Here is a 105,926-nt window from a genome sequence, read left to right on the forward strand (position 1 = left end):
CCTGAGCCAGCAGGGCTCTTCTTATGTTTTTATAAAGAACGGGTGTTGAGGGGAAACTGAGGCAGAGGTCAGAACAATAAAAAAAGGAATTGACACAGGTAAGTAGTGGCCAAAAATGGGCCTGATAATGTAAGAAAGGAAGGAATAAACGGGAGCCAAGTCTGGTCAAACTGAGCCTGATAATATAAGAAAGGAATAAATATGGGCCAGGTCTGGCCAAACCGAGCCAACCATGGAGAAGAAATGGTGGAATAAGCTCATTGGGAAGGAGAAAAAGGAATTGATACAGGTAAGTAGTGGCCAAATGTGAGCCGGATAATGTAAGAAAGGAAGGAATAAATAGGAGCCAGGTATGGCCAAACGGATCCTATCATAGAGGAGAAACAGTAGAATAAGACTTAGTGGGTAGGAGAAAAAAGGAATTGACATAAGTAAGTAGTGGCCAAACATGAGCCGGATAATGTAATAAAGGAAGAATGGAATAAATGGGAGCCATGTCCGGCCAAACTGAACCTATCGTCGAGGAGAAAGAGTGGAATAAAGGAGAGCTCAGTGGGAAGTAGAAACAAGGAACAGGAGACAGGTAAGTAGTGGCCAAACATGAGCCTGATAATGTAAGAAAGGAAGGAAGGAATAAATGGGGAGAAGTCTGGCCAAACTGAGCCTGATAATGTACGGAAGGAATAAATAGGGGCCAGTTCTGGCCAAACCAAGCCAACCATGGAGAAGAAACGGTGGAATACGCTCATTGGGAAGAAGAAAAAAGGAATTGACACAGGTAAGTAGTGGCCAAATGTGAGCCTGATAACTTAAGGAAGAATGGAATAAATGGGAGCCCATTCTGGCCAAACTAAGCCTATGGTAGAGGAGAAATGGTGGAAAAAAGGAGAGCTCAGTGGGTTGGAGAAAAAAGGAATTGACACAGGTAAGTAGTGGCCAAACGTGAGCCTGACGATGTAAGAAAGGAAGGAATAAAGGGGGCCAAGTCTGGCCAAATCATAGAGGAGAAAAAGTAGAATAAGGCTCAGTGGGTAGGAGAAAAAATGAATTGACATACATAAGTAGTGGCCAAAAATGAGCCTAAAAATGTAAGAAAGGAAGAATGGGATAAATGGGAGCCATGTCTGGCCAAACTGAACCTATCATAGAGGGGAAACAGTGGAATAAGGGAGAGCTCAGTGGGTAGGAGAAAAAAGGAATTGACACAGGTAAGTAGTGGCCAAACTTGAGCCTGATAATGTAAGGAAGGAATAAATAGGGGCCAGGTCTGGCCGAATTGAGTCGACCATGAAGAAAAAATGGTGGAATAAAATCATTGGGAAGGGGAAAAAAGGAACTGAAACAGGTAAGTAGTGGTCAAAGATGAGCCTGATAATGTAAGGAAGGAAGGAAGGAATAAATGGGGAGAAGTCTGGCCAAACTGAGCTTATCATAGAGGAGACACAGTAGAATAAGGCTCAGTGGGTAGGAGAAAAAAGGAATTGACACAGGTAAGCAGTGGCCAAACGTGAGCCTGACAATGTAAGAAAGGATGGAATAAATGGGAGACTAGTCTTGACAATCTGAGCCTATAAAACAGGAGAAATAGTAGAATAAGGCTCAGTGGGTAGGAGATAATGTAAAGAAAAATTGAATAAATGGGAGACATGTCTGGCCAAAATGAACCTATCATAGAGGGGAAACAGTGGAATAAGGAAGAGCTCAGTGGGTAGGAGAAAAAAGGAATTGACACAGGTACGTAGTGGCCATACATGAGCCTGATAATGTGAGGAAGGAAGGAATAAATGGGAGCCAAGTCTGGCCAAACCGAGCCTTATAATGTAAGGAAGGAATAAATAGGGGCCAGTTCTGGCCAAACCAAGTCAACCATGAAGAAGAAATGATGGAAAAGCTCATTGGGAAGGAGAAAAAAGGAATTGACACAGGTAGTTCGTGGCCAAATGTGAGCCTGATAATGTAAGAAAGGTATGAATAGGGGCCAGTTTTCGCCGAACCAAGCCAAACATGGAGAAGAAATGGTGGAATAAGCTCATTGGGAAAGAGAAAAAAAGAATTGACACAGTTAAGTAATGGCCAAACGTGAGCCTGATAATGTAAGGAAGGAATAAATAGGGGCCAGGTCTGGCCAAACCAAGTCATCCGTGAAGAAGAAATGATGGAATAAGGCTCAGTGGGTAGGAGAAAAAAGGAATTGACATAGGTATGTAGTGGCCAAATATGAGCCTGATAATGTAAGAAAGGAAAGAATAAATGGGAGCCAAGTCTCGCCAAACGGAGGCTATCATAGAGGAGAAACAGTAGAATAAGGCTCAGTGGGTAGGAGAAAAGAGGAATTGAGATAAGTAAGTAGTGGCCAAACCTGAGCCTGATAACGTAAGGAAGAATGGAATAAACGGAAAACATATCTGGCCAAACTGAACCTATCATAGAGGGGAAACAGTGGAAAAAGGGAGAGCTCAGTGGGTAGGAGAAAAAAGGAATTGACACAGGTAAGTAGTGGCCAAACATGAGCCTGATAATGTAAGAAAGGAAGGAATAAATGGGAGCCATGTCTGGCCAACTGAGCCTGATAATGTAAGGAAGGAATAGGGGCCAGGTCTGGCCGAACTGAGCCAACCATGGAGAAGAAATGATGGAATAAGCTGATTGGGAAGGAGAAAAAAGGAATTGATACAGGTAAGTAGTGGCCAAATGTGAGCCTGATAATGTAAGAAAGGAAGGAATAAATAGGAGCCACGTCTAGCCAAACTGAGCCTATCATAAAGGAGAAACAGTAGAATAAGGTTCAGTGGGTAGGGAAAAAACGGAATTGACATAGGTAAGTAGTGGCGAAACATGAGCCTGATAATGTAAGAAAGGAAGAATGGAATAAATGGGAGCCATGTCTGGCCAAAATGAAACTATCATAGAGGAGAAACAGTAAAATAAGTAGAAAATAACAGTAGAAAAAGGCTGAGTGGGTAGGAGAAATTAGGAATTGAAATAGTGGCCAGTTATTCCTGAGCCAACCATGGAGCCTGATAATGTAAGAAAGGAAGGAATAAATGGGAGCCATGTCTGGCCAACTGAGCCTGATAATGTAAGGAAGGAATAGGGGCCAGGTCTGGCCGAACTGAGCCAACCATGGAGAAGAAATGATGCAATAAGCTCATTGGGAAGGAGAAAAAAGGAATTGATACAGGTAAGTAGTGGCCAAATGTGAGCCTGATAATGTAAGAAAGGAAGGAATAAATAGGAGCCACGTCTAGCCAAACTGAGCCTATCATAAAGGAGAAACAGTAGAATAAGGTTCAGTGGGTAGGGAAAAAACGGAATTGAAATAGGTAAGTAGTGGCCAAACATGAGCCTGATAATGTAAGAAAGGAAGGAATAAATGGGGCCAAGTCTGTCCAAACTGAGCCTGATAAAGTAAGGAAGGAATAGGGGCAGGTCTGCCCAAACAGAGCCAACCATGGAGAAGAAATGGTGGAATAAGCTCATTGGGAAAGAGAAAAAAGGAATTGAAACAGGTAAGTAGTGGCCAAATGTGAGCCGGATAATGTAAGAAAGGAAGGAATAAATAGGACCCAAGTATGGACAAACTGAGCCTGATAATGTAAGAAAGGTATAAATAGGGTCCAGGTCTGGCCGAACTGAGCCAACCATGGAGAAGAAATGGTGGAATAAGCTCATTGGGAATGAGAAAAAAGGAATTGACACAGGTAAGTAGTGGCCAAACGAGAGCATGATAATGTAAGAAAGGAAGGAATAAATGGGAGCCATGTCTCGCCAAACAGAGCCTGATATTGTAAGGAAGGAATAGGGGCCAGGTCTCGTCGAACTGAGCCAACCATGGAGATGAAATGGTAAAATAAGCTCATTGGGAAGGAGAAAAAAGGAATTGATACAGGTAAGTAGTGGCCAATCATATGCCTGATAATGTAAGGAAGAATGGAATAAATGGGAGCCATATCTGGCCAAACTGTACCTATCATACAGGGGAAACAGTAGAATAAGGAAGAGCTCAGTCGGTAGGAGAAAAAAGGAATTGACACAGGTAAGTAGTGGCCAAACATCAGCCTGATAATGTAAGAAAGGAAGGAATAAACGGCAGCCATGTGTGACCAAACCGAGCCTGATAATGTAAGGAAGGAATATGGGCCAGGTCTGGCCGAACCGAGCCAACCATGGAGAAGAAATGGTGGAATAAGCTGATTGGGAAGGAGAAAAAGGAATTGATACAGGTAAGTATTGGCCAAATGTGAGCCGGATAATGTAAGAAAGGAATAAATAGGGACCACGTCTGGCCGAACTGAGCCAACCATGGAGAAGAAATGATGGAATAGGCTCATTGGGAATGAGAAAAAAGGAATTGACACAGTTCAGTAGTGGCCAAACGAGAGCCTGATAATGTAAGAAAGGAAGGAATAAATAGGAGCCTGATAATATAAGGAAGGAATAGGGGCCAGGTCTGGCCGAACTGAGCCAACCATGGAGAAGAAATGGTGGAATAAGCTCATTGGGAAGTAGAAAAAAGGAATGGATACAGGTAAGTAGTGGCCAAACGTGAGCCAGATAATGTAAGAAAGGAAGGAATAAATAGGAGCCAAGTCTGGCCAAACTGAGCATATCATAGAGGAGAAACAGTAGAATAAGGCTCAGTGGGTAGGAGAAAAAAGGAATTGACATAGGTATGTAGTGGCCAAATATGAGCCTGATAATGTAAGAAAGGAAGGAATAAATGGGAGCCAAGTCTGGCCAAACTGAGCCTGATATTGTAAGGAAGGAATAGGGGTCAGATCTGGCCGAACTAAGCCAACCATGGAGAAGAAATGGTGGAATAAGCTCATTGGGAAGAAGAAACAAGGGATTGACACAGGTAAGTATTGGCAAAATGTGAGCCTGATAACTTAAGGAAGAATGGAATAAATGGGTGCCAAGTCTGGCCAAACTGAGCCTGATATTGTAAGGAAGGAATAGGGGTCAGATCTGGCCGAACTAAGCCAACCATGGAGAAGAAATGGTGGAATAAGCTCATTGGGGAGAAGAAACAAGGGATTGACACAGGTAAGTATTGGCAAAATGTGAGCCTGATAACTTAAGGAAGAATGGAATAAATGGGTGCCAAGTCTGGCCAAACTCAGCCTATGGTAGTGGAGAAATCGTGGAAAATGGGAGAGCTCAGTGGGTAGGAGAAAAAAGGAATTGACACAGGTAAGTAGTGGCCAAACATCAGCCTGATAATGGAAGAAAGGAAGGAATAAATGGGAGCCATGTCTGTCCAAATTGAGCCTGATAATGTAAGGAAGGAATAGGGGCCAGGTCTGGCCGAACCGAGCCAACCATGGAGAAGAAATGGTGGAATAAGCTCATTGGGATGGAGAAAAAAGGAATTGATACAGGTAAGTAGGGGCCAAACATGAGCCTGATAATGTAAGAAAGGAATAAATAGGGGCCAGGTCTGGCCGAACCAAGCCAACCAAGGAGAAGAAATGGTTGAATAAGCCCATTGGGAAGGAGAAAAAACGAATTGACACAGGTAAGTAGTGGCCAAACGTGAGCCTGAACGTAAGGGATAATGGATTAAATGGGAGCCAATTCTGGCCAAACTCAGTCTATGGTAGAGGAGAAATGGTGGAAAATGGAGAGCTCAGTGGGTTGGAGAAAAAAGGAATTGACACAGGTAAGTAGTGGCCAAACGTGAGCCTGATAATGTAAGAAAGGAAGGAATAAATGGGAGCCTGATAATGTAAGGAAGGAATAAATAGGTTCCAAGTCTGGCCGAACTGAGCCAACCATGGAGAAGAAATGTTGGAATAAGCTCATTGAGAATGAGAAAAAAGGAATTGACACAGGTAAGTAATGGCCAAACAAGAGCCTGATAATGTAAGAAAGGAAGGAATAAATGGGAGCCTGATAATAAATGAGCCTAATAATGTAAGAAAGGAAGAGGGGCCAGGTCTGGCCGAACTGAGCCAACCATGGAGAAGAAATGGTGGAAGAAGCTCATTGGGAAGTAGTAAAAAGGAATTGATACAGGTAAGTAGTGGCCAAACGTGAGCCGGATAATGTAAGAAAGGAAGGAATAAATAGCAGCCAAGTCTGGCCAAACTGAGCCTATCATAGAGGAGAAACAGTAGAATAAGGCTCAGTGGGTAGGAGAAAAAAGGAATTGACATAGGTATGTAGTGGCCAAATATGAGCCTGATAATGTAAGAAAGGAAAGAGTAAATGGGAGCCAAGTCTCGCCAAACGGAGGCTATCATAGAGGAGAAACAGTAGAATAAGGCTCAGTGGGTAAGAGAAAAGAGGAATTGACATAAGTAAGTAGTGGCCAAACCTGAGCCTGATAACGTAAGGAAGAATGGAATAAACGGAAACCATATCTGGCCAAACTGAACCTATCATAGAGGGGAAACAGTGGAAAACGGGAGAGCTCAGTGGGTAGGAGAAAAAAGGAATTGACACAGGTAAGTAGTGGCCAAACATGAGCCTGATAATGTAAGAAAGGAAGGAATAAATGGGAGCCATGTCTGGCCAACTGAGCCTGATAATGTAAGGAAGGAATAGGGGCCAGGTCTGGCCGAACTGATCCAACCATGGAGAAGAAATGATGGAATAAGCTCATTGGGAAGGAGAAAAAAGGAATTGATACAGGTAAGTAGTGGCCAAATGTGAGCCTGATAATGTAAGAAAGGAAGGAATAAATATGAGCCACGTCTAGCCAAACCAAGCCTATCATAAAGGAGAAACAGTAGAATAAGTGTCAGTGGGTAGGGAAAAAAAGGAATTGACATAGGTAAGTAGTGGTCAAACATGAGCCTGATAATGTAAGAAAGGAAGAATGGAATAAATGGGAGCCATGTCTGGCCAAACTGAACCTATCATAGAGGAGAAAGAGTAGAATAAAGGAGAGCTCAGTGGGAAGGAGAAACAAGGAACAGGACACAATTAAGTAGTGGGCAAACATGACCCTGATAATGTAAGAAAGGAATAAATAGGGGCCAGGTCTGGCCAAAATGAGCCTGATAATGTAAGAAAGGAATAAATAGGGGCCACGTCTGGCCGAACGGAGCTAACCATGGAGAAGAAATGGTGGAATAAACTCATTGGGAATGAGAAAAAAGGAATTGATACAGGTAAGTAGTGGCCAAACGTGAGCCTGATAATGTAAGAAAGGAAGGAATCAATGGGAGCCATGTCTGGCCAAACTGAACCTATCGTAGAGGAGAAACAGTAGAATAAGACTCAGTGGGTGGGAGAAAAAAGGAATTGACACAGGTAAGTAGTGGCCAAACATGAGCCTGATAATGTAAGAAAGGAAGGAATAAATGTGAGGAGGAGGTAGAAGCTGAAGGAAGGATGCAGGGGAGGGCACCAGGACACAAGTTGTGTCTTTTTGTCTTGTGTGCTCCCTGATGTATTTGGTGGGCCATTGTGAGATGCAGGAAGTTGGACTAGATGGGTCATTGGCCTGAGCCAGCAGGGCTCTTCTTATGTTTTTATAAAGAACGGGTGTTGAGGGGAAACTGAGGCAGAGGTCAGAACAATAAAAAAAGGAATTGACACAGGTAAGTAGTGGCCAAAAATGGGCCTGATAATGTAAGAAAGGAAGGAATAAACGGGAGCCAAGTCTGGTCAAACTGAGCCTGATAATATAAGAAAGGAATAAATATGGGCCAGGTCTGGCCAAACCGAGCCAACCATGGAGAAGAAATGGTGGAATAAGCTCATTGGGAAGGAGAAAAAGGAATTGATACAGGTAAGTAGTGGCCAAATGTGAGCCGGATAATGTAAGAAAGGAAGGAATAAATAGGAGACAGGTATGGCCAAAATGAGCCAACCATGGAGAAGAAATGATGGAATAAGCTCATTGGGAACGAGAAAAAAGGAATTGATACAGGTAAGTAGTGGCCAAACGTGAGCCTGAACATAAGGGAGAATGAATAAATGGGAGCCAATTCTGGTCAAACTCAGCCTATGGTAGAGGAGAAATGGTGGAAAATCAAGAGTTCAGTGGGTAGGAGGAAAAAAGGAATTGACACAGGTAAGTAGTGGCCAAACGTGAGCCTGACAATGTAAGAGAGGAAGGAATAAATGGGAGCCATGTCTGGCCAAACTGAACTTATCATAGAGGGGAAACAGTGGAATAAGGGAGAGCTCAGTAGGTAGGAGAAAAAAGGAATTGACACAGGTAAGTAGTGGCCAAACATGAGCCTGATAATGTAAGGAAGGAATAAATAGGGGCCAGGTCTGGCCGAACCAAGCCAACCATGGAGAAGAAATGGTTGAATAAGCCCACTGGGAAGGAGAAAAAAAGAATTGACACAGGTAAGTAGTGGCCAAACGTGAGCCTGAATGTAAGGGATAATGGATTAAATGGGAGCCAATTCTGGCCAAACTCAGCCTATGGTAGAGGAGAAATTGTGGAAAATGGAGAGCTCAGTGGGTTGGAGAAAAAAAGAATTGACACAAGTAAGTAGTGGCCAAACGTGAGCCTGATAATGTAAGAAAGGAAGGAATAAATGGGAGCCTGATAATATAAGGAAGGAATAGGGGCCAGGTCTGGCCGAATTGAGCCAACCATGGAGAAGAAATGGTGGAATAAGCTCATTGGGAAGTAGAAAAAAGGAATTGATACAGGTAAGTAGTGGCCAAACGTGAGCCAGATAATGTAAGAAAGGAAGGAATAAATAGGAGCCAAGTCTGGCCAAACTGAGCATATCATAGAGGAGAAACAGTAGAATAAGGCTCAGTGGGTAGGAGAAAAAAGGAATTGACATAGGTATGTAGTGGCCAAATATGAACCTGATAATGTAAGAAAGAAAGGAATAAATGGGAGCCAAGTCTGGCCAAACTGAGCTTATCATAGAGGAGAAACAGTAGATTAAGGCTCAGTGGGTAGGAGAAAAGAGGAATTGACATAAATAAGTAGTGGCCAAACCTGAGCCTGATAATGTAAGTAAGAATGGAATAAATGGGAACCATATCTGGCCAAACTGAACCTATCATAGAGGGGAAATAGTGGAAAAAGGGAGAGCTCAGTGGGTAGGAGAAAAAAAAATGACACAGGTAAGTAGTGGCCAAACATGAGCCTGATAATGTAAGAAAGGAAGGATTAAATGGGAGCCATGTCTGGCCAACTGAGCCTGATAATGTAAGGAAGGAATAGGGGCCAGGTCTGGCCGAACCGAGCCAACCATGGAGAAGAAATGGTGGAATAAGCTCATTGGGAAGGAGAAAAATGGAATTGATACAGGTAAGCACTGGCCAAACGTGAGCCTGACAATGTAAGGAAGGAAGGAATAAATGAGAGCCACGTCTAGCCAAACTGAGCCTATCATAGCGGAGAAACAGTAGAATAAGGCTCAGAGGGTAGGAGAAAAAAGGAAATTACATAGGTAAGTAGTGGCCAAACATGAGCCTGATAATGTAAGAAAGGAAGAATGGAATAAATGGGAGCCATGTCTGGCCAAACTGAAACTATCATAGAGGAGAAAGAGTGGAATAATGGAGAGCTCAGTGGGAAGGAAAAACAAGGAACAGGACACAATTAAGTAGTGGGCAAACATGACCCTGATAATGTAAGAAAGGAATAAATAGGGGCCAGGTCTGGCCGAACCAAGCCAACCATGGATAAGAAATGGTTGAATAAGCTCATTGGGAATGAGAAAAAAGGAATTGACACAGGTAATTAGTGGCCAAACATGAGCCTGATAATGTAAGAAAAGAAGGAATAAATGTGAGGAGGAGGTAGAAGCTGAAGGAAGGATGCAGGGGAGGGCACCAGGACACAAGTTGTGTCTTTTTGTCTTGTGTGCTCCCTGAAGTATTTGGTGGGCGATTGTGAGATGCAGGAAGTTGGACTAGATGGGCCTTTGGCCTGAGCCAGCAGGGCTCTTCTTATGTTCTTATAAAGAAAGGGTGTTGAGGGGAAACTGAGGCAGAGGTCAGAACAATAAAAAATCTGTTTGCAATCAGTCTGAGATAGGAGAGTGAAACGGGGAGGAAAAGAAAGCGAGAACATTTTCAGATGCAGAGAAACTTTAACACATCTTCAAATCAACATTTTCAACTCTTTTCAAATAGAAAAGGCGGAAAGGAGACATTTGTATAAGCAAATACAGTGCAAGAACTTACAGCACTGTGAAAGCTACAATCATTAGTCCCATTTTCAAAATTTCCTCCATCTTCCTGTAGTAATATTGTGGAATCAGAGGGGTGCTGCTGTTTTCATGGAGTCCTTGCTGCAGTCGTGGGGAGGTGTTTGGGTCCATTTGGACTTTTCTTGGACAGAGGCAAGCACTGTCAAGTCTGCACGCCCTCCTAATTCTTGCCTCACGTGTCCCAACTCTCCCTTGCCTGCAATACAACATTCTGATAGGGTAGCCACCATTGCTCTAGCTGGACGACATCAAGGATGGCAGTCGGAGCGGTCCCCGGCTTCCACCCAAACCCCTTTCTTGGAGACAAGCAAGAGAAAATGTAGAGCACGTCTACATGACCCAGGTCCATATGGTTGCAATGACTCATCTGGTCTAACTGAAGAAAGACATGAAGGGATTATAGAAGATAATTCATTCCCATGTGAACAGAATCGGTTTGACACGTATTTGAGCAAAGACTCTCAACATCATATTCCTCCGGAATCTTTATTCCTGCAAGGAGAACAGTTGTGATGTCACCCAATCTTGTTCCTTCTCATGTTGGCTTTTCACCGTTATCAAGTTTTGCTGGATAAAATGGACAATTGTACTCCTGATAAAAATTGAAATTCTTTTATTGAATTTTAATTAAGTAGTGATTTTTTTCATTGTTGTTCTTAGATGGTTCCTACCTTTGCATCCCAGAACACAAAACAACTTCTCTAGTACAATATGTTAATAGATCACTCAAAAGAGAAGAGGTTCTCACCCAGTATATTATGGTCCATTGAAAATCTCACCACCCAGGCACATGACAAGTTGTCATGAGAATTAGCTTACACTAGTGACAGGGAGCTGTGTGGACTTGCTCTGCTTGGAAGATGTAATTGACTCTTTCTACCTTTTCCCCTGGGGCTATTAATCCCAAAAAGCTTTCTGCCTGGAAAGTTGATTATTTAAGATTATTAAAGAAAGTATTCTCGAAGCATGGAGTACACACCACTCCATGTCTCCCCACAATGCTTCAGAATTGTCACCCTCCTCTCCTTGCTCTCCACTCCGACCTCAAGAAAAATTGGCATTCAGCAATTGCTGACTCCGCTACTTAAAGCCCCTTTTGCATTGGATAGGGGACATGGGAAGGCAAGGCAGCTTGTCCCTTACCAAAACTGTTGCCAGGAGAGCTCAGCATTCCTGCCTATTCTCATTAAGAGCAAACAAGTAGAACTTGAGAATCAAATAGCTATCAGAGACAGTGTGATGTATGGGAGGATAGCTGCCCAAACCTTCGCCTCCCCTCACACTGAAAGAACAAGGGGGCCCTGGAAAGACTTGCAAACTGATAGCAGAGAATCTCCATGTCAAATGAGGCTCAAATATGACCTTCCAGCACCTGGGGTAGCAGACCAAACGCCACCCCCAGCTTGTACAGTATATTGTGGTACCCCATTTCCCCCCTTCTGTTATTCAGTGGCATACCAACAGATGCCACCACCTCCTCTTCCCTGCACTTGCTTGCTTCAGTTGGAATGGAGTAGAAGTGGAGAAAGAAGAGTGGCGGACTAGGGTGGCATTTCTCAAACTTGTTGGTCTCCAGAGCCCTTGTTGGCTGATTTTTTGGCAGAGGGTGGGGCAAAACTAACCTCCCTTTTGCGTTCACCATGGCATTGTACTCCATCCAGTGGCTGCTTTTTATTATAGCGAAGGGGGTGGGGAGATAGGATTATCAAATCTAATTGAAACACTTAGAGCAGATATGGGTAGCATTTAACACCCACTTCATCCCTGCAATTCCCTGGGAGGTCTAGCCCGAAGCAGGGCCCAGGTCACTTATTCAGCACTTCTCCAGGTACAAAGCTGTAATCATTTTGCCTGGTTCCAAGTTAGTGGCTCCTTTTTGTTGTCCTAGTTTTACTTAAAAAAGCCATCAAAATATTCTTTTCATTCTGAACAAATCCTGAAACACCTCGCAACATACCTTACTCCCAAGTAAGTTTACGCAGTATCCAGAACTTGAAATCTGGATTTGCACCCCCAAAATTCCTACCAACAAGGAGCTAGTCCTTCTTGAACACAAGACATGACTGCCATGTTATGAGCACAAGATGCGTGTTTGGCTCTCAGAGCTTTGGTACCTTCAGGGTAGCTGCAAGGCTTTGGCAGCCAAGAGAAGTGCAAGGACAACCCAGGGAATGGGGTGGGGTGGGGCTTAAAGTGGTGTGCTCACAGAGCCCTTGAAGGAAGTGGTTCCCAAACTTTTTTGCCTGGTGGCTTCCTTGACCTACTGGGCTATTGGCTGCAGTGCCCCATTACAGCCACAAGCCTATACACTGTATAAGGCAGCAGGTTTTTCGAGAAGATTCTGCGGCTCCCCTGGATGGTTTCCATGGCTTTTTGGGGAACTGCGGCCATGTAGGGATTTTGCAGAGCCACAGGGCTCTGTGGAGCAGTTTGAGAAACACTGGGCTAGAGGATCCCCTCTTTAAATTGAAAATGAAGAGGGCAATGGAGCAGGGCAGTAGTGAGCTAAAGCATCCCTGACGCTCTAATCTCACTCACCACTCTTCTCTACCCCTCCCGTACTTCCCTGTTTTCAAACCCTGAGAGAAGTATTTCATCAGCATTGTGAATGGGCTGCCCCTTGTGTGAGGATGCCTGGAAGTTCCAGTCACAGCTCAAATAGTGATCCAATAGTGGTGTGCTACAGGACCATGGAAGGAGGAGCACTGGAATCGCACCTGGTCAGAGGGGCTACTAAACGTAGCTGTTTTCAAAGACAGCCCCATTTTCCCTGCTGCAGCAACTACAACCACTGTCTTCTCAGAACAGAAGAGTATTCACTCACTCAGCCTTTGAGTATTCACCCACTCAGCATGGCACTTCAGAGGGGAGTGTTTTGCTACTTAGTGGTGTCATAAGCTAGGCCACTGTTTGGAAAGGTATGAAAATGGCACCTGGCCTGCCATCCAGTGGCCAGAGAGGAAAAGTGTCTGGTGTGGGCCACTGAAGGATAGTTAAGAAAAAATGGTACTTTGATGTTTCAGTGGATGTTTGCTTTTCCTGGCCAAAAGAAATGCAGATACAACATAGGGACACTACAGTTCAAAACAGTATGCAATCTTTTTTTCTTTAGACCTGGGATTAAAATTTACAACAGTAACTATAACTGCTCATGATGGCAAGGATGGATAAAAAACAATGCTTTTAAAAATAAAAATCATTTTTTCACTTAAATCAGTTTAATTTTCATTGTTAAAATGCTGTTTAAAATAGCCATGTGGTGTTTTTAACTTAAATATCTTATGGAATAAGGATTACAAATTCTAATTTTATATTATAAGATTATATTCATAATTTTTAAAAATGTTTTATAAATAGGTTCCAACAGTTCTTGGATTGAGACCTCAATTTTATGGGGTTCCATAAGCTTCTGTATCAGAAAATTCTGCAGTCCTCAAACTGCATTTGCACGTTTATTAATAGCAACATCCAGAGATGAAAAAATTACACACCTGATCAGCCCTGACTGAAGTTATTTCTGGAGCTCTCACCACCACCGCCGCCGCCGCCACATTGCAATGCTGGAAATTCTTAGAAACCCTATTAAAAACTTCCAAGATTTGTTTTCAATAGTCTCCTTGCATGATGCTGGTTCCTTTAGAGAAGAACCCTATCCATTGTTCCTTTGCAATTTTGCATAGATAAAGTCAAGCCACCCCACACTTTGCCAAAAGTATGTATCAAGGTCAATGAACCTTGATCACTAAAGGTGGAGTCAATCTGGTCAAGCAGAAACAGCCTGGAGATATTACTGCATGAGAGGAAGGACAGGCAACAGCAATAAGAGTGAAAGGATATAAGCAGAGTATCTTACCAGCCTTGTGATCTTTTGAGAGTAGTCTCCACTGTTTGCAGGGTTGCCATACCATTCCCCCCACTAGCAAAAAGTAAATAATTAAAAAAACGTGTAGTCATAAACTCACAATGTCTGTGGGTTTTTGTTTTTTGTCAAAGACAATCAATGCAAGGTCATAATACAACTGGCGTTTTGCAACCAGGGGAGGCTAAGCAATGCCCCAGAATCACAGAAAGCCTCTCCTTGGTTCCAAACATTTCCCTTGTAACTTCTTTTTTTGAAAGCACACTTGGAGTCATTGTGGTAGCCATAAAACATTTATTGTACAACTCTACAATGCTGGCAGCATACTGCTTAGATGATCCCAACCTGAAAAAGAAAGCAGAGGAATTGTTAACCATTTGATCTGCCATCCTAAAAGATTCAAATCCACAAACTACAGAATTATCTCTATGGAAAGGGCTTTCCATATTCCAGCAGAAAAGCCAGTATACACCTATAGGGTTGTCTAAATCAGTGGTTCTCACACATTTTGCACCAGGACCCACTTTTTAGATGAGAATCTGACAGGACTCACCGGAAGTGATGTCATCACCAGAACTGACATCATCAAACCGGAAAATTGTTAACAATCCTAGGCTGCAATCCTAACCACACTTATCCAGGAGTAAACTCAATGGACTATCATTGTTAAAAGAATATACATAATAGCCTGTTTGAAGTACAGATCTGTAACATTTCCCCAAATGCAATCACATACCATGATAGCATCAAGTCTAATATATTCAAAATAAAATATTGAAATTTCCCACCTGAAATTGGCTCGCAACCCGCCCAGTGCGTCCAGACCCACAGTTTGAGAAACACTGGTCTAAATGCAAAGGTCATCCAAATATTAAGTACCCTTATGGAAAGCCATACTTGCCTGGCACCACAAAAATACTTTGAAATGTGCCTGGGTCTTCCATGGTTTATTTACTTAATATATTTCAATACTTCCTTTCTGCCCAACAACGGCATCCACAGCAGCTGACAGTAAGATACTATTTTCTTTTCAAAAAATTATGGTAACTGATAAAACTCTGAGAACAGAGGGTGGAAAATGTCCCCAGGTCTCTTCTGCTGTTAGTGCTCTGCCTCCATATTTATGTTGTTTGATCATGTTTTAGTGTCTGCTGTTCATTTTGCTTGCATGGATTTGTTCGGAAGAGCCACAAGACACATTTTAGCCCTTACAGAGCAGGAAAGCTCCAGCTAAGGGAAAATAACACAAAAGTCACTCTTCTTACCTTGTTGGCTACATCTAGTGCTTCATAGTCTGGAGCAAGGCGAACGTAGGCCTTTTTCTCACCATCAGGTCTAGAATGGTACAGGAGAAATTAGCTCCTAGGAACACCACAACCACACCATTCCCACCTCCAGGCCTGAGAGCCAAGGGAATAGCCTCACAAAATTTTGAAACTGACAAATTAGGGGGAGAAAGTTTTACTTTCACCATACTGCTGATGATTTCTAATTGAAATTAATGCCTTTTCTTTCAAAAGCTGTCCTCCCACCATCCTGACATCTTAGAAATTTCAGATCCTTGCCTGCCTCTGGAGGAATCTCTGTGCATCAGTGGTTCCTTTGAAAGCATCAGTTATTTCAGTTCAAAAATGTTTCCATCATTTGCACATATAAACCTCACCCACGGCATCCTTGACCATCACCCTTCCAATCCTGCTTCGCCCTCCCTTGCCACAACCATACATACCGAATCAGAGTGTTGACTTTTGCCACGTCAATGTCATACAGCTTCTTGACGGCCTGCTTGATCTGGTGTTTGTTGGCTTTCACATCCACAATGAAGACCAGAGTGTTGTTGTCCTCAATCTTCTTCATAGCAGATTCTGTGGTCAGTGGGAACTTAATGATGGCATAATGATCCAGCCTGGGGAGCACAGCAGAAAAAAGAGCTTTGGCCACCCACAACTGTAAGGGCACCGGGGTCTCCTCTTATACACACTTCAGCTTATAGATCCAGGTGCATCAGTCATTTTTAGGTTGTAATCAGAAACAATCAGACTTTGGTCGCTTGAGTATCATCACCTGCACCTTTGTTCCTGACAAGAGTAGATGTCCAACTATTGTCTATTTAGAACGGAAATGAAAGCAGTGGGAGTGAAGTGATGTTTTCTAAATATTTAATTCCCACCTGCATTAACCCTCTTTTAATAGGGGTGTAATATCCCCCCCCCCCTCCAATCCCAAAACAAACTCAAGGCAGTTTACAAAATTAAAAGACAAAAACATGATCAAAACAAGCAACGTAAGCAATGAAACTACCATAAAAACCACAACACAGCAGAAACATAAACGGACATTTTAAAAACTATTGCATACAACACACAATACCCCATTAGAACTATCCACACATGGAACGCACTGCAACAAAATGATGCACCATCACAATCACAAATCTATCAGCAGCTGAAAGGCAAGAAGTACCTCTCAGCAGGCATAATTAGCCTCATAAGTTTCAGGGTTCCTGATAATGAGGGTGGTCACTAGGAAAAAAAATCTTTAAAGCACCTTCCCATGAAATCTGTCTATTAGCCAGAACAGCAGGAATTAGTCCTCCATATTGAAAAGCAGCACATCTGTGACTACTAGATACTGGGACAAAAAAGCAAGTCATGTCTATCACTTTCTTTCCCTACATGCGTGGTTCCCAAGTGCTGCTTTCTGGTGACTTCAGGGATCTAGAACGACAACTTAGATGGACTACATTCACCCTGGCTCAACACGGCAGCTCTTACGCAAACATACTTATTCCTCCTTGGCGCACTCTTCCGGGGATACTTGGGCTGCCTTTGTAGCCGCAGGGTTTTAGGTCTCCGGAAGGTGGGGGATGTCCGGACTTTCTTCTTCTTGTGACTGTGGACACCTTTCAAGACTGCCTTTTTAGCCTTAAGTGCTTTAGATTTTGCCTCAGTCTTAGCTGGGACAGCTGCAAAGAGAAGCCAGAATTGAGAAAGCATTCAAGGCAAGCATGTTTTGTGTGTGGATGGTCCCAGGTTCAGTCCCCAGAATTTGCAGGCAGGGCTGGGACAAAACCTCATCTGAAACCCCAATGAACTGCTACCATCACTGCCAATCAGACAGACCAATGGTCTAATTCGGCATTCCTCAATATTTGTCCCCCACTGTACCACTCTGCACAGTCCAACTATTGGAAGCACCATCAGAAGTAACTGGCAATGATGTCATTTCCAGATTGGGAGGTCAGACCTAACATGACAAACACCAGTAAGAGGGCAGAGGGGAGGATGATCTTTTTGAGCATGAGAAAAGCTGGAAGTCTGCCCACCAAGACTCCTACTGCTGCTTGTCGCATTGCATTGTTGGTCTCGCTGCCAGGCAGTGGGGGTCTGGGGGTCTTGTGAGTACCACCAGACACCACCTCAAGCAACCCTGATCTGATTTATTATAAGGCAGCTTCATATGTTCATGCAGCCTGAATGGGACGTCAGCACATGGCCTCAAAGCCTGTGCCCCCAATCCTGCACCTGTGTTCCTTACTCTCCTTGGCCCCATGTGTTAAAGCAAGAACAACCTAGACTTTTAGACCAGGGCTATGATCCATGCATTACAAAAAAAGATTTGTAGTTTTTGCATCAATAGCATCTAGGCCAGTTTCTCAACCAATGGTACTGGAGGCAGTGTGGGATCCCCAGAGTCCATCACCCGGCAGCCTTGAGCCATTCGTTGCAACAATAGAGCCCCCCTTGAAGTCAAAGCCACCCAATTACTGAGGCATCGCCTTCTTACCTAACAGGATGCTGGCAAATTTTTGGTACCTGGTGTCTTTCCCAATCAATACCTCAACCCAGACCCCCAGCAATAACATTTTTTATCTGTAGAGGCCACATCTAGCTGGGGAGGTGGGGGGGGGCTGTTGGGTAATTTTGCAGCAACACAACCCTCTCAAACCCCTGTCCTGCTTCTTTACAAAATCCCACTACAATAGTGGTTCCCAACTATCTCCATTTGCATACCCCTTAGCAGCCTATTTCCATAAACTGTACCCCTCATATTAGCAAATTGTAATGAACATAGTTGCTGTTACTTCACAATTATATGTTTCCAACTACTGATTCATATCCGATCATACAGGAACTGATGACCAAAAACTAGCAGTTGGTGGGGCTTTTGAAACCAGCGAGCTGCCTTCTTCCTGCCTTGTCAGCCCCACAAGGGCTTGTGACGCCCTTGTGGGGCTGACAAGGCACTTGTGACGCCACTGATGACACCACTGTTCCAATGCCCATTGAGGGTGATGAGAGGGGGAGAAGCCACATGACCATTGATGGAGTGAGCCTGGCTGCCTTTCTCTCTCTCAGATGCAGCCAGGTAAGAATGGCTGCTTATGAAGGCAGCTTTGGAGGTGTGGTTCCAGCCACACCTCACAGTGCCACTTCTTCCTCAAGAGGAGTCAAATTGTCATCACTTTTGAATGACAGGAGGACTAAGGCTCCCAAAGCTTATGAGTGAACTTACCCAACATGGGGTAAGAGGAGGGGTCTTCATTAGGAAGCAGGAGGTAGGAAAAAAGGGACAGTTCTCTCAATGGAGAGAAGGAAGTGGTGGGGGTCCCCAGTGATCTATATGGTGACCGGTGGCATCACTATGGGGATGAAGAACTGCACTGGGTGACACATGGCACCAAAGGAGGGGAGCTGGAAATTTCCTGCTTGGGTCAGCTAGGAGGCCAGCTCTACCAGGCAGGTAAACCTGGGCTCCATCTTGGGAAATCTGGTAGACTGGGACTCCACAGCCTCCTTTGCTGCAGCTGACAGTGGGGGGAGAGCCTTGGCCCTGGGCATGGCTGCCATGGCTGTGGGTGGGGGTGAGCCCCTGCCTAGACAGGTAGACCTAGCCCAGCAGACAAAAAGGCAGACAAGGTCTATATTTAGGACCTCTAGAAAAGTTCAGGTCTATATTTACTTTAAGCACCTGTTCTCACATCAAAGATCAATCTTTACAAAAAACAACACATTTTTTTTTCCATTTGCCTTTGTACAATTTGAGACAGGGAAAGAAGAGTGAATAAAAACACAAGCAAATGGTGCTGCAGTCTGCAAGAAAGGACACCAGCAGATCATTTGCAGGAAGCATAGAGCATCTGATGTTAAGTTGGGAGACTGCAAGCTAGTTGAGAGGCCAGAACATTGGGCCAGAATGACTTGGGATATTTGGCGGTGTGGACACTTGGCCTGTGTGTCTCAACTGTGTGTCACTTGGAAGACTGGGCACTGCCAGCAGAGATGGGTTAAGGCACTGGTTCTCAAACTGGGGCGTCACAATGCCCCTGCTTGACAACCCTGGCCTCTGCCTCTTTAAGGGGCAGGGGAAGGGGGAAGGCAGCGACGCAATCCCCAGGATCGTGCCGCTGTGGGGGCAGGGGGGCTATTTCAAAAACACACCTTCTGCCAGAGTCCAGAGGGTACAGGGAGCCCTGCGGAGCACTCTGCAGGGCTCCCCGCAGCTTGTAAACAGTGAAAGTAGCAGTCGTGACCTTGCCCCTGCAAAGACTTATCTTATTCCTGCGAACCCCTGGGTTAAAGCTTCCTCTCAAGGTTTTCCACTGGTCTTTGAGTAGGCCTTTGACCCACACGTCTCTCAGCAGTGAAAGTGTTGCTTGGTGCCAGTGAAAGTGGTGCCAATGGACTTGGCTGTTCTCTGCTCATGGTCACACTCCAAGATCTTGTAGCATTTGACCAAAACAGTCTGTTGGTGAATAAGGAGACAAATAGCTCTTGGCTCTTGCCTTTTACCAGAAAGCCAGGATGTTTTCAAAATATTAAAAAAAGGTGTATTATAAGATTGAAAGAACAGGCAAAGGACGACACTGGCAAAATCAGTACCTGAGTTTACAGGCAAAGTAAAAGAAAAGAAAGCCAATTTCAACTCAGTGGTCCCTGCACTGAGATCCACTTAGGAGAAACCAGTTCATCTCCTGCACTGGTGAGGCTGTTTGGCTCACGTAGTTGAATCTCCTCTTTCCAGCCTGCTCACACAAAGTCCCTGTCAAACTTCCCTTATTATGAGGGACTTGGGGACTGGGTTTCACGGTCCCTTTTCCTGTTGGGCAATGGGAAGGTGCTAGCAGGGCTTCCTAACTGGAACATGAGGGTGGCAGGGAAATCAAGAGGTCAGAAGGCAGTTGAACAAATGAGCTGAGATCTTATCCAAGGCCTCCCCCACTGGTTGGCCAGGGCCTGGGACCAGAACTTAGCACATGTCTCTCTGGGTAGCTGTGAGTATATTTATTTCTCTGCCAAAATATATTTCTTAGGGCTGCTGGGAGGATATCATGGAACTGAAATGGAACTTGTCACGTCTTCGGTCATCGGTGAGGAGCTGCATCTGATGGACAAGAGCATTCTGAGGCAGTTGGGAGTCAGTTGGAGAAGTGGAGGCAGCTGCAACCAGGTGAGAGAGGACAGCAGTCTCTAGAAATAGGGACTTCTCATTTGCTTATATGATCTTGCGATTTCCTGTGAGTGAAGGTTCTGTTGGTTGGAATTCAGAGAGGTTATTGTGAGCAACACTTAGGATTATTCAGGATGGTGAAATGGTTAAGAGCTGACTAAATCGATCCGTTCTATACAAAACAAAGTTGAGTTTGTGATGATTTTAATACAACAAGGAAACTGCAGGGATTGTTACACAGCGTGTACTACAGAACAGGTAACCAAAAGCTAACAAGGCGGTTAATTAGATATAGGAAGAGAAGCAATCAAAAAGTTCTAACCAACTGACAAGGTTACAGAAGCTGTTCCCAAACTCTTGTGGGAGGTTGGGAACTGCTGGAAGTCTTTGTGGGGAGGGGGGAAAGCAATGACAGGATCCCAAGGGTCGCGAAGGAGGGGCTTTTTTTTCTTTTACTTACCTACACCACTGCTGGCCTCTGGGGATCTTGTCAGTTAAAGGGGCTTAAAGGGGCAGAGACAGGGGTTCCCTTGCTGGTGGGTTGTGACCTACCAGTTTGGGAACCATTGGGTTACAGGCAACAAATTGTACCCTTTGTTACTATACCCTGGTGTATCTCTACTCACATACTGACACTTCTCCCACAGAAATCTCAAGCTGACTGCAAACAGCTCTGGTGAACCTCTCCAACTGGCGAATGGTCAACGAAATGGCAGTGTGAGTAAATACAGTGACTCACACTGGGGCAAGAAATTTAAACTCTACATGTGCAGTAATGGGATCCAAACTGGTGATGACTATGGAAGAAAAATAATTTTGCAGATCAGAGCTCAGTACAGCAGCAGGGAGGCTCATAGAGGAGGACGTGAGCCTCCATGACCCTCCAGCAGGCTTCCCAACCCCCCAGGTACGTTGAAATGACCCTGGGTCCTCACAGTGCCGCAATTGCTGCGGTGCCGTTGGGGCACCCATTCCTGGGCTACTCCCCTTAAGGGGGAATGGCCCACTTCCAGTCCCCCTGGTGGGCTGCAACCTACCGGTTTGGGAACCACTGCCCTAAGCAAATTATGGTGCAGTCACATTTGGAATACTGAGTACTGTTCTGGTCACTGCATCTCACAAAGGATCATTGTAGACTTGGAGAAGATGCAGTAAAGGGCAAATACAGTCATCAAGAGGTTGGAGCACCCTGCCCCTGAGGAAACTAAGGTGTTTAGGATCTTTAGAAACAAAGAGAACCTGCATGTAGGGGGAACATGACTGAGGTCTTTAAATTATGCTTATTGTCAAGGAAGAAGGGGGGACTCCCAGGGGACTGTAGGCTGACCAGGGAAGCAGTGCCTAGTAGTTAGCATACTTATGCCCTTCCTGTTCCCTTCTTTCCCTTTTTGAACATCCTGCTGAATGGGGCAAGGTCTTGGTGGAATATATCTGCTAGGAGAATATTGAACCGGGGGGGGGGGTCTTATTACATTCACTCTCACTTGCAGTGCCTGCAGAGTGCAGGAACGTGACAATCCACTGCACTTCCCATATGTAGGGACCAGGCAGACCAAGGGTTAAAATTTAACCAGTTTTATTAAATAAGAAGACTAAACAAAATAAGAAAAGAACAAGGCAACTACATAAAATGTGTAATACAGAAGGTGAATGGAAAGCTGCTGTTATGGCTAATGGCCAGCAGATGGAGCTCTGGTTACTAATCCACTTGCCTCATTCCAGAATGTTTTGTAAACCAGTGGAAAAAACTGAACTGAAATGAATCAGAGCCTGATGGATCTCTGCTAGACTTTGTCCCTGTCCCAACTACCTGAAAGATGGAGTCGCCATCCACTATCTCTTGCTGCCCCGTGAATGGGGCTGCTCTCTGAGGCCCACGGAGTAGGCTCTCAGGCAGCTGGAATGAAGCCCGTTCAGTTCCCAGTGGGCTTGCAAGTTTTAAGATTTGGCTGTCGTGATGTCACCTGATTTGTGGAAAGGGATTACCTAAGTATTTGTCTGCCCCCCCCCCCCGAGTAGGACAGTTAGGAATGTGAGCCAATTAAAAGGCACATCCCTGTCCCTGGAAGGAACTCTGACCCAAAGGGACGGGAAGGAACTTACAAAACAAAGGGACAAAAGCTACCTGAATGCACAGAAGCTGCTGGTGAGTTAAATGTGCCCCAAATAGGGGGAAATGGACAAAAAGGCACAGAAAAGAAGTGGGGACCCCAGGAAAACACAGGGATTTATCACACATGCTATAGAGAAAGTGGCTAGCTAGAGCTTTCCTCCATCTCCCAGAATTCTGGGTGACAAAATGAAGTTGATGGACCTGAATTCAGAAGAGAGGAGTTCATCACACAACCTATAATGTCTTTTTGGCATCAGCCAAAGACTTCATTATGATCCTAGACTAAACTGCTGGGAGAAATGTTTAATGTACAGTGTCTAGTTTTTTAGTGTGTTGCCAATCGTCCTGATGATTTGTACTGAAGGTCCATGTCCAAGGCAAAGGAAGAAACCAATAAAACAATAAAAGACTAGAAACAAAATTAACTTCTGGAATTTGCTGCAAAAAAAGTGGTGATGGCTTCCGGCTTGATGGCTTTAAAAGGGGAGGAGACAATTTCATGGAGAAGAGGTCTATCAATGGCTATTAATGATGATTGGCAAGTGGAATCTCTCAATTCAGAGTCCACTGACAACCACTTGCTGTTGCCTTGACTCCCCAGAAGCATTTGATTGGTCCCTGTGCTAAACAGTGTACTAGACTAAGGCTATGTTCTGATTATGCAGGGGTTTCCTGGTAGTGTGATGGCCTTCTTGAGACATCACTCTCTGACATCATAGTCCAACATAGTCCAACATAGTTCAACTGTCAGTTGATCAGAACACTGCCCTCACTAGACCAGAAAGACCAGACTAGACCAGACCAGAAACTATTTATTGGTTTACCCTACTACTACTTGGCAACCTTCAGTCTCGAAAGACTATGGTATCGAGCTCTGAAATTACCCTAATTTTTTACCCTAATTACCCTAATTACGCTCTGAAATTACCCTAATTTCACATTATTCATCTTTACTATTATAAAGAGATTGAGTTAGTGAGTGGAAGAGGGAGGGATGAAGACAGCATTAGTGATCTTATTGGTTATTGTAGCTTATTAGCAATAATGTTTTTCTAATGATCATAAGAACATAAGAACATAAGAACAGCCCCACTGGATCAGGCCATAGGCCCATCTAGTCCAGCTTCCTGTATCTCACAGCGGCCCACCAAATGCCAAAGGGAGCAAACCAGATAACAAGAGACCTGCATCCTTGTGCCCTCCCTTGCATTGGCATTCTGACATAGCCCATTTCTAAAATCAGCAACTTCATTCTTTAATTCCTTAATAACTCTTGGGTGGATGCCATCAGGGCCCGGTGACTTATTGATCTTTAATTTATCAATGAGGTCTGAAACATCTTCTCTTTCAACCTCTGACTTAATTCCTTGGTCAGGGGGGGAGGGGAGAGAGAGCATTTTGGCAGGCATGTCAGTCTCTTCCTCCTGCCTATACTGATTGAAAGATAACACACTGAAAGATCTAAGACGGATTTCTTAATGGCTTCTAGGTTCTGAATCTCTCTGATACTTCAGGCAATGTTATAAATTTGCCTCTTGCCAACCATGGGAGAGTTATATGAAAAGTGATTTTCGGGACCAGATTAAATGCTTTGAGGCAGCCAACCGTTTCCTGTGTGGGCATCTTCAGAATCCTACCAGGTGAGGCACAATGGTGGTGAAAGAGGTTTCTCTTCTGCTCTGTGATGGGCTCCCCACTTTCTTGAAGAGTGAGGCGTTCAATAGCAAATCTACTCTAACTCAGTTTCCTTTGGAGCACAGGAGATCTTGTTCAGTTATATTTGCTTTATCCACAAAACCTGTATGTACCTGAAAGGAAGACGAGGGGTTTACCCAGTAGTTTACCATCAAAATGGGGGGGGGATGGCTTTCTCAAATTTGCAAGTGCTGCAGTTCTGCTACCATCTCCAGGAAGAGAGGCCCCAATGATGGCTGCTGGGTGGTTGGTAACCTTCAGTCTCGAAAGACTATGGTATAAGCCTACAGCACCTGGTATTCCCAGGTGGTCTCCCATCCAAGTACTAACCAGGCCTGACCCTGCTTAGCTTCCGCGATCAGATGAGATCGGGCATCTGCAGGGTTACAGCTGCTGGGTCTGCCACTGCCAAGACCACAAGGAATTGGGCACTGGTCAAGAGGTCAAGACTGGACAAGCCTCACTAAGTCCCTTTTCACCTTTCTTTGCTCTGAAGGCAGCTAAAAGCATATTCCTTTGCTATATATATGGAAGCTGAAGTCAGAAGCTCTTCTTTCAAAGGGCATTTTGGGGGAGGAAAAGTTGAGGTGAATCTGGCTGTTTCCCTTATCCCTGATTTATTAGGACTTTTTGGTGTGGTTTCTTTGACAAGGTTTATATGTCTTGCTTTCTACCTCCATTTATGTCATGAATATGCACCACTGAGGTGCAGCAGGTATGAGTAGGACATGGTGAGTGCAGAAACCATTTCTCAAATAACCCCTCTCTGATTTTGGCTAGGTGTTGAGGAGCCTGTAGTTTAGGGCATAATACAGAAGAAGGTAGCAACGTACTATTGAAAGTCAGAGAAGAATTTCTATACTTGTTGCATCGTGAATGCGACCTTGTAATACTTTTTGTGTTTAACCTTTCTCTTTTTAGGAGGTTCACCATCCATTCATGGTTGTCTTCCTTTTGGAGAAATACCGTACACAAGGAGAGCATGTGCGGAGATACAAGGCTCAAGATACAAGATAGAAGACCCTCTTGAAGAATAACTCAGGTAGCCACCCTGAGTGCACTCTTCCATCTCCATCTCCTCCAATTAGACACTTCCAATTGTGTTGCTCTGTCCCTTTCTGACTTTTATAACCTGGCCAGAGATTTTTTTTAAATTGAGACCAGACCCAGAGAATAGGAGGCCATCCTCAGACACGAAGGGACCTTCTTCCATCAAATCTCAAGACTTTATTGCTGTTGCCCGAGTTTCACTTGTGTTCAGCTGCTCTGAATGGGTCTTGGGGCATGTTTGGCCTTCTCATTCTCCATGTTCTTCAGACAGTGTACCACCTTGAGTTATTAGGTATTCCCTTGAAGTGTGCTGTGTCTCTCAGTTCTAACATGCAGAAGCCTGTGGGAGGACCTTCTTCTAAGGAGGACTCCTCATCTGATTCTGTCCCTAGAAGTCAGTCCAAACTCTGGATGACCAGCAAGCCCAGGGCAAGAGGAAGTTGCCAATTCCATTGTTTAGCTTTTCCCCATTGCTCTATTCTAGGCGAGAGCCATCTTGAATCCTGTTTTGTCAAAGAACGCAAGGATTGCCCCTGTAATGTCAGGGAATAGCAGCTGTGAAATGAAGATGGATAAGGCCCCTGTAGAACCAACACAAGATGACAAAAGGCCCAGAAGGCAGTCCAAAGAAGAGGATGACTTGCAAGGTGCTGGTTGAAACCATCTTTACAAGAGAAAACTGAAAGCCTTTGGCTCTAAGGTCACTTTTAGAGGTGGGCTGGAATCTCCCATCAGGTAGTAGTGGTGGTGGAGGAAGAGAAAGAGAAATTGTTGGGAGAGAAGGAGAGGATAATGACTATTGGTTGTATTTTATAATCCACAGCACTACCCTGTTGGAGAGACAACCCAGGATCAGATTAAAGAAAGTCCAGTGAAGCCAAGTTTGAAGTTTTGGCTAGAGGAAGGAGGCACGCAGCCATCTGTAACAAAATACCTAATCTGATTTCAAGAACACTAAACAGATACTGTGGAGCAGTTTTTCTCAAACTGTGGGTTGGGACCCACCAGAGCCAATTTCAGGTGGGCCCCCATTCATTTCAATGTATATTTTATTTTTATTAGGCTTGATATTACCATTGTATGTAACTGCATTTGGGGAAATGCTACAGATCTGTACTTTTAACAGGCTGCTGTGTAGATGCTTTAAACAATGATAGTCAATGGGGTTTACTCCTGAGTAAGTGTGGCTAGGATTGCAGTCTTTGGGATGTTTGGAGAATTGTGATGTCATTTCTGGCCATGACATCACTTCCGGAGGGTCCTGACAGATTGTCATACTAAGAAATGGGTCTGGGTGTTAACAAGTTTGAGAACCACTGCTGTGGAGGGTAATTCCTGTTCTGAGGAGTTGTCAGTGACAAAGAGCCAGTGAATTGTGACATTTGGAGGAAAGAAAAGTGTCAGAGGGGGGCTGGAGCAATCCTATTGGACTCCACTGGGTACCAGCTCTCATCTTCTGTCTTGCCCCTTGGTCTCTCTCAGGCTGTTATGAAAGATGCCCTCCTCCAATCTGAGCTTCTACTCACCATCCTGGCTGCAAGGATCATTCCATAGAAACAGAGGTGAAATATCTCTTTTAAAGGGGCAGTGGAGCAGTTCATTACTTTTAGCCTTTCGATCAGGAGGCTAAAGTGGGCAGGAGTCTGGTCTAGAGGGTAGAGCCTCCATTTGCCTGAAGATTAACATCCACAAGGTCGCCAGTTCGAGGCCACCGGCACCGTGCGACCTTGAAGCAGCTGGCAAGCTGCAGCTGAGCTGTTCCATCTGCTCGGAGCGTGGGAGGATGGAGGCCAGAATGTTAAACCAGATCGGAGTGTAACAGCTCGAATGTGGTGGTTCTTGAAAGAGAGAACCTTCTTTCAATTTGTAAAAATCCCTGCGTGGATTTAATAAGCCTGCCTATGTAAACCGCCTTGAATAAAGTCTTGAATAAAGACCAAGAAAGGCGGTATATAAATACTGTATATTATTATATTATTATTATCAAAATTATCCCCATGGTGGCTTATAATACAAAGCAAGCCAGGAACTTTTGGTCTTCTGACCAATGACAGAGGCCAGAACTCGTAAAGGGGGATGCAACCAACCAACTTGGGAAACTGGAAGTTAGAGCAGAGTTTTTTTACAGATGTGTGTGTGGGGAGGGGGGTGTCAGCTGCCTGCAGTTATAACATTCTCTGGCCAATGGTGGTGGTGGGGGGAGCTGATCTTCTCTATATAATGATGTTCATTCTGGGGTCTGAGTGCAGCCTCGCGGGGTCCTTAGGCCCAAGCAATGATCTCTTCACAGCAATTGGGCATTGTCAGGGTGGAGGAGATGATAAACAGCAGAACAGTATAGAACAGGGGTTTCCAGACTTTTTGGCAGGAGGGCCACATCATCTTTCTGACACTGTGTCAGGGGGGCCGGGAGAGCAATCCAGGTGCTTGTGCATCCAACAGTGGCCAGGGGATCATGTACCCCCCCAGCAGGAAGGCTACTCTTTGGGTGAGACCTTTGGGCTCCAAACAGCACCAGTGGTTAGATCAGCAGTGAAGCTTCTTCCATAGGTGAGGATTCCCTGGATTGCTGGGAAAAAAGAGTTAATTTACATCTCAAATTTGAATAAATTTACATAAGTGAATACATTAGAGAGGGAACTTATATGAATGAATGATGGTCTTGCAATAGCTCATGGCCTATAAAAGACCTTGCACAAAGCAAGGCCGGCCTTTCCTTTGCTGCCACTGTTGCATCACAGACGTGAAACAGCAAGCAGTGGAGGGAGCCCTTGTCCCACAGCTTACATGAGAGGTCGAACGGCTGGCAGTCATGCTGAGAGCAGTTGTGTCAGGCCAGCAGGGGCTCCAGCAAGTTTCTGGAGGTCCAGTGCTCCTTGGAGACTGGGAGCTCTCAGAGGGCCAGATTGGGAGTCCTCGAGGGCCGCAAGTGGCCCCAGGGCTGGGGTTTGGGCACCCCTAGTATAGAACAGCAAGCTGTGGGAAAGGACACAGAGGAAGCTAGTACCCCATCAGAAAGGAAGGGATGTCTCATTGCCCTGGCATCTGCACAAGCAGTTCAACAGGTGGTAGTAGCAATAGTGAAAAGCGTTGAGAAATGCTGGTCTCGAGAAGGGCAAGAGAGGAGCATTTAATTCCCCCCATTCCTGAGCATCTAAGAAACCAACTTTGTTCCCTTTTGCACCAGGGAATCCTCACCTATGGAAGAAGCTTCACTGCTGATCTAACCACTTGTTGGTGTTCGGAGCCCAAGGGTCTCACCCAGAGAGCAGCCTTCCTGCTGGTGGGTTTACATGGTCCCCTGCCCACTGTTGGATGCACAAGCACCTGGATCGCTATCCCTCTTCACACAATGTTCTCTTTTCTCCTTCCAGGCAGCCTGCAAAGTAGAGCCTTCCCTCAAATGGAAAGAGAGCATGCACTCTTCTGACTGACTCTATGGATGCTCCTTCCTGCCCTCTCAAGACCCGAGGGTGACCTGAGCCAGGACAACTCTCAACAGCACTGCAACAAATACTTCTGCGGGCCAGGTGGCATTGTGCGCGCCAGACAGAGAAGGAAGAAGCTAAGGAAGGCAACCATACAGTGGCTTCCTCTTTGAAGCATTCAGCATCCTGCTGCAGGGCTGGTTGGAACAGGACCCAATGACAGAATATCTTGCGAGAACTGACACTGAGAAGGTGTGGCAAATGCACCTTCCATTTTAACCGAGCATTTAGAAAGCCTCCCCTGGGAAGGTTGCCCTTCAGCTGCATTTCGTCAGCAGCATTGGCCACTTTGCTCCTTTGTCTTGGCAGGTAAATTAAGAATGCAGGACCATAATCGTGCCACATCTCATGCCTGGTACTGTTGAGGGGCAGTAAGCACGATCTCCAGGTCCATGAAGAATACCTTGAACAGAGACAGAGAGCTGAAGCTTAAAAGACCTAAATGGAAATCCCTGGTCACAGGTTATTAAGATATTCAAAGAGAAGGATTCCCCCTCACTTTCTAGTCTTCTGAGCATGTCTGGGACTGCAGAGGGGGCTGGCCACCTTTAGCTGTCATCTACCACCATTATCTAGATCAGGGGTGTCCAAAGTTTTTAGCAGGAGGGCCACATCATCTCTCTGACACTTTGTCGGGGAGGGGGCAGAGAACAAAAGAATTAATTTACATTTAAAATTTGAATAAATTTACATAAGTTTACATAAATTAATATACTAGAGGTGGAACTTACACGAATGAATGAAGATCTTGCAATAGCTCAAGGCCTATAAAAGGCCTTGCACACAGCAAAGCTGGCCTTTTCTTTGCTGCCGCTACTGCATCACAGATGTGAAACAGCAAGCAGTGGAGGGAGCCGTCATCCCACAGCTAACACAAGAGGTCAAACAGTCGCCCTCACTCTGAGAGCAGTTACATCGGGCCAGTGCGGGCTCCAGCAAATTTCCGGACTGGGGACTGGGGTGTCCCTGAGGGCCGCATTGGGAGTCCTCGAGGGCCGCAAGTGGCCCCAGGGCTGGGGTTTGGGCACCCCTGATCTACTTCTAAACCAGGGGGGTCTATGCATGTCATTCACCCATTGAAGCCAACAGAAGCTTTTTCCTCAGGACATGGATCATGCACAGGGCGTTCCAGATTGAAACTGCAACAGAAGTTAGGCTTAAAACCCCCCTTGCCTTTCACCGCAACCCTTATCAGGGTTGTCCTCAGGCCAGATATAGGGGGGGAAAAATCAATATGTAAGGGCCAATAAAATGACCAAAGTCAAGCCCAATTGGGTCCAGATACCAATGTCCCTCGTCACTGTCTCCCCAAATCCGAACTGTGCCATAGAATCGCTGTGGCCCTCTGAGAAGAACTCCCACCCAAAAGGCAAGTACAGAAGTTGCCATTCCCATTTGCTCTGGGAACCCCAGCACAAACCTGACCCATCAAACCCAGCCTCCTCCACTTGTCTGGTGACCCCCCCCCAGCTTTCTTGGAGGGAGGCAAAGTGCTAAGTCTTTCAGGCCCCTAAACGACTATATAAAGCAGCCTACCCTCCCCTTCAGAGTCAATCACAGCCACTAAAGCAAAGCAGAGGAGTTGCCACTGCTTTGCATTTGCAGCTGCGACTGGCTCTGAAGGTGAGGAGGCCTCTTTACACCTGCATTTAGGCACCTGAAAGCATTTTGCCCCCCTCCAAGAACGCCAGTGTACCCTCCTAGCGCCTTTCCTAAATCAAATTTTAGAAAAGCATGTGTAACTCTCAGTGATCTTCTTTTCTCCCCAGATGTCATTATACATAAAGCTCTTCAACCTCTCCAGACTGAGAGCAAAGTCCAAAGTCCAGCTGAAATGTCTGCGTGACTTCCTCTTTGCCGACGATGCAGCTGTCATTACCCACTCTGCCAAAGATCTCCAGCAGCTCATGGATCATTTTAGCAAGGCCTGCCAAGATTTTGGACTGACAATCAGCCTAAAGAAAACACAGGTCATGGTTCAGGATGTAGACTCACCTCCCTGCATTACAATCTCTGCGCACGAACTGGAGGTTGTCCATGACTTTGTGTACCTTGGCTCAACAATCTCCGACACTCTTTCTCTCGATATCGAGCTAAACAAGCGCATCAGTAAAGCAGCTACCACGTTTTCCAGACTCACAAAGAGAGTCTGGTCCAACAAGAAGCTGACGGAACATACCAAGATCCAGGTCTACAGAGCTTGTACTTCTGTACTTCTGTACTGCACTTCTGTACTGCAGCGAGTCATGGACTCTTCGCTCACAACAGGAGAGGAAACTGAACGCTTTCCACATGTGCTGCCTCCGATGCATCCTTGGCATCACCTGGCAGGACAAAGTTCCAAATAACACAGTCCTGGAATGAGCTGGAATCCCTAGCATGTATGCACTGCTGAAACAGAGACGCCTGCGTTGGCTCGGTCATGTTGTGAGAATGGATGATGGCCGGATCCCAAAGGATCTCCTCTATGGAGAACTCATGCAAGGAAAGCGCCCTACAGGTAGACCACAGCTGCGATACAAGGACATCTGCAAGAGGGATCTGAAGGCCTTAGGAGTGGACCTCAACAGGTGGGAAACCCTGGCCTCTGAGCAGCCCGCTTGGAGGCAGGCTGTGCAGCATGGCCTTTCCCAGTTTGAAGAGACACTTGGCCAACAGTCTGAGGCAAAGAGGCAAAGAAGGAAGGCCCATAGCCAGGGAAACAGACCAGGGACAGACTGCACTTGCTCCCAGTGTGGAAGGGATTGTCACTCCCGAACTGGCCTTTTCAGCCACACTAGGCGCTGTTCCAGAACCGCATTTCAGAGCGCGATACCATAGTCTTTCGAGACTGAAGGTTGCCAACAATGAATTGATGAACAAGAAGGAGACGTGAGCCAACATCCAGCACTTGACTGCCATACCTCAGATCTCCCAGCTGGAGTAATAGGAAGACTTCAAGCAGGCAATGAGGATTTTCTTAAACCAGGGACGAATTGGGAGTTCCCACAGACTGGATATGGCAAGCTCAGGCGGTGTCCTCCCTCTGTCCAAGAAACCAACTTCTCCTCAAAAGTAAGGGGAAAAACTTAAAAAAAAAATTGAATGTACTGGAGGACAATTAAAAAACAGGGAAAAATTCAGAAAGGGGTAGGAAAAGCAAAGCAGAATACAGGGACAGAAAAACACCCAGGGCTTTGGAAATAAATGCAGAAGAAAGAAAGAGGGCATTTCAAAACTTGAAAGAAAGGAAGAACAAATCAGTTCAAGTGAGGTAGAAGGTGGGAAATTCAGGCAGGATGGAAGAAAGAAGGGAAGAGAAAATAAACAGAAACAAGGCAGGTGGTGGAAAATTGAGGCTATATAAAGGAAGGGAAAGGAAGCCAGAGATAGGAAGTGTGTAGATGGTTGGAAACTAAGGGCCCAATCCTATTCAACTTTTCAGCACTTGTGCAACCACAATGCAGCCTTGTGGTTGCATTGTTCCCATACCTTGAGGGAACAAAAAACATTTGTTCCCATACCTTGAGGAGACCCCTGTGACTGCCTGGCCAACTGAGCCTGATAATGTAAGAAAGGAATAGGGGCCAGTTCTGGCTGAACCGAGCCAACCATGGAGAAGAAATGATGGAATAAGCTCATTGGGATGGAGAAAAAAGGAATTGATACAGGTAAGTAGTGGCCAAACGTGAGCCTGATAATGTAAGAAAGGAAGGAATAAATGTGAGGAGGAGGTAGAAGCTGAAGGAAGGATGCAGGGGAAGGTACCTCCCCAGATGCAGGGGAGTAGAAATAAGGAATTGATACAGGTAAGTAGTGGCGAAACGTGAGCCGGATAATGTAAGAAAGGAAGGAATAAATGGGAGCCAAGTCTGGCCAAACTGAGCCTATCATAGAGGAGAAACAGTAGAAAAAGGCTCAGTTGGGAGGAGAGAAAAGGAATTGACATAGATAAGTAGTGGCCAAACATGAGCCTGATAATGTAACAAAGGAAGGAATGAATAGGAGCCAGGTCTGGCCAAACCGAGCCTATCATAGAGGAGAAACAGTAGAATCAGGCTTAGTGGGTAGGAGAAAAAAGGAATTGACATAGGTCAGTAGTGGCCAAACATGAGCCGGATAATGTAATAAAGGAAGAATGGAATAAATGGGAGCCATGTCTGGCCAAACTGAACCTATCATCGAGGAGAAAGAGTGGAATAAAGGAGAGCTCAGTGGGAAGTAGAAACAAGGAACAGGAGACAGGTAAGTAGTGGCCAAACATGAGCCTGATAATGTAAGAAAGGAAGAAATAAATGAGGCCAAGTCTGTCCAAACTGAGCCTGATAATGTAAGGAAGGAATAAATAGGGGCCAGGTCTGGCCAAACCAAGCCAACCATAGAGAAGAAATGATGGAATACGCTCATTGGGAAGAAGAAAAAAGGAATTGACACAGGTAAGTAGTGGCTAAACGAGAGCCTGATAATGTAATAAAGGAAGGAATAAATGGGAGCCATGTCTGGCCAAACTGAGCCTGATATTGTAAGGAAGGAATAGGGGCCAGGTCTGGCCGAACTGAGCCAACCATGGAGAAGAAATGGTGGAATAAGCTCATTGGGAAGGAGAAAAAGGAATTGATACAGGTAAGTAGTGGCCAAATGTGAGCCGGATAATGTAAGAAAGGAAGGAATAAATGGGAGCCAAGTCTGGCCAAACCGAGCCTATCATAGAGGAGAAACAGTAGAATAAGGCTTAGTGGGTAGGGAAAAAAAGAAATTGATATAGGTAAGTAGTGGCCAAACATGAGCCTGATAATGTAAGAAAGGAAGAATGGAATAAATGGGAGCCATGTCTGGCTAAACTGAACCTATCATCGAGGAGAAAGAGTGGAATAAAGGAGAGCTCAGTGGGAAGTAGAAACAAGGAACAGGACACAATTAAGTAGTGGCCAAACATGAGCCTGATAATGTAAGAAAGGAAGAAATAAATGGGGCCAAGTCTGTCCAAACTGAGCCTGATAATGTAAGGAAGGAATAAATAGGGGCCAGGTCTGGCCAAACCAAGCCAACCATAGAGAAGAAATGATGGAATACGCTCATTGGGAAGAAGAAAAAAGGAATTGACACAGGTAAGTAGTGGCTAAACGAGAGCCTGATAATGTAAGAAAGGAAGGAATAAATGGGAGCCATGTCTGGCCAAACTGAGCCTGATATTGTAAGGAAGGAATAGGGGCCAGGCCTAGCCGAACTGAGCCAACCATGGAGAAGAAATCGTGGAATAAGCTCATTGGGAAGGAGAAAAAAGGAATTGATATAGGTAAGTAGTGGCCAAACATGAGCCTGAAAGCGTAAGGAAGAATGGAATAAATGGGAGCCATGTCTGGCCAAACTATACCTAACATAGAGGGGAAACAGTAGAATAAGGATGAACTCAGTGGGTTGGAGAAAAAAGGAATTGACACAGGTAAGTAGTGGCCAACCATGAGCCTGGTAATGTAAGAAAGGAAGGAATAAATGGGGACAAGTCTGTCCAAACTGAGCCTGATAATCTAAGGAAGGAATAAATAGGGGCCAGGTATGGCCGAACCAAGGCAACCATGGAGAAGAAATGGTGGAATAAGCTCATTGGGAAGAAGAAACAAGGAATTGACACAGGTAAGTAGTGGCAAAATGTGAGCCTGATAACATAAGGAAGAATGGAAAAAATGGGAGCCATGTCTGGCCAAACTGAACCTATCATGGAGGGGAAACAGTGGAATAAGGAAGAGCTCAGTGGGTAGGAGAAAATAGGAATTGACACAGGTAAGTAGTGGCCAAACACGAGCCTGATAATGTAAGAAAGGAAGGAATAAATGGGAGCCATGTGTGGCCAAACCGAGCCTGATAATGTAAGGAAGGACTAGGGGCTAGGTCTGGCCGAACCGAGCCAACCATGGAGAAGAAATGGTGGAATAAGCTCATTGGGAAGGAGAAAGAAGGAATTGATACAGGGAAGTAGGGGCCAAACATGAGCCTGATAACGTAAGGAAAAATGGAATGAATGGGAGCCATGTCTGGCCAAAATGAACCTATCATAGAGGGGAAACAGTAGAATAAGGGAGAGCTCAGTAGGTAGGGAAGAAAAGAATTGACACATGTAAGTATTGGCCAAACATGAGCCTGATAATGTAAGAAAGGAAGGAATAAATGGGGACAAGTCTGTCCAAACGGAGCCTGATAAAGTAAGGAAGGAATAAATAGGGGCCAGGTCTGGCAAACCAAGCCAACCATGGAGAAGAAATGGTGGAATAAGCTCACTGGGAAGGAGAAAAAAGGAATTGATACAGGTAAGTAGTGGCCAAACGTGAGCCGGATAATGTAAGATAGGAAGGAATAAATAGGAGCCATGTCTGGCCAAACTGAGCCTGATATTGTAAGGAAGGAATAGGGGCCAGGTCTGGCCGAACTGAGCCAACCATGGAGAAGAAATGGTGGAATAAGCTCATTGGGAAGGAGAAAAAGGAATTGATACAGGTAAGTAGTGGCCAAATGTGAGCCGGATAATGTAAGAAAGGAAGGAATAAATGGGAGCCAAGTCTGGCCAAACCGAGCCTATCATAGAGGAGAAACAGTAGAATAAGGCTTAGTGGGTAGGGAAAAAAAGAAATTGACATAGGTAAGTAGTGGCCAAACATGAGCCTGATAATGTAAGAAAGGAAGAATGGAATAAATGGGAGCCATGTCTGGCCAAACTGAACCTATCATAGAGGAAAAAGAGTAGAATAAAGGAGAGCTCAGTGGTAAGGAGAAATAAGGAACAGGACACAATTAAGTAGTGGGCAAACATGAGCCTGATAATGTAAGAAAGGAAGGAATAAATAGGAGCCAAGACTGGCCAAAATGAGACTGATAATGTAAGAAAGGAATAAATAGGGGCCAGGTCTGGCCGAAAGGAGCCAACCATGGAGAAGAAGTGGTGGAATAAGCTCATTGGGAATGAGAAAAAAGGAATTGACAAGGGTAAGTAGTGGCCAAACGAGAGTCTGATAATGTAAGAAAGGAAGGAATAAATGGGAGCCTGATAATAAATGAGCCTGATAATGTAAGGAAGGAATAGGGGCCAGGTCTGGCCGAAATGAGCCAACCATGGAGAAGAAATGGTGGAATAAGCTCATTGGGAAGTAGAAATAAGGAATTGATACAGGTAAGTAGTGGCGAAACGTGAGCCGGATAATGTAAGAAAGGAAGGAATAAATGGGAGCCAAGTCTGGCCAAACTGAGCCTATCATAGAGGAGAAACAGTAGAAAAAGGCTCAGTTGGGAGGAGAGAAAAGGAATTGACATAGATAAGTAGTGGCCAAACATGAGCCTGATAATGTAAGAAAGGAAAGAATAAATGGGAGCCATGTCTGGCCAACTGAGCCTGATAATGTAAGAAAGGAATAGGGGCCAGTTCTGGCTGAACCGAGCCAACCATGGAGAAGAAATGATGGAATAAGCTCATTGGGATGGAGAAAAAAGGAATTGATACAGGTAAGTAGTGGCCAAACGGGAGCCTGATAATGTAAGAAAGGAAGGAATAAATGTGAGGAGGAGGTAGAAGCTGAAGGAAGGATGCAGGGGAAGGTACCTCCCCAGATGCAGGGGAGTAGAAATAAGGAATTGATACAGGTAAGTAGTGGCGAAACGTGAGCCGGATAATGTAAGAAAGGAAGGAATAAATGGGAGCCAAGTCTGGCCAAACTGAGCCTATCATAGAGGAGAAACAGTAGAAAAAGGCTCAGTTGGGAGGAGAGAAAAGGAATTGACATAGATAAGTAGTGGCCAAACATGAGCCTGATAATGTAACAAAGGAAGGAATGAATAGGAGCCAGGTCTGGCCAAACTGAGCCTATCATAGAGGAGAAACAGTAGAATCAGGCTTAGTGGGTAGGAGAAAAAAGGAATTGACATAGGTAAGTAGTGGCCAAACATGAGCCGGATAATGTAAGAAAGGAAGAATGGAATAAATGGGAGCCATGTCTGGCCAAACTGAACCTATCATCGAGGAGAAAGAGTGGAATAAAGGAGAGCTCAGTGGGAAGTAGAAACAAGGAACAGGAGACAGGTAAGTAGTGGCCAAACATGAGCCTGATAATGTAAGAAAGGAAGAAATAAATGGGGCCAAGTCTGTCCAAACTGAGCCTGATAATGTAAGAAAGGAATAAATAGGGGCCAGGTCTGGCCAAACCAAGCCAACCATAGAGAAGAAATGATGGAATACGCTCATTGGGAAGAAGAAAAAAGGAATTGACACAGGTAAGTAGTGGCTAAACGAGAGCCTGATAATGTAAGAAAGGAAGGAATAAATGGGAGCCATGTCTGGCCAAACTGAGCCTGATATTGTAAGGAAGGAATAGGGGCCAGGTCTGGCCGAACTGAGCCAACCATGGAGAAGAAATGGTGGAATAAGCTCATTGGGAAGGAGAAAAAGGAATTGATACAGGTAAGTAGTGGCCAAATGTGAGCCGGATAATGTAAGAAAGGAAGGAATAAATGGGAGCCAAGTCTGGCCAAACCGAGCCTATCATAGAGGAGAAACAGTAGAATAAGGCTTAGTGGGTAGGGAAAAAAAGAAATTGATATAGGTAAGTAGTGGCCAAACATGAGCCTGATAATGTAAGAAAGGAAGAATGGAATAAATGGGAGCCATGTCTGGCCAAACTGAACCTATCATCGAGGAGAAAGAGTGGAATAAAGGAGAGCTCAGTGGGAAGTAGAAACAAGGAACAGGACACAATTAAGTAGTGGCCAAACATGAGCCTGATAATGTAAGAAAGGAAGAAATAAATGGGGCCAAGTCTGTCCAAACTGAGCCTGATAATGTAAGGAAGGAATAAATAGGGGCCAGGTCTGGCCAAACCAAGCCAACCATAGAGAAGAAATGATGGAATACGCTCATTGGGAAGAAGAAAAAAGGAATTGACACAGGTAAGTAGTGGCTAAACGAGAGCCTGATAATGTAAGAAAGGAAGGAATAAATGGGAGCCATGTCTGGCCAAACTGAGCCTGATATTGTAAGGAAGGAATAGGGGCCAGGTCTGGCCGAACTGAGCCAACCATGGAGAAGAAATGGTGGAATAAGCTCATTGGGAAGGAGAAAAAGGAATTGATACAGGTAAGTAGTGGCCAAATGTGAGCCGGATAATGTAAGAAAGGAAGGAATAAATGGGAGCCAAGTCTGGCCAAACCGAGCCTATCATAGAGGAGAAACAGTAGAATAAGGCTTAGTGGGTAGGGAAAAAAAGAAATTGATATAGGTAAGTAGTGGCCAAACATGAGCCTGATAATGTAAGAAAGGAAGAATGGAATAAATGGGAGCCATGTCTGGCTAAACTGAACCTATCATCGAGGAGAAAGAGTGGAATAAAGGAGAGCTCAGTGGGAAGTAGAAACAAGGAACAGGACACAATTAAGTAGTGGCCAAACATGAGCCTGATAATGTAAGAAAGGAAGAAATAAATGGGGCCAAGTCTGTCCAAACTGAGCCTGATAATGTAAGGAAGGAATAAATAGGGGCCAGGTCTGGCCAAACCAAGCCAACCATAGAGAAGAAATGATGGAATACGCTCATTGGGAAGAAGAAAAAAGGAATTGACACAGGTAAGTAGTGGCCAAACATGAGCAGGATAATATAAGAAAGGAAGGAATAAATGGGAGCCAAGTGTCGCCAAACTGATCCTGATAATGTAAGGAGGGAATAAACAGGGGCCAGGTCTGGCCAAATCAAGTCAACCGTGAAGAAGAAATGGTGGAATAAGCTCATTGGGAATGAGAAAAAAGGAATTGACACAGGTAAGTAGTGGCCAAACGAGAGCCTGATAATGTAAGAAAGGAAGGAATAAATGGGAGCCATGTCTGGCCAAACTGAGCCTGATATTGGAAGGAAGGAATAGGGGCCAGGCCTGGCCGAACTGAGCCAACCATGGAGAAGAAATCGTGGAATAAGCTCATTGGGAAGGAGAAAAAAGGAATTGATACAGGTAAGTAGTGGCCAAACATGAGCCTGAAAGCGTAAGGAAGAATGGAATAAATGGGAGCCATGTCTGGCCAAACTATACCTAACATAGAGGGGAAACAGTAGAATAAGGATGAACTCAGTGGGTTGGAGAAAAAAGGAATTGACACAGGTAAGTAGTGGCCAAACATGAGCCTGGTAATGTAAGAAAGGAAGGAATAAATGGGGACAAGTCTGTCCAAACTGAGCCTGATAATCTAAGGAAGGAATAAATAGGGGCCAGGTATGGCCGAACCAAGGCAACCATGGAGAAGAAATGGTGGAATAAGCTCATTGGGAAGAAGAAACAAGGAATTGACACAGGTAAGTAGTGGCAAAATGTGAGCCTGATAACATAAGGAAGAATGGAAAAAATGGGAGCCATGTCTGGCCAAACTGAACCTATCATAGAGGGGAAACAGTGGAATAAGGAAGAGCTCATGGGTAGGAGAAAAAAGGAATTGACACAGGTAAGTAGTGGCCAAACACGAGCCTGATAATGTAAGAAAGGAAGGAATAAATGGGAGCCATGTGTGGCCAAACCGAGCCTGATAATGTAAGGAAGGAATAGGGGCTAGGTCTGGCCGAACCGAGCCAACCATGGAGAAGAAATGGTGGAATAAGCTCATTGGGAAGGAGAAAGAAGTAGAATAAGGGAGAGCTCAGTAGGTAGGGAAGAAAAGAATTGACACATGTAAGTATTGGCCAAACATGAGCCTGATAATGTAAGAAAGGAAGGAATAAATGGGGACAAGTCTGTCCAAACTGAGCCTGATAAAGTAAGGAAGGAATAAATAGGGGCCAGGTCTGGCAAACCAAGCCAACTATGGAGAAGAAATGGTGGAATAAGCTCATTGGGAAGAAAGAAAAAAGGAATTGACACAGGTAAGTAGTGTCCAAACGAGAGCCTGATAATGTAAGAAAGGAAGGAATAAATGGGGACAAGTGTGTCCAAACGGAGCCTGATAAAGTAAGGAAGGAATAAATAGGAGCCAGGTCTGGCCAAACCTAGCCAACTATGGAGAAGAAATGGTGGAATAAGCTCATTGGGAAGGAGAAAAAGGAATTGATACAGGTAAGTAGTGGCCAAATGTGAGCCGGATAATGTAAGAATGGAAGGAATAAATGGGAGCCAAGTCTGGCCAAACCGAGCCTATCATAGAGGAGAAACAGTAGAATAAGGCTTAGTGGGTAGGGAAAAAAAGAAATTGACATAGGTAAGTAGTGGCCAAACATGAGCCTGATAATGTAAGAAAGGAAGAATGGAATAAATGGGAGCCATGTCTGGCCAAACTGAACCTATCATAGAGGAAAAAGAGTAGAATAAAGGAGAGCTCAGTGGTAAGGAGAAATAAGGAACAGGACACAATTAAGTAGTGGGCAAACATGAGCCTGATAATGTAAGAAAGGAAGGAATAAATAGGAGCCAAGACTGGCCAAAAAGAGACTGATAATGTAAGAAAGGAATAAATAGGGGCCAGGTCTGGCCGAAAGGAGCCAACCATGGAGAAGAAGTGGTGGAATAAGCTCATTGGGAATGAGAAAAAAGGAATTGAAAAGGGTAAGTAGTGGCCAAACGAGAGTCTGATAATGTAAGAAAGGAAGGAATAAATGGGAGCCTGATAATAAATGAGCCTGATAATGTAAGGAAGGAATAGGGGCCAGGTCTGGCCGAAATGAGCCAACCATGGAGAAGAAATGGTGGAATAAGCTCATTGGGAAGTAGAAATAAGGAATTGATACAGGTAAGTAGTGGCGAAACGTGAGCCGGATAATGTAAGAAAGGAAGGAATAAATGGGAGCCAAGTCTGGCCAAACTGAGCCTATCATAGAGGAGAAACAGTAGAAAAAGGCTCAGTTGGGAGGAGAGAAAAGGAATTGACATAGATAAGTAGTGGCCAAACATGAGCCTGATAATGTAAGAAAGGAAAGAATAAATGGGAGCCATGTCTGGCCAACTGAGCCTGATAATGTAAGAAAGGAATAGGGGCCAGTTCTGGCTGAACCGAGCCAACCATGGAGAAGAAATGATGGAATAAGCTCATTGGGATGGAGAAAAAAGGAATTGATACAGGTAAGTAGTGGCCAAACGGGAGCCTGATAATGTAAGAAAGGAAGGAATAAATGTGAGGAGGAGGTAGAAGCTGAAGGAAGGATGCAGGGGAAGGTACCTCCCCAGATGCAGGGGAGTAGAAATAAGGAATTGATACAGGTAAGTAGTGGCGAAACGTGAGCCGGATAATGTAAGAAAGGAAGGAATAAATGGGAGCCAAGTCTGGCCAAACTGAGCCTATCATAGAGGAGAAACAGTAGAAAAAGGCTCAGTTGGGAGGAGAGAAAAGGAATTGACATAGATAAGTAGTGGCCAAACATGAGCCTGATAATGTAACAAAGGAAGGAATGAATAGGAGCCAGGTCTGGCCAAACTGAGCCTATCATAGAGGAGAAACAGTAGAATCAGGCTTAGTGGGTAGGAGAAAAAAGGAATTGACATAGGTAAGTATTGGCCAAACATGAGCCTGATAATGTAAGAAAGGAAGGAATAAATGGGGACAAGTCTGTCCAAACTGAGCCTGATAAAGTAAGGAAGGAATAAATAGGGGCCAGGTCTGGCAAACCAAGCCAACTATGGAGAAGAAATGGTGGAATAAGCTCATTGGGAAGAAAGAAAAAAGGAATTGACACAGGTAAGTAGTGTCCAAACGAGAGCCTGATAATGTAAGAAAGGAAGGAATAAATGGGGACAAGTGTGTCCAAACGGAGCCTGATAAAGTAAGGAAGGAATAAATAGGAGCCAGGTCTGGCCAAACCTAGCCAACTATGGAGAAGAAATGGTGGAATAAGCTCATTGGGAAGGAGAAAAAGGAATTGATACAGGTAAGTAGTGGCCAAATGTGAGCCGGATAATGTAAGAAAGGAAGGAATAAATGGGAGCCAAGTCTGGCCAAACCGAGCCTATCATAGAGGAGAAACAGTAGAATAAGGCTTAGTGGGTAGGGAAAAAAAGAAATTGACATAGGTAAGTAGTGGCCAAACATGAGCCTGATAATGTAAGAAAGGAAGAATGGAATAAATGGGAGCCATGTCTGGCCAAACTGAACCTATCATAGAGGAAAAAGAGTAGAATAAAGGAGAGCTCAGTGGTAAGGAGAAATAAGGAACAGGACACAATTAAGTAGTGGGCAAACATGAGCCTGATAATGTAAGAAAGGAAGGAATAAATAGGAGCCAAGACTGGCCAAAATGAGACTGATAATGTAAGAAAGGAATAAATAGGGGCCAGGTCTGGCCGAAAGGAGCCAACCATGGAGAAGAAGTCGTGGAATAAGCTCATTGGGAATGAGAAAAAAGGAATTGACAAGGGTAAGTAGTGGCCAAACGAGAGTCTGATAATGTAAGAAAGGAAGGAATAAATGGGAGCCTGATAATAAATGAGCCTGATAATGTAAGGAAGGAATAGGGGCCAGGTCTGGCCGAAATGAGCCAACCATGGAGAAGAAATGGTGGAATAAGCTCATTGGGAAGTAGAAATAAGGAATTGATACAGGTAAGTAGTGGCGAAACGTGAGCCGGATAATGTAAGAAAGGAAGGAATAAATGGGAGCCAAGTCTGGCCAAACTGAGCCTATCATAGAGGAGAAACAGTAGAAAAAGGCTCAGTTGGGAGGAGAGAAAAGGAATTGACATAGATAAGTAGTGGCCAAACATGAGCCTGATAATGTAAGAAAGGAAAGAATAAATGGGAGCCATGTCTGGCCAACTGAGCCTGATAATGTAAGAAAGGAATAGGGGCCAGTTCTGGCTGAACCGAGCCAACCATGGAGAAGAAATGATGGAATAAGCTCATTGGGATGGAGAAAAAAGGAATTGATACAGGTAAGTAGTGGCCAAACGGGAGCCTGATAATGTAAGAAAGGAAGGAATAAATGTGAGGAGGAGGTAGAAGCTGAAGGAAGGATGCAGGGGAAGGTACCTCCCCAGATGCAGGGGAGTAGAAATAAGGAATTGATACAGGTAAGTAGTGGCGAAACGTGAGCCGGATAATGTAAGAAAGGAAGGAATAAATGGGAGCCAAGTCTGGCCAAACTGAGCCTATCATAGAGGAGAAACAGTAGAAAAAGGCTCAGTTGGGAGGAGAGAAAAGGAATTGACATAGATAAGTAGTGGCCAAACATGAGCCTGATAATGTAACAAAGGAAGGAATGAATAGGAGCCAGGTCTGGCCAAACTGAGCCTATCATAGAGGAGAAACAGTAGAATCAGGCTTAGTGGGTAGGAGAAAAAAGGAATTGACATAGGTAAGTAGTGGCCAAACATGAGCCGGATAATGTAAGAAAGGAAGAATGGAATAAATGGGAGCCATGTCTGGCCAAACTGAACCTATCATCGAGGAGAAAGAGTGGAATAAAGGAGAGCTCAGTGGGAAGTAGAAACAAGGAACAGGAGACAGGTAAGTAGTGGACAAACATGAGCCTGATAATGTAAGAAAGGAAGAAATAAATGAGGCCAAGTCTGTCCAAACTGAGCCTGATAATGTAAGGAAGGAATAAATAGGGGCCAGGTCTGGCCAAACCAAGCCAACCATAGAGAAGAAATGATGGAATACGCTCATTGGGAAGAAAAAAAAAGGAATTGACACAGGTAAGTAGTGGCTAAACGAGAGCCTGATAATGTAATAAAGGAAGGAATAAATGGGAGCCATGTCTGGCCAAACTGAACCTATCATCGAGGAGAAAGAGTGGAATAAAGGAGAGCTCAGTGGGAAGTAGAAACAAGGAACAGGAGACAGGTAAGTAGTGGCCAAACATGAGCCTGATAATGTAAGAAAGGAAGAAATAAATGGGGCCAAGTCTGTCCAAACTGAGCCTGATAATGTAAGAAAGGAATAAATAGGGGCCAGGTCTGGCCAAACCAAGCCAACCATAGAGAAGAAATGATGGAATACGCTCATTGGGAAGAAGAAAAAAGGAATTGACACAGGTAAGTAGTGGCTAAACGAGAGCCTGATAATGTAAGAAAGGAAGGAATAAATGGGAGCCATGTCTGGCCAAACTGAGCCTGATATTGTAAGGAAGGAATAGGGGCCAGGTCTGGCCGAACTGAGCCAACCATGGAGAAGAAATGGTGGAATAAGCTCATTGGGAAGGAGAAAAAGGAATTGATACAGGTAAGTAGTGGCCAAATGTGAGCCGGATAATGTAAGAAAGGAAGGAATAAATGGGAGCCAAGTCTGGCCAAACCGAGCCTATCATAGAGGAGAAACAGTAGAATAAGGCTTAGTGGGTAGGGAAAAAAAGAAATTGATATAGGTAAGTAGTGGCCAAACATGAGCCTGATAATGTAAGAAAGGAAGAATGGAATAAATGGGAGCCATGTCTGGCCAAACTGAACCTATCATCGAGGAGAAAGAGTGGAATAAAGGAGAGCTCAGTGGGAAGTAGAAACAAGGAACAGGACACAATTAAGTAGTGGCCAAACATGAGCCTGATAATGTAAGAAAGGAAGAAATAAATGGGGCCAAGTCTGTCCAAACTGAGCCTGATAATGTAAGGAAGGAATAAATAGGGGCCAGGTCTGGCCAAACCAAGCCAACCATAGAGAAGAAATGATGGAATACGCTCATTGGGAAGAAGAAAAAAGGAATTGACACAGGTAAGTAGTGGCTAAACGAGAGCCTGATAATGTAAGAAAGGAAGGAATAAATGGGAGCCATGTCTGGCCAAACTGAGCCTGATATTGTAAGGAAGGAATAGGGGCCAGGTCTGGCCGAACTGAGCCAACCATGGAGAAGAAATGGTGGAATAAGCTCATTGGGAAGGAGAAAAAGGAATTGATACAGGTAAGTAGTGGCCAAATGTGAGCCGGATAATGTAAGAAAGGAAGGAATAAATGGGAGCCAAGTCTGGCCAAACCGAGCCTATCATAGAGGAGAAACAGTAGAATAAGGCTTAGTGGGTAGGGAAAAAAAGAAATTGATATAGGTAAGTAGTGGCCAAACATGAGCCTGATAATGTAAGAAAGGAAGAATGGAATAAATGGGAGCCATGTCTGGCTAAACTGAACCTATCATCGAGGAGAAAGAGTGGAATAAAGGAGAGCTCAGTGGGAAGTAGAAACAAGGAACAGGACACAATTAAGTAGTGGCCAAACATGAGCCTGATAATGTAAGAAAGGAAGAAATAAATGGGGCCAAGTCTGTCCAAACTGAGCCTGATAATGTAAGGAAGGAATAAATAGGGGCCAGGTCTGGCCAAACCAAGCCAACCATAGAGAAGAAATGATGGAATACGCTCATTGGGAAGAAGAAAAAAGGAATTGACACAGGTAAGTAGTGGCCAAACATGAGCAGGATAATATAAGAAAGGAAGGAATAAATGGGAGCCAAGTGTCGCCAAACTGATCCTGATAATGTAAGGAGGGAATAAACAGGGGCCAGGTCTGGCCAAATCAAGTCAACCGTGAAGAAGAAATGGTGGAATAAGCTCATTGGGAATGAGAAAAAAGGAATTGACACAGGTAAGTAGTGGCCAAACGAGAGCCTGATAATGTAAGAAAGGAAGGAATAAATGGGAGCCATGTCTGGCCAAACTGAGCCTGATATTGGAAGGAAGGAATAGGGGCCAGGCCTGGCCGAACTGAGCCAACCATGGAGAAGAAATCGTGGAATAAGCTCATTGGGAAGGAGAAAAAAGGAATTGATACAGGTAAGTAGTGGCCAAACATGAGCCTGAAAGCGTAAGGAAGAATGGAATAAATGGGAGCCATGTCTGGCCAAACTATACCTAACATAGAGGGGAAACAGTAGAATAAGGATGAACTCAGTGGGTTGGAGAAAAAAGGAATTGACACAGGTAAGTAGTGGCCAAACATGAGCCTGGTAATGTAAGAAAGGAAGGAATAAATGGGGACAAGTCTGTCCAAACTGAGCCTGATAATCTAAGGAAGGAATAAATAGGGGCCAGGTATGGCCGAACCAAGGCAACCATGGAGAAGAAATGGTGGAATAAGCTCATTGGGAAGAAGAAACAAGGAATTGACACAGGTAAGTAGTGGCAAAATGTGAGCCTGATAACATAAGGAAGAATGGAAAAAATGGGAGCCATGTCTGGCCAAACTGAACCTATCATAGAGGGGAAACAGTGGAATAAGGAAGAGCTCATGGGTAGGAGAAAAAAGGAATTGACACAGGTAAGTAGTGGCCAAACACGAGCCTGATAATGTAAGAAAGGAAGGAATAAATGGGAGCCATGTGTGGCCAAACCGAGCCTGATAATGTAAGGAAGGAATAGGGGCTAGGTCTGGCCGAACCGAGCCAACCATGGAGAAGAAATGGTGGAATAAGCTCATTGGGAAGGAGAAAGAAGTAGAATAAGGGAGAGCTCAGTAGGTAGGGAAGAAAAGAATTGACACATGTAAGTATTGGCCAAACATGAGCCTGATAATGTAAGAAAGGAAGGAATAAATGGGGACAAGTCTGTCCAAACTGAGCCTGATAAAGTAAGGAAGGAATAAATAGGGGCCAGGTCTGGCAAACCAAGCCAACTATGGAGAAGAAATGGTGGAATAAGCTCATTGGGAAGAAAGAAAAAAGGAATTGACACAGGTAAGTAGTGTCCAAACGAGAGCCTGATAATGTAAGAAAGGAAGGAATAAATGGGGACAAGTGTGTCCAAACGGAGCCTGATAAAGTAAGGAAGGAATAAATAGGAGCCAGGTCTGGCCAAACCTAGCCAACTATGGAGAAGAAATGGTGGAATAAGCTCATTGGGAAGAAGGAAAAAAGGAATTGACACAGGTAAGTAGTGGCCAAATGAGAGCCTGATAATGTAAGAAAGGAAGGAATAAATGGGGACAAGTCTGTCCAAACGGAGCCTGATAAAGTAAGGAAGGAATAAATAGGGGCCAGGTCTGGCCAAACCAAGCCAACTATGGAGAAGAAATGGTGGAATAAGCTCATTGGGAAGAAGAAACAAGGAATTGACACAGGTAAGTAGTGGCCAAATGTGAGCCTGATAACGTAAGGAAGAATGGAATAAATGGGTCCCAAGTCTGGCCAAACTCAGCCTATGGTAGTGGAGAAATCGTGGAAAAAGGGAGAGCTCCGTGGGTTGGAGAAAAAAGGAATTGACATAGATAAGTAGTGGCCAAACATGAGCCTGATAACGTAAGGAAGAATGGAATAAATGGGAGCCATGTCTGGCCAAACTGAACCTATCATAGAGTGGAATCAGAGGAATAAGGAAGATCTCCGTGGGTAGGAGAAAAAAGGAATTGACACAGGTAAGTAGTGGCCAAACATGAGCCTGATAATGTAAGGAAGGAATAGGGGCCAGGTCTGGCCGAACCGAGCCAACCATGGAGAAGAAATGGTGGAATACCCTCTTTGCAAGGAGAAAAAGGAATTGATACAGGTAAGTAGTGGCCAAACGTGAGCCGGATAATGTAAGAAAGGAAGGAATAAATAGCAGCCAGGTGTGGCCAAAATGAGCCTGATAATGTAAGAAAGGAATAAATAGGGACCAGGTCTGGCCGAACTGAGCCAACCAAGGAGAAGTAATGGTGGAATAAGCTCACTGGGAATGAGAAAAAAGGAATTGTCACAGGTAAGTAGTGGGCAAACATGAGCCTGAAAACGTAAGGAAGAATGGAATAAATGGGAGCCATGTCTGGCCAAACTATACCTAACATAGAGGGGAAACATAGTGGAGAAATCGTGGAAAAAGGGAGAGCTCAGTGGGTTGGAGAAAAAAGGAATTGACACAGGTAAGTAGTGGCCAAACATCAGCCTGATAATGTAAGAAAGGAAGGAATAAATGGGAGGCAAGTCTGGTCAAACTGAGCCTGATAATGTAAGAAAGGAATAAATACGGTCCAGGTCTGGCTGAACCGAGCCAACCATGGAGAAGAAATTGTGGAATAAGCTCATTGGGAAGAAGAAAAAGGAATTGATACAGGTAAGTAGTGGCCAAATGTGAGCCGGATAATGTAAGAAAGGAAGGAATAAATAAGAGCCAGGTATGGCCAAAATGAGCCTGATAATGTAATAAAGGTATAAATAGGGACCAGGTCTGGCCGAACTGAGCCAACCATGGAGAAGAAATGGTGGAATAAGCTCATTGGGAATGAGAAAAAAGGAATTGACACAGGTAAGTAGTGGCCAAACGAGAGCCTGATAATGGAAGAAAGGAAGGAATAAATGGGAGCCATGTCTGGCCAAACTCAGCCTATGGTAGAGGAGAAATGGTGGAAAAAGGGAGAGCTCAGTGGGTTGGAGAAAAAAGGAATTGACACAGGTCAGTAGTGGCCAAACGTGAGGCTGACAATGTAAGAGAGGAAGGAATAAATGGGAGCCAATTCTGGCCAAACTCAGCCTATGCTAGAGGAGAAATAGTGGAAAATGGAGAGCTCAGTGGGTTGGAGAAAAAAGGAATTGACACAGGTAAGTAGTGGCCAAACGTGAGCCTGATAATGTAATAAAGGAAGGAATAAATGGGAGCCTGATAATGTTAGGAAGGAATAAATCGGAGCCAGGTCTGGCCGAACTGAGCCAACCATGGAGAAGAAATGATGGAATAAGCTCATTGGGAATGAGAAAGAAGGAATTGACACAGGTAAGTAGTGGCTAAACGAGAGCCTGATAATGTAAGAAAGGAAGGAATAAATGGGAGCCTGATAATGTTAGGAAGGAATAAATCGGAGCCAGGTCTGGCAGAACTGAGCCAACCATGGAGAAGAAATGGTGGAAGAAGCTCATTGGGAAGGAGAAAAAAGGAATTGATACAGGTAAGTAGTGGCCAAACATGAGCCGGATAATGTAAGAAAGGAAGGAATAAAAAGGAGCCAAGTCTGGCCAAACTGAGCCTATCATAGAGGAGAAACAGTAGAATAAAGCTCAGTGGGTAGGAGAAAAGAGGAATTGACATAGATAAGTAGTGTCCAAACCTGAGCCTAATAATGTAAGGAAGAATGGAATAAATGGGAACCATATCTGGCCAAACTGAACCTATCATAGAGGGGAAACAGTGGAAAAAGGGAGAGCTCAGTGGGTTGGAGAAAAAAAAATGTCACAGGTAAGTAGTGGCCAAACATGAGCCTGATAATGTAAGAAAGGAAGGAATAAATGGGAGCCATGTCTGGCCAAACTGAGCCTGATAATGTAAGGAAGGAATAGGGGCCAGGTCTGGCCGAACTGAGCCAACCATGGAGAAGAAATGATGGAATAAGCTCATTGGGAAGGAGAAAAATGGAATTGATACAGGTAAGTAGTGGCCAAACGTGAGCCTGATAATGCAAGAAAGGAAGGAATAAATAGGAGCCACGTCTAGCCAAACTGAGCCTATCATAAAGGAGAAACAGTAGAATAAGGCTCAGTGGGTAGGGAAAAAAAGGAATTGACACAGGTAAGTATTGGCCAAGCGAGAGCCTGATAATGTAAGAAAGGAAGAATGGAATAAATGGGAGCTATGTCTGGCCAAACTGAACCTATCATAGAGGAGAAAGAGTTGAATAAAGGAGAGCTCGGTGGGAAGGAGAAACAAGGAACAGGTCACAATTAAGTAGTGGGCAAACATGAGCCTGATCATGTAAGAAAGGAATAAATAGGGGCCAGGTCTGGCCAAAATGAGCCTGATAATGTAAGAAAAGAATAAATAGGGGCCTGGTCTGGCCGAACTGAGCCAACCATGGAGAAGAAATGGTGGAATAAGCTCATTGGGATGGAGAAAAAAGGAATTGATACAGGTAAGTAGTGGCCAAACGTGAGCCTGATAATGTAAGAAAGGAAGGAATAAATGTGAGGAGGAGGTAGAAGCTGAAGGAAGGATTCAGGGGAAGATACCTCCCCAGATGCAGGGGAGGGTACCAGGACACAGGTTGTGTCTTTTTGTCTTGTGTGCTCCCTGAAGTATTTGGTGGGCCATTGTGAGATGCAGGAAGTTGGACTAGATGGGCCTTTGGCCTGAGCCAGCAGGGCTCTTCTTATGTTCTTATAAAGAACGGGTGTTGAGGGGAAACTGAGGCAGAGGTCAGAACAATAAAAAATCTATTTGTAATCAGTCTGAGATAGGAGAGTGAAACGGGGAGGAAAAGAAAGCGAGAACATTTTCAGATGCAGAGAAACTTTAACACATCTTCAAATCAACATTTTCAACTCTTTTCAAATAGAAAAGGCGGAAAGGAGACATTTGTATAAGCAAATACAGTGCAAGAACTTACAGCACTGTGAAAGCTACAATCATTAGTCCCATTTTCAAAATTTCCTCCATCTTCCTGTAGTAATATTGTGGAATCAGAGGGGTGCTGCTGTTTTCATGGAGTCCTTGCTGCAGTCGTGGGGAGGTGTTTGGGTCTATTTGGACTTTTCTTGGACAGAGGCAAGCACTATCAAGTCTGCACACCCTCCTAATTCTTGCCTCACGTGTCCCAACTCTCCCTCGCCTGCAATACAACATTCTGATAGGGTAGCCACCATTGCTCTAGCTGGACGACATCAAGGATGGCAGTCGGAGCGGTCCCCGGCTTCCACCCAAACCCCTTTCTTGGAGACAAGCAAGAGAAAATGTACAGCATGTCTACATGACCCAGGTCCATATGGTTGCAATGACTCATCTGGTCTAATTGAAGAAAGACATGAAGGGATTATAGAAGATAATTCATTCCCATGTGAACAGAATCGGTTTGACAAGTATTTGAGCAAAGACTCTCAACATCATATTCCTCCAGAGTCTTTATTCCTGCAAGGAGAACAGTTGTGATGTCACCCAATCTTGTTCCTTCTCATGTTGGCTTTTCATCAACGTTATCAACAGTTTTGCTGGATAAAATGGACAATTGTACTCCTGATAAAAATGGAAATTCTTTTATTCAATTTTAATAAAGTAGTGATTTTTTTCATTGTTGTTCTTAGATGGTTCCTACCTTTGCATCCCAGAACACAAAACAACTTCTCTAGTACAATATGTTAATAGATCACTCAAAAGAGAAGAGGTTCTCACCCAGTATATTATGGTCCATTGAAAATCTCACCACCCAGGCACATGACAAGTTGTCATGAGAATTAGCTTACACTAGTGACAGGGAGCTGTGTGGACTTGCTCTGCTTGGAAGATGTAATTGACTCTTTCTACCTTTTCCCCTGGAGCTATTAATCCCAAAAAGCTTTTTGCCTGGAAAGTTGATTATTGAAGATTATTAAAGAAAGTATTCTCGAAGCATGGAGTACACACCACTCCATTTCTCCCCACAATGCTTCAGAATTGTCACCCTCCTCTCCTTGCTCAAGAAAAATTGGCATTCAGCAATTGCTGACTCTGCTACTTAAAGCACCTTTTGCATTGGATAGGGGACATGGGATGGCAAGGCAGCTTGTCCCTTACCAAAACTGTTGCCAGGAGAGCCCAGCATTCCTGCCTATTCTCATTAAGAGCAATCAAGTAGAACTTGCGAACCAAACAGCTATCAGAGACAGTGTGGTGTATGGGAGGACAGCTGCCCAAACCTTCGCCTCCCCTCACACTGAAAGAACAAGGGGGCCCTGGAAAGACTTGCAAACTGACAGCAGAGAATCTCCATGTCAAATGAGGCTCAAATATGACCTTCCAGCAGCTGGGGTAGCAGACCAAACGCCACCCCCAGCTTGTACAGTATATTGTGGTACCCCATTTCCCCCCTTCTGTTATTCAGTGGCATACCAACAGATGCCACCACCTCCTCTTCCCTGCACTTGCTTGCTTCAGTTGGAATGGAGTAGAAGTGGAGAAAAAAGAGTGGCGGACTAGGGTGGCATTTCTCAAACTTGTTGGTCTCCAGAGCCCTTGTTGGCTGATTTTTTGGCAGAGGGTGGGGCAAAACTAACCTCCCTTTTGCGTTCACCGTGGCACTGTACTCCATCCAGTGGCTGCTTTTTATTATAGCGAAGGGGGTGGGGAGATAGGATTATCAAATCTAATTGAAACACTTAGAGCAGATATGGGTAGCATTTAACACCCACTTCATCCCTGCAATTCCCTGGGAGGTCTAGCCAGAAGCAGGGCCCAGGTCACTTATTCAGCACTTCTCTAGGTACAAAGCTGTAATCATTTTGCCTGGTTCCAAGTTAGTGGCTCCTTTTTGTTGTCCTAGTTTTACTTAAAAAAGCCATCAAAATATTCTTTTCATTCTGAACAAATCCTGAAGCACCTCGCAACATACCTTACTCCCAAGTAAGTTTACGCAGTATCCAGAACTTGAAATCTGGATTTGCACCCCCAAAATTCCTACCAACAAGGAGCTAGTCCTTCTTGAACACAAGACATGACTGCCATGTTATGAGCACAAGATGCGTGTTTGGCTCACAGAGCTTTGGTACCTTCAGGGCAGCTGCAAGGCTTTGGCAGACAAGAGAAGTGCAAGGACAACCCAGGGAATGGGGTGGGGCTTACAGTGGTGTGCTCACAGAGCCCTTGAAGGAAGTGGTTCCCAAACTTTTTTGCCTGGTGGCTTCCTTGACCTACTGGGCTATTGGCTGCAGTGCCCCATTACAGCCACAAGCCTATACACTGTATAAGGCAGCAGGTTTTTCGAGAAGATTCTGTGGCTCCCCTGGATGGTTTCCATGGCTTTTTGGGGAACTGCGGCCATGTAGGGATTTTGCAGAGCCACAGGGCTCTGTGGAGCAGTTTGAGAAACACTGGGCTAGAGGATCCCCTCTTTAAATTGAAAATGAAGAGGGCAATGGAGCATGGGAGTAGTGAGCTAAAGCATCCCTGACGCTCTAATCTCACTCACCACTCTTCTCTACCCCCCCCCCCACCGTACTTCCCTGTTTTCAAACCCTGAGAGAAGTATTTCATCAGCATTGTGAATGGGCTGCCCCTTGTGTGAGGATGCCTGGAAGTTCCAGTCACAGCTCAAATAGTGATCCAACAGTGGTGCGCTACAGGACCATGGAAGGAGGAGCACTGGAATCGCACCTGGCCAGAAGGGCTACTGAACGCAGTTGTTTTCAAAGACAGCTCCATTTTCCCTGCCGCAGCAACTACAACCACTGTCTTCTCAGAACAGAAGAGTAATCACTCACTCAGCCTTTACAAAGAAGCATAGCACTTCAGAGGGGAGTGTTTTGCTACTTAATGGTGTCAGAAGCTAGGCCACTGTTTGGAAAGGTATGAAAATGGCACCTGGCCTGCCATCCCGTGGCCAGAGAGGGAAAGTGTCTGGTGTGGGCCACTGAAGGATAGTTAAGAAAAAATGGTACTTTGATGTTTCAGTGGATGATTGCTTTTCCTGGCCAAAAGAAATGCAGATACAACGTAGGGACACTACAGTTCAAAACAGTATGCAATCTTTTTTTCTTTAGACCTGGGATTAAAATTTACAACAGTAACTATAACTGCTCATGATGGCAAGGATGGATAAAAAACAATGCTTTTAAAAATAAAAATCATTTTTTCACTTAAATCAGTTTAATTTTCATTGTTAAAATGCTGTTTAAAATAGCCATGTGGTGTTAACTTAAAACAAGTTATAACTTAAATATGGAATAAGGATTACAAATTCTAATTTTATATTATAAGACTATATTCATAATTTTTAAAAATGTTTTATAAATAGGTTCCAACAGTTCGTGGATTGAGACCTCAATTTTATGGGGTTCCATAAGCTTCTGTATCAGAAAATTCTGCAGTCCTCAAACTGCATTTGCACGTTTATTAACAGCAATATCCAGAGATGAAAAAATCACACACCTGATCAGCCCTGACTGAAGTTATTTCTGGAGCTCCCACCACCACCGCCGCCGCCGCCGCCGCCAAATTGCAATGCTGGAAATTCTTAGAAACCCTATTAAAAACTTCCAAGGTTTGTTTTCAATAGTCTCCTTGCATGATGCTGGTTCCTTTAGAGAAGAACCCTATCCATTGTTCCTCTGCAATTTTGCATAGACAAAGTCAAGCCATCCCCACTTTGCCAAAAGTATGTACTTTCAAGGTCAATGAACCTGGATCACTAAAGGTGGAGTCAATCTGGTCAAGCAGAAACAGCCTGGAGATAAATGCATGAGAGGAGGGACAGGCAACAGCAACAAGAGTGAAAGGATATAAGCAGAGTATCTTACCAGTCTTGTGATCTTTTGAGTAGTCTCCACTGTTTGGAGGCCTGCCATACCATTCCCCCCACTAGCAAAAAGTAATTAATTAAAAAAATGTGTAGTCATAAACTCACAATGTCTGTGGGTTTTTGTTTTTTGTCAAAGACAATCAATGCAAGGTCATAATACAACTGGCGTTTTGCAACCAGGGGAGGCTAAGCAATGCCCCAGAATCACAAAAAGCCTCTCCTTGGTTCCAAACATTTCCCTTGTAACTTCTTTTTTTGAAAGCACACTTGGAGTCACTGTGGTAGCCATAAAACATTTATTGTACAACTCTACAATGCTGGCAACATACTGCTTAGATGATCCCAATCTGAAAAAGAAATCAGAGGAATTGTTAACCATTTGATCTGCCATCCTAAAAGATTCAAATCCACAAACTGCAGAATTATCTCTATGGAAAGGGCTTTCCATATTCCAGCAGAAAAGCCAGTATACACCTATAGAAGATTGTCTAAATCAGTGGTTCTCACACATTTAACACCGGGACCCACTTTTTAGAATGAGAATCTGTCAGGACTCACTGGAAGTGATGTCATCACCGGAACTGACAACATCAAGCAGGAAAATTGTTAACAATCCTAGGCTGCAATCCTAACCACACTTATCCAGGAGTAAACTCAATGGACTATCATTGTTAAAAGAATATTGTGCAGCCTGAGGATGTGGACAGACTCCTTTGGAGTGTGAGGCCGTCTGCCTGCCTGTTTGACCCTTGCCCAGCTTGGCTGATAAGAGCTGCCCGGGGTGGACTGGCTGAGTGGACGGGGAGGGTGGTCAACTCTTCTTTGGGGGAGGGGACGTTGCCACCTGCTTTGAAGCGGGCAGTGGTTCACCCCCTCCTGAAGAAGCCCTCCCTGGATTCCACTGTGTTGAACAACTATCGGCCAGTCTCCAACATCCCGTTTCTGGGCAAGGTAATTGAGCGGGTGGTGGCGGCCCAACTCCAGAGGGTCTTGGATGAAACGGATTATCTGGATCCTTTTCAATCTGGTTTCAGGCCTGGCTTTGGGACAGAAACTGCCTTAGTCGCCTTGGTGGATGACCTACGCCGGGGACTGGACAGGGGGAGTGCGTCCCTGTTGGTCCTGCTGGACCTCTCAGCGGCTTTCGATACCATCGACCATGGTATCCTTCTGGGCTGATTAGCCGAGCTGGGAGTTGGAGGCACTGTTTTGCGGTGGTTCCGCTCCTACTTGGAAGGTCAGTTCCAGATGGTGGTGCTGGGTGCCGCAGGGTTCAATTCTGTCCCCCATGCTATTTAATATCTACATGAAACTGCTGGGAGAGGTCATCCGGGGGTTTGGAGTGGGGTGTCATCAATACGCTGATGACACCCAGCTTTATCTCTCCTTTCCTCCAGACTCCAGGGTGGCGGTTGAGGGCCTGGAGCACTGTCTGGAAGCAGTGAGGATCTGGATGGGGGCTAACAAGCTGAAATTAAATCCGGACAAGACAAAGGCTCTCCTGGTTCGGAAATCCTCGATGCAGGTGCTGGATTATCGGCTTGCTCTGAATGGGGTTGCACTCCCTCTGAAGGAGCAGGTCCGCAGCTTGGGGGTCCACCTGGACTCACAGCTGCTCCTGGATTCCCAGGTGGCGGCTGTGGCTAGGGGGGCCTTCGCTCAGCTTCGGCTGGTGCGCCAGCTGCGTCCGTACTTGGATCGTGCAGACCTGGCCATGGTGATCCATGCTACGGTGACATCGAGGTTAGATTATTGTAACGCGCTTTACGTGGGACTGCCCCTGAAGACGGTTCGGAAACTGCAATTAGTGCAGAATGCGGCGGCCCGTGTGGTCACTGGAGCTAAGCGGTTTGACTCTGAAGACCTTGTTGTTTAATCAAGCCTTCTGACTTCATGGCCTTTTTAACATCTTTTAGTTGCTTTTTACAAGCTTGATTCCTCTAAGTACTGCTGTTTTATGCTCTTTTATTCTGACTTTTATCTGACTACTGTTTTTATGGGTTCTGCTAATGTGTTTTTTAATGTTTTTATCTGTTTGTGAAATTATGTTTTAATCTGTTTTATATGTTGTTAGCCACCCTGGGTCCCTTTGGGGAGAAGGGCAGGATAGAAATAAAGTTTTATTATTATTATTAATATACGCAGTAGCCTGTTCAAACTACAGACCTGTAATATTTCCCCAAATGCAATCACATACCATAAGAGCATCAAGTCTAATATATTAAAAATAAAATATTGAAATGAGTGGGGACCCACCTGAAATTGGCTCGCGACCCACCCAGTGTGTCCAGACCCACAGTTTGAGAAACACTGGTCTAAATGCAAAGGTCATCCAAATATTAAGTACCCTTATGGAAAGCCATACTTGCCTGGCACCACAAAAATACTTTGAAATGTGCCTGGGTCTTCCATGGTTTATTTACTTAATATATTTCAATACTTCATTTCTGCCCAACAACAGCATCCTCAGCAGCTGGCAGTAAGATACTATTTTCTTTTCAAAAAATTATGGTAACTGATAAAACTCTGAGAACAGAGGGTGGAAAATGTCCCCAGGTCTCTTCTGCTGTTAGTGCTCTGCCTCCATATTTATGTTGTTTGATCAGGTTTTAGTGTCTGCTGCTCATTCTGCTTGTGTGGATTTGTTCGGAAGAGCCACAAGACACATTTTAGCCCTTACAGAGCAGGAAAGCTCCAGCTAAGGGAAAATTACACAAAAGTCACTCTTCTTACCTTGTTGGCTACATCTAGTGCATCATAGTCTGGAGCAAGGCGAACGTAGGCCTTTTTCTCACCATCAGGTCTAGAATGGTACAGGAGAAATTAGCTCCTAGGAACACCACAACCACACCATTCCCACCTCCAGGCCTGAGAGCCAAGGGAATAGCCTCACAAAATTTTGAAACTGACAAATTTGAGGGAGAAAGTTTTACTTTCACCATACTGCTGATGATTTCTAATTGAAATTAATGCCTTTTCTTTCAAAAGCTGTCCTCCCACCATCCTGACATCTTAGAAATTTCAGATCCTTGCCTGCCTCTGGAGGAATCTCTGTGCATCAGTGGTTCCTTTGAAAGCATCAGTTATTTCAGTTCAAAAATGTTTCCATCATTTGCACATATAAACCTCACCCACGGCATCCTTGACCATCACCCTTCCAAACCTGCTTCACCCTCCCTTGCCACAACTATACATACCGAATCAGAGTGTTGACTTTTGCCACGTCAATGTCATACAGCTTCTTGACGGCCTGCTTGATCTGGTGTTTGTTGGCTTTCACATCCACAATGAAGACCAGAGTGTTGTTGTCTTCAATCTTCTTCATAGCAGATTCTGTGGTCAGTGGGAACTTAATGATGGCATAATGATCCAGCCTGGGGAGCACAGCAGAAAAAAGAGCTTTAGCCACCATAACTGTAAGGGCACCAGGGACTCCTCTTATACACACTTCAGCTTATAGATCAAGGTGCATCAGTCATTTTTAGGTTGTAATCAGAACAATCAGACTTTGGTCGCTTGAGTATCATCACCTGCACCTTTGATCCTGACAAGAGTAGATGTCCAACTATTCTCTATTTAGAACTGAAATGAAAGCAGTGGGAGTGAAGAGATGTTTTCTAAATACTTAATTCCCACCTGCATTAACCCTCTTTTAATAGGGGTGTAATATCCCCCCTCTCCAATCCCAAAACAAACTCAAGGAAGCTTACAAAATTAAAAGACAAAAACATGATCAAAACAAGCAACTTAAGCAATGAAACTACCATAGAAACCACAACACAGCAGAAACATAAACAGACATTTAAAAACTATTGCGTAGAACACACGATACCCCATTAGAACTATCCACACATGGAACTCACTGCAACAAAATGATGCACCATCACAATCACAAATCTATCAGCAGCTGAAAGGAGAGGCAAGAAGTACCTCTCAGCAGGCATAATTAGCCTCATAAGATTCAGGGTTCCTGATACTGAGGATGGTCACTAGCAAAAAAATCTTTAAAGCAGCTTCCCATGAAATCTGTCTATTAGCCAGAACAGCAGGAATTAGTCCTCCATATTCAAAAGCAGCACATCTGTGACTACTAGATACTAGGGCAAAAAAGCAAGCCATGCCTATCACTTTCTCTCCCTACATGCATGGTTCCCAAGTGCTGCTTTCTGGTTACTTCAGGTATCTAGGACACCAACTTAGATGGACTACATTCACCCTGGCTCAACATGGCAGCTCTTATGCAAACATACTTATTCCTCCTTGGCGCGCTCTTCCGGGGATACTTGGGCTGCCTTCGTAGCCGCAGGGTTTTAGGTCTCCGGAAGGTGGGGGATGTCCGGACTTTCTTCTTCTTGTGACTGTGGACACCTTTCAAGACTGCCTTTTTAGCCTTAAGAGCTTTAGATTTTGCCTCAGTCTTAGCTGGGACAGCTGCAAAGAAAAGCCAGAATTGAGAAAGCATTCAAGGCAAGCATGTTTTGTGTGTGGATGGTCCCAGGTTCAGTCCCCAGCATTTGCAGGCAGGGCTGGGACAAAACCTCACCTGAAACCCCAATGAACTGCTGCCATCACTGCCAATCAGACAGACCAATGGTCTAATTCGGCATTCCTCAATATTTGTCCCCCACTGTAACACTCTGCACGGTCCAACTAATGGAAACACCATCAGAAGTAACTGGCAATGATGTCCTCAGCACTTATTTCCAGATTGGGAGGTCAGACCTAACATGACAAACACCAGTAAGAGGGCAGAGGGGAGGATGATCTTTTTGAACATGAGAAAAGCTGGAAGTCTTCCCACCAAGACTCCTACTGCTGCTTGTCACATTGCATTGCTGGTCTCGCTGCCAGGCAGTGAGGGTCTGGGGGTCTTGTGAGTACCACCAGACACCACCTCAAGCAACGCTGATCTGATTTATTATAAGGCAGCTTCATATGTTCGTGCAGCCTGAATGGGACGTCAGCACATGGCCTCAAAGCCTGTGCCCCCAATCCTGCACCTGTGTTCCTTACTCTCCTTGGCCCCAGGTGTTAAAGCAAGAACAACCTAGACTTTTAGACCAGGGCTATGATCCATGCATTACAAAAAAAGATTTGCAGTTTTTGCATCAATAGCATCTAGGCCAGTTTCTCAACCAATGGTACTTGAGGCAGTGTGGGATCCTGAGAGTCCACCACCTGGCAGCCTTGAGCCAGTTGTTGAAACAAAAGAGCCCTCCTCTAAGTCAAAGCCACCCAATTACTGAGGCATCACCTTCTTACCTAATAGGATGCTGGCAAATTTTTGGTACCTGGTGTCTTTCCCAATCAATACTCAACCCAGACCCCCTGCAATAACATTTTTTATCTGTAGAGGCCACATCTAGCTGGGGAGGTGGGGGGGGGGCTGTTGGGTAATTTTGCAGCAACACAACCCTCTCAAACCCCCATCCTGCTTCCTTACAAAATCCCACTATAATAGTGGTTCCCAACTTTCTTCATTTGCATACCCCTTAGCAGCCTATTTCCATAAACTGTACCCCTCATATTAGCAAAATGTAATGAATATAGTTGCTGTTACTTCACAATTATATGTTTCCAACTACTAATTCATATCCGATCATACAGGAACTGATGACCAAAAACTAGCAGTTGGTGGGGCTTTTGAAACTAGTGAGCTGCCTTCCTTCCTGCCTTGTCAGCCCCACAAGGCATGTGAACACAGAACTGCGTTTTCCCACCATTAGTCAATTCTTTTTCAGGTACCCCAGGTTTTCATGTACCCCTGGCAAGCACCCCCGGGAGGGTGCACGCACCCCTGGGGTACATCCTCCCTGGTGTGGGAGGCACACACCAGGCAGTCAGTTTCATGGGAGAGGAAGTTCCACTCAGGGAGGCCCTCAGTGCCCCCGCCACAAACTCCTCCACCCCATATCGACTACCTGGGAGCAGGGTCTTCAGCCCCTTCCCCATCATAAGGAGCGGGAGGGGGACAAACCTTCCCCACAGCCCATGCAGTGCCCCCATTTCAGCCCTTTGGGCAGACCCCAGGCTCCCCCGGCCCACCCCTTCCCGCGGGAGGGGGGCAGGCGCCGCACTCGCCCCCAGCCCTCCCCGCCTCACCCTCCTTCTTCACTTTCGGCGCCATCTTGCTCAGCAAAGGAAGGGAAAGGGGCGGCCGCGTGGGCCTCGCACGGCTTATACAGCCAGATCTCGCGAGATCGCGCCCCGCAAACCCCGCGAGATCGAAACGCCGCGTGGCATGCCGGGAAAGAAAGGAGATTCCTGGAGTCTGTCTTCAGTCCCGCCTCTGAGGGTTCGTACAGGCTCAAGCAAAGCGCATGCGCAGAGGAGGCGCCGCTGAGGCCAGTGTAGGGCGGGCTGCCAATCAGTGCGTTGGTTTTGGTTCCGAACGTGTTTCTCATGGATGCTGCAGGCGTCGCTAAAAGTTTTTTAACTTTTACTAAGTTTAAATTTAAGTTTTTTTTTAAATTTGTAAAAAAATTTTAAAATTTAACTTAAAAAGAGTTTTTTAAGTTTAAAAGTTTTCTTTAATTTGTTTTAAATTTAAGTTTTTTAAGTTTTAAAATTTTTAATTTATTAAATTTATTACTTTATTTTATTTTATTAATTCAGTTTATTAATTAAGCAGATAATTAATTAACTGAGCAGTCAATTAATAACAGTTTATTAATTAATTAAGCAGTTTATTAATTAACTTAAAATTAACTTAAAACTTAAAGTTAATAAACTTAAATTATTTAAAATTATTTGTTTTATTAAAATTATATTTTTGTATTATATATATTATATATATATAAAGATTTTATATTAAATTATTTATAAGTATTATAAAATTTTATTTTTTTAATTAATGAATTTGGAATTAATGACTTGGGTGGATGTAGTCCTGCTTTGTATCTTTTTTTGGAGAGCCAGGATGGTGTGGTGGTCCAGGAGTTGGGCTTTGACCTGGAAGATCCAGGTTCATCATCCCTGTGCAGCCATGAAGCTTCCTGGGTGACCTTGGGTCAGTCACTATCTTTTAGCCTCGCCTGCCTCATTGGGTTGTTGTGAGGACAAAAGGAGGGGAGGAACTATGGGCCCAATTCTGTCCAATTTTCCCGCGCAATGTAGCCCCAAGATAAGGGAACAAATGTTCCCTTACCTTGAGGAGGCCTCTGTGACTGCATGCCCACCAAAGGATGCAGTGCACACCCCATTGGCACGACTGCACTGGCACTGGAAAATTGGATAGGATTGGACCCTATGTACACTATCCTGAGCTCCTTGGAGGTAAAGCAGTATAAAAATGTGAAATGTATAAATGAGACACACTCCTAATACAGAATAGTGCATATAGCACATGCTAACAAGACCGCTAACAAATAAATATTTGTTTCTCAACCAGTAGTACAGGTGGTACTAGTGACACTTGAAATGGTATCTGGTGGTACTTGCAGACACCTGCCGCCCGGCAGTGAGACCAGCAACATGATGCAACAAACAGGTGGTTCAGTTTGGTGGATGGAGCTCCACAGCTTGCTTTTCACAGCCGTCCCTCCACCCTGAGCCTCTTACTGGTGCTGGTCACATTGCATCTGGCCTCCTAATGCAGAAGTACCGTAACTGGTGATAACATCATCACCAGTTACTTCAATAGGTGGACCATGCAAAATGGTATGGTGGGGGCAAAATGTTGAGAAATGCTGAACTAGACAAAGATTACACACACTGCACAAGTCTGAGCAGGCTTCGAGTTGCAGGAAGCAGCCTACCAGCAGGGTAGGTAGCCACAGAAGCCACTAAAGTCACCTGTGCTTCTCAGGGTCTGTTTAAATCAGTTGGTGGGGGAGGACAATGTGTTCCAGACAATATGAAGAGTATCCTGTGGAGGTCCCCACCTATAAGAGCCAGGATGGTGTAGTGGTTCAGGAGATGGACAGACCTGGAAGATCCAGGTTCATAATCCCTGCTCAACCACAAAGCTTCCTGGGTGACCTTGGACCAGTTACTCTCTCTCTCAGGCTGCCACAGCACCTTTCCCTGCAGAAAGCTACAAGGGCACAGGCAGAAGCTTTTCAGAGTTCAGTTCCTTGCACATCACTCACACTCACACACATGGTCAGGAAGACACTTTTGACTTGAGTAGGGCATGTGAAGGAAGAAAGCTTCCCTGGGGTTGGATAAACATCCACATTCCCAGAAAAAGGGTTCAAGTTTCAGGGTGGGGTGGGGTGGGGTGGGGAGGGAATGACATCCCTTTGCAGGAAAGTACTTTTATGCCAGGGGAGGAACTGAGGTGAGCATCAAGGGGAATTTTGATTGTACTCAGGCAAAGAAGATGGCTGGTAGTGTGCACTGTGTAAAGACACAGGATGAGAACCAGATTTGAGTCCAGCTAGGAGGAAGGCTAAAGAAGCAATCCTACCCATGCTTATCTGGGAGTAAGCCCCATTGACTATCATGGGACTTCCTTCTGAGTAGACATGGGTAGGACTGGGCTCTAAAACAGCATGGCTTGGCCGAAACACCTATGGCAGAGGCCAGTGGAGAGGGGAAGGCAGAGTTCCAGTTCACATAGCAGCTCTCTTAATTAGGGCTTAAGCCGGTCCAACTTTCCAGCACTGATGCAGCTCTGTTCCCTTACCTTGACGAGGCTTCTGTGACTGTCCTTCCACTGCAATATGCAGCACATGCCCCAGTGGCATGGCTGCGCTGGAAAGTTGGATAGGACTGGGCCCTTGTTCAGCCACATCAGGAAACAAGAAGCACATCACATGGGATACACAGCATTCTGAAGTCTCCCCCCCCCCCCCACGCTTAGCCAGCCATATATACCATGCACACAGGGCTTCCCTATGCAATACAGGCACAGTGGAACAGAACAGATCCCATAGACATGGGACCACCACTTCAAACCTCTCACTGGAATAGGACCACAAACAGGCATACCTGGGAGACTAGCATGTGAGCTAGCCAGGAACTTATCTCTGAGTAGACATGCCTGGATTCATGTGACATACCGTTCCTCTTTGAGAGGCCAGGGACAGCCGCAGCCCCAGGCCTCGCATCTTAGTATCTGAGCTGTGGTCTCCCTGACATGGGCTTCTTTAAGGGAGTTGGTGTGCTGTGGTTGGCTGCCAGTCACATCCTATGCTCCTTGGTAGAAAAAGGTGGGATGGTAAGAAGTGCCATTTTCTGCCATTTTCCCCTTCCCTGTTGTTCCCTATGGGTTTGCTTTTTCCTACACCAGCTCTATCATTGGCATAATGCTTTTCTGGCATCAGGAGTGTATCCGACATCTGAAGGGGGATCAGGATAAGGCACATATCGCCTCCTCCTCATCTCTCCCACATTACACCCCAGATTCCTCCCTGCTTTGGCTTCTCTGCTGACAGACTAGTGCCGGTGTCCGAGCTACATTCAGTGTGGTGTTTTTCTAGTGTTGTGCCAGTGTTTGTGGTGAGTCCATCAACAGGCAGATTTCTACACTGGCAGGTCCATTGTTACACCAGTGTACATGGACATGCTCTGGTGTAGCTTGAAGATAAGGTTGGGCTGTAAAATTACTTGTTTTTTACAGTCATATCATGCCCCTATTTAATTTCTTAGTCCTTATTTTCTGCTCCATATCCCTTGTAAATCACTGTGGGTGTTTTTGTAGATTGAAAGATACCTTTTAAGCCTTTTACGAGTTCCTAGAGTTGTCTCTGCAGGCCCCCCATGTTCCAAGCCCCCATACTCTCAGCCTCTACAGGTTGCTGCACGTACACTCCGGTGGTACTCTCTCTACTGCATGTACACTCCGGTGGTACCCCTCTCCGTCACAAACACAAGAGTATGCAGCTCAAGTGAGAGAACAATTTGACTAATGCTACTGTCAAGTCCCTGTTACCCTCTCTGTGTTTCTTCTTGCTGCCCACAGGCGGCTGTCCCACAGGCAAAGACACCATGCAGTCCAAGGGAAGCCCTTGGCCTACCCGAAGTGACTAGTGTGAGCCCAGCTGCTGCTTGGTGAGGTTGCTGACCTACTTGTTCCAGTCAGTCCCTTCCATGCAAACTCCATGCAGGCAGTGAACCAACCGGCGCAGCCAGACTTCACAGGCACCTGTTAGTTGGTTGTCTGTTGCATAACGTGCAATAAGAGGAGATAGTTGATAACCCTGCCTGTGTGTTTCCCTTTCAGATGCTGCTGTATCACTGATATAGTTCAATAAAAACTGTGCCTGTCCTCACCCCCTGCTAAGGTAATCCTGGTGGTGTTTCTCTGGCTGCTGGCATTGGGGCTGGGTGCAACCGGTGATTTGCTCCTTGGACACCACACTGATGACACTTGGATGTTGCGCTAATGTCACACCAATGACCAGCCAACCAGTCTTCCCCATACCGTGGGGCTCCAAGCTGAGCTCCACACAGCATGGATTTTGACAACCTGGATGTTTGGCAATGAACACGCCAGTCACAACAGTGTGCAGGGCAAGAAGGGTCTACACATTGGCATGTACCTTTCACAGGGCGCATTAGGGTTGACATCAGAACACCATTCTGTGGAGGCTGTGGGCGTTACTGGGAGGGCTCCTGGTTAGTACTTGGATGGGAGACCGCCTGGGAATACTGGGTGCTGTAGGCTTATACCATAGTCTTTCGAGACCGAAGGTTGCCAACCATTTGTAATGGTTGTGCTGGGGTGGTGTTGCCTGGACACCTTTGGACAGGACAGGACACATTTTTGTCGCTTGATTTGCATAATATGCTAATGAGCATAATTCTGCATTGTGCTAATATGCATGTGCATAATATTCAATTTGCATACTATGCTAATGAGCTGCCTCCAATATGACAACCACTGGTTCAGAGAGTTGCACCATGCCATGATTTTATAATTCGTCCCCGCCCTGCCCCCCAAGAACTTTTCGGCTTTTAGGAAGGCTGGCTGTATGTAAGGTGATGGGGAGCAAGAGGGCCTCTGAGCATGTGCAGAGTGCATTCCGCCGGGGCAGTGTTTTGTTTGCAAGACTGCACCCAGGGAGCCTCCCCCCTCCCCCCCTTGGGCCCTGCGCTCTGCTGGGGGCTTTGCCCGCCCCGAAGCCTCCGCCAGCCTCTGAGTCACTAAGTGGAAGCAGATGCCACCGGGTGGGACGCCGGAGCTGAGCCGCTTCGCCTCCTCGGCGCCTGGAGTCGGTAAGGGGCGCCCGGGCAAGGAGCGGGGACGGGAGGATCTTGCACGGGGAGCCGTCGGGGCTGCGATCCCAAGTTTGCCGGCTGAGCCCCGGCACCGGTTGGGTGGCTCAGAGGGCATGCAGGGCGAGCACAGCCAGTGGCGTAGCTGAAGGGGGGCAAAGCGCTAAGTTTTGCAGGGTGCCTCCCCTTCAGAGCCATTCCGGACGGGGGCGTGCAAAACGGAGGGGGCGGGGCACGCCCCAGGGAGGCTCCCTGCAGAACTTCGCGCTTTGCCCCCCTCCAGCTACGCCACTGAGCACAGCCAGCCTCCCAGATCTTAGCGGGTCTTCGTGGGCTGATGGAGCCCCGGGTGGGTCTGGCTTGACTTCTGTCCCCGCCCCGTCCCAAAACCTGAATGGTGAAGCCCCCCCTTCTCTCCTCCCCCCCCACCCCCCCACCCCCGCTTGCCGGCTCATCTCCTGGAATTTCCGGGGATCGGGTTACCCAGCCCTCCTCCAGACGTTGCAGGCGAGCTGGACCAGGCAGGACGGGGCGGGCAGCCCTGAAGAGGTGAGTAAGAGGCACCCCCCACGGTTCTTTGGGATCTGGGGGCTCCCTCCTCTCCCATCCACTGCTGGACCGATGGTGCAGATGGATCAGAGGCCATTGAAACCCCCCCCCCCCAATCCTTGCATCCTTCCCTATTTGGGAGAGGTCCTGAGGCCTGTTGGGATGGAGCCTGGGCTGGGTGGGCTGCCCCAGTCCCACTTCTTATATATTCACTTGGATTCATGTTATATATATAATCACTTTGATTCTCCCAGAGGAAGAACTGCATAAAACATCCTCAAGAGCCCTCAGCAGTTTTGTCCCCTTGACTCTGATGTGGCAGTGCTGGAAAGAGGACATGTCAGGATCCTTCCGCGCATGATGCAGACCTGGGTTTGGTGCCCACAACCGAGAGTTCCCTCAATAAGGAACTGTAGCTCAGTGCTTTCCACCAGGTGCACTTGAACGAGTTGTCACATTCACACATTGCGTATGTAGGTGCATGCTCTAAGCATCCTAGGTATCCACCTAAACCGATGTCATGTGGGAAGTGGTCTTGGGTCTTGGGTAGCATTGGGGGTTCTAGGAATCCCTTCATTCCCAGAAAGTTTTCCAGCTGAGAGGCGGGGTCTGGAAACTTTCTGATCAGACATAATTCAACAAACTGCAACAAAAATTACAATTATATGCAGAAGCCGCATTTTTCTCTTGGAGGGTGAACTGGACACCCCAGTGAGTTTTGGGGTGACCATCAGGAAGCCTGAAATTGGGGAAGGGGAGAGTCAAGGGGCCATTAATTAAATCCACAAGTCTGATCTCTAACTCTTCCCCAAATTTAGTTAATTCATGCCCTGCCTTTAACATGAAACAAGCCTGTGCCTTCCAAAACAAGACTACATAAAAATAATGATGAAATTAGCAATTATAAAGCGGCACCTATGAAACCACAATAAAAACTAGAGGCCTAGTTCCTAAAGCCAGATGCAGTGTCTCTCAATGATTGTCCTCCACCGTACCACTTCACATGGTCCACCTGTTTGAAGTTCTGTGGAAGTAACTGGTGATGACATAACTGCTACTATGTCATTGGGTTGGGAGACCAGATGCAATGCACTGAACACCAGTAAGAGGCTCGGGGTGGATGGGAGGGCTTTTCTGAGCACGGAAAAGCATGCTTTGGAGCTCTGCCCACTAAGCCAAGCCTCCTACTGCTCTTTGTTGTGTTGCGTTCCAGATCTTGCTGCTGGGCAGCAGGCGTCCAGGGTCCCACGAATACCACCGGACACCACCTCAATTATCACTGGTGGTACCTGTACCACTGGTTGAGAAGCACTGCTTTAGGGACAGAATAGAAATGTTTCGACTTGCTGCTTAAAATGACCAAAGAGAGGACCAAGTGGATCTCACTGGGGAGTACAATGCAAAATAAGGGGCAGCCACTGAGAAGGCCCTTTCCCTATTGCCCTCCGAACACATCTCTGTCAATGGCGGGCTTGAGTGTGGGGCCTCTGTGGCTATTCTTAGTACTAGGCAGATCAGGATAGGAGGAGGCACTCCTTTAGGTGACTTAATCCTGCCCTTCTCACTGTACCCTTCTCCAGACACTAAGGTGTCATCACTAATGAGTCCTGGGTTTTTCTCCTCCTCTATAATTCAAACACCCAGTCTGGTTTCTCCTTGTTACCCCCTGTTGGTGTAGGGACTCTGTGTCTTTTGCTACTCATGCTGGTACTGTTGCTTCAGCAGCACAAAGAATTTGGGGCCGTGGACTTGAGTTACATTCGGATTTGTGGATTTACGAGGATATAAAGCCCCCTCCAAGGATGAAAACCCCTGTTCTTGTTGCAGGGGTCATGCAGCCTAAAGCCTGATGGTGGTATGAGCTCAAGAGGGAGGGAGGAGGGAGGGGAGAGTAGCAACAGGGAGGCACACCACCATTCCAGAACAGCTTTCCAAATGTTTCTTGTTTACAGGTGTAAACAAGTGGCCTGAGGTCACTGCACCCATCCTTGAGTCCTAATGATGAGTGTACTTGCTCCTGTCCGGAGGGACCGAGTCATTGCTGAGCTGCCACAAGTAAGGGGGCCAAGAATCCCTGGAGTTGTGGGGAAAGTAGTAGCTATGCTTATGGGGCTAGGATCTCCCTTGCCAGAACAATAGGTGTTGTTTGGGCTTGGCACAGTCTGGTCCCGTTCTGTTTCACAGCAACGTGAAATTTCTGGGAGAGCTTGCCTGGTGGCTTGGGCTGATGTGTCCTACCATTTCTTTCCTTCTGATCCTGGAGAGGCAGAGGAAGCAGTGGCGGACTGGGTGTGGGCTAATAAACTGAGGCTGAACCAGACAAGACAGAGTGTTAGTGGTCAATAGGAGAGCCATCTTGGATTAAATGGCACCCACCTTAGATTTAGTAGGGTAGGGGTATGAAGTGGTGGGTGCCTTCTCAGGGTGGAGAGAGAGACACAGCCAAAGGGTTCATTGCAGGGATAAGGAATTTATTGCGGCCATGTAAAACACAACTCCTTCACGTTGGGTTTTGTCCATAGTCCTTCCCTGTGCTGTCCTAGTTTCCTTCTTCCAATATGGCTTGCTTAGAGCTCTCATGGTGAAGGGTTACCTAGTAGGAAGGCCTTGCCCAGTGGGGAACCCCACTTGGACTGGACTGGACCAGGCCTCTCCTCTGGTGGGACTCCAGGGGGTTGGGGCAGGCTGCCCCAGACCTAGGGCGCAATCCTAACCCCTTATGTCAGTGTGTTCCAGCACTGGCATAGCAGTGCCAATGGGACGTGTGCTGCACCCTGCAGTTGGGTGTCACAGAGGCCTCCTCAAAGTAAGTGAATGTTTGTTCCCTTACCTTAGAGCTGCATTTCCCTTATGTCAGTGCTGGAAAGCACTGACATAAGGGGTTAGGATCGTGCCCCTAGAGAGATAACAGGGGGCTGGTGTCTCTCAGTGGGTGCCTAGGGTTGGGTTCCCCCCTCTCACCACCTTACCTTTGCTCCTTCCTCTTCTCCCTTCTGAGCCACTCTCTCTCTTGCTCTTCTGCTATCCCAGCATCTTCACCCTGCCACCCTTCCCTCTTTCTTCATCCCTCTCTCTTCCACTCTCTTCTTCATTCCAGGCTTCCTCCTCCAGGCCTTGCTGCCCCATTCCCAGCCTCCTCACCTTCCTCTTCCTCCCTCTTTAACCCTGCCTGCCTCCCCAAACCCCACCTCTCACCATCACCTTGCTGGCCCTGTAGTTCCCATGGCTCCCAGTGATAACATCGCTGCGGCCTCCTTGGGAACTCCCAGGCGTCCCAGGCAGTGATGTGCATGAAATGCAGTGCGAGGGTGGACTCCAAAGTTGGGTTGTAATTCTGATGTATTATTTCACTGTTTCTATGTTTAATTTGTGAATGTTTATTAAACCATAATTATTTCTGTTTTATTGTTTTGCTTTTTAAAAATGCTTTTATTGATTATGGTTTTAATGTGGCGCAAGCTGCCCGGAGGGGCCAGGCTGCCTGGATATATAAAAAATTAAAACATTTAATTTAATTTGTCTGGGGCAACAAAAAAAGAAAACCTCTGGTTGACGCTTTCTGGGTGGCCTGTGCTCCAGGCCTACCAGCTTGTCTGGGCTGGCTCAGCGGCTGGAGAAAGTTGAAAAACATTTGCTTCTTTCGGGTTGTTTTTTCCCCCCCAGTGCTTTACCAAAGAGGCAGCCCTACATGCCAGGAGCTCCTTTCACTCGAAAGTGGTTGGTCTGTGTCAGGCCCAGCGCACAGGCACAGTAGGGTAAGTTGTGCTGGCCTGCCGGGGAGAGAGGGAGACACGAAAATAACTTTGCAACAGGCTTTTAGAGAGACCACAGAGACCGCACGCCTAGAAACCGTTCACAGTTCACAAGGCCCTGTCCTGAGCAAGCTCCCCAGTTTAATTCTCCACACAAGCATCCAGGCTGCTGTGCCCATCTTTTTTCCCCCCGCTCAATGGAGCAGAGAAGTCTCCACTTGGAGATCGGTGTGCTGGAGCATGCCTAGAGTTGGTCATAAGGCAGGAATGCAGTTGGGGGCGGGGAGTGTGGTGACTCTTCCTGCTGGCATAAAACACTCCCCACATCAGGTTGCTAGCTGCAATCTCTAGAGCAGTGTTTCTCAAACTGTGGGTCAGGACCCACCAGGTGGGTTGTGAGCCTGTTTCAGGTGGGTCCCCATTCATTTCAATGTGTATTTTATTTTTTATATGTTAGACTTGATGTTACCATGGTGTGTGGCTGCATTTGGGGAAATATTACAGATCTGTACTTTAGCCTGTAATATTTAGAACAGGCTACTGTGTATGTGCTTTTAACAATTGTAGTCAATGGGGCTTACTTCCAGGTTAGTGTGGATAGGATTGCAGCCTTTGGAATGCTTCCGGAACTTTTTAAAAACAGATCAGCAACTGCTTGAGAGGGTTAGGAAGGTTCTTCTTTATTTTAAAATACATTTTTTAAACTTATTGAAAACTTTAAGTTTACTTACTTAATTTATTTGATTTTGTCATATGCCATAAAATTTTCCTGCTTGATGATGTCATTTCTGACCATTACATCACTTCCAGGTTAATGACATAATTTCCGGTGGATCCTGACTGATTGTCATTCTAAAAAGTGGGTCCCTATGCTAAAACGTTTGAGAACCACTGCTCTAGAGAAGGCAAAGGAAAACTACAGCGTGTTAGGAGCAACCCAAAAAGCAGTGGTCTGGGGCTTGGGTTGTATTAGTGTGGCCTGTGCACAGTCTGTCCACGAATGCCTCTGGGAACTCACAAGCATGGTGTGAAGATGAAGGCTTCACTTGTGTCCCCAGCTGTGACATGCAGTGAAGTGAATGGCTGGGGAGGCATTTGTTGTGGTGCTGCTCCAAGGCTTTCTGAGGGCTGCTTAGAAGCCACAGCACATGCACAATCACAGGGGAGGCTGGGGCTATTTTTTATTGGAGTATGACAGGTGATGTGTATGACAGGTGGAGTATGACAGGTAATGTGCCTTCCTGACCGCACATCCCTTGTCCCCAGCACTGGGTGCCTGAGTCAGATTGCCTCTGCACCCTGAGTGTTGGAACATCGCTGGCCAGAAGGTTCCATCTTTTATGGCTCATAGCCCTTGATAGACATTTCCTCCTCCCCCCACTCAATGATTTTGTCTGCATCCCCTTTTAAAGCCTGTGGCCATCACCACACCATATGGCTGTGAACTCCAGAACAAACTCCAGAAGCATTGTGTGAAGGAGACCTTCTTTTTGTCTGTTCTGAATCTCTTGGCCATCTGTTTTGTTGGGTGATCCTTAAGACCTATTGAGTTCAAGCTGAAGAGATGGTGGGGATTTGGCTTGTTGTTCACAGGTCACCCACAGAATCATTATGGGGACAGAATGGAGCTAATCTGGAACAGGCAAGGAATCCCTGATTCAAACCTTACCCCAGCTAGGAGTTTGTTACATTGCCTTATGCAAGTCTCTCTCTCCCTCTACTCCAGGCCCTCAATTGCAATAAGAGGATCAGTATTGGCCTACCTCACAGGGTAGTTGTGAGGATTACTGAGTTAAGCACTTTGAAATCTTGACACGTGTTCAGTAAATGTGTAGTTTTACCATAGGGTGACCACCAGCAACCCCCTGATTCCAGAAGTGTTTGCTACTCACAAAGGTTACGTGGGGATTCAATTCTGAGCGAGTCTGCCCCTTTTCACTTTTGGTCATAGTCCCCCTACAGAGAAGGAGCTGGAGGAAGATCTAATCCATCTCATTTCTCCTCAGTAGATTTAAAATTTCCAAGATCATCGTGGTGGGTGACCTCTCTGTGGGCAAGACCTGCTTGATCAACCGGTAATTCTTGGGAGACTTTGAGAGGGTTTCTGGGCAGCTTGGAGGGGCAATAGTTAGTAGCAGGAGGATTAGTTGGTAATGGAGAATTCCCCCTGCCATGAATAAAAATAAAATAAAAATGAGTGGGCAAGATTGAGTTTTGGGATGAGGAAAAGATAGACTTTTTCCTCTCAAGCTGAATCATGTTCTGGCTTATATATTTTTTTTCCAATGTTGGATATTGCCTTTTCAATCACAACAATCCAGTATGAAAACCATAATGAGCTAACAAGTGTGGAAAAAAATGTAAACATAGTTTTCGAAATCTGACTGCTAACACAAAATAGTCTCTGTAGCCATGTGAGCTAGAAACTTGGTTTTCAGGGTATGTTTTGCTGGGGGAAGTAGAGCTGTGTCACAGCTCCTCTGTGCAAAAAAAAAATTCTGGTCTAGAGGGTTGAGCCTCCATTTGCCTGAAGATAACATCCGAAGGTCGCCAGTTCGAGGTCACCGGCACCGTGCGACCTTGAAGCAGCTGACAAGCTGAGCCGAATTAGCGTGGGAGGATGGAGGCCAGAATGTGCGGCCACATCAAGAACGAAACATCTGATTGTTGTGCTTTCTTGAAAGATAGAACCTTTCTAATTGTAAAAATCCCTGCGGGGATTTAAATTGCCTGCCCATGTAAACCGCCTTGAATAAAGTCCGAGGAGAAATCTGAGGACCTAGAAAGGCAGTATAGAAATACCTGTATTATTATTATTGTTTGGTAGGTTTTTTTTTACATATTACAAGCACAGGGAGCCCCTTGCCCTCCTCCATTCGACCGGGAGCAGAGTGGGTGGAAGCCAGATTTTGAGTGTGCTCTATGCTTTCCCCAAACAGGTTTTGCAAAGACACCTTTGACAAGAACTACAAAGCCACTATTGGCGTGGATTTTGAGATGGAGCGCTTTGAGGTGCTAGGAGTCCCCTTCAGCCTGCAGCTGTGAGTGCCCAGCATCCTGGGTTTGCACCTGCCCTTGGGTGCCCTTTTCTGAACTGGTGTCACTCATTGATAACACCTGCTGGGAGGAGAGGATCTGTTGCGCTGGTGTTGTTCCTGGGCTAACACACGACCCCTTTCACTGTGTTGCAGGTGGGACACTGCTGGCCAGGAGCGCTTCAAGTGCATTGCCTCCACTTACTATCGAGGAGCACAAGGTGAGGAGCTTGGAGGGAGTGGGGCTGGGTGTACATACACAAACTGTGGGAATAGCATGGGTGCCTCGTTCACTTGTCCCCATTGTTCTTTTGGATTGTTGATGACAAATGCATCACAGATGGCAAAAAGAAATGCTTGGGCTTGTCTTTTGTGAGTGTCTTGGCAAGCCTGCATTAGCAACCTTTAGAAGCAACACATTGAACACTGCAAGTAGCATCCCCACTGGTGTTTTCTACAAGTTGGCAACCTTCAGTCTCAAAAGACTCTGGTACCGCGCTCTGAATAGTGGTTCTGGAACAGCATCTAGTGTGGCTGAAAAGGCCGATTCGGGAGTGACAATCCCTTCCACACTGGGAGCAAGTGCAGTCTGTCCCTGGTCTGTCTCCCTGGCTATGGGCCTTCCTTCTTTGCCTCTTAGCCTCAGAGACTTATTGGAAATTCTGTCAATCACATAATGCTCCCTGGTGCATTAAAATGTCAGGTTCTAATGACTTTTTCCCCATCCTGTTTCTCCTGCTGGCCACTAATATTGGGGGAAGGCAAGGTTCTTGGGAGCGCATACCCTTTCTCTTGCAGTGTTTAACTCTTCTGTGGCTCCCCTCCTCTCTCCACAGCCATCATTATTGTCTTTGATGTGAATGATGTGGCATCTCTTGACCACACAAGGTGAGTGATCCAGGGCTAGACGAGTAGGGAATGAAGCTGGTTGAGACGGATCCTTGGCTGGGTGTGATATAGGGGTTGATGGTTATACAGCTCAATCCTAGGCATGTCTGCTAGAAGCAAGTTCCATTTATTTCAATGTGACTTACTTCCAAGTAAGTGTGTGTAGGATTGCAGCTTCAGAATGTGTTATATTGTTTACCGATTGTATCTTATTTTCCCTCTTGGCAAAAATCTAAGCAGCTATTATTTCAGGAAAAAATACGCCAAATTCAGGGAGTCAGTCCTATGCCCCAGTTACGCCAGTCTGATCAACTTAGGATTTCGCTTTTCTCATGGTGTATCTTCAGACGTGTCTATCATAATCACAACACTGGCATATCTGTAAGGATACCCCAATGCAGGGGTGGACAAACTTGCTTAATGTATGAGCCACAGTTGATAAACTTCAGATGTCTGAGAGCTGCAAGAGAGATGCTTGAGAGCCGTAATATTTAAGAAGCATTTAAATTATTCAATATATTTACTTACCATAAACATTAAACACATGTTTTATGGATTCCAAATTTATAGCTTTGGATTCTCAATTTATACCTGGAAGGTGTCTGTAGGATTGGGTTGTATATGTATTAATAGTGTCCCCTTCTACCTACTAATCTCCTGCTCTCACAGGCAGTGGCTGGCAGATGCCCTGAAGGAGAATGATCCTTCCAGCGTCATCCTCTTCCTCGTTGGCACCAAGAAGGATCTCTGTGTAAGTTGTGGGGAGGAAGAACTAGGACTCACTGGGACTCTCTGTCTGGTATAGAGGGGGACTTATTCACCCATTTCTGCCCAGCCCACCGGTGTACACCTTTGATCCCTGTTGCATATATGGGCAGAAATGGCTTAAACTTTAGGAAATAATTCAGGATGCTCATGAGGCCAGGTTGCTGTTGACCTGTCCAGGTCATTCTCCCCATCTCCTCCTTTAACACTTTGTGTCAGGAAAAACCCACAGGTTCTCATATTTCCCAGCATGCTGTGCAGGCCTACCTAGCTAGGTACTGCCCAGCTAGGGCTGCGCCTCTCCCCTTGCGCCCTCCTGAGCCTTCCTTCTTTCCCACAGTCACCTGCGCAGTACAGCCTTGTCGAGAGAGATGCCCTCAAGGTGGCTAAAGAGATGGAGGCTGAATATTGGGCTGTCTCGTCTCTCACAGGTAATCATCTCCCTAACCTTAGGGCACCGCTGAAGTGGGGCACTTCCATGTTTGGGCTGGGGGGCCGGTGTGGAGAGGACCAGTGCTGTCCAGCTATGTGAGCAGCCAAGTTCACTTTTACAGACACAGTCTCCTCCTCCTCCTCCACCATTGCCCCAAGTATTTGCTTGGCTTCTACCTTCCAAAAGTGCTGCTAGCCACCCCGGGGTCTTGTGTGCAATGGTCCTGTGCAGCTGCCCCATATAAGACAGATAATTGGTCCCACTGTACTCATTGGTGGAGCCAGAGCAGGGGACCCTCCTTCAGCTCACCCCCTTCTCCCTTTCCTCTAGGTGAAAATGTTCGGGAGTTCTTCTTCCGGGTGGCAGCGCTGACCTTTGAGGGTAGCGTGATGGCAGAGTTGGAGAGGACCAATGCCCGCAGGATTGGTGACATTGTCCGTAAGTAGCCCTGCTGCGTGAGAGCAGCCAACCTGGGATCCTTTTCTTGCAGGGGCCTTTAACCAGAACCCTGGTGATGCTGCTTCTGTCATAGGGCCATGGTTGGTCCTGTTGGGCCTTGTAGACAATGCTAAAAAGAATGCTGAGTAAAATGTTCCATGCTAAGAAAAAAGTACACACTGCACTAAGAAAAGTTGAACTCAAATTGTGTCAGTTTTGCATATTAAATTTAAATTAATACATATTTGCATATTTTCCTATTTGCTGCAAAATTCTGCAGTTTTTCAAACAATTTTGCATACTTTATTCCACTTAGGCTAGTCAAGGGGAAGGGCAGACTGCTGTGTGGGGCAATCACAGGAACTCTTCTTTAGTCACCCCACTGACTTCTGGGAATGCACCAGGCATGGCCCATGTACTTTCAAACATGCATTCATAAGGACTAGCAACTTAAAAAACAAAATTGATGGTTGAAAATTTTTAAGAAGCAGAATGCGGCACCAAGTACCACTTCCTACTGTACTGCAACATACATGTGCCCTGTGTGTATGTTATAGTGAGTGGGGCACAGGGTTTGCCCGAGAAGAGCAGTGTCAGAGCTGGGTGCCAGGCTGCAAAGTCTTAGCTTGCTCTGTCTTTTCCAGGGATCACCAACGAGGAGCGGGATCTGTACCTGACTGAAAAGCGACGGCGGGCCAAATGCTGTCAGTGATGGAACCTGCCCAGACAGCAAGGAGCTTGGCTCCTTCACTTGCTAAGATTTCTGCACTGAACTCATTTCTGTACCAAAGGAAAGCAAGCCTGCCTCCCTGCCCCCCTTCAGGCAGCCCCAGGTTTCTACAGGTGAGCAGTCAAACAGAAAGCTTTCTGTTCTTGTGGAACATCACTCCCTGCCGGGTTATGGGGCAGACTGGGAAGAGGTACTATTCTGCCTGCCATCCTATGTGGGCCCCTGTTTGCAGGACATGGCAGAGTTTTGGGTCAGGATCTGCCTTGCAGAAAAAACAGCATGCCTGCTGAACATCACCTCGTCCCCACCTCGGCTCGAATCCACTTCCTCGTTCCCTTGTGGACTCAGCCCCTTGTGGTCTCTGCTGCTGCTGTTTCCTAGTGGTGACCTCACTTCCTGTACCGGTACGAACAAGACCTGGTCCTTGCATTCCAGCTGGCTGGCTTGGCCTGGCCCGTGACTGAAGGTTCCCATTCTGTCGGGCACCAAGTCTTGAAACCCTTGCGAGCTGGCCGCCTGCTCTAGGAAACAGATTGCAAGTGCCGAAAATGGGCTAGTCTCGCTGGGGTGATGGCCGTCCAATGCCAAGCAGCCTCAGACACAATAAAGTTGAAATGCTGTGCTTTTTTCTAACTGCAGTGTCTTGTGTGTCCATGGCTGGGCCAGGAGAGGCAACTCCAATGGTTTTGGTGGCTAGATACTGCCGGGTGCCCCACCATGTCAGGGTCCAGGTGCACCAAGGAGAGGAAGCAACAGCTTCTCAGAAGGACCATAGGAAGCTGCTTGAGATGGAGTCAGAACCATCTAGCCAGTCTAGCTAAAGCTTGTCAACTTTGGCTGGTACTTGCCACTGACTTTCTCCCTTTAACTCAGGGGTGTCAAATATAAGGCCAGTAGGCCGGACAGGACCCCTGGAACCTATTTATCTGGCCCCAATGGTGGTTGATGATCCTCTGATTGATGATGACTGCTGGCTTTGCTGCTACGTGCTGGTGCTGAGTCCCCTTGCCGCCTTCTCTTTCTTGCCTCCCCAGCCAGCAACCACAGCAACCCCCCCTGCTTCCACACAATGATAAAACCAGCAGCCTCTGCCTTGCTCACTCTGTGTGCCTGTGTGAGTGTGTTAATCTTCCCCTGTGCTTGGCTGTTCCTGGCAGCTTCGCCTTGCCCTTCTCTCCCCCACCTTATCTCTGGCTCTCCCTGCCGGCCACACAGCTCCTGGGAAGCAACTGGCATCAGTTCAGCTCTTGCCCAGGCCAGGCGACTGCCCACAGCAAAAGGTTGGGGTTTTGCTGCTGTGCCAGCAGGCAGACAGAGGTGTGTAAACGAGGCCATGGGACGACTGCCCACAGCAAAAGGTTGGGGTTTTGCTGCTGTGCCAGCAGGCAGACAGAGGTGTGCAAACGAGGCCATGGGGCGATCGTTGGCACTTCAGTCCTCAGGATGAAACCAAGGCAGGCAAGTTGTGTCTGGGATGCCAAAAGAAATAGAAGGTGCTGGGGAGAGGGTGGGGTGGGTGAAGGAGAGAGGGACAAGGTCATCAAGAAGTGTGAAGATGCTTTTGTTGTTTGTATGATGGGAGAGGGAGAGGGAAAAGGGAAGCCTGCAAAGCCCAGCGACACTAGGGAATGCTGTTCTACCCCCATTGTCGAAGGTGCTGTGCAGTGAGCCATCTGTGGGGAAAAGAAGCTTAGCTATTCAGGCAGCTGGGCAGGCTTTTGTGTTCACTTCTGTGCGCCCTCACCAAAGTGCCTAGAATTTGACAGGCCAGCCAGTTGGAGAGTTTCAAGGCTTTTATCTCCCACCACTCTTCCCCCATCCCCCCATCAATATTTTGTGGCTACACAAGCCAATACAAGGTTATAAATGTTCTTGCCCTCTTATTTTCAATGGCTTAACTCTCTGTGGATTGCGGCCATAGTCCTAAAAGCATGCTCTCTAGAATAGCTTTTCTCAACCAGTGGTACTAAATACCACTGGTGGTACTTAAGGTGATGTCTGGTGGGACTCGCAAGACCCCCAGACTCCTCCCCACCTAGCAACAAGACCAGCAATGCAACAAGACAAGCAGCAGTCGGAAGCTCAGCAGACAAAGCTCCAGCATGTCCTTGAAAAAGCCCTCCTGTCCTTCCTGAGCCTCTTACCAGTGTTTGCCATGCTGTGTCTGGCCTCCCAATCCAGAGAGGTAACTGGCAATGACATCACTGCTAGTTACTGTGGCTAGGTACTGTGGAGGACAAACACTGAGAAATGCTGCTCTAGAATATTCGTATTTACTCCTGTGAGTCTGTGCCAGAGCAAGCCAGTCAAACTCAAAAACGTTTCCAGCACAAATTATTCTTTTTAAATGTAATCTAATTGGCTTAGCTTACAATGAGTAAGGACAGTGCTGAATAAGGCCACCATAGTCACTAACTACTACTAATCACATAGCCACTAACTGCTTTAGCTACTGTATGTGCGTGAAAATGACACACTAGCGTATAATTCAGGGGTGTCAAACTAGTTTCACGCAGTGGGTCAAATGGCATTCGTGGCACTTGGGGGGGGAAGCGGAAGTTACATCATTAAGCAAGAAATGTTGTCATAAAGCAGACGATGGCCAGAAATAAGCATTTTGTTCTCAAGCAGGAAGTCATTAGCGGTAAATGACAGAAGAGGAAATATGCAAATTTTGATAATATTTTCAAGATATGACCCCAATTATCATGCTGGGAGAGTACATAGGCTGCCCTTTCAGCAGCAATGCTTCTGCTGAGGCACCACTCCACAGCGAAAAGGTGCTCGTTGAAGTGACACATTGACAGAAGTGGTGCTGCTGAAAGGGTGGCCCGCAGGATAATTGGGCTCTCCCAGCACCTCGGCAACGTCTTCCTCTCACATCCCTCTTAGTATCCCCCTTCCCCTGTAGCCTTCTGGGACCACCTTCTGTTTCTCCCTCCCAGAGCCTCGGCAGAAATGGCGCTGCTGAAAAGGCGGTGCTGGAAGAGCCTAATTATCATGTGGGCTGGATAAAGAGACCGCTGGTCTTATGTTAACTGGAGATGTCAGGCACAGAACCTGGGACCTTCTGCATGCCCAATACACACTTCATGGATTAACCACCACCAAAATTGCCCGTAGAGCTGGTCGTTTATTGACTACTACATCATAGCTGGTTGGTTAGAGCCTCTTCTGTGTGTGAACTGGGGGAGCTGCTGAACTTCTCATCAGGCCTGAAAGCCAACCTCACAGCTTCATGGTGTTCTTTGGGGATGGAGCAGTGGTTCGGTTCCATAATACTAGGGTCTTGGGGCTTGGAAGCTCTTGGTTCAAGCAGGTTCGCTGAAGGAGCCCTGGAGTGTGTGCAGGTGTGCGAGAGTGTCTTTGTCCCTCCTTGCTACTACAGGCCTTGTTTGGTGCAGAAAGTCTGGAAGGAGTCCAGGCGGTGAGCGTTGAACTGGGGCATCAGGTGGGGTGGGACACAGTGGGCCCACTTGTAGTGGTCTTTGACCCAACGCCCACCTTCACTGTCTTCGATGCAGATGGCAGCAACACCTGGGGGAGGGAGGAAAAAGCAGGCAGCGCTGAGCACTAACCAAGGGGGAATAGCAGGTATTAGGGTACGGGAGGTGCCTCTGTATCTACAGTGGCTCCATTCCTGGACAGTCCGTGGATACCAAGAAACATGGATAATAAAATTCACTGTTTTCTGGCTCACTGGGGCTCCAAATGCAATTGCAGCCTTGCACCAGTTGTGTCCAGAGCTGTTCTGAGGCCCATAGATGTCACGTGCAGCCTTTATGGGCCTCAGAACGGCCTCTGGAGGTCTTAGAAGGCCACGTGGTTTTCAGCTGAAACAGAAGTGTCCTTCTAGGACCTCAGGAGGCCATTCTGAGGCCCATAGAGGCCACATGAGCCCTCCACAGGCCTCAGAAAAGCCTCGGAACACAGCTGTGGTCACCTTCAGAGGCTCCAGGTTGGGCCAAACCTGGCTCAATGTGGGTCTAAGGACCTGCGTTGAGATCTGTGGGGAGGGCACCCGGACGCAGGTTGTCTCTGTTGTCTTGTGTGCTCCGTGGGGCATTTGGTGGGCCACTGTGAGATACAGGAAGCTGGACTAGATGGGCTTTTGGCCTGATCCAGTGGGGCTCTATGTTCTTAATACAAAATCCACAGATAAGCTCAACCTGTATTTGCATCCTGGGCAATTGTGTCCTGGTCAAATGTATCGTGGTCATTAGTGTCCCTGGACACATCTCTTTGTATGTGTGTGTGTCCAGGTTGTTTGCATCCTACTATAACTGGGCAACAAATCCATGTTACATATCATAAGCCTCTTATCCCAGCCCTAATCCTGACCTGTGCATTTAAAAAATAAAAAAGTATATCTAATACAGGCATCCTGGTATCTGCAGATCTTTTATCCACAATTCAGTTATCCACAGATGCTGTGGTTATTCTGGACCGAGCCTGGGCAGAAACAAGGGCCTCCATGCAACCCAAAAGAGGCTGGAAGAAGCTGAAGAAACTGCCTGGAGTTCCACAAATGCAGTGAAAGCACTGCGCAGCAATGGGGCAAGTTACTGGGGGGCTTTGTTTTAAACTTCCTTGTTTGAAGTGGGTCCCCGGTATCCATGGTTTCTGGTATCTGTGGGTGTGTGCGTCCAAAATGGAACCCCACAGGTACCAGGGCACACCTGTATACATATGCATAAATTGGGACAAAAATATCCGGAATGGGGGAAAAAAAGGATGCAAATGTCCAATGCCGGGACACATTTGACTGGGACAATGTTGTCCAGTACACAATGGTGCTGTCACCAGAATAGCAGTGCGCCAAGCCAGGCTCCCCACATACCTGCGACCACTCCGCCTTGCTGTTCCACCAACCGGATGGCGGCTTGCATCGTTCCCCCTGTCTCAACCCACTGATCCACCAGCAAGACTCGAAGGCCTGGGGAAAACGGGGGGGCAGAGCAAGGGCTGTGTAAGTTTGCCAGCTCCTTCGCTCTGCTTGCAAGCTATTCTCCTCTCCATCCATACATGTCAATGCTGGGCCTTTAAAATGAATGGCCTGGATTGGTTGATCCAACGGGGGATGCCCAATGCCCAGGTTTGTAGGGTGAGGGATTAGACAGGCGTTTTGCCTGGGGACTCACCGGGCACGATTGCGTCGGTTCGCATTTCCATCACCTTGTCACGGGTGGAGTAATCCCGGTAAGGCTGAATGAAGGTCTCCACGCAAAGGTGTCCGGCTTTACGAATGGCCACAAAGCCCTTCTGGAGAGTGTTGGCGATGGCAGCCCCTGACAATGAGAGGAGCAGGAGAGGATGTGGTCTGTACTTGTTGATTGTGAGAGAGCCGATGGAGTGTCGTACACCCTCCACCATCACCCCAAAGGGTAAACCACTTATTCGGCTCTCTTCAGTTTAGAAAGTGTACATATTTCCTTTATCAGAGTCTTTGGCTTAGGACTGCCAACTTTTCTACTGGTCCTGATCCTGTGTCTTTAACAGAGGCCTTTCATGCTGAAGTTTAGCAAATGAAAAAATTTTCTGGTTGAAAAATGCTTCAGCGGCTAGCCTGGCATCGAGGCGCAGGAAATGGGCCTATAAATAAGTCAGTGATACTGAATGGCAACACTCATTTTGGAAGAGGACAGCACTGGGGTTCAGTCCTGCTTAAAAGTCATGCCCTATGACCCAGGAGAATCCTAAGAATTGGGAACTGGTCGTGCTTATTCACTGGCGAGGGAAATGCCCTCTGCACATGTTCCTGGCATTCCTGGAAGGGGGGCAAAGCATTTGGGACTGGCTCTGAAGGCAAGAGGGAGGGGCTCTTTACAAAGACATCCCTGCACCTGAAAAATTTGCCCGTCCCCCCTCCAGGAACGCCAGTGGTTTAGAAGCATTCATTTGTCATCATTCATGCCCTGACTGAACCCTGCCGTTGAAAATGGGTTCCAGGGTCAATTCAAATCCAGTGGGTGGGGGGAGGGTGATGAAGGGCATAGCCCCAAGATATTTACCAAGGATAAAACCCATTGCATCAATTCCAGCTACCAGGTTGATAACGTCATCTTGAAAAGGCTGGAGCAAGTCCTCCACGCAGTCCTGCAAGGCCTGGTGAGATTGGAAAGGGAACCAGTCAAGAGGGTCCTCAAGCAAAACCACAAAGATGCATTGACGAGATTGCCAACTGACCTGAACAATACTACTGACCTGGCCTCTGCTTCTGAGCCTGTAATAGTAGTTTGATCTGCACCAGTTAGCAAGTGAAGCTTCTCCTCATGGTTCAGGGATTTTTCTGCAGATCAAGGTGCTGTTAAGGCACAGGAGCAAAAGCCACTCAGAATGGTGGCAACTTGACTGGGTTGGTAGAGTCACTCTCTGTGACAGGGTGACGCCCTCCCTGTCATATCCATAATTGCAGGCTGGTGATAGAAAAAAAGCCAACTCTGCTGGAACTCTCCTAAGGAATTTGTGTGGTCTGAACCCTAGCTTGGTTTACTCACAAGAAAGTCTCAGTGCAATGTATTCCCATGGAACCCTACTCAGGACTGCTATATTAAAGGGACAGGGGGCCTACTCAGGGCCAGAACCTGACAAACATAGGCAGCAGGCCCCACAGTCCTTGGGATCGCTTGCTGTCCAAGATGTGCGAGAGGCCACTGAGGTGTTTCCCCAGCCTGCACCCCAAGGAAACTAATGCTGGTGCCCTCTAGATATGGGACAAGGATCCTCAGGGCTAGTCCCACATCAGATAGTTGAACTGCAGTCTGATTTTCTCACTTGTCATATTTTTGCATTCTTGCGTTCTTACTCTACCTATGGATGTAACATAAAGAATGATGCATTATTTAAAATAAAGGGGTTTTTTTTTTTTTAAGAGTTGTAAAGGATGTCCTGGCCCTTGGAGCACACAGCCTTATGTGCTTTCTGAGAGTGAGCCCAGGGCCAGCCCATCCATGAGGCCAACTGACACTGTTGCAGCAGGTTGGTGGAGTTGCTTTTCTCTGTCTGATTTCTTGCCTCCACTGCTTCTCAATCTGCTCCCTGGGTTGGAAAGAGGGACAGAGAGGAAGAGGAGCTGTGGAGGGGAGAAGAGTGCTGAGCTAAGACATGGGAGAGTGGGGTAGTGGAGGGTGACACATCATCGGGTAAGGAGGGCAGCATCTCACATGCTGCCTCAGGCAACAGGAGGTCGCGGGCCGGCCCTGAGCATGCCCCAGTACTGATGAGGATCTCACAAGTGATTCTGGGGAGAACATCTCAGATTACGCACTGATTCATTGCTGCCCCAAAGCTGTGGGTGCTGATGCTGTTAGGCCAGCCCTAGCCAGGCTGCAGGTCACTCGCACTAGGACAGGTGGTCTAAAAGCTTTGCTCCCCTCCCACCTTTGCATCTCCTCTCCAAATGTCCCTACTTGGTGGTGACAATAGAGGCGCGAGGGGTCCAGCCAGGCGTATTCAGGGCCCTTGACATTGGGTGCCATCAGCATCAAATACCAGCCCTGCTCTCGAGAGCCAGGGGGACATCGCAAGTCCATGATCAGGGGCTTGGAGGCCACTGGAGCGGAGCCAGCTGCAAGGGAAGAAAATCAGTACCAACAGGGAGAAATCCAAATCTTAGGTTCTGAGAGAGACCTAATGCATCCTGCAGTGGGGAGGGGAGTAGTCACAGAGGCCTCCTCAAAGTAAGGGAACATCTGTTCCCTTACCGCAGAACTGCATTGTAGTTGCATTAGCGGTGGAATGTTGGGTAGGATTGGGCCCAAACAGAACTGCCAGGGCCAGGGCCATCCATGAGGCCAATTGAAGCGGTCGCCTCAGGTAGCGGAATGGCAGAAGGTGCCCACCTCCATCCACTCACTCACTTCAGCTGATCTTTCGCCTCCCACTTCCTGGATTGGAAAAGGAAGAAGCGGACACAACAGAAGTGTGGAGGAGAGGAGTGGGCCCGCGTGCCAGAGGAGCAGAGGCTGGCACATCATCAGCTGAGGGGGCAACGCTCATCATGCCACCTCAGGCACCAGGAGGTCTTGAGTTTGCCCTGCTAGCTACTCAGGGAGAATGTATGAGCAAATGAACATTGACAAGGTGCAACTGGAAGAAATGGAGAATGGCTGGCAACCTTCAGTCTCGAAAGACTATGGTATAAGCCTACAGCACCCAGTATTCCCAGGCGGTCTCCCATCCAAGTACTAACCAGGCCTGACTCTGCTTAGCTTCCGAGATCAGATGAGATCGGGCATGCGCAGAGTCAGCTTGGTAAAAAGAAAAACCTAGGGCCAGGAGAAGGAGATGAGTCTAAGGGTGCAATCCTAACCCCTTATGTCAGTGCTTTCCAGCACTGGCATAGCGGTGCCCATGGGACGTGTGCTGCATCCTGCAGTTGGGTGTCACTCACGGAGGCCTCCTCAAAGTAAGGGAATGTTTGTTTCCTTACCTCGGAGCTGCATTGCCCTTATGTCAGTGCTGGAAAGCACTGACATAGTTGTTGGCAACCTTCAGTCTCGAAAGACTATGGTATCGTGCTCTGAATAAGGGGTTAGGATTGCGCCCTAAGAAGTCTACCAAGACATGAAAAAGAGGAAGGAGGAGATCACAAGATGGGCAAATGAAAAAGATGGAATAGATGGAAGCAAGCTGAGGGGAGGAGATTCGGATTGTGTTAAGGCTTGAAAAAATAGGGGTTTAGAGTTACCAACTTCTCAACTACACCCTGCTCCTGAAACTCTAGAAGTGGCTTGTCCCAGAGCAATTAGCAGGAGAAGGCTATTCCCAATGTCAGGAAAAATGTCACCTGCTGATTCCTGCCGTTTCAAGTTGCTTTTTAATGTGGAGCTACAGAAGGTGACTGAAAAGTTGGCAACCAAGGGGACCAAGGGGAAATAGAGCTGGAGGGAAACCTCATCGAGGGCTTAGGAGCAGGCAAAGGAGCTGGGCTAGGGTGGGTCTTAATTTTGGATTTGAACTCACCAGACAGATCTTGGACGGATCTTCTACCCTGGCTTGTCTCCTGTAAGGACCTTTCGGGGACTGTTTAACAAGCAAAGAATGTGCTCTTTTGCACACACTCACTATGGAAACCTTCTGCACTTTTCCTCGAGTCTGGCGAGCGAAACCTCTAGGTCTGTAAGACCCCTTTGTTCATGGTCTCGTTCCCTCGCTCCCTTCCCCTCCATCAGTCTGGATCTCTGGGAAGCAGTTCCAAAAAAACTCCATGTGATCATGCTGGTGACCATTCACATGGAAGACTCACATGTGGAAAACACTGTCCTGGGCTGGAGATTCTGTGTTTTGGGAACTCCTGAGCTACACTCCGGCTAGGTAGTTTCTGCCTGTGGATCTTTCCTGAAAAATTTTAAATGTTCAAAATAACTTTACCCACATAACTAGAAGAAGAAACCCCAATTTACTATGAGAATAACCGAGCTCTCCAGACTCCCTTGTATTCTTTCCCCTGCCCTGTCCAGCAAGCCCTGTACCTGAAACAAGAGGCTGATGGAAGAAACCGCCGGGTCCTTGTGATTCTCCAGGGCAGAGCCCGCTGTCCCTGTGCAGGCCTCTTGAACACACAAATACACACAAATACACACACACACACACATACAAATGCAGGCACATGCAACCCTAGTAGGGGCCAAACTGCTACCAAGGGAGGGAGGGCTCTTGGCCACAGACAGTAACAGCTGGGGAAAGTCCAGCCCTTCACTGGCAGAAACCCAGGCTCAACCTTGGCACTGACAACTAAACTAGTCACAATTAATTCAGCAAGCTGAGTCCTGGAGGGAGAGAGGCCAAGGGGGCTGAACACCCTCCCCCAGTTAAGATCAACTAAGAGGACCCTCTTCAGAGGCCCATCACCAGAAAGAGAACCCAACAGAATCCTTTTCCGCCACGGCCTGTTATTAGTTAAGGGGGGATATTTTTCAGTGTGATTCCTTGTTACAGTTTAGGAACTTCAGAAAAACTGACCTCTCCTGGCATGTTTTTTTTGGGAAGAGGGTGACCAACTTTTTCACTGGCCCCTGTACCTATGCTTTTAATGGCCTTTGAAATAACATACGTAAGACAGGAAACAAGTACCATTTGTGCAATTCCACAGCAGCTTGATCCGCAGAACTTCTCAGGTGACTGTGCTTGTCTCCATGTCCTGACTAGTTTTCACCTGCTGATGTTTGCTGTGAAAGACACAGGAGCCATTTTTCCCCAGTCAGTTGGCAACCCTGCATCTTGTGATGGTGTGTGCTGAAAGCTAATTACATGCCTGGGATGAAGGATTTCCTGTTGTTTGTTCTGAGCTTTTCATTCAAAGCTGGGCAAAGAGAGAGAAAAATGTTGCCCCTTGAATGTCCAATTGAAATGCAGTTATTAAAAACACAGGAGGAGCCTACCCAAGAAAAATAAATGTGAAAATGCTGAAGCATTAAAAGATCACTTGGGGGCGCTCTTGGCCTTGCTCTTGGAACTGAACCGTGCTGGATTAATTTCCATGACTGGTGAAGCACCAGAAATATACCTGACAGGTACATATACATGCAGAATATTCTGTTGGTCAGGCTACCCAAAAAATTATGTCTGCCCCAATATTCTGCCATAGGACACTTGTCCGTCCGTCCCCTCCACTAAGTATCAAAAATATGTACAGGACAGCTTCCTATACAAGGAGTCTTTTCTGATATTTATATTATTTTTATTTATTTTTCACATTTTTATACCACCCTTCTTCCCAGGAGCTCAGGACAGTCTACATAGTTCCTCCCTTTTCTTTGGCCCTCACAACAACCCTGTGAGGTAGGTGAAGTTAAGAGATAGTGACTAGCCCAAGGTCACACTCAGGAAGCTTCATCGCTGAGCAGGAATTTGAACCTGGATCTTCCAGGTCTAAGTACAACTCCTGAACCACGACACCATCTTTGCCCAGGATATCTGGGACTGCTGCTATTGCTGAGCATGCTTCCCAAACCTGTCAAGTATACAGTGGTGTTACTAGGGTATGCTTCACCTAGGGTGCGATGCCACTGCGTCACCCCCATGATGGACCTCCTTCCATGCAGTGGGCATGGCAATGCCCTGGGTGGTGAGCATGGTGATGCACCTTTGCCCTGGTTTTTTGGCTATAAGCTTTGGTAGAATATAGATATTTCAAGGTGGTTTGTTTCATTCCATTCAGCATGAAATTACGCTTCAAATGATATATAACATGATGGTATTATTCAAAAATACCAAGATTTAAAATTTTTTGGCCAGTAATGGTTTCCCCCACCCGTTGCATGTCACCCAGTGTGGTCTGCACCCCTGCACCCCCTAGTTATGCTGCTTTCTCAAAAGTTGCTCCAGCTGCAGTCTGATTTACAAAGAACATGTGCAGAGGTTCATTTGCAACCCCTATGGCAAAATTTGAAGCAGAAAGCCACAGAGGTTTACCCTCAGGAATGCGCAATGCAACAATAGTCACCATTGTCAACCATGATGACATGTCCCAAGAACCCACCCACAAAACTGAAGGTTGCTATAGCACCCCCACCCTCTACTAAAGGTACAAGTAGCAAAAGGGCAGAACTTCTTGGAATTGCAGCACCTGAAGTTCGAGGACCCATAGGCCACTCAGGCAGACACACACATTCAGGAACTATATCAGGGGTGTCCAAACCCCGGCCCGGGGGCCACTTGCAGCCCTCGGGGGCTCTCAATCCAGCCTGCAGGGAGCCCCCAGTCTTTAATGAGCCTCTGGCCCTCCAGAGACTTGCTGGAGCCCATGCTGGCCCAGCACAACTGCTCTCAGCATGAGGAAAACTGTTCGAGCTCTCACCTGAGCTATGGAATGAAGGCTCTCTCCACTACTTGCTGTTTCATATCTGTGATGCAGCAGTGGCAGCGAAGGAAAGGCTGGCCTTGCTTTGTGCATGGCCTTTTATAGGTCTTGAACTACTGCGAGAGCTTCATTCATTCATATAAGTTCCATCTCTAATATACATTCATTTATGTAAATTTATTCAAATTTGAAATGTAAATTAATTCTTTTTTTTTCTCCCAGCCCCCAACACAGTGTCAGAGAGATGATGTGGCCCTCCTGCCAAAAACTTTGGGCACCCCTGATCTATATGACCACAGCAGAGGAAGGATAGAAAGATAGCTCCCTTGGAAGAGGGCTGCCATGTGCCACAAGCACCCAAGTCTCTCCATGGCAAAGGTTTGAGTTCCTGCAGGAGAGCTCACTAGCTGTAAGAAGCCCTTTGACCAGGAGAGGGAGCTGCTGTCTCAGCACCTAGCCACAACAGGAACTGGGGAGAAGGGTTTGAACCTTGCCCTCACCAGCAAGGCATTTGCCTTTTGCATGACTGACCAGAAACAACCATGGCAGGCACTGAAGAAGCGGGGAGGCAGGTCTAGAACCCACAGCAGTCACTCTGCAAAGCTGCTCACCAACCAACCTCAGTAGGAGATAAGCAAAGAGCATCCCATGTGGCACTGAACATCACTGCAAACAGACACACCTGACTGGGAGGCTGTACCACGTGGACCATTCAGCAGGAGCACTACATGGACCACTCACTGGACTGCTGGGATTGGGCTACTGAAGCATCCCATCCATCTAGCCACACCCACACAATCCCTCTGAATCATAGCTGCTACCCTGGCATAGGTGTCCCTGTCTCCCTGTAAGCGTCTACCTCAGTGGTTCTCACACTTTAACACTGGGACCCACTTTTTAGAATGAGAATCTGTCAGGACCCACCGGAAGTGATGTCATGACTATGCTGCAATCCTACTCACACTTACCCAGGAATAAGCTCCAGAGACTATCATTATTAAAAGCATATGCATAGTAGCCCGTTCCAAGTACAGATCTGTAACATTTCCCCAAAGGCAGTACATATCATGGGAGCATCAAGTCTAATATATTAAAAATAAAATATTGAAATGAATGGGGGACCCACCTCGAAATTGGATTGTGACCCACCTAGTGGGTCCTGACCCACAGTTTGAGAAACACTGGTCTACCTCATTGATCATAATCAAAGAAGCAAGCAGGGCAGGAGGTGCAATGTTCTGCTATTTCCCTATGGGGAAATATTCCCTATGGGGTTAACCCTACCTGTAGAAATGGTTGGCAACCTTCAGTCTCGAAAGACTATGGTATAAGCCTACAGCACCCAGTATTCCCAGGTGGTCTCCCATCCAAATACTAACCAGGCCTGACCCTGCTTAGCTTCTGAGATCAGACGAGATCGGGCATGTGCAGGTTAACAGTTGCAGTCACCCCTACCCGCACCAGCTCTGTCATTGGCACTGCATTTTTCCTGTATCAGAGACATGTCCAACATCTGAAGAGGGGTTTGGATGTGGTGTGTAATGACTCCCTCTTGTCCTGCCCACGTCTGTCGCACCTCCCTCCCATGTTACTCCCCAATCACTTCGTTTTGGCCTCTGCCAGTGAAATTGTGCCAGCGTCTGGCCTATGGCTGAGCCAGTGGTGTCCTTAGAGGGGATGCAAAGAACTAAATTTTGCAGGGAGCCTCACCACAGTTTCAAGCGGTCCTTCCCCGCCCCTTTGGAGCCATTCTAGGCTCCGAAGGGGAGGGGCCACTTGACCCTGTGATGATGCTCCCTGCAAAGCTTACTACTCCTTTAGCTACGCCACTGGGCTGAGCTATATCACTGTGGAGTTCTTACAACGTTGTGCTGATGTCCGTGGCACATCCATTGGCAGGCAGACCTCTATGGCAGTGGGGCTTGCACATGGACATACAGTGGCATATCTCAAGGATAGGATTGGGGTGTAAAAGGCTTGGGGCTCAAGCACAATAAGGAACCCCCTCCTCCTTCTCTGCATGTATTTTCCTACTCCAAGATCATTCAGGCAACAGGCCCTCCTGTACGTCCCACTGCCAGCAGAGGTTTGGAGAGTGGCCAGATGCAAGAGGACCTTCCCAGCATGGCCTTCAGCCTGTGGAACTCCCTGCCCCATGAGGTTTCCCTGGCATCCTCCCTGTCAATGTTTTGACATTAACTTTGTTTCAGCGGACCTTCTCTGCCCTCCTTTGAGTGTGGTGTTTAGGCCTTTCATTGTCCCCCTTTCTGGTTTGACCTTGGTTGATAGGTTCTGCTGCTGGATCAATTGTTTTAATGTTTCCGTAAGTTTCCTTTAATTGTCATGATTATTTTTAATCAGTACACAAATGGTCCCCTTCAGAGTAAGACCGCTTCCAGATCTCCGAATCTGGCAACGCTTTTGCTAAGCCTAACTGGGCATTAAATGCACTGAGGTGGTGGTGATAGTGGAGTCTCTCTGGGAACCGAGTACTGCTTTAATCAGCTCAGCTGCCAGGGTGAGTGTGGGCCAGGCAACTCCTGCCAGAGGCGCGCCCCCCCCTCCCCTCAAGTCCCTTTCAAGGAACCAATTTACAATTCAAATCAGTAAGCCAGCCTAGTGGGGGTCCTGGCTAGGGGAAGAAGGAGCTGGGAGTCTCTTCTTGGGGCTCTTGGATCAGGCAGCAGCTATAGCAGGAAAGAAATGGTGACAACTTGTAAGTTGTGGGGTGGAACGCTGGGAATTAGCTGCGGCAAGGGTTTGCCACATCACAGAGCCCACAGTTCTTGGTTTGAGGGCAGCTGAACCTGGACTTTCTCACTATATTGGTTAAGGAATTACTTTGCCAGGATCAGGTAGCTCAACATTCAACTAGAGAAGGAGATTGTGATCTTAGCAGAATCCAGAAGACATAGTTGACCCAGTCTGCACCTTGCTAACACCTTCTTCTGCCCAGGCCTCAAAAAACTGCACAGAAGATAATGTGAAGGAGCAGGTCCGCAGCTTGGGGGTTCTCCTGGATCCACAGCTGCTCCTGGAGTCCCAGGTGGCGGCGGTGGCCAGGGGAGCCTTTGCTCAGCTTCGGCTGATTCGCCAGCTGTGACCGTACCTGAGCTGCGTGGGCCTGGCCACAGTAACCCATGCCCTAGTGACATCTAGATTAGATTATTGCAATGCTCTCTACATGGGGCTGCCTTTGAAGACGGTCCGGAAATTACAACTAGTACAGAACGCGGCTGCTCGTGCGGTTTGACTCTGTCAAGCTGTTGCTCCGGCAGCTACACTGGCTGCCGGTTCTGTTCCGGGCCCAATTCAAGGTGCTAGTTTTGACTTTTAAAGCCCTTTATGGCTCGGGTCAGGGGTATTTGAGGGACCACCTCCTTCCCTACAATCCTGCCCGTGCTCTTAGATCATCTGGGGGGGCCCTTTTGACTGTGCCGCCACTAAGAGATGTGAGAGGGGCGGCGGCCAGGAAGAGGGCCTTCTCGGTGGTGGCCCCTGAACTGTGGAATACCCTCCCCTTAGAACTGAGAACTGCTCCCTCGTTGCCAACGTTTCGGCGTGGACTGAAGACCCTTTTATTTCAAAAAGCTTTTAATTGTTGATAGGCTGGCTGGTGTTCTTGCTTTTATATGAAAATCCACGGGGTTTGTTTGTTTTTAGATTTTTTTAATTATTGTAAATTGTTGTTAATGATTGTTTTTAATGTTATATTTTTTAAAGTGTTGTAAGCCGCCTTGTGTGGCCGTTGGGCAAAAAGGCAGGGTATAAATTAATAATAATAATAATAATAATAATAATAATAATAATAATAATAATAATAATAATAATATATTGTATATTGGCAACCTTCAGTCTCGAAAGACTATGGTATCGCGCTCTGAAAGGTGGTTCTGGCACAGCGTCTAGTGTGGCTGAAAAGGCCGATTCGGGAGTGACAATCCCTTCCACACCAGGAGCAAGTGCAGTCTGTCCTTGGTCTGTCTCCCTGGCTATGGGCCTTCCTTCTTTGCCTCTTAGCCTCAGACTGTTGGCCAAGTGTCTCTTCAAACTGGGAAAGGCCATGCTGCACAGCCTGCCTCCAAGCGGGCCGCTCAGAGGCCAGGGTTTCCCACTTGTTGAGGTCCACTCCTAAGGCCTTCAGATCCCTCTTGCAGATGTCCTTGTATCGCAGCTGTGGTCTACCGGTAGGACCTCTATGGAGAAGGTCTCTCCTTCCCCATAGAGGAGATCCTTTGGGATCCGGCCATCATCCATTCTCACAACATGACCGAGCCAACGCAGGCGTCTCTGTTTTAGCAGTGCATACATGCTAGGGATTCCAGCTCGTTCCAGGACTGTGTTGTTTGGAACTTTGTCCTGCCAGGTGATGCCGAGGATGCGTCGGAGGCAGCGCATGTGGAATGCGTTCAGTTTCCTCTCCTGTTTTCCTCTCACGTTTTCCAGACTCACAAAGAGAGTCTGGTCCAACAAGAAGCTGACGGAACATACCAAGATCCAGGTCTACAGAGCTTGCGTCCTGAGTATACTTCTGTACTGCAGCGAGTCATGGACTCTTCACTCACAACAGGAGAGGAAACTGAACGCATTCCACATGCGCTGCCTCCGACGCATCCTTGAGATATGCCTGCACAATAATACCAGTACCAGTATAGAAGCTTACCTGCTGGCAGGCATGCCATGGATGCTGGTGCAACACTGGAAAAATGCCATGTTGATGGACACCTGATCAATCTTGCTGGTGAAGAAGCCAACTAAGGAGGAGAACTGCTCCATGGGTGAAAGGCTGTGTCAGGGTTTTCCTGGATGCTGTTGGTATTACTGGGAAGGGTTGCACCAGTATTCCTGGGAGAGCTGTGCTGGCATGGCATTGCCTGGGTGAGCTTAGGATATGACGAGCGTTGCACCAGTGTCCGTGCAATGTTGGTGTGGTGTCTGAAGAGGAGCGGGCCATCAGGGCTTTCAAGATAGCTGTGCAACTAGAACAACCAGGCCATAAGGAGGACTTTAATTTGGACCAACCAGGATGATAAATTCTTATGTTCCTCTTACATGTTTGTGGCTACTTGCAGAGTCCGGCCTAATTTTCACAACAGGTGAGGAGCTAAACCATTGCAGGCTGTAGGTGGGACTCACACAGTCCAAAGCTCCTCTATGTTACTAAACAATGACAAAAATCCTTATTGTTACCACAGGGTCAGGCAGCTTGGAGTATCTGAACCCAGGGCACCCCCACTAATCTGCTGCTTGAGGCCACTACCTCAGTTGGCCCCATGGATGGGCCAACTCTGGGAGTGAAGGAGTTTCTTATGAAGCAGAACTCTCTCTCTCTCCCCCCCCCCCCCCAATGACACAATACAGCAGAAGCTACCCCATGCTATCTGGGCCTAGTGAGATAATGGACAAGGTCTCAAGGACATCAGGAAATAGCTGTGGTGCCAAGGTTCCACAAGCCATAACATTCCCAGATGGTGTCAGTTCACACTCCCGCTGTGTTCCATAACATCCTGTGCAGAACCCAGCCCAGTAAGAAGGCAGGCTCTGAAACTGTTTTCTTTCCAAGAGGCAGAGTCAGTCCATCTATGACTGCGGTGGCTGTCTCAGGCATCAGATTGGTGGGGGGGGGCACCACCTCCATCTGCCACTCTCTCCCGCTGCTTCTCCTCCCACTCCCTGGATTGGGAGAGAAAGAGGTTATGGAGGAAGAGGGGGATGGAGTAGAAGAGGAGTGTGGAGGAGAGGGTGGGGTGAGCTAGAGCATCTTCAAAGCTGCAGCCCACTGGATCTATCCTCCACACTTCCTATTCACCACCACCCCCCTTCCATTTCCAAGCCAGGCAATGAGAGGAGCAGGTGCTGGCACCTCGCCAGCTGCCGGGAAATCTTGGGTTTGCCCTGCCAAGAGCACTGGTTAATTGCCAATCATTCCCTTGAGGTGTATCCAAGGGGTGCCGGCCTTCCTTCTACCTAGGTAAATCCTAGCAAGCTTATGGATCACATCCTTCCATCTGATGCTTTGGTTGTGACGGTTTCTGGGCTGATCTCCCATGTTCTTGGCTGGGTCGGCAGGACAAAATTCTTGAAAGGTGGGCACTCCACGGTGTGGGCAAGTGTCTCTGTGTTCCAGGTGCAAGTCTTAGGGTCCAATCCTATCCATATTTCCAGTGCCGATGCAGCCAATCAAACAGGGCATGTGCTGCATCTTGTGGTGGTGGTGAGGCAGGCATGGAGGCCTTCTCAAGGTAATGGAAATGCTTGTTCCCTTTCCTTGGGGTTGCACTGTGGCTGCACTGGAAGTGGAAAGTTGGATATGACTGGGCCCTGAGACCTTGGCTTGCTCAAGCACTTTTGCTGAGTTTGTGGAGGGGGCAAGATTGAAGCAGGGGCTTCCTGGCTGATGGTTCTTTACCTAGCCATGGCACAATAGGAGCTATTTCCAGGCAAGCGTGAGAGTCCAACTGAGTGATGAGCTTTAGGGTCCCATAGGGAGCCTCGACTGCAATCATCAAGGGCTGGCTTTGTCCCACTGCAGAGGGCCTGAATGTCATGTACCAGGCACTGCCTTGTTCCACTTGGAAATCTCTCCTCGCTTCTGTTCCACAGCTCCCAGCCTGGCAAGCATTTTGTACCAGTCCCACTTTCATGTGCGACCACGATCAGGCTGAAGCCCGGCTTCCAGGGAGGGATAAAGCCTGGAGGAAGAGCCTTCCAATGCAGCAGCTGGAATTCTGACCCACCTGCCACCTCAATGGAGGGCTTGTTTCTCGGGCAGATGTGAGTGGTGGTGAGCCCTTCTTGAATGGGTGAATTGCACCACCTGCTCCCTGGAGGTGGTGAATGGCCAGGTTTGCTTCTTTTTTTGTATGTGGTGGTTTCACAACAGCTGTCTGAGAAAAAAAGATGCCCTTCAGCTTGCAGATGCCCTGCTCTTGAGTCCGCTGGGCACTAGGAACCATCAATAAAATCCATCTGAGTTTATAATAATTTTTTTAAATTCTAAAATTGTATACACCTTGGCTGTGAACTTAGGGCCCCCACAAAAAATATTTCCAATTGGGCCCTGTATTTCCTAAGGCTGGCGCTCCCTGTTCCCTTTCCATATGGTCAGTGGCATAACTAAGGAGGGGCAGGAGGGTTATATTGCCCCGGTACCTCTTAGATGTTGTATAGGGGGTGTTAAAAATCTGGGGAGGGGGTTTTATGGGGATATGGGGGTGTTAAACATTTTTCTGTAGAATCTGGCATTTCAGAATGCCAGATGCAAGGAAGGGCACCAGGATGCAGGTCTCTTGTTGTCTTTTGTGCTCCCTGAGACATCTGGTGGGCCACTGTGAGATACAGGAAGCTGGACTAGAGGGGCCTTTGGCCTGATCCAGTGGGGCTCTTCCTATGTTCATATGTTCTGGTGTCCTCAAGTGCCAGATATCTTAGATACACCACTGCCTATGGTGCCTGACTACCTGGGAAAGGTAAATGGGGAGCATCTGTCTACTCCATTTTTACCTTTCCCTGGCAGCTGAGCACCTTCAGGTAGGAGTGGGTGACCAGGTGCAGTGTGAGGGTTAGTCTGGCTTGCTTGGAGGGGGAGGTTTGACATGAACCCACTTTTCTCACACCATGCCAGACACACTTCCACCACTGACCCATTTTGGGTGCTGTGCCAGCAAAGGGCCCGATCCTATCCAATTTTCCAGCACCAGTATAGCCTCAATGCAGCCTCAAGGTAAGGGAACAAATGTTTCCATACCTTAAGGTCGCCTCTGTGACTGTGTCCCCACCACAGGATGCAGTACATGCCCCAAAAGCACGGCTGCACCAGCACTGGAAAATTGGATGGGATTGGGCTCAAAGTTACATCAGCCTTAATGGATCTGTTATTTATTGGCATTGTGTGAAACTAGGGCTACCATGTTTTTTATACCTTACCTATGAATTTTTTATATCTTACCTATGGATTTTGTATACCTTATAAACAAAATGGATTTTAATACAATGCCTAGGTAGTCTATAAAATGTCTACCATGTTTCTGGAAAAGCGTTCTACTCTATACAATACCTTAGTTTTACACAATGCTGGTAACAAACTCAGTACCCTACAGAATACGTAGGAAATGTCTGCAGATGATTTTATGTTATACATTGAATTGATGTTTTAAGCACGCTATAGAATACCTAGGCATTCTATACAATATCTTAGTTTCACACAATGCCGGTAACGGACTCGTTGAGGGATCTGTAACATTACACTGGGGGTGCAGTCACAGTGAAGATATATCTGAAGACTGGCAGAAGGGGGCTTCTTTCCAATCCTGTGGCCATCTGCAACATAGGATTATCCCTTTAGTATATCAAGTTATTTATCAGTCCCTTGGATCCAAAGCTCAGCTTTATAGGATGATTGATCTCTAACCCAGTTACTCTAGGAGAAAATGCCTTCAGATCTTGAAAATGCAGACAATGAAAGTTTCCCTCATTTTAAGTGTGGTTTTTATATACGATGCTACATGAAGCATCCATTGGCTCCCATCCAAATGTTATTTCAATTTGGAGATTCATCTGGACATCTGGGGGCTTTGAAGCAAGGGGGGTGGATTTCATGGGGAAACAGCAGATCGAAGACGGCTCCGGATTGGTCACCAGCTGCCCACACAAGGACTCCCACTTTCCCATGAACGAGATAAACGAAGGCCAGACAAGTAAGACTGGTGGCATTGTTTTCAGAAAGGAAACAAGAAACTTTTCCTTGCAGAGACTTTCCTAGTTAAATTAGCCACTGTTGAATGAATGGCTGAACCTGGGACGAACAGAGTCAAAACGATCCCTAGGAGGATCAAGCCTCACTTTCTACTTAATTTACAAGGAAAATTATTTTATTTGTTTACCCATTTTTAACCCCGCTTTTCTCCTCATAAAGGGGACCCAAAGCGGCTTACAGAAAAATCATCAAATTATAAAATATAAAAATAAATAAATATTAAAAAAACAAAAACACAAAGAATCACAATTGAAAGTTAAGGGTGGCTGGGAAGCTTTGGCAAAGATTTAGGAGAAGAAGAGAGACAATCACACCACGGCAAAAGAATACAGACTGCAAAATTGTAAAGGAAAAGAGGTGGAAAGGGCCGGGCAATCTGATGGTCCCATTACACTAAGTGACTGGTGCCACTCAGTGAGCATCAGGGGTGACACTGCAACAGCCCTCAAAACAAAAGCCAACTCAGCATGACATTGGCTGGCATGGCCCCTCCAGGCCAACCAAAGATCCCATGACATCACTGCCAGTACTCATCACACACAACGCAGCAGCTAAGGTAAAAAACCCCTGATTTCCTCCCAATCTTCATTGTCTGTTTCCCCATCTCTTTTAAACCTCTCGTTCCCACCCACCCTTCAGTGATGGCTCAGACTCTTAAAATGCTACTGAGGCGTCCCGAGACTCTTTGAATTAACTACATCTGCTGAAAAAACCACAAGGTATAGAGGGCAAATCATTTTGTGGACTGCTTGCCTTAATGTCTGGCTTAAACCCCTCCCCTCTCCCCAAGAAAATTATAAATCTTGACCTGGCCCTTTGCTGTGATTGACATGCAACATCTGATCGGCCATCCAGCCCACCCAATCAGGTCGAGGAGGAGGAAGGAATGCCCAGGTGGTCTCAAAGGGATGGTTTGCTGGACCTATGACATCAAGCATCCTAGGTTTTACAAGGTCATGGGCAAGGATGTGTGTGTGTGTGTGTGTGTGTGTGTGTGTGTGTGTTGCGCAGTCCCGTGCTGAAAAAAAATATGCTGCTTAGTGAAAAGGGCACTCCTTCCTGTCTTGCTACATTGTGTAGGTGTATGACGTAGACCTGGATAAACTAGAGCAGGGACATTGTTCTGTTAAATGTATTAAGGGAATTTATTTTGCTGCTTGCCTTTTAATCTCAGTGCCAACCCTTTGCCAACCACCCTCCATTGGAACAGACCTGCTTGGCCTTGATATGTGCCTTGTTTGATCCTTTTGCAAATCTCCTCCTTTAATGTTCCCTTCAGCCCTTTAATAAACTCTCTCTCCCCCCCTCCCCTTCCCTTGGTCTTAGAAATTGTTCTATGTCAGCCTATAATTCTCTCTTTTTCTTCCATAGTCTGCAATGCTTGTGAATTGTTAGTAACACTCCCCCCCAAAATTTATAATGTATACCTGTCAAAAGATAATTTCCTGTCATCTGATTCTTTGCCCAGACTTCCCAACCATTTTCAACTCTCTTTCTGCAGTAAATCAAAACATGCCTGCAAACTTCCAGGGGTCCCCCTTCATGTTGGCTGAGGCAAACACTCCTTCCCTCTTCTTAAGTCCATTTTGGTGTTCTGTTCACCTGCTTAAGGACACCCATTTTATGAACTGGGCAGATGATTGCAGAATTATGCAAAAATAAAACAAAAAATTAGGCAAATGTGGGTCAACTTGCATAATTTATGGAGGTTATGAAATGGAGCTTCTCACAGAAGTCAGATCAGCTTGGCACAGCTTTGTGGACTGGCCCGCAGGTGGGGAAGGGACTTCCTTGTAAGTGTTTCTCTTTCCATTCCACCATCCTTAAGTCCATAGTTGCAGAAAAGGGGCAATTCTTAATAAGATAGTGTGAAGGAGGAATTGCATATTTGGGCTAGTGAAGGCATCTCTGGGGACTCACTCACTCACTCACTCCCAAGTAAATGTGTCCCAGGTTATAGAGAGCCTGAACGTGTAGTGAATCAAGACCTGGACATAGACCTGGAAGATCCAGGTTCAAATCCCCGCTCAGCCATGAAGCTTCCTGGTGATCTTGGGTAGGTGACTATCTTTTAGCCTTGCCTACCTCACAGGGTTGTTGTGCTGAGGATAAAAGGAGGGAAGGAACCTTGTGCACTACCCTGAGCTCCTTGGAGAAAGGGTAGTGTAAAAATGTGATAAAGGTGCAAATGGATTTGTGCAGCTTGTTCATAATTCACTTAGCCAGGGCTCAAGGGTCCTTAATGCTGCTTTGGAGATCATGCTTAGAGAAAGAGGCTGTTGGACGGGTTTCTCCAGTCAACGGGGGCCAGAGTGGATCACCTTGCTGACCCTGGGTGGCGGACACAGCTTTGGGACAAAGAGTTCTGTCCTGGGACATGAAAAGAACCCTGGAGGAGAAATCCAAAAGGCAGCCGCGTCCTATGGGCCCTGCAACATCACCCCATCTCAGTTGCCATGGCGACCAGCCTCAGCCCACCCTCTTGGAAGCCGGTCATGAATTCAGGAGAAGGGGCTTGGGAGGTAACTCTCGGTCAGGCCCTGAAGCCTGGGAAGGAAGGCGCTGGGGAACTAACCCTTTCCTTGTCAGGCTGCTCAAAGCCTGGGAAAAAAAGTTTCCCGCCTGGTCTGGCAGTCATAGGCGACTACAGATACTCCTTTCTCCTAGCTGCACCAAGCCCTCTGGGAGCGGAGAGTGAAGGCTCGAGGAGGGGGGCAGAATGGGGGATTTCATGGCCCGATATTGAATATTCTCCAGCCAGCCTTGGAATTGACAAATGTTCCCTGCATATTCAATCAGAGAGTTATTGATATCTAACAGCATTTGATCTTTGGCATGTAAATTAGGATGCAAGAAAGGAAGAAGAGCTTGGTTGGATCAGAACAAAGACCAGCTCAGGCCAGTACCCTGCTTCTTCCAGTGTCCAACCAAGCAAAAGATACTTCCAGGAAACACCGAAGCTGGGCAGGAAGGAAATAGCCTTTCTCTGTTGTCCCTCCCAGCAACTGGTATTTAGAGGTAGACTATCCATGACTATGGAGGTTCCATATCAGCATCATGACTAATAGCCTCTGAAAGAGCTCTCCTTCTCCATGGATGTGTCCAATCTCTTTTTGAAGGTGTCTAAGCTAGTGGCCATCACCACATCCTGTGGTAGCATATTCCAAAGGAAGGCAGGTCTTTCTTTTGTCACAGTGCTTTGCAGCTGATAGCATCTGACCAAAGGCTTTGTGGTGTTATTCAGAATATGAAATAGGAGTTCTCATGTCAGTCCAAACAAACCAGGGTTGGCCACAAGGCTAAATATTCAAATGTTGAATTTCAAATGTCACAACCAATATGTGAATCACCACTTGGATATTTCCATTTTAAGTTTGAATATTTGGAAAAATGTGTTTCAGCCACACAAAATCTACCCAGAACCAAGGAGATCAGAGTAATTCATTTTCTGGCAATGGGTGGGAATTTGAAGCCACCAGACTGGGTCTATAGGGCATGGGCTGGCCCCACCTTCTCTTCAAGCTTCACTGTCTTGTCTTTGCTTAACTCCCCCACCTTGAATTGCTGGGTAGGGAGGGATACAACTGCTTATCCATTATGGAATGGAAAACACACACACACACACACACACACACACACACACACACACACACACACTTCCTTTTGAAAATGCAATTCACTTGTCATGACAACAACCTGATGAAACCAGTGTGTGTGTGTGTGTGTGTGTGTGTGTGTGTGTGTGTGTGTGTGTGTGTGTGAAGAGATCACCCAAAAACAAGAGGTATGACTTTCCCCAGACTCTCCTTCTGGGAATTAAGCCATGCTTCAATCTGTAGCCAGTTGCTGATCAATGTAGATGGAGGAAAAAGACACTTGTCCCCAACCTACAAGGCAGGACCGGCCCATCTATGAGGCCAACTGAAGTTTCGCGTCAGGCATCAAATTGGTGGAGTTTGTTCTTCTCTATCCACCATCTTGCCTCCACTGCTCCTTCTCCTTCCACCCCCTGGATTGGAAAGGAAAGAGGGGGACAGAAAGGAAGAAGAAATGTGAAGGGGAAGAGAGTGCTGAGCTGGAACATTGGCCAGTGGGAGAAGCAGAGGTTGTCACATCATTGGGTAATAAGGGCAGCATTTAGCAGGCTGCCCTCAGGCATCAGGAGGTCTTGGGCCTGCCCTGCTGCAAGGATTCTTTCAGCTAATATACAGTTGGCACCGATGGAATTCATTGCCACAAGCTCAGAGCACTTCGAAAGGGGGAGGCAGCCAAATCATGGAGGCAGATGCCTGTCAATGCTTATTGGGTGCAAGGATGAAACATAAGATCCAGAGTCACACTGGATCAGGCAAAGGGCCCATCTAGTCCAGCTTCCTGTATCTCATAGTGGCCCACCAGATGCCTCGGGAAGACAGACAAAAGACCTGCATCCTGGTGCCACTCCCTTGCATCTGGCATTCAGAGATAGCCTAAAATCAGGAGGTTGCACACACGCACCACGGCTTGTAACCTGGGATGGACTTTTCCTCCAGAAATCTGTCCAATCCCCCTTTACAGGCATCCAGGCCAGATGCCATCACTGCATCCTGTGGCAAGGAGTTCCACAGATTAATGACACCCCGGGTAAAGAAAGAACAGCTGGGACTCCCCTGTAGACTGCTCCTGACCAAGGAAGGTCTACCATGAAGACCAGAGCAGTCTACAGGGGTGTCCCAGCTGGTGGGGACCACTTTGATGCTTGGCTGCTGAGCTCAGGCGGTGCTTTCGAGGGGCAGGGGCTGGCCTGGAGGGGGCGGGGCGGGGGGCTCTGGCCCCTCCTCTCCGGCGGATCAGGCCACCGCACGGCGGGGCTTAAAAGGCGCTGTCTCCGCCCGGTGGTGCTGAAAGCGGCCGTCCTTCCCCCAGGATGCGCTCGACGGGGGCGCTGCTGCTGCTGCTGCTGCTGCTGCTGCTGGCGGCGGGCTCGGGGCAGTGCCGGGGCTCGCCCGCCGCCTCCTGCGCCCTCCGCACCCCGCTGGGCGCCGGGCAGCTCCGCCTGGAGGCCTCCGACGGGCGGGAGCTGCTGATCGCCACTTGGGCGCCCCGACGGAGCGGTCCCAGCTGCCACCTGTCCTCCCAGCCGCGGGAGGTGCAGCGCTTCTGGCGCCGCTGCCGGCTGGCCCGGGGGCTGCAGCAGCAGCAGGAGGGGCCCCCCTTGCCGGGCCTGGAGGAAGCCAAGGCGGCCTGCCAGAGCATCGAGCCCCTCCAGGGCGTCCCTTCCAGGCGTGCCAAGCGAGGGTTCACCTACCCGGGCACCCTCTGGTGCGGGGCTGGCAACATCGCGGAGAGCTACGACCAGCTGGGTAAGCCACGCTCGACGGGGCGGGCGCCTGCCTTCCCAGCCTCCCCACCACCGCAAAGGGGGAAGAAGCCCCCCAAGTGGGTGCAGCTGCTGGGTGGCTTGCATCCACCTCTTGCTAGCTTTGTGCTCCCCGTTTCTTTTGTTTGCCCCCCCTCCCCAACAGTCAGCCTCAGAATGTAAGCTCCTCTGGGCAGGGATCTAGGGATGGGACCACAGCAGCGCCAGGGCAGTGTTCTTCAACTTTGTGGTCAGGACCCCAATGGGGCCACAAAGCCTCAGTTGTGGGGGTCGTGGCAACTTATAGGAATGAAATAGGTTGAAGACCATGGGACTAGAGCACCTCCAGGTAGAGGGGGAGGCATCTGGGGTACCCCATCAGGTCCCAGGAGATGGTGTCCCAGTCCTGCTCAGGTTCTTAGCAATGGTGCTCAAAGAGCGTTCACTAGTGCAGTGGTTCCCAACCTTTAGGAACCCACGGACCACTGAGGCAAACACTGGAATTGTCATGGGCCACATGCAACCCCCTCCATCCCCACCAAGCACACACAAAAAACAGAATTCAATTTGGTAGCCTATGGGGGAGTGGAAAAGCCAACTGTGGCAGGTCCATTCTCTGTCCTCTCTGGTGGTCCATGGGGAAGGATCACACCAAGTGACCGCTCCTCCACAGATTACCAGTAAGGGTAATCCCGCACAGATTATCCAGTAAGGTCCCTCCCGCAGGTGGCACTTCAGCAAGTGCTGAATGAATGGACTACTTACAGCCACAGCTGTCACTTCAGTGGCCCATGGGAGAGCATTCACTTGGTGAGACACTGGAAGGTGGTCATCTTTTTGCCCGAGACTTTGCGGACCACTTGTCAGGGTCTCCTGGACCACCTGTGGGGATCACTTCTCAGGGTCTCCCAGACCACAGGTTGGGAACCACTGCACTAGTGCAAAGCTTTATGGTACCTAATAAGAATATTTGGTGACAGTGCTGGGAGGGCATAGCAGGGGCAGGGAGTGGGCGGCAATGGGGGCAGGGGTGGCAGGATACCACCTGGAGGGGGCAGACCGACAGGAGGGGGATACCACAGGAGGGGGCAGACCGACAGTGGGTTCCCAGTCTCATACTGTATTGCAGGGGTGCTCACACGTTTTTGGTTCGAGAGCTACTTAGAAACCCAGCAAGGCCCGGAGATCTACCAGAGTTTTTTTTTTACAATGTTCGCGCCATCATAACATATAACATTTATGTGTACAATGTATGTTGGTGTACCTTGAGCCCCATGCCTAGGATTAGGCTGTGAGACTGCAATCCTAGCCACACTTACCTGGGAGTAAGCCCCATTGAGTACAATGGGCCTTACTCCCGGCGTTTCCTCCCACTATCACCTGAAAGGGGAGGGTCGGCACTCCGCGATCTACTCATTTTGCCTCGCGATCTACCGGTAGATCGCGATCCACCTATTGAGCACCCCTGCTGTATTGTATTTATTTAATGGGGTTGTGGCACAAAAAAGGTTGAAGACCACTGCTGTAGAGCAGCTACTTTGCTTGCAGACAATCCCAGGTTTGGGCCCTGGCATAATCTCCAGGTAGGGCAGGGGAAGACCCCCCCCCCCATTTGAAGAGAACAGTTGCCAGTGAGTGCAATACTGGGCTAGATGAACAGAGGGTCTAACTCTGTAAGGCAGCTGCCTGTGTCCATCCCTCTTTGTTGCACACCACTCTTGGAAGCACCCAGTACACAGAGGGTGGTGTATGTGCGGTTAGTTAGTGAATTAACAGATGCACACAGAGTGGAAAACCAGGGGCATTGCAAGGCAATTTGGGGGCATGTGGAAGGAGGACAAATGCTGCAAATGAGGTTTTGATTCAACCAGGGACACTCATTCCAGTTCCCACAGGTGCGGTGGGTGGGTGAGCAGAGCAGGTACACATAGGGTACCATTCTGTGGTCTTGCTTGACCACAGTACACATAGGGTACACATAGGGTACCATTCTGTGGTCCCTCTACTTCCCAATCAAGAGGAGCAAAAACAGACACATGGGAGAAAGGAAAGGGAGATGCTGAACCTTCCATCCTCCACCCCTTCCACACTTGTGGGACAGAGGAAGAAGAGGGAGGTAGAGGCAGTGATGATGTAGGAGGGGGAGGCAGCTGCAGCAGATAGGGGCAAACCACTATCTCTGCCTGTGCCCCTAGGTGCAGCACTGGGGAGCCCTGCTCAAGAATATTGATTTCCTGCTTTTCACCCAAAGTTCTCAGAGAAGCTTATATAGCAGTAAGAATAGCACTTGAAAGGTAGGTAGGGTGGTACCAGCTGCCAGAAGGTCTGGCCACTGGCTGGGGGCAGAATCTTCTTTAAGTTGTCCCCATCCTCTTGTTCATCACCTCCTCCTCCCCCCCCCCATCCAGGAGCTCACTGGGAGACAGACAAGTGTTGCCGGGAACATGACCACTGCCAACATGTCATTCACCCCTTCACCTACAAGTACGGGTACCGAAATTTCCGCTGGCACACCATCAGCCACTGTGACTGTGACAACCGGTGAGCAGAGATGGGGGGGGGGGTGTCACCATATCCTGAAATGAACTTCTGGTGGGTTCACAGAATATCACTCCTTGGCCATTAGAACACAGTTCAGTGCCTTGCCTTTCCTACAGGAAATGCCAAGAAAGTTGAATCATGGTCTTCTGTCTTGTTCTGTATGGGATGGACAGAACTCTTTACAACACAGCTGCCCAGAGTGCTGTCATCCATACCATACCATAAGCACTGCCTTGTTAGCGTCAATCAGAGCAGAGAGATCTGGCTACTGAAGCATCCTGGTTCCAGATGAAGGCAGATGCTGCAGATAAAGGTGATCGCCCCCCCCCCATGATGACTTCCATAGCAGTCGCTGTGTGCTTCTGTTATTAAAGCCTAAGTAAGTTCAGCACAAGTTGAAAGCATATGCTGACATTATTTTGCTAGTCTTCTCCTGCTATTTATTCCCAGCCCTGGGAATTTAGAGGTAGCCTGCCTCTGTAGGTGGAGGTTCCATGAATCTCTCCATGAATCAATCAAGCTAATGGAGGAACTCAGACCATGATGAATACCAGGCCAGTACAGACCAGGCCAGTAGAATTGTCAGTAGAATTACCAGTAGGCTGAGTAAGGGGCTGCGAAGGCCCCCCTGTGAGTTCGTGGCTCAAGCAAAATTTGAAGTAGGTGTTTGACTCCAGAAAGGAGCATAGTGAGGACCTCCAGTCATTTGTCCCTATTGAATCCAGGCTGAAGGCTCACTTTCCCATGCTGAGTCCCACCCATTGGTGTTGCTAGGGAGTTCGGGGTGTGTGTGTGTGTGAATGGCAGGTGGGTGACAACACTACTGGCCAAAATTGTGAAATCTTGCAATTTTCGAATAGTACTATTATATCATTCAATGTGGAATTTCATGCAGAGTGCAATGAAATGAACCATGTGTAGATGTCTGCGTTCGATCAAATGTTATGGATAAAAAGGAAAATACAACTGCCTTATGTAACAACAAGTGGATTTCTGTAACTCAAAACTGACCACTGAGACTGATTGTTCTGAGAGCCAATGAGGTATTATGACACAGCAGGGAACCAATTAACCAAGTGTTAATAGGAGTCAGCTCTCATTTTCATCTATCAGAGCTAATATCAGAACGCTTAGTCAGCTGTGTGAGTGCCATCAAATTGGCTGCTGGTATTTTGTTGGGTGATACGTACTGCTACATATTTAAATAAAGCAAATGGGGGTTACACCAACCCTAGTGATGTCACTGCATTTAGATTGCGCGTATGATATTGTAATTTATTCTGTATAGTCTGGTGCAGGAGGAGGTCCACCATGAGGGTAATGCAGTGAGCTTTTGCACCAGGTGACAAACTCTAGTGACACTTCTGGTCCTACCCTTTCCCTTCTAGGTTAAAGGCCTGCCTGCGGGCTGTGAATGACACAGCCTCCCGGGTGGTGGGGCAGGCTTTCTTCAACATAATCCAGGTGCCCTGCTTTGAGTTCACCTACATGGAGCAATGTGTGGAGCCCTACCTCTACGTCTGGTAAGTTGCTTAAGCCATGCAATTCATCAGGAAGTAGGCAGAGCAAGGGGGTGTTCAGAGGTACCAGGATCCACTCCAGCTGAGTAGCTAAGTGAGCCTGTTGCAGCAAAGCCAACTGGCAAGAAGACATCAGGGTCGTCAGGTGGAAGTGGAAAGAGGCATCTCTTGCAGATATGGGGTCATCACAGGAGTTAACTGTTCTAGGGCAGACCTTGAAAACCAGACACAGAACTTCTGCTGTATGAGGCAGTAGTGTTCTAGGGGCGACTCAAGAGGTCACCCAGATTGGACATTAGCTGAGGGCCCATGCCCATAAGAGGGCCCAACCAGGAAAACCAATGCCAAGG

The 105,926-nt window shown here is 46.8% G+C and overlaps 4 protein-coding genes, 4 non-coding genes and 2 pseudogenes across 10 annotated transcripts; 1 reads left to right on the forward strand and 9 right to left on the reverse strand.

Moving 5' to 3' along the window:
* Positions 1–14,334: 14,334 nt before the first annotated feature.
* On the reverse strand, positions 14,335–18,526 carry LOC136659316 (large ribosomal subunit protein uL23-like). The gene is made up of 5 exons (XM_066636451.1): positions 18,520–18,526; positions 16,789–16,969; positions 15,734–15,910; positions 15,270–15,339; positions 14,335–14,349 (listed from the first exon to the last, which is right to left on the reverse strand). Exons 1-5 carry the CDS (start codon positions 18,524–18,526, stop codon positions 14,335–14,337), a joined length of 450 nt encoding a protein of 149 aa, XP_066492548.1.
* On the reverse strand, positions 15,590–15,654 carry LOC136659597 (small nucleolar RNA SNORD42). Its single transcript, XR_010794864.1, has one exon. It is a non-coding gene; the product is annotated as a small nucleolar RNA SNORD42 (small nucleolar RNA).
* On the reverse strand, positions 16,003–16,075 carry LOC136659602 (small nucleolar RNA Z17). Its single transcript, XR_010794868.1, has one exon. It is a non-coding gene; the product is annotated as a small nucleolar RNA Z17 (small nucleolar RNA).
* A 6,017-nt stretch (positions 18,527–24,543) lies between the features above and the next one.
* On the reverse strand, positions 24,544–24,660 carry LOC136659495 (5S ribosomal RNA; annotated as a pseudogene).
* A 29,485-nt stretch (positions 24,661–54,145) lies between these two features.
* On the reverse strand, positions 54,146–60,074 carry LOC136658538 (large ribosomal subunit protein uL23). The gene is made up of 5 exons (XM_066635211.1): positions 59,969–60,074; positions 58,117–58,297; positions 57,064–57,240; positions 56,600–56,669; positions 54,146–54,213 (listed from the first exon to the last, which is right to left on the reverse strand). Exons 1-5 carry the CDS (start codon positions 59,991–59,993, stop codon positions 54,199–54,201), a joined length of 468 nt encoding a protein of 155 aa, XP_066491308.1. The 5' UTR covers positions 59,994–60,074; the 3' UTR covers positions 54,146–54,198.
* Positions 56,920–56,984, reverse strand: LOC136659598 (small nucleolar RNA SNORD42). Its single transcript, XR_010794865.1, has one exon. It is a non-coding gene; the product is annotated as a small nucleolar RNA SNORD42 (small nucleolar RNA).
* Positions 57,332–57,403, reverse strand: LOC136659599 (small nucleolar RNA Z17). Its single transcript, XR_010794866.1, has one exon. It is a non-coding gene; the product is annotated as a small nucleolar RNA Z17 (small nucleolar RNA).
* Positions 60,075–64,984: 4,910 nt separating the features above from the next.
* On the forward strand, positions 64,985–76,378 carry RAB34 (RAB34, member RAS oncogene family). Of its 3 annotated transcripts, none has more exons than XM_066635727.1 (11): positions 64,985–65,029; positions 67,531–67,633; positions 69,242–69,333; positions 71,337–71,405; positions 72,270–72,371; positions 72,522–72,586; positions 73,202–73,253; positions 73,923–74,004; positions 74,359–74,449; positions 74,782–74,889; positions 75,534–76,378. In XM_066635727.1, exons 2-11 carry the CDS (start codon positions 67,577–67,579, stop codon positions 75,599–75,601), a joined length of 786 nt encoding a protein of 261 aa, XP_066491824.1. In that variant the 5' UTR covers positions 64,985–65,029; positions 67,531–67,576; the 3' UTR covers positions 75,602–76,378. The 3 variants fall into 3 exon arrangements, with proteins under 3 accessions (XP_066491824.1, XP_066491826.1, XP_066491825.1); XM_066635729.1 differs by having other exon boundaries at positions 71,340–71,405; XM_066635728.1 differs by lacking the exon at positions 64,985–65,029 and adding an exon at positions 65,525–65,578.
* A 2,623-nt stretch (positions 76,379–79,001) lies between these two features.
* Positions 79,002–83,335, reverse strand: LOC136659317 (adenine phosphoribosyltransferase-like). The gene is made up of 6 exons (XM_066636453.1): positions 83,323–83,335; positions 83,029–83,186; positions 81,631–81,724; positions 80,761–80,907; positions 80,460–80,555; positions 79,002–79,156 (listed from the first exon to the last, which is right to left on the reverse strand). Exons 1-6 carry the CDS (start codon positions 83,333–83,335, stop codon positions 79,002–79,004), a joined length of 663 nt encoding a protein of 220 aa, XP_066492550.1.
* Positions 83,336–83,761: 426 nt separating this feature from the next.
* On the reverse strand, positions 83,762–83,881 carry LOC136659547 (5S ribosomal RNA; annotated as a pseudogene).
* Between the last annotated feature and the right edge of the window lie 22,045 nt (positions 83,882–105,926).

This window comes from Tiliqua scincoides, chromosome 8 (genome assembly GCF_035046505.1).
Source record: "Tiliqua scincoides isolate rTilSci1 chromosome 8, rTilSci1.hap2, whole genome shotgun sequence".
NCBI classification, from domain to species: Eukaryota; Metazoa; Chordata; class Lepidosauria; order Squamata; family Scincidae; genus Tiliqua; species Tiliqua scincoides.

What these genes read in the sequence shown, in the direction of transcription:
- RAB34 (XM_066635727.1), top strand. Translation starts at nt 67,577, where the DNA reads ATGATGAGTGTACTTGCTCCTGTCCGGAGGGACCGAGTCATTGCTGAG. An exon ending in CAGCGCACAGGCACAGTAGG is followed by an intron (nt 69,334 to 71,336) that starts GTAAGTTGTGCT and finishes ATTTCTCCTCAG; the next exon opens with TAGATTTAAAATTTCCAAGA. An exon ending in GCACCAAGAAGGATCTCTGT is followed by an intron (nt 74,005 to 74,358) that starts GTAAGTTGTGGG and finishes TCTTTCCCACAG; the next exon opens with TCACCTGCGCAGTACAGCCT.
- LOC136658538 (XM_066635211.1), bottom strand. Translation starts at nt 59,993, where the DNA reads ATGGCGCCGAAAGTGAAGAAGGAGG. An exon ending in GCCGAAAGTGAAGAAGGAGG is followed by an intron (nt 58,298 to 59,968) that starts GTGAGGCGGGGA and finishes TTTTCTTTGCAG; the next exon opens with CTGTCCCAGCTAAGACTGAG. An exon ending in AGCGCGCCAAGGAGGAATAA is followed by an intron (nt 57,241 to 58,116) that starts GTATGTTTGCAT and finishes TGTGCTCCCCAG; the next exon opens with GCTGGATCATTATGCCATCA.
- LOC136659316 (XM_066636451.1), bottom strand. An exon ending in AGTGCGCCAAGGAGGAATAA is followed by an intron (nt 15,911 to 16,788) that starts GTATGTTTGCGT and finishes TGTGCTCCCCAG; the next exon opens with GCTGGATCATTATGCCATCA. An exon ending in AAAGTCAACACTCTGATTCG is followed by an intron (nt 15,340 to 15,733) that starts GTATGTATGGTT and finishes GTACCATTCTAG; the next exon opens with ACCTGATGGTGAGAAAAAGG.
- LOC136659317 (XM_066636453.1), bottom strand. An exon ending in TGCAATGGGTTTTATCCTTG is followed by an intron (nt 80,908 to 81,630) that starts GTAAATATCTTG and finishes TCTCATTGTCAG; the next exon opens with GGGCTGCCATCGCCAACACT. An exon ending in AACCGACGCAATCGTGCCCG is followed by an intron (nt 80,556 to 80,760) that starts GTGAGTCCCCAG and finishes CGTTTTCCCCAG; the next exon opens with GCCTTCGAGTCTTGCTGGTG.